This window comes from Petromyzon marinus, chromosome 80 (assembly GCF_048934315.1).
Source record: "Petromyzon marinus isolate PM22_M1 ecotype Great Lakes invasive population chromosome 80, UKy_Petmar_22M1.pri1.0, whole genome shotgun sequence".
NCBI lineage: Eukaryota > Metazoa > Chordata > Hyperoartia > Petromyzontiformes > Petromyzontidae > Petromyzon > Petromyzon marinus.
The window spans coordinates 7,887,353-8,031,531 of NC_133746.1; the positions used below are offsets into that span (position 1 = coordinate 7,887,353).

General features: G+C 51.9%; 4 protein-coding genes across 5 annotated transcripts in view; 2 read left to right on the forward strand and 2 right to left on the reverse strand.

Annotated features, from left to right (window-relative positions):
- Window positions 1-3,072, forward strand: part of LOC142907646 (mediator of RNA polymerase II transcription subunit 21-like) — a 25,514-nt gene extending 22,442 nt beyond the window's left edge. Inside the window, exon 4 of the mRNA XM_076057220.1 lies at window positions 1-3,072. This exon is cut by the window's left edge and continues 3,743 nt beyond it. The gene's annotated coding sequence lies outside the window, so the exon portion shown is untranslated.
- A 12,052-nt stretch (window positions 3,073-15,124) lies between these two features.
- Window positions 15,125-61,364, forward strand: LOC116958691 (nucleobindin-1-like). Of its 2 annotated transcripts, none has more exons than XM_076057226.1 (12): window positions 15,125-15,374; window positions 21,783-21,884; window positions 26,292-26,421; window positions 28,925-29,028; window positions 44,131-44,319; window positions 49,610-49,700; window positions 51,033-51,091; window positions 54,822-54,914; window positions 55,302-55,391; window positions 56,598-57,269; window positions 59,690-59,795; window positions 60,922-61,364. In XM_076057226.1, exons 1-12 carry the CDS (start codon window positions 15,126-15,128, stop codon window positions 60,969-60,971), a joined length of 1,935 nt encoding a protein of 644 aa, XP_075913341.1. In that variant the 5' UTR covers window position 15,125; the 3' UTR covers window positions 60,972-61,364. The 2 variants fall into 2 exon arrangements, with proteins under 2 accessions (XP_075913341.1, XP_075913339.1); XM_076057224.1 differs by having other exon boundaries at window positions 15,130-15,374; window positions 26,292-26,427.
- Window positions 61,365-63,725: 2,361 nt separating this feature from the next.
- LOC116958695 (uncharacterized) lies at window positions 63,726-86,922 on the reverse strand. The gene is made up of 3 exons (XM_032981429.2): window positions 86,796-86,922; window positions 69,867-70,041; window positions 63,726-65,612 (listed from the first exon to the last, which is right to left on the reverse strand). Exons 1-3 carry the CDS (start codon window positions 86,807-86,809, stop codon window positions 63,816-63,818), a joined length of 1,986 nt encoding a protein of 661 aa, XP_032837320.2. The 5' UTR covers window positions 86,810-86,922; the 3' UTR covers window positions 63,726-63,815.
- Window positions 86,923-112,108: 25,186 nt separating this feature from the next.
- On the reverse strand, window positions 112,109-140,835 carry LOC142905341 (uncharacterized). The gene is made up of 8 exons (XM_076057285.1): window positions 140,627-140,835; window positions 135,491-135,592; window positions 131,714-131,791; window positions 126,375-126,519; window positions 121,885-122,020; window positions 113,662-114,577; window positions 112,320-112,712; window positions 112,109-112,216 (listed from the first exon to the last, which is right to left on the reverse strand). The coding sequence occupies exons 1-8, from the start codon at window positions 140,744-140,746 to the stop codon at window positions 112,109-112,111; spliced, it is 1,998 nt and encodes a 665-aa protein (XP_075913400.1). The 5' UTR covers window positions 140,747-140,835.
- Between the last annotated feature and the right edge of the window lie 3,344 nt (window positions 140,836-144,179).

Consider the following 144,179-nt stretch of genomic DNA (forward strand, 5'->3'; position numbering starts at 1 on the left):
CAGAGACCCATAGACTCACCACACAGAGACCCATAGATTAATCACAGAGACCCATAGACTCTTCACACAGAGTCAGAGACCCATAGACTCACCACACAGAGACCCATAGACTCACCACAGAGACCCATAGATTAATCACAAAGACCCATAGACTCTTCACACAGAGTCAGAGACCCATAGACTCACCACACAGAGACCCATAGATTAATCACAGAGACCCATAGACTCTTCACACAGAGTCAGAGACCCATAGACTCACCACACAGAGACCCATAGATTAATCACAGAGACTCATAGACTCACTAACATAGAGACCTATAGACTCTTCACACAGAGTCAGAGACCCATAGACTCACCACACAGAGACCCATAGATTAATCACAGAGACCCATAGACTCTTCACACAGAGTCAGAGACCCATAGACTCACCACACAGAGACCCATAGATTAATCACAGAGACCCATAGACTCACTAACATAGAGACCTATAGACTCTTCACACAGAGTCAGAGACCCATAGACTCACCACACAGAGACCCATAGATTAATCACAGAGACCCATAGACTCTTCACACAGAGTCAGAGACCCATAGACTCACCACACAGAGACCCATAGATTAATCACAGAGACCCATAAACTCTTCACACAGAGTCAGAGACCCATAGACTCACCACACAGAGACCCATAGATTAATCACAGAGACCCATAGACTCTTCACACAGTCAGAGACCCATAGACTCACCACACAGAGACCCATAGATTAATCACAGAGACCCATAGACTCTTCACACAGAGTCAGAGACCCATAGACTCACCACACAGAGACCCATAGATTAATCACAGAGACCCACAGACTCACCACACATACCCATAGACTCACCACACAGAGACCCATAGACTCACCACACATACCCATAGACTCACCACACAGAGACCCATAGACTCACCACACACAGACCCATAGACTCACCACACACAGACCCATAGACTCGCCACAGACCCATAGACTCGCCACACAGACCCATAGACTCTTCACACAGACCCATAGATTAATCACAGAGACCCATAGACTCTTCACACAGACCCATAGATTAATCACAGAGACCCATAGACTCACCACACAGAGACCCATAGACTCACCACACAGAGACCCATAGACTCACCACACAGAGACCCACAGACTCACCACGCAGAGACCCATAGACTCACCACGCAGAGACCCACAGACTCACCACGCAGAGACCCACAGACTCACCACGCAGAGACCCATAGACTCACCACGCAGAGACTCACAGACTCACCACACAGAGACCCACAGACTTACCACACAGAGACCCATAGACTCACTACATAGAGACCAATAGACTCTTCACACAGAGACCCATAGACTCTTCACACAGAGACCCATAGACTCACCACACAGACCCACAGACTCACCACACAGACGCACAAACTCACCACAGACTCACCACACAGAAACCCATAGACTCTTCACACAGAGACCCATAGACTCATCACACAGAGACCCATAGACTCGCCACACATACCCATAGACTCACCACACATACCCATAGACTCACCACACATACCCATAGACTCACCACACATACCCATAGACTCACCACACAGAGACCCATAGACTCACCACACAGAGACCCACAGACTCACCACACAGAGACCCACAGACTCACCACACAGAGACCCACAGACTCACCACACAGAGACCCACAGACTCACCACACAGAGACCCATAGACTCACCACACAGAGACCCATAGACTCACCACACAGAGACCCATAGACTCACCACACAGAGACCCATAGACTCGTCACACAGATACCCATAGACTCGTCACACAGACCCATAGACTCCCCACACAGAGACCCATAGGTTAACATACGCGCACACACGTACACGTACACACACGTACACACACATACGTGTACACACATGTACACACACGTGTACACACACATACGTGTACACACATGTACACACACACATACGTGTACACACATGTACACACGTATGTACACCGCGCTTGCCACTCGTGTTGGTCGTGGTGCGGGTGTCGGGAAGCGCGCAGTATGAATGGAGCTGTGTGAATGTGTGCAGTCACCTGATTGGTTGTGTGTGTCTGTAGGTCTGTGTGTGTGTGTCTGTGTGTGTGTCTGTGTGTGTGTGTCTGTAGGTCTGTGTGTGTGTCTGTGTGTGTCTGTAGGTCTGTGTGTGTGTCTGTGTGTGTGTCTGTCTGTGTGTGTCTGTGTGTGTGTCTGTAGGTCTGTGTGTGTGTCTGTGTGTGTGCCTGTGTGTGTGCCTGTAGGTTTGTGTGTGTCTGTGTGTGTGTCTGTGTGTGTGGCACCTGGGTCTGCCCAGTGACCTCCTGCCAGCGGGCGTTCGACACTTCACGTGGCCTCACGGTGCACATAGCCTGGCACAAGCGTCGTGGTGACGTCACCGCCACTTAGTGGCGAATGGCGGTTGTTGTTGTAGGTCTGTGTGTCTGTGTGCCCGTGTGTGTGCCTGTGTGTGTCTGTGTGTGTGTCTGTGTGTGCCTGTGGCGTGTGTGCCTGTGTGTGTGTCTGTGTGTGTGTCTGTAGGTCTGTGTGTGCCTGTGTGTGTCTGCGTGTGTGTCTGCGTGTGTGTGTGTGTCTCTGTGTGTCTGTGTGTGCCTGTGGCGTGTGTGCCTGTGTGTGTGTCTGTGTGTGTGTGTCTGTAGGTCTGTGTGTCTCTGTGTGCCTGTGTGTGTGTGCCTTGTGTGTGTGTGTGTCTGTGTGTGCCTGTGTGTGTGTGCTGTGTGTCTCTGTGTGCCTGTGTGTGTGTGCCTGTGTGTCTGTGTGTGCCTGTGTGTGTGTGCCTTGTGTGTGTGCCTTGTGTGTGTGTCTGTGTGTGTGGTGTGTCTGTGTGTGTGCCTGTGTGTGTGTGCCTGTCTGTGTGTGCCTGTGTGTGTGTGTGCCTGTGTGTGTGTGCCTGTGTGTCTGTGTGTGCCTGTGTGTGTGTATTTTTCTGTTTTGTTATTGTTTGTCCAACATGCTCCTTCGGTATTTTCATTAAAATGTTTGGCCACCGTTCGCTGTGTGCAGTGTGTACTGTGTGTGCAGTGTGTGTGTGTACTGTGTGTGTGTACTTGTGTATGCAGTGTGTGTGTGTGTACTGTGTGTGTGTACATGTGTATGTGTGTGTACTGTAGTGTGTGTACTGTGTATGCAGTGTGTGTGTGTGCTGTGTACTGTGTGTGTGTACTGTGTATGTAGTGTGTGTGTGTGTGTACTGTGTGTGTGCTGTGTGTGTGTGTGTGTACGTTGGTGTGTGTGTACTGTGTATGCAGTGTGTATGTGTATGCAGTGTGTGTGTAGTGTGTGTGTGTGTACTGTGTATGCAGTGTGTGTGTGTACTGTGTATGCATGTGTGTGTGTGTGTGTACTGTGTGTGCAGTGTGTGTACTGTGTATGCAGTGTGTGTGTATGCAGTGTGTGTTGCAGTGTGTGTGTGTACTGTGTATGCAGTGTGTGTGCAGTGTATGTGTGCAGTGTGTGTGTGCAGTGTGTGTGTGTCACGTGTGTGTGTGTCACTGTGTGTGTGTCACTGTGTGCAGTGTGTGTGTACTGTGTGTGCAGTGTGTGTGTGTACTGTGTGTATGCAGTGTGTGTGTGTACTGTGTGTGCAGTGTGTGTGCAGTGTGTGTGCAGTGTGTGTGTACTGTGTATGTGTATGCAGTGTGTGCGTAGTGTGTGTGTACTGTGTGTGTGCAGTGTGTGTGTGTACTGTGTGGTGCAGTGTGTGTGTGTACTGTGTGTGCAGTGTGTGTGTGTACTGTGTGTATGCAGTGTGGTTGTGAGTGTGCAGTGTGAGTGTGTACTGTGTATGTGTACTGTGTGCGTGCAGTGTGTGTGTGTACTGTGTGTTATGCAGTGTGTGTGTACTGTGTGTATGCAGTGTGTGTGTGCATGTGTACTGTGTATGTGATGCAGGTGTGTGTGCAGTGTGTGTGTGTGCAGTGTGTGCAGTGTGTGTGTGTACTGTGTATGCAGTGTGTGTGCAGTGTGTTGTGTGTGCAGTGTGTACCGCGTGCAGTGTGTACTGTGTATGCAGTGTGTGTGTACTGTGTGTGTGTGTACTGTGTGTGCAGTGTGTGCGTGTACTGTGTGTGTACCCAGCGTGCAAACATTGGGGAGACAAAGGCGGCCGGGCGTGGTGCTGGCCACCCATCCCCCATCGTGTGCCACAGTGCCGGTAGCCTTCATCATCGGTGCTGCTACTCGCTACTAACAGCACTTGCCCCAGCAGTCTGTTAGAGGCTACACGGGGGATCTTTGTCACTGTTTGACCCCCTCTTGGGAGGTCACAGTGACCACACGGAGTGATTGCTGAGTGGGGCAAGAGGCCGCTGGTTACCAGGGATTGCGGTTTCAATCCAGCCCTGTCCTGGTTAACCACCACCCACCCAACCTCGTCCACTCGCCCACCAACCTAGTCCACTTATCCCCACCCACTCAACCGACCCACCCACGCATCCGCCTCCTCACACACCACTCACCCCATCCACCTACCCACTCATCCACCCACTCATCCACCTATTCACCCACTCACCCACCCACTCATCCGCCTACCCACTCACCTACCATCCACCCACTGACTCACCCATCCACCCACTCACCCATCCACCTACGCACTCATTCACTCATCCACCTACCCACCAACTCACCCATCCATCCACCCACTCACCAACTCATCCACCTACCCACCCACTCATCCACCTGCCCACCAACTCACCCATCCACCTACCCACTCATTCACTCATCCACCTATTCACCCACTCATCCACTCACCCACCCACCCACTCATCCACCCACCAACTCAGGACCGGGTCAATGCTGTCGGCCCAAGCCACTCTTGTAAATGAGACTCCTTTGCTGCTGCTGCTATGTAAGAAGTGTATTAGCAACCAACAAGAACTCGGTACGTGTCAGTGGAAACAAATATATATATAGGCGAATGGACTCTTCAGAAAGCATCGATTACAATATTTTTTCCCCCACCCCACACAGTAGCCTTGAGTCACGCAAATTCCTGGCCATGAAATCACAGTGGAATTCTTTATTTAGACGCGAGAATACTCCGCTCCGTCACGTGACACGGCCGTCGAAACCGCAAAAAGTCCACGTGGCGTCAATAGCGCCACGTGTCCCTACACCTCATTTGCATATCAATAACAACGTTTTGCATGCGATTAGCATCTCATTAACCGTTCGGCAGGCGCCACGTGACGCCGTGCTCGCCCCCGCCGTGCGAGTCGGCAGCCAATGAGGAGGCGGCGGCGCAAAGCCCTCGGGCCAATGGGATCGCGCGCCGAGCCGGCGGGCGCGCTGAGGGGGTGGGGGTGGGGGTGGGGGGTGGGGGTGGGGGGATGAGGAGGGGAGTGGTTTAGAGGGAGGGAGTGGTTTAGGGGAGTGGTTTAGAGAGGGGAGGGGAGTGGTTTAGAGGGGGAGGGAGTGGTTTTAGAGGGGAGTGGTTTAGAGGGGCGAGTGGTTTAGAGGGGGATGGGGAGGGAGTGGTTTAAGAGGGGGAGGAATTTAGTGGTTTAGAGGGGGAGTGGTTTAGAGGGAGTGGTTTTAGAGGGGGGAGGAGTGGTTTAGGGGAGTGGTTTAGAGGGAGGGGAGTAGTTTAGAGGGGAGGGAGTGGTTAGAGGGGGGAGGGGAGTGGTTTAGAGGGGGAGGGGAGTGGTTTAGAGGGGGGACGGGGAGTGGTTTAGAGGGGAGGGGAGTCGTTTAGAGGGGAGGGAGTGGTTTAGAGGGGGAGGGGAGTGGTTTAGAGGGGAGGGAGTGGTTTAGAGGGGGAGGGGGAGTGGTTTAGAGGGGGGGAGAGTGGTTTAGAGGGGGAGGGGAGTGGTTTAGAGGGGAGTGGTTTAGGGGGAGGAGGGGGAGTGGTTTAGAGGGGAGGGGAGTGGTTTAGAGGGGGAGGGGAGTGGTTTAGGGAGGGGAGTGGTTTTAGAGGGAGTGGTTTAGAGGGGGAGGGGAGTGGTTTAGGGGGAGTGGTTTAGAGGGGGAGTGGTTTATAGAGGGGAGGGGAGTGGTTTAGGGAGGGGAGTGGTTTAGAGGGGAGTGGTTTAGAGGGGGGAGGGGAGTGGTTTAGAGGGGGGAGGGGAGTGGTTTGGGGGAGTGGTTTAGAGGTGGGGAGGGAGTGGTTTAGAGGGAAGTGGTTTAGAGAGGGGGAGGGGAGTGGTTTAGAGGGGGAGGGAGTGGTTTAGAGGGGGACGGGGAGTGGTTTAGAGGGGGGAACTGGTTTAGAGGAGGGGAGTGGTTTAGAGGGGGAGGGGGAGTGGTTTAGGGGAGGGGAGTGGTTTAGAGGGGGAGGGAGTGGTTTAGAGGGGGGAGGGAGTGGTTTAGAGGGGGAGGGGGAGTAGTTTAGGGGGAGGGAGTGGTTTGAGGGGAGGGGAGTGGTTTAGAGGGAGGGAGTAGTTTAGAGGGGGGAGGGGAGTGGTTTAGAGGGGGAGGGGAGTGGTTTAGAGGGGGAGGGAGTGGTTTAGAGGGGACGGGGAGTGGTTTAGAGGGGGAGGGGGAGTCGTTTAGAGGGGAGGGGAGTGGTTTAGAGGGGGAGGGAGTGGTTTAGAGGGGGAGGGGGAGTGGTTTAGAGGGGAGGGGAGTGGTTTTAGAGGGGGAGGGAGTGGTTTAGAGGGGGAGGGAGTGGTTTAGAGGGGAGTGGTTTAGAGGGGGAGGGGAGGGGGAGTGGTTTAGAGGGGGGAGGGGAGTGGTTTAGAGGGGAGGGGAGTGGTTTAGGGGGGAGGGAGTGGTTTAGAGGGGAGTGGTTTAGAGGGGAGGGAGTGGTTTAGGGGGGAGTGGTTTAGAGGGGGAGTGGTTTATAGAGGGGGAGGGGAGTGGTTTGGGGGGAGGGGGAGTGGTTTGAGGGAGTGGTTTAGAGGGAGGGGAGTGGTTTAGGGGGAGAGTGGTTTAGAGGGGAGTGGTTTAGAGGTGGGGAGGGGGAGTGGTTTAGGGGGAGGGGGAGTGGTTTAGAGGGGAGGGGAGTGGTTTAGAGGGGGGTGGGGAGTGGTTTAGAGGGGGACGGGGAGTGGTTTAGAGGGGGGAGGGAGTGGTTTAGAGGGGGAGGGAGTGGTTTAGAGGGGGAGGGGGAGTGGTTTAGAGGGGAGGGGAGTGGTTTAGAGGGGAGGGAGTGGTTTAGGGGGAGGGAGTGGTTTTAGAGGGAGGGAGTGGTTTAGAGGGGAGTGGTTTAGAGGGGGAGGGAGTGGTTTAGAGGGGGGAGGGAGTGGTTTAGAGGGGAGTGGTTTAGAGGGGAGGGAGTGGTTTAGGGGAGGGGGAGTGGTTTAGGGGGGGAGTGGTTTAGGGGAGTGGTTTAGGGGGAGAGTGGTTTAGGGGGGAGGGGGAGTGGTTTAGAGGGGGGAGTGGTTTAGAGGGGGAGGGAGTGGTTTAGAGGGGGAGGGGAGTGGTTTAGAGGGGGAGTGGTTTAGAGGGGGAGGAGGAGTGGTTTAGAGGGGGAGGGGGAGTGGTTTTAGAGGGAGTGGTTTAGGGGGGAGGGGAGTGGTTTAGGGGGGAGGGGAGTGGTTTAGAGAGGAGATGAGGAGGGAGTGGTTTAAGAGGGGAGGGGAGTGGTTTAGAGGGGGAGGGAGTGGTTTAGAGGGAGGGGAGTGGTTTAGAGGGGGAGGGGGAGTGGTTTAGAGGGGGAGGGAGTGGTTTAGAGGGGAGTGGTTTAGAGGGGGAGGGGGGAGTGGTTTGGGGGGAAGTGGTTGGGGAAGTGGTTTAGTGGGGGGATGAGGAGGGAGTGGTTTAGAGGGGGGAGGGGGAGTGGTTTAGGGGGGAGGTGGAGTGGTTTAGAGGCGGAGTGGTTTAGAGGGGAGGGGAGTGGTTTAGAGAGGGTGGGAGGGAGTGGTTTTAGAGGGAGGGGCTAAGAGGGAGGGGAGGGGCGGGGGTAACTTGGACCTGGCCGTGTGATTGCTTCTCACTGCCACAGCGTTGCTGCTGCTGCTGCTCCTGCTGAGTCTGAGTCTCTTCTCACTTCTTTGGGTAAAGTCACCACCACGTTAGAAGGGAAACAATAAAATAATAAAAATATATGAAACAATAAAATTATTGTAAAACAATAAAATTATTATTCTTGGTTCTTTGGGTAAAGTCACCACCACGTTAGAAGGGAAACAATAAAATAATAAAAATATATAAAACATTAAAATTATTGTAAAACAATAAAATTATTATTCTTGGTTCTTTGGGTAAAGTCACCACCACGTTAGAAGGGAAACGATTAAATAATAAAAAAATATATATTTTTTAAAATCCTCACGACGTTTCGACCGATGGGCGATTGCTTAGTGTCGCATGTCGAAACGTCGCGAGAATTGTATTTGTTTAATATATATTTTAAAAATATATATTTTATCGCTTTCCTTCTCCGTGAAAGTTCGTCGTTGTCATCGTCTTTCGGTTTCAAGTTTCCAGTTTCATTTATTAGGTGCCAACTTTAACCACGCCCGCCAGCCCGCCAGCCCGCCGTCTCCCCGGTGGCGATGTTCACCAAAGATCCCCCGTGTAGCCTGTAGGGGCAAGTGGTGTTAGCGAGCACCTCACACACAGTGACACACACACAGTGACACACACACAGTGACACACAAAGATCCCCCGTGTAGCCTGTAACAGACTGTAGGGGCAAGTGCTGTTAGCGAGCACCTCACACACAGTGACACACACACAGTGACACACACACAGTGACACACAAAGATCCCCCGTGTAGCCTGTAACAGACTGTAGGGGCAAGTGCTGTTAGCGAGCACCTCACACACAGTGACACACACACAGTGACACACACACAGTGACACACACACAGTGACACACAAAGATCCCCCGTGTAGCCTGTAACAGACTGTAGGGGCAAGTGGTGTTAGCGAGCACCTCACACACAGTGACACACACACAGTGACACACACACAGTGACACACAAAGATCCCCCGTGTAGCCTGTAACAGACTGTAGGGGCAAGTGCTGTTAGCGAGCACCTCACACACAGTGACACACACAGTGACACACACACAGTGACACACAAAGATCCCCCGTGTAGCCTGTAACAGACTGTAGGGGCAAGTGCTGTTAGCGAGCACCTCACACACAGTGACACACACACAGTGACACACAGTGACACACACACACACACAGTGACACACAGTGACACACAGTGACACACACACACAGTGACACACAGTGACACACAACACAGTGACACACACAGTGACACACACACAGTGACACACAGTGACACACACACAGTGACACACAGTGACACACAGTGACACACAAAGATCCCCCGTGTAGCCTGTAACAGGCTGCAGGGGCAAGTGCTGTTAGCGAACACCTCACACACAGACACAGACAAAGATCCCCCGTGTAGCCTGTAACAGACTGTAGGGGCAAGTGCTGTTAGCGAGCACCTCACACACAGACACAGACAAAGATCCCCCGTGTAGCCTGTAACAGACTGTAGGGGCAAGTGCTGTTAGCGAACACCTCACACACAGTGACACACACACAGTGACACGACCACACAGTGACACACAGTGACACACACACAGTGACACACAGTGACACACACAGTGACACACAGTGACACACACACAGTGACACACAGTGACACACACACAGTGACACACAGTGACACACACACAGTGACACACAGTGACACACACACAGTGACACACAGTGACACACACACAGTGACACACAGTGACACACACACAGTGACACACAGTGACACACACACACAGTGACACACAGTGACACACACACACAGTGACACAGTGACACACACAGTGACACACAGTGACACACACACAGTGACACACAGTGACACACACAGTGACACACAGTGACACACACACAGTGACACACAGTGACACACACACAGTGACACACAGTGACACACACACACAGTGACACACAGTGACACACACACAGTGACACACACACACAGTGACACACACAGTGACACACAGTGACACACACACAGTGACACACACACAGTGACACACAGTGACACACAGTGACACACACACAGTGACACACAGTGACACACAGTGACACACACACAGTGACACACAGTGACACACACACACAGTGACACACAGTGACACACACAGTGACACACACACACAGTGACACACACACACAGTGACACAGTGACACACACACACAGTGACACACACACACACAGTGACACACAAAGATCCCCCGTGTAGCCTGTAACAGACTGTAGGGGCACGTGCTGTTAGCGAGCACCTCACACACAGTGACACACACACACAGTGACACACACACACACAGTGACACACACACAGTGACACACAGTGACACACAGTGACACACACACAGTGACACACAGTGACACACACACACAGTGACACACAGTGACACACAGTGACACACACACACAGTGACACACACACACAGTGACACAGTGACACACACACACAGTGACACACACACACAGTGACACACAAAGATCCTCCGTATAGCCTGTAACAGACTGTAGGGGCAAGTGCTGTTAGCGAGCACCTCACACACACACAGTGACACAGTGACACACACACAGTGACACACAGTGACACACACACAGTGACACACAGTGACACACACACACAGTGACACACAGTGATACACACACAGTGACACACAGTGACACACACAGTGACACACAAAGATCCCCCGTGTAGCCTGTAACAGACTGTAGGGGCAAGTGCTGTTAGCGAGCACCTCACACACACACAGTGACACAGTGACACACACACAGTGACACACAGTGACACACACACAGTGACACACAGTGACACACACACACAGTGACACACAGTGATACACACACAGTGACACACAGTGACACACACAGTGACACACAAAGATCCCCCGTGTAGCCTGTAACAGACTGTAGGGGCAAGTGCTGTTAGCGAGCACCTCACACACACACAGTGACACAGTGACACACACACAGTGACACACAGTGACACACACACAGTGACACACAGTGACACACACACACAGTGACACACAGTGATACACACACAGTGACACACAGTGATACACACACACACAAAGACAAAGATCCCCCGTACAGCCTGTAACAGACTGTAGGGGCAAGTGCTGTTAGCGAGCAGCACCTATGAAGGCCGGTAACGGTACACGAGGGGGTGGGTGGCCAGCACCACGCCCGACCGCCTTTGTCTCCCCAGTGCCAATGTTTACTACACACCGCTACACCAGGTACTCATTTGAGGCCGAGTCGACCTAGGGGAGGCCCGGGACCGGTTCAGATAATCGTCACCGGTGGTGTTGGCCCGTGAGCGGGAATCGAACCCGGCTCGTTAACTGTACCGCGTGCTCGGGGGGTCACGTGACAGGTGTGACGTCACCGCTCGCTTTGGTGAGAAATACATTCATTATTGAGCTTCCCACCCACACCCACCCCTAACAACAAAACTCACAAAAGTGTAATTTAATAATCTGCGCATGGTGGTGCAGCGTGGAAAGTACCCACGTGGCATGTCGGGAAGTACGCTAAACATTCTGAACAGACACACACACACGCACGCGCGTGTATAATCACAAATATGCATTTTGTATATATATATTTTTTTGGAGATGTCACAGTGATCAAGTAGAGGCAGTACGGTAGCTCTTATACTGGTAGGACTGGAAGACCAACCGCGGAATTAATTCTCACAGGAGGCAGGGGGGCAGTAATTGTTGTGTATGTCTGTGGATGTCTGTCCACGTGTATCCGGACATTCGGATAGGGTGGAGAGGGGAGGGTGGAGAGGGAGGGGCTGGGTGGTGTGGAGGGGCTGGTCACCCCGTGGTGCCCCCCCCCCCCTTATAAAACTCAACGTTTCACCAACTCACTCCAGGCTTGTGCCCGCCCTCACAGTGGGGGGCATATTGTACGGAACACACCACGTGGTGTGTGTGTGTAACACACACACACCACGTGGTGGTGCCGCTGTTGACCCAGGCCATTGACCTGCGAGCAACCCGACGTTCCAAGCAGCATCCCTCCGCAGGAGAATGTGTTCAATTCCAGGCGGAGCATGGGTGGGGGGGAGAAGTAGTGCTTGTGTCGATACAGAAAAACTAATTTTTGAATGTAGTCTCTCTTTACCAATGTAATCAATGTGATGTTGAAAATTCAGTTTTGAATCAAAAGATGACCCCGAGATACATTCTTAGCTCTTTCGGTAAAGTCACCACGTTGAAGGGAAAACAATAAAATAATAATATATATAAAACATTGTTTCCCTTCAACGTGACTTTACCGAAAGAGCTAAGAATATAAAAAACATATTAATGGCCAGCCAACAAAAAAAATAAAACAGGCAAAAACTAACAGTAAATAAATAATATTGTTAGCTCTTTCGGTAAAGTCACCACGTTGAAGGGAAAACAATAAAATAATAAAATAAATATATATATATATAAAACAATAAAAATTCCCCACGACGTTTCGACCATAACACAAACGGTCGTCATCACACACCTGATGATGACGACCGCTTGCGTTATGGTCGAAACGTCGTGAGAATTTTTATATTGTTTTATAAATATATTTTATTGTTTTATAAATATATTTTTTTATTATTTTCCTTTCGACGTGGTGACTTTACCGAAAGAGCTAACAATATGAATCACTGCAGTCACGAAAGCTTTAAATCAAAATTTAGACCCCGAGGTACTTATATAGATGTTGACTCGCCTCTGTTTGGTGATTATTCAAGGAATGTGATTGGTGGGGAGGGGTCAATAACTTCCTGCTTTGTTGAGGACTTGTGGCCCAGAAGTCAGGACACACAGGGGGTGACGTCATACAGGGTGGCCCAGAAGTCAGGACACACAGGGGGTGACGTCATACAGGGTGGCCCAGAAGTCAGGACGCATAGGGGGTGACGTCATACAGGGTGGCCCAGAAGTCAGGACGCATAGGGGGTGACGTCATACGGGGTGGCCCAGAAGTCAGGACGCATAGGGGGTGACGTCATACAGGGTGGCCCAGAAGTCAGGACACATAGGGGGTGACGTCATACAGGGTGGCCCAGAAGTCAGGACGCATAGGGTGTGACGTCATACAGGGTGGCCCAGAAGTCAGGACGCAAAGGGGGTGACGTCATACAGGGTGGCCCAGAAGTCAGGACGCATAGGGGGTGACGTCATACAGGGTGGCCCAGAAGTCAGGACGCATAGGGGGTGACGTCATACAGGGTGGCCCAGAAGTCAGGACGCATAGAGGGTGACGTCATACAGGGTGGCCCAGAAGTCAGGACACATAGAGGGTGACGTCATACAAGGTGGCCCAGAAGTCAGGACACATAGGGGGTGGCCCATAAGTCAGGACACATAGGGGGTGACGTCATACAGGGTGGCCCAGAAGTCAGGACGCATAGGGGGTGACGTCATACAGGGTGGCCCAGAAGTCAGGACACATAGGGGGTGGCCCAGAAGTCAGGACACATAGAGGATGACGTCATACAGGGTGGCCCAGAAGTCAGGACGCATAGGGGGTGATGTCATACAGGGTGGCCCAGAAGTCAGGACACATAGAGGGTGGCCCAGAAGTCAGGACACATAGGGGGTGACGTCATACAGGGTGGCCCAGAAGTCAGGACACATAGGGGGTGACGTCATACAGGGTGGCCCAGAAGTCAGGACACATAGGGGGTGACGTCATACAGGGTGGCCCAGAAGTCAGGACATATAGGGGGTAGCCCAGAAGTCAGGACACATAGGGGGTGGCCCAGAAGTCAGGACACATAGGAGGTGACGTCATACAGGGTGGCCCATAAGTCAGGACACATAGGGGGTGGCCCAGCAGTCAGGACACATAGAGGGTGGCCCAGAAGTCAGGACACATAGGGGGTGGCCCAGAAGTCAGGACACATAGGGGGTGACGTCATACAGGGTGGCCCAGAAGTCAGGACACATTGGGGGTGGCCCAGAAGTCAGGACACATTGGGGGTGACGTCATACAGGGTGGCACATAAGTCAGGACACATAGGGGGTGGCCCAGAAGTCAGGACACATAGGGGGTGACGTCATACAGGGTGGCCCAGAAGTCAGGATACATAGGGGGTGGCCCAGAAGTCAGGACACATAGGGGGTGACGTCATACAGGGTGGCCCAGAAGTCAGGACACATAGGGGGTGGCCCAGAAGTCAGGACACATAGGGTGTGGCCCAGAAGTCAGGACACATAGGGGGTGACGTCATACAGGGTGGCCCAGAAGTCAGGACACATAGAGGGTGGCCCAGAAGTCAGGACACATAGGGGGTGACGTCATAGAGGGTGGCCCAGAAGTCAGGACACATAGAGAGTGGCCCAGAAGTCAGGACACATAGGGGGTGGCCCAGAAGTCAGGACACATAGGGGATGACGTCATACAGGGTGGCCCATAAGTAAAGACACATAAGGGGTGGCCCAGAAGTCAGGACACATTGGGGGTGGCCCAAAATTTGCTGATGTTGCTGATGATGATGTTGCTAGCGATGATGTTGCTGATGATGATGTTGCTGACGATGACGTTGCTGATGATGATGTTGCTGATGATGATGTTGCTGACGATGATGTTGCTGATGATGATGTTGGTGACGATGATGTTGCTGACGATGACGTTGCTGACGATGACGTTGCTGATGATGACGTTGCTGATGATGACGTTGCTGATGATGACGTTGCGGACGATGACGTTGTTGACGATGATGTTGCTGATGATGATGTTGCTGAAGATGATGTTGCTGATGATGATCCTGCTGACGATGATGCTGATGACGATGATGTTGCTGATGATGATGATGTTGCTGACGATGATGTTGCTGACGATGATGATGTTGCTGATGATGATGTTGACGACGATGATGATGTTGACGACGATGATGTCGCTGATCATGATGTTGACGACGATGATGTCGCTGATGATGATGTTGCTGACGATGATGTTGCTGACGATGATGTTGCTGACGACGATGTTGCTGATGATGATGTTGCTGAAGATGATGTTGCTGATGATGATGTTGCTGCTGATCTTGCTGATGATGATGTTGCTGATGATGATCTTGCTGATGATGATGTTGCTGATGATGATGTTGCTGATGATGATGTTGCTGATGACGATGTTGCTGAATATGTTGCTGATGATGATGTTGTTGACGATGATGTTGCTGATGATGATGTTGCTGATGACGATGATGTTGCTGATGATGATGTTTACTCCAGCCATGAGTCTCCCTCTCCTCCTCATCCTCCTCCTCGTCGTCGCCACCACCTCCTCCTCCGCTCGCGCCGTCCCCATTGGGGGGGGGCACCAGAAGCCCCCCACCGCTGAGAGCACCAACGCCACGGTGAGCCCCCTATCCCCCCCCCCACCTCCCCGTAGAAGCTACACGGGAGATCTTTGTCTGTGTCTGTGTGTGAGGTGCTAGCTAACAGTACTTGCCCCTGCAGCCTGTTAGTGGCTACACGGGGGACCTTTGTCTGTGTCTGTGTGTGAGGTGCCAGCTAACAGCACTTGCCCCTGCAGTCTGTTAGAGGCTACACGGGGTATCTTTGTCTGTGTCTGTGTGTGAGGTACTAGCTAACAGCACTTGCCCCTGCAGTCTGTTAGAGGCTACACGGGGGATCTTTTTCTGTGTCTGTGTGTGAGGTGCTAGCTAACAGCACTTGCCCCTGCAGTCTGTTAGAGGCTACACGGGGGACCTTTTTCTGTGTCTGTGTGTGAGGTGCTAGCTAACAGCACTTGCCCCTGCAGCCTGTTAGAGGCTGCACGGGGGATCTTTGTCTGTGTCTGTGTGTGAGGTGCCAGCTAACAGCACTTGCCACTGCAGCCTGTTAGAGGCTGCATGGGGGATCTTTGTCTGTGTCTGTGTGTGAGGTGCTAGCTAACAGCACTTGCCCCTGCAGTCTGTTAGAGGCTACACGGGGGACCTTTGTCTGTGTCCGTGTGTGAGGTGCTAGCTAACAGTACTTGCCCCTGCAGCCTGTTAGAGGCTACACGGGGGACCTTTGTCTGTGTCTGTGTGTGAGGTGCTAGCTAACAGTACTTGCCCCTGCAGCCTATTAGAGGCTACACGGGGGACCTTTGTCTGTGTCTGTGTGTGAGGTGCTAGCTAACAGCACTTGCCCCTGCAGTCTGTAAGATGCTACACGGGGGATCTTTGTCTGTGTCTGTGTGTGAGGTGCTAGCTAACAGCACTTGCCCCTGCAGCCTGTTAGAGGCTACACGGGGGACCTTTGTCTGTGTCTATGTGTGAGGTGCTAGCTAACAGTACTTGCCCCTGCAGCCTGTTAGAGGCTATACGGGGGACCTTTGTCTGTGTCTGTGTGTGAGGTGCTAGCTAACAGCACTTGCCCCTGCAGCCTGTTAGAGGCTACACGGGGGACCTTTGTCTGTGTCTGTGTGTGAGGTGCCAGCTAACAGCACTTGCCCCTGCAGTCTGTTAGAGGCTACACGGGGTATCTTTATCTGTGTCTGTGTGTGAGGTACTAGCTAACAGCACTTGCCCCTGCAGCCTGTTAGAGGCTACACGGGGGACCTTTGTCTGTGTCCGTGTGTGAGGTGCTAGCTAACAGTACTTGCCCCTGCAGCCTGTTAGAGGCTACACGGGGGACCTTTGTCTGTGTCTGTGTGTGAGGTGCTAGCTAACAGTACTTGCCCCTGCAGCCTATTAGAGGCTACACGGGGGACCTTTGTCTGTGTCTGTGTGTGAGGTGCTAGCTAACAGCACTTGCCCCTGCAGTCTGTAAGATGCTACACGGGGGATCTTTGTCTGTGTCTGTGTGTGAGGCGCTAGCTAACAGCACTTGCCCCTGCAGCCTGTTAGAGGCTACACGGGGGACCTTTGTCTGTGTCTATGTGTGAGGTGCTAGCTAACAGTACTTGCCCCTGCAGCCTGTTAGAGGCTACACGGGGGACCTTTGTCTGTGTCTGTGTGTGAGGTGCTAGCTAACAGTACTTGCCCCTGCAGCCTGTTAGAGGCTACACGGGGGACCTTTGTCTGTGTCTATGTGTGAGGTGCTAGCTAACAGTACTTGCCCCTGCAGCCTGTTAGAGGCTACACGGGGGACCTTTGTCTGTGTCTGTGTGTGAGGTGCTAGCTAACAGTACTTGCCCCTGCAGCCTGTTAGAGGCTACACGGGGGACCTTTGTCTGTGTCTGTGTGTGAGGTGCTAGCTAACAGCACTTGCCCCTGCAGTCTGTTAATGGCTACACGGGGGATCTTTGTCTGTGCCTGTGTGTGAGGTGCTAGCTAACAGCACTTGCCCCTGCTGTCTGTTGGAGGCTACACGGGGGATCTTTGTCTGTGTCTGCGTGTGAGGTGCTAGCTAACAGCACTTGCCCCTGCAGTCTGTTAATGGCTACACGGGGGATCTTTGTCTGTGCCTGTGTGTGAGGTGCTAGCTAACAGCACTTGCCCCTGCTGTCTGTTGGAGGCTACACGGGGGATCTTTGTCTGTGTCTGCGTGTGAGGTGCTAGTTTTGTCTGGCAAAACAACCCCCTACCTCCTCGCGGTGCCGGACAGGCAACTCTATCGTGGACAGTGCTGTGGGGGGAGGGCCAATTCCGATTGGCTCCTCCCCTCATGGCGTCTGTGACCACCACAGGGGCTAAACGAGGGCTCTGGACGGGTGCGAGGGGCTGGTAACCCCTCCACCTTCAAAAAATTACCACGAAACTACGACTTAAATATATAATTAATAAGCTTGTGCCGGAGGCCCCGGGGGGACCGGCGTCTATGACGTCTCCTGGCCAAACCCCAATTGGCGGAGCCAGGAGATTGAATCTCAACCCTCAGGGCTCCTCCAGAAACAACGAAAAGCCACTTCGTTTTGGCCACGTGGAATGTTCGAACGCTCACTGCGGAGGAGAGGCTGCCACTCCTCTGTCGGGAGCTGGACCGGTACCGCCTGGATCTCTATGGCATTCAGGAGGTCCGGTGGACCGGTTCTGACTCCTGCCACCATGAGGGATGGACAGTCCTCTACTCGGGGCAGCAGACTGCCAAACAACAGGGTGTGGCTCTTCTTTTGAACCAAAGAATGAAGGGGGCGTGGGAGCGTGGCGGTGAGGTGTGGGAAGCTGTAAGCCCCAGGCTACTTTGGGCCCATCAATCGGAGGCGAGGACTGGTGGTCGTGGTTGCTTATGCCCCCACCGAAGACGAACATCCGTGGAGGGATGCAGGCAAGGTCGATGAGTCAGATGCCTTCAATGACCTCCTGTCACAGGTGCTGGCTAAAGTGGCCCCTCGGGATAGAGTCTTCTTGTTGGGTGACTTCAATGCCCGAGTTGGTCATGATGCTGGCACCTGGTCTGGAGTGATTGGAGGGCATGGGCCGGTTCAGCTCAATAACAACGGTAGGAGGCTGCTAGATTTTTGTGCAGCCCATGGGCTTGTAATTACCAACACGCTGTTGCAGCATCGGCGCATCCACAAAACATCATGGATGCATGCCGGGTCCAAGCAAAAACATCTGCTGGACTACATAGTGACGGACCAGCGGATGCGAGCCCATGTCCTTGACACCAGGACCTACCGTGGAGCTGATCTGCCCTCTGACCATCGACTTGTCATCTGTAAGATGCGCCTGCCATTCTTCTGCTCCGTTGGTGGGTGTACACCCAGGACCCCATTCCAACCAAAAGTGACCTGGTCTCAGTTATCTGATGAACGTTGCAAGCGAGAATTTCATCGCCTGCGGCTGGGGTTGGCATCGTCCTCCACTCCTCCTGATGTCGAGGGTAAATGGGCGAGGTTTAGGACTGTGACTCATGCAGCTGCAATGGCTGCTTTGGATACTCGGTCCAGACATCCCCAGAGACCCTGGCTGACAGAGGAGGTGTTCAGGATGGTTGAGAAAAAGCGACAGGCCCACTGTCATCGGCTACAGAATCCCACGTCAGAGAATGAGGAGGCTTACCGCAGCCTTCGCTCGGAGGTTCGGAGAGCCGTGAGGCGCTGCAAGGATGGGTGGTGGTCGTGGGTTGCTGAGGAGATGGAGTCTGCCTCAGTGGCCCACGATCACAAATCTCTATTTAACTCCATCAAAAAAAGTAACCTGCAGCGCCACACCTATTACCATCATTAGGGGAAAAAACAGTGATCCAATCTCCGACCCCCAACAGGTTTGCAGATGTGCTGAGCATTTCTGTGAGGTCCTGGGGGAGGGAAAATCCCTCAGCCAGGAAAACATCGTGGCACAAAGTGGGGATGACCCTGCTGAGGCTGCGGTGCCTCAAATATTGGAAGAAGTCACCGCCTGTGAGTGGCTGGTTGAAGTGCCATCTGTTGAGGAAGTACTGAAGGCGATCCGGAGTCTGAGACCAGGAAAGGCAGCGGGCAGAGATAATCTCCCAAGCGAAATAATGAGGGGGGGTGGCGTTTGTGCACAGACTGCCCTGTATGACATCATAACAACAGTCGGACCACTGGACAGGTTCCGCAGGATTGGAAGGATGCCCTGGTGGTCCCCCTCTTTAAGAAGGGGGACCGCACAGACTGTGACAACTACAGGGGCATCTCACTCCTCAGTGTGCCGGGAAAGGTCCTGGCAAGGATTATTCAACATCGCCTTGCCAGGCACGCTGAGGAGAGGCTTGCGGAGCCCCAATGTGGTTTCAGGAAAGGGCGGTCCTGCACAGATGCCATATTTTCTGTCCATCTGCTACAGCAGAGGTGTAGGGAATTCCAGCAAGACCTACATCTCTGCTTTATTGACCTGGTCAAGGCCTATGATATCATCAGTAGGCCTGGGCTCTGAGTTGTTCTTCGTGCTTTTGGAGTGCCTGACCCTCTGCTCACGATCATTAAGGACCTTCATGATGGTTAGCGGGCCCGGGTAAAACCACGTGGCCGGGAGTCCGAGCCATTCCCTGTACACCTTGGGGTGCGACAGGGATGTCCTCTGGCTCCCACATTATTTAACATCTATTTCGACCACGTAGTTCGTGAAGCCTTCAATAGCTGTACCGGGGGAATCTCCATATGGTACAGATATAATGGGAGGCTGATCGAGGCCCGGGTGCGGTCAAGGGATGGCTCTCTATTGCTCAACCACGTTATGTATGCCGATGATTTGTTAATAGCTGCTTATTCAGAGGAGGAGTTGGAGACGCTGCTGCTGAGACTGGAGCTTGCCACTAAGAGATGGGGCCTTACCATCAGCCCCACCAAAACTAAGCACCTGCCTGGGTATTTTGTACCATCGGACACTCCACCCCCACAACTCCCAATAGGTGATGGGGCAGTTGTGGAGAGAGTGGAGAGTTTCCCATACCTGGGCAGTGTGCTTATCACCGGCTCCAGTTTATCAGCAGAGATCTCACTCCGAATCAGTCGAGCGGCAATATCTTTTCATCGGTTGCGTAACGCTGTGTGGAAGCTACCTGGTCTGTCGCTCCGCACTAAGCTTCAGGTCTTCTCGGCCACGGTCATTCCCTCCTTTCTCTACGCTTGCGAAACGTGGACTCCCCTAATGGAACATCTTCGCCGGTTAGAAACATTGATGCTGACCTGCCTACGATCCATCCTGGGTTTAACCAGACTGGATTGTGTGAGGAGCTCACAAATCCTTGAAAGATCTGGGCAAGGTCCCATCGGTGAGCTCCTCCGGCGGGCAAGGCTGCGATGGCTGGGTCATGTAGCCTGCATGCCCAGCCACCGCATGCCGAAACAGCTTTTGTTCGGCCGGATCGAGGGGGCTAAACGGGCGCGGCACAGGCTAGAGAAGAGATGGAGTGACGTGGTACAGGAGGACGTGGAGCTGAGTGGACTTGCCGATGACCGGTACAAGCGGTGTCAAGATCGGCCTCTGTGGAGGAGGCTCGTGAAGGACGCTACTGGGCAGTTGGAGGCAGTCGCCCTCCAACAACAACGGAGGGCGGAGGAGCGACGCTCACAACAACGAGCGGAGCGCCGGGTGGCTAAAGCACAGCAAGTTGGCACAGTAGGGGGCACAGGTGGTGCACCAGCCAGTCGTCTCAGTCATCTCAGTCGACCCGTGGCACCTGGGTCTGCTCCGTGACCTCCTGCCAGCGGGCGTTCGACACTTCACGTGGCCTCACGGTGCAGATGGCCTGGCACAAGCGTCGTGGTGACGTCACCGCCACTTAGTTACGAATGGCGGTTGTTGTTGTTGGTGCTAGCTAACAGCACTTGCCCCTGCAGTCTGTTAGAGGCTACACGGGGGACCTTTGTCTGTGTCTGTGTGTGAGGTGCCAGCTAACAGCACTTGCCCCTGCAGCTTGTTAGAGGCTACACGGGGGATCTTTGTCTGTGTCTGTGTGTGAGGTGCTAGCTAACAGCACTTGCCCCTGCAGTCTGTTAGAGGCTACACGGGGGACCTTTGTCTGTATCTGTGTGTGAGGTGCTAGCTAACAGCACTTGCCCCTGCAGCCTGTTAGAGGCTACACGGGGGATCTTTGTCCGTGGTGTGTGAGGTGCCAGCTAACAGCACTTGCCTCTACGGCCTGTTAGAGGCTACATGGGGGATCTTTGTCTGTGTCTGTGTGTGAGGTGCTAGCTAACAACACTTGCCCCTGCAGTCTGTTCGAGGCTACACGGGGGACCTTTGTCTGTGTCTGTGTGTGAGGTGCTAGCTAACAGCACTTGCCCCTGCGGCCTGTTAGAGGCTACACGGGGGATCTTTGTCTGTGTCTGTGTGTGAGGTTCTAGCTAACAGCACTTGCCCCTGCAGTCTGGTAGAGGCTACACGGGGGACCTTTGTCTGTGTCGCTTGCCCCCCGCCCCCCAGGGTACGCACTACGAGCGATACTTGCGAGAAGTTATCGACGTTCTCGAGAAGGACGCCGGCTTCCGCCACAGGCTCCAGACGGCGAACCTGGACGACTTGAAGGTGACTTGAAGGTGACGTGAAGGTGACGTGAAGGTGACGTGAAGGTGACTTGAAGGTGACGTGAAGGTGACGTGAAGGTGACTTGAAGGTGAGGTGAAGGTGACGTGAAGGTGACGTGAAGGTGACTTGAACGTGACGTGAAGGTGACTTGAAGGTTACTTGAAGGTGACGTGAAGGTGACGTGAAGGTGACTTGAACGTGACGTGAAGGTTACTTGAAGGTGACGTGAAGGTGGCGTGAAGGTGACGTGAAGGTGACTTGAAGGTGACGTGAAGGTGACTTGAAGGTGACGTGAAGGTGACGTGAAGGTGACTTGAAGGTTACTTGAAGGTGACGTGAAGGTGACGTGAAGGTGACGTGAAGGTTACTTGAAGGTGACGTGAAGGTGGCGTGAAGGTGACGTGAAGGTGACGTGAAGGTGACTTGAAGGTGACTTGAAGGTGACGTGAAGGTGACGTGAAGGTGACGTGAAGGTGACTTGAAGGTGACGTGAAGGTGACTTGAAGGTGACGTGAAGGTGACGTGAAGGTGACGTGAAGGTGACGTGAAGGTGACTTGAAGGTGACGTGAAGGTGACGTGAAGGTGACTTGAAGGTGAGGTGAAGGTGACGTGAAGGTGACGTGAAGGTGACTTGAACGTGACGTGAAGGTGACTTGAAGGTTACTTGAAGGTGACGTGAAGGTGACGTGAAGGTGACTTGAACGTGACGTGAAGGTTACTTGAAGGTGACGTGAAGGTGGCGTGAAGGTGACGTGAAGGTGACGTGAAGGTGACGTGAAGGTGACTTGAAGGTGACGTGAAGGTGACTTGAAGGTGACGTGAAGGTGACGTGAAGGTGACTTGAAGGTTACTTGAAGGTGACGTGAAGGTGACGTGAAGGTGACGTGAAGGTTACTTGAAGGTGACGTGAAGGTGGCGTGAAGGTGACGTGAAGGTGACGTGAAGGTGACTTGAAGGTGACTTGAAGGTGACGTGAAGGTGACGTGAAGGTGACGTGAAGGTGACTTGAAGGTGACGTGAAGGTGACTTGAAGGTGACGTGAAGGTGACGTGAAGGTGACTTGAAGGTGACGTGAAGGTGACGTGAAGGTGACGTGAAGGTGACTTGAAGGTGACTTGAAGGTGACGTGAAGGTGACTTGAAGGTGACGTGAAGGTGACTTGAAGGTGACGTGAAGGTGACGTGAAGGTGACTTAAAGGTGACGTGAAGGTGACTTGAAGGTGACTTGAAGGTGACTTGAAGGTGACGTGAAGGTGACGTGAAGGTGACTTGAACGTGACGTGAAGGTTACTTGAAGGTGACGTGAAGGTGGCGTGAAGTTGACGTGAAGGTGACGTGAAGGTGACGTGAAGGTGACTTGAAGGTGACGTGAAGGTGACTTGAAGGTGACGTGAAGGTGACGTGAAGGTGACGTGAAGGTGATGTGAAGGTGACTTGAAGGTGACTTGAAGGTGACAAGAAGGTGACTTGAAGGTTACGTGAAGGTGACGTGAAGGTGACGTGAAGGTGATGTGAAGGTTACTTGAAGGTAACTTGAAGGTGACGTGAAGGTGACGTGAAGGTGACTTGAAGGTGACTTGAAGGTGACTTGAAGGTGACTTGAAGGTGACTTGAAGATGACGTGACGGTGACGTGAAGGTGACGTGAAGGTGACGTGAAGGTGACTTGAAGGTGACTTGAAGGTGACGTGAAGGTGACGTGAAGGTGACGTGAAGGTGACTTGAAGGTGACGTGAAGGTGACGTGAAGGTGACTTGAAGGTGACGTGAAGGTGACTTGAAGGTGACTTGAAGGTGACGTGAAGGTGACGTGAAGGTGACTTGAAGGTGACTTGAAGGTGACGTGAAGGTGACGTGAAGGTGACGTGAAGGTGACGTGAAGGTGACTTGAAGGTGACGTGAATGTGACGTGAAGGTGACTTGAAGGTGACTTGAAGGTGACGTGAAGGTGACTTGAAGGTGGCTTGAAGGTGACTTGAAGGTGACTTGAAGGTGACGTGAAGGTGACTTTAAGGTGACTTGAAGGTGACGTGAAGGTGACGTGAAGGTGACCTGAAGGTGACCTGAAGGTGACTTGAAGGTGACGTGAAGGTGACGTGAAGGTGACGTGAAGGTGACTTGAAGGTGACGTGAAGGTGACGTGAAGGTGACGTGAAGTGACTTGAAGGTGACGTGAAGGTGACGTGAAGGTGACGTGAAGGTGACTTGAAGGTGACGTGAAGGTGACGTGAAGGTGACGTGAAGGTGACTTGAAGGTGACGTGAAGGTGACTTGAAGGTGACTTGAAGGTGACGTGAAGGTGACTTGAAGGTGACTTGAAGGTGAGGTGAAGGTGACGTGAAGGTGACGTGAAGGTGACGTGAAGGTGACTTGAAGGTGACGTGAAGGTGACGTGAAGGTGACTTGAAGGTGACTTGAAGGTGACGTGAAGGTGACTTGAAGGTGACTTGAAGGTGACGTGAAGGTGACGTGAAGGTGACTTGAAGGTGACGTGAAGGTGACGTGAAGGTGACGTGAAGGTGACGTGAAGGTGACTTGAAGGTGACGTGAAGGTGACGTGAAGGTGACTTGAAGGTGACGTGAAGGTGACGTGAAGGTGACGTGAAGTGACGTGAAGGTGACGTGAAGGTGACGTGAAGGTGACGTGAAGGTGACGTGAAGGTGACGTGAAGGTGACGTGAAGGTGACGTGAAGGTGACTTGAAGGTGACGTGAAGGTGACTTGAAGGTGACTTGAAGGTGACGTGAAGGTGACTTGAAGGTGACGTGAAGGTGACGTGAAGGTGACGTGAAGGTGACTTGAAGGTGACGTGAAGGTGACGTGAAGGTGACTTGAAGGTGACTTGAAGGTGACGTGAAGGTGACTTGAAGGTGACTTGAAGGTGACGTGAAGGTGACGTGAAGGTGACTTGAAGGTGACGTGAAGGTGACGTGAAGGTGACTTGAAGGTGACTTGAAGGTGACTTGAAGGTGACGTGAAGGTGACTTGAAGGTGACTTGAAGGTGACGTGAATGTGACGTGAAGGTGACGTGAAGGTGACGTGAAGGTGACTTGAAGGTGACGTGAAGGTGACGTGAAGGTGACGTGAAGGTGACTTGAAGGTGACTTGAAGGTGACGTGAAGGTGACTTGAAGGTGACGTGAAGGTGACGTGAAGGTGACTTGAAGGTGACGTGAAGGTGACGTGAAGGTGACTTGAAGGTGACTTGAAGGTGACTTGAAGGTGGTGGAGGTGGTGGAGGTGGTGGAGGAGCTGGTGCAGGTGGTGGAGCTGGTGGAGCTGGTGGAGCTGGTGGTGTAGCTGGTGGTGGTGGTGGAGGTGGTGGAGGTGGTGGTGGTGGTGGTGGAGCTGGTGCAGGTGGAGGTGGTGGTGGTGGTGGTGGAGCTGGTGTAGCTGGTGTAGGTGGTGGAGGTGGTGGAGGTGGTGGAGTTGACAGCGATGGTCAATTTGCTCCTTTGGCAGCAGCAGCAACAGCAGTGAGGTGTCACGATTCGTGTGCTCTGTGCGTGCCACGCGGTGTGGGAGTAACCCCCCCACCTCTACCCCCCACCCTGCCCCCCACCACTCCCCCCACCTGCCCCAGAGCGGGGGCAGTCTGAGTGGGCAGCTGGGCCTGGTGAGCCACGGTTGTGGGAGTAACCCCCCACCACTCTCCCCCCCCCACCACTCCCCCCACCCTGCCCCCCACCACTCCCCCCACCTGCCCCCCACCTCTACCCCCCACCCTGCCCCCCACCACTCCCCCCACGTGCCCCAGAGCGGGGGCAGTCTGAGTGGGCAGCTGGGCCTGGTGAGCCACGGGTGTGGGAGTAACCCCCCACCACTCTCCCCCCCCCCACCACTCCCCCCACCTGCCCCCCACCACTCCCCCCCACGTGCCCCAGAGCGGGGGCAGTCTGAGTGGGCAGCTGGGCCTGGTGAGCCACGGGTGTGGGAGTAACCCCCCCACCACTCTCCCCCCCCACCACTCCCCCCACCTGCCCCCCACCACTCCCCCCACCTGCCCCCCACCACTCCCCCCACGTGCCCCAGAGCGGGGGCAGTCTGAGTGGGCAGCTGGGCCTGGTGAGCCACGGGTGTGGGAGTAACCCCCCCACCACTCTCCCCCCCCACCACTCCCCCCACCTGCCCCCCACCTCTACCCCCCACCCTGCCCCCCACCACTCCCCCCACGTGCCCCAGAGCGGGGGCAGTCTGAGTGGGCAGCTGGGCCTGGTGAGCCACGGGTGTGGGAGTAACCCCCCCACCACTCTCCCCCCCCCCACCACTCCCCCCACCTGCCCCCCACCTCTACCCCCCACCACTCCCCCCACGTGCCCCAGAGCGGGGGCAGTCTGAGTGGGCAGCTGGGCCTGGTGAGCCACGGGTGTGGGAGTAACCCCCCCACCACTCCCCCCACGTGCCCCAGAGCGGGGGCAGTCTGAGTGGGCAGCTGGGCCTGGTGAGCCACGGGGTTCGCTCGCAGCTGGACGAAGTGAAGAGGCGCGAGGTGGGGAGGCTCCGCTCGCTCCTGCACGCCCAGCATGAGGCCCGCAACGGCGGGGGTACAACAACAACAACATCATCAGCAACATCATCATCACCAGTAACATCATCAACATCATCATCACCAGTAACATCACCAACATCATCATCACCAACATCATCAGCAACATCATCATCATCATCATCACCAACATCATCATCATCACCAACATCATCATCATCACCAACATCATCACCAACATCATCATCACCAACATCATCATCATCACCAACATCACCAACATCACCAGCAACATCACCAACATCATCACCAACATCATCATCATCACCAACATCATCATCATCAACAACATCATCATCATCAACATCATCATCAGCAACATCATCATCATCACCAGCAACATCACCAACATCATCACCAACATCATCATCATCACCAACATCATCATCATCAACAACATCATCATCATCAACATCATCATCATCACCATCAGCAACATCACCAACATCATCATCAACATCAACATCACCAACATCACCATCATCACCAACATCAACATCACCAACATCACCATCATCACCAACATCAACATCACCAACATCACCATCATCATCACCAACATCAACATCACCAACATCACCATCATCACCAACATCAACATCACCAACATCACCATCATCATCACCAACATCATCATCATCACCATCATCATCATCAGCAACATCATCATCACCAACATCATCATCATCACCAACATCACCAACATCATCATCATCATCACCAACATCATCATCACCAACATCATCATCATCACCAACATCATCAGCAACATCATCATCATCATCACCAACATCAACATCATCACCAACATCATCATCACCAACATCATCATCATCACCAACATCAACATCACCAACATCACCATCATCACCAACATCAACATCACCAACATCACCATCATCATCACCAACATCAACATCACCAACATCACCATCATCACCAACATCAACATCACCAACATCACCATCATCATCACCAACATCATCATCATCACCATCATCATCATCAGCAACATCATCATCACCAACATCATCATCATCACCAACATCATCATCATCACCAACATCATCACCAACATCATCATCACCAACATCATCATCATCACCAACATCACCAACATCATCATCATCATCACCAACATCATCATCACCAACATCATCATCATCACCAACATCATCAGCAACATCATCATCATCATCACCAACATCAACATCATCACCAACATCATCATCACCAACATCATCATCATCACCAACATCACCAACATCATCATCATCATCACCAACATCACCAACATCATCATCATCACCAACATCATCATCACCAACATCATCATCATCATCACCAACATCACCAACATCATCATCATCATCACCAACATCACCAACATCATCATCATCATCACCACCAACATCATCATCATCATCAGCAACATCACCAACATCATCATCACCAACATCATCATCATCATCACCAACATCATCATCATCACCATCATCATCATCAGCAACATCATCATCAGCAACATCATCATCATCATCATCACAAACATCATCATCACCAACATCACCAACATCATCACCAACATCATCAACATCATCATCACCAACATCATCATCATCATCACAAACATCATCATCACCAACATCACCAACATCATCACCAACATCATCATCATCATCACCAACATCAACATCATCATCATCACCATCATCATCATCAGCAACATCATCATCATCATCATCACAAACATCATCATCACCAACATCACCAACATCATCACCAACATCACCAACATCATCAGCAACATCATCATCAGCAACATCATCATCATCATCACCAACAACATCACCAACATCATCACCAACATCATCATCATCATCAGCAACATCATCACCAACATCATCATCATCAGCAACATCAGCATCATCATCATCATCACCAACATCATCATCATCACCAACATCATCATCATCAACAACAACAACATCATCATCATCAGCAACATCATCAACATCATCATCAGCAACATCATCATCATCATCATCATCACAAACATCATCATCACCAACATCACCAACATCATCACCAACATCATCAACATCATCATCATCATCACCAACATCATCATCATCACCACCACCAACATCATCATCATCATCAACATCATCATCATCACCAACATCATCATCATCATCACCAACATCATCATCATCACCACCACCACCACCACCAACATCATCACCACCACCACCACCATCATCATCATCACCACCACCACCAACATCATCACCACCACCACCACCATCATCATCACCACCACCACCACCAACATCATCACCACCACCACCACCAACATCATCATCACCACCAACATCATCATCACCACCAACATCATCACCACCAACATCATCATCACCACCAACATCATCACCACCATCACCACCATCACCACCACCATCACCACCACGACCTCTGTGTGTGTTTGTGTGCAGGTGTGAAGCTGGACCATCACACGCTGCTGCGCCAGGCGTCACACGTTGACTCAGACAATCCACACAGCTTCCAGTCCAGTGACCTGGAGCGACTCATCAGCACGGTACACTCACTCACCGGTACACTCACTCACTCACTGGTACACTCACTCACCACACGTTGACTCAGACAATCCACACAGCTTCCAGTCCAGTGACCTGGAGCGACTCATCAGCACGGTACACTCACTCACCGGTACACTCACCAGTACACTCACTCACTCACCACACGTTGACTCAGACAATCCACACAGCTTCCAGTCCAGTGACCTGGAGCGACTCATCAGCACGGTACACTCACTCACCGGTACACTCACTCACTCACTCACCGGTACACTCACTCACTGGTACACTCACTCACCACACGTTGACTCAGACAATCCACACAGCTTCCAGTCCAGTGACCTGGAGCGACTCATCAGCACGGTACACTCACTCACCGGTACACTCACCGGTACACTCACTCACTCACCGCACGTTGACTCAGACAATCCACACAGCTTCCAGTCCAGTGACCTGGAGCGACTCATCAGCACGGTACACTCACTCACTGGTACACTCACCGGTACACTCACTCACTCACTCACCGGTACACTCACTCACTCACTCACCGGTACACTCACTCACTCACCGGTACACTCACTCACTCACCGGTACACTCACTCACTCACCACACGTTGACTCAGACAATCCACACAGCTTCCAGTCCAGTGACCTGGAGCGACTCATCAGCACGGTACACTCACTCACTCACTGGTACACTCACTCACTCACCGGTACACTCACTCACTCACCACACGTTGACTCAGACAATCCACACAGCTTCCAGTCCAGTGACCTGGAGCGACTCATCAGCACGGTACACTCACTCACCGGTACACTCACTCACTGGTACACTCACCACACGTTGACTCAGACAATCCACACAGCTTCCAGTCCAGTGACCTGGAGCGACTCATCAGCACGGTACACTCACTCACTCACTGGTACACTCACTGGTACACTCACTCACTCACCACACGTTGACTCAGACAATCCACACAGCTTCCAGTCCAGTGACCTGGAGCGACTCATCAGCACGGTACACTCACTCACCGGTACACTCACTCACTGGTACACTCACCACACGTTGACTCAGACAATCCACACAGCTTCCAGTCCAGTGACCTGGAGCGACTCATCAGCACGGTACACTCACTCACCGGTACACTCACCAGTACACTCACTCACTCACCACACGTTGACTCAGACAATCCACACAGCTTCCAGTCCAGTGACCTGGAGCGACTCATCAGCACGGTACACTCACTCACCGGTACACTCACTCACTCACTCACCGGTACACTCACTCACTGGTACACTCACTCACCACACGTTGACTCAGACAATCCACACAGCTTCCAGTCCAGTGACCTGGAGCGACTCATCAGCACGGTACACTCACTCACCGGTACACTCACCGGTACACTCACTCACTCACCGCACGTTGACTCAGACAATCCACACAGCTTCCAGTCCAGTGACCTGGAGCGACTCATCAGCACGGTACACTCACTCACTGGTACACTCACCGGTACACTCACTCACTCACTCACCGGTACACTCACTCACTCACTCACCGGTACACTCACTCACTCACCGGTACACTCACTCACTCACCGGTACACTCACTCACTCACCACACGTTGACTCAGACAATCCACACAGCTTCCAGTCCAGTGACCTGGAGCGACTCATCAGCACGGTACACTCACTCACTCACTGGTACACTCACTCACTCACCGGTACACTCACTCACTCACCACACGTTGACTCAGACAATCCACACAGCTTCCAGTCCAGTGACCTGGAGCGACTCATCAGCACGGTACACTCACTCACCGGTACACTCACTCACTGGTACACTCACCACACGTTGACTCAGACAATCCACACAGCTTCCAGTCCAGTGACCTGGAGCGACTCATCAGCACGGTACACTCACTCACTCACTGGTACACTCACTGGTACACTCACTCACTCACCACACGTTGACTCAGACAATCCACACAGCTTCCAGTCCAGTGACCTGGAGCGACTCATCAGCACGGTACACTCACTCACCGGTACACTCACTCACTGGTACACTCACCACACGTTGACTCAGACAATCCACACAGCTTCCAGTCCAGTGACCTGGAGCGACTCATCAGCACGGTACACTCACTCACCGGTACACTCACCGGTACACTCACTCACTCACCACACGTTGACTCAGACAATCCACACAGCTTCCAGTCCAGTGACCTGGAGCGACTCATCAGCACGGTACACTCACTCACCGGTACACTCACCGGTACACTCACTCACTCACCGCACGTTGACTCAGACAATCCACACAGCTTCCAGTCCAGTGACCTGGAGCGACTCATCAGCACGGTACACTCACTCACTGGTACACTCACCGGTACACTCACTCACTCACTCACCGGTACACTCACTCACTCACTCACCGGTACACTCACTCACTCACCGGTACACTCACTCACTCACCGGTACACTCACTCACTCACCACACGTTGACTCAGACAATCCACACAGCTTCCAGTCCAGTGACCTGGAGCGACTCATCAGCACGGTACACTCACTCACTCACTGGTACACTCACTCACTCACCGGTACACTCACTCACTCACCACACGTTGACTCAGACAATCCACACAGCTTCCAGTCCAGTGACCTGGAGCGACTCATCAGCACGGTACACTCACTCACCGGTACACTCACTCACTGGTACACTCACCACACGTTGACTCAGACAATCCACACAGCTTCCAGTCCAGTGACCTGGAGCGACTCATCAGCACGGTACACTCACTCACTCACTGGTACACTCACTGGTACACTCACTCACTCACCACACGTTGACTCAGACAATCCACACAGCTTCCAGTCCAGTGACCTGGAGCGACTCATCAGCACGGTACACTCACTCACCGGTACACTCACTCACTGGTACACTCACCACACGTTGACTCAGACAATCCACACAGCTTCCAGTCCAGTGACCTGGAGCGACTCATCAGCACGGTACACTCACTCACCGGTACACTCACCGGTACACTCACTCACTCACCACACGTTGACTCAGACAATCCACACAGCTTCCAGTCCAGTGACCTGGAGCGACTCATCAGCACGGTACACTCACTCACCGGTACACTCACCGGTACACTCACTCACTCACCGCACGTTGACTCAGACAATCCACACAGCTTCCAGTCCAGTGACCTGGAGCGACTCATCAGCACGGTACACTCACTCACTGGTACACTCACCGGTACACTCACTCACTCACTCACCGGTACACTCACTCACTCACTCACCGGTACACTCACTCACTCACCGGTACACTCACTCACTCACCGGTACACTCACTCACTCACCACACGTTGACTCAGACAATCCACACAGCTTCCAGTCCAGTGACCTGGAGCGACTCATCAGCACGGTACACTCACTCACTCACTGGTACACTCACTCACTCACCGGTACACTCACTCACTCACCACACGTTGACTCAGACAATCCACACAGCTTCCAGTCCAGTGACCTGGAGCGACTCATCAGCACGGTACACTCACTCACCGGTACACTCACTCACTGGTACACTCACCACACGTTGACTCAGACAATCCACACAGCTTCCAGTCCAGTGACCTGGAGCGACTCATCAGCACGGTACACTCACTCACTCACTGGTACACTCACTGGTACACTCACTCACTCACCACACGTTGACTCAGACAATCCACACAGCTTCCAGTCCAGTGACCTGGAGCGACTCATCAGCACGGTACACTCACTCACCGGTACACTCACTCACTGGTACACTCACCACACGTTGACTCAGACAATCCACACAGCTTCCAGTCCAGTGACCTGGAGCGACTCATCAGCACGGTACACTCACTCACCGGTACACTCACCGGTACACTCACTCACTCACCACACGTTGACTCAGACAATCCACACAGCTTCCAGTCCAGTGACCTGGAGCGACTCATCAGCACGGTACACTCACTCACCGGTACACTCACTCACTGGTACACTCACCACACGTTGACTCAGACAATCCACACAGCTTCCAGTCCAGTGACCTGGAGCGACTCATCAGCACGGTACACTCACTCACCGGTACACTCACTCACTCACCGGTACACTCACTCACTCACCGGTACACTCACTCACTCACTGGTACACTCACTCACTCACTGGTACACTCACTCACCACACGTTGACTCAGACAATCCACACAGCTTCCAGTCCAGTGACCTGGAGCGACTCATCAGCACGGTACACTCACTCACCGGTACACTCACCGGTACACTCACTCACCGGTACACTCACCGGTACACTCACTCAGTCACTGGTACACTCACTCACTCACTGGTACACTCACTCACTCACTGGTACACTCACTCACCACACGTTGACTCAGACAATCCACACAGCTTCCAGTCCAGTGACCTGGAGCGACTCATCAGCACGGTACACTCACTCACTGGTACACTCACTCACTCACCACACGTTGACTCAGACAATCCACACAGCTTCCAGTCCAGTGACCTGGAGCGACTCATCAGCACGGTACACTCAATGACTCACCGGTACACTCACTCACCGGTACACTCACCAGTACACTCACTCACTCACCGGTACACTCACTCACTCACCGGTACACTCACTCACTCACCACACGTTGACTCAGACAATCCACACAGCTTCCAGTCCAGTGACCTGGAGCGACTCATCAGCACGGTACACTCACTCACCGGTACACTCACCGGTACACTCACTCACTCACCGGTACACTCACTCACTCACCGGTACACTCACTCACTCACTCACTGGTACACTCACTCACTCACCACACGTTGACTCAGACAATCCACACAGCTTCCAGTCCAGTGACCTGGAGCGACTCATCAGCACGGTACACTCACTCACCGGTACACTCACCAGTACACTCACTCACTCACCACACGTTGACTCAGACAATCCACACAGCTTCCAGTCCAGTGACCTGGAGCGACTCATCAGCACGGTACACTCACTCACCGGTACACTCACCGGTACACTCACTCACTCACCAGTACAGTCACTCACTCACTGGTACACTCACTCACTCACTGGTACACTCACCACACGTTGACTCAGACAATCCACACAGCTTCCAGTCCAGTGACCTGGAGCGACTCATCAGCACGGTACACTCACTCACCGGTACACTCACCGGTACACTCACTAACTCACCGGTACACTCACTCACCGGTACACTCACTCACTCACCACACGTTGACTCAGACAATCCACACAGCTTCCAGTCCAGTGACCTGGAGCGACTCATCAGCACGGTACACTCACTGACTCACCGGTACACTCACCGGTACACTCACTCACTCACCACACGTTGACTCAGACAATCCACACAGCTTCCAGTCCAGTGACCTGGAGCGACTCATCAGCACGGTACACTCACTCACCGGTACACTCACCGGTACACTCACTCACTCACCACACGTTGACTCAGACAATCCACACAGCTTCCAGTCCAGTGACCTGGAGCGACTCATCAGCACGGTACACTCACTCACCGGTACACTCACTCACTCACCGGTACACTCACTCACTCACTCACCGGTACACTCACTCACTCACCGGTACACTCACTCACTCACCGGTACACTCACTCACTCACCGGTACACTCACTCACTCACCGGTACACTCACCGGTCCACTCACTCACTGGTACACTCACTCACTCACTGGTACACTCACTCACCACACGTTGACTCAGACAATCCACACAGCTTCCAGTCCAGTGACCTGGAGCGACTCATCAGCACGGTACACTCACTCACCGGTACACTCACCGGTACACTCACTCACTCACTCACCGGTACACTCACTCACTCACTGGTACACTCACTCACTCGCTGGTACACTCACTCACCACACGTTGACTCAGACAATCCACACAGCTTCCAGTCCAGTGACCTGGAGCGACTCATCAGCACGGTACACTCACTCACCGGTACACTCACTCACTCACCACACGTTGACTCAGACAATCCACACAGCTTCCAGTCCAGTGACCTGGAGCGACTCATCAGCACGGTACACTCACTCACCGGTACACTCACCGGTACACTCACTCACTCACCACACGTTGACTCAGACAATCCACACAGCTTCCAGTCCAGTGACCTGGAGCGACTCATCAGCACGGTACACTCACTGACTCACCGGTACACTCACCGGTACACTCACTCACTCACTGGTACACTCACTCACTCACTGGTACACTCACTCACCACACGTTGACTCAGACAATCCACACAGCTTCCAGTCCAGTGACCTGGAGCGACTCATCAGCACGGTACACTCACCGGTACACTCACCGGTACACTCACTCACTCACCACACGTTGACTCAGACAATCCACACAGCTTCCAGTCCAGTGACCTGGAGCGACTCATCAGCACGGTACACTCACTCACCGGTACACTCACTCACTCACCGGTACACTCACTCACTCACTCACCGGTACACTCACTCACTCACCGGTACACTCACTCACTCACCGGTACACTCACTCACTCACCGGCACACTCACTCACTCACCGGTACACTCACCGGTACACTCACTCACTGGTACACTCACTCACTCACTGGTACACTCACTCACCACACGTTGACTCAGACAATCCACACAGCTTCCAGTCCAGTGACCTGGAGCGACTCATCAGCACGGTACACTCACTCACCGGTACACTCACCGGTACACTCACTCACTCACCGGTACACTCACTCACTCACTGGTATACTCACTCACTCACTGGTACACTCACTCACCACACGTTGACTCAGACAATCCACACAGCTTCCAGTCCAGTGACCTGGAGCGACTCATCAGCACGGTACACTCACTCACCGGTACACTCACCGGTACACTCACTCAGTCACTAGTACACTCACTCACTCACTGGTACACTCACTCACTCGCTGGTACACTCACTCACCACACGTTGACTCAGACAATCCACACAGCTTCCAGTCCAGTGACCTGGAGCGACTCATCAGCACGGTACACTCACTCACCGGTACACTCACCGGTACACTCACTCAGTCACTGGTACACTCACTCACTCACTGGTACACTCACTCACTCACTGGTACACTCACTCACCGGTACACTCACTCACTCACCACACGTTGACTCAGACAATCCACACAGCTTCCAGTCCAGTGACCTGGAGCGACTCATCAGCACGGTACACTCACTCACCGGTACACTCACCGGTACACTCACTCACTCACCACACGTTGACTCAGACAATCCACACAGCTTCCAGTCCAGTGACCTGGAGCGACTCATCAGCACGGTACACTCACTCACCGGTACACTCACCGGTACACTCACTCACTCACCACACGTTGACTCAGACAATCCACACAGCTTCCAGTCCAGTGACCTGGAGCGACACATCAACACGGTACACTCACTCACTGGTACACTCACCGGTACACTCACTCACTCACCGGTACACTCACCAGTACACTCACTCACTCACTGGTACACTCACTCACCACACGTTGACTCAGACAATCCACACAGCGTCCAGTCCAGTGACCTGGAGCGACTCATCAGCACGGTACACTCACTCACTGGTACACTCACCGGTACACTCACTCACTCACCGGTACACTCACCAGTACACTCACTCACTCACTGGTACACTCACTCACCACACGTTGACTCAGACAATCCACACAGCTTCCAGTCCAGTGACCTGGAGCTACTCATCAGCACGGTACACTCACTCACCGGTACACTCACCGGTACACTCACTCACTCACCACACGTTGACTCAGACAATCCACACAGCTTCCAGTCCAGTGACCTGGAGCTACTCATCAGCACGGTACACTCACTCACCGGTACACTCACCGGTACACTCACTCACTCACCACACGTTGACTCAGACAATCCACACAGCTTCCAGTCCAGTGACCTGGAGCTACTCATCAGCACGGTACACTCACTCACCGGTACACTCACCGGTACACTCACTCACTCACTGGTACACTCACTCACTCACCACACGTTGACTCAGACAATCCACACAGCTTCCAGTCCAGTGACCTGGAGCGACTCATCAGCACGGTACACTCACTGGTACACTCACCGGTACACTCACTCACTCACCGGTACACTCACTCACTCACCACACGTTGACTCAGACAATCCACACAGCTTCCAGTCCAGTGACCTGGAGCGACTCATCAGCACGGTACACTCACTCACCGGTACACTCACCGGTACACTCACTCACCGGTACACTCACCGGTACACTCACTCACTCACCGGTACACTCACTCACTCACCACACGTTGACTCAGACAATCCACACAGCTTCCAGTCCAGTGACCTGGAGCGACTCATCAGCACGGTACACTCACTCACCGGTACACTCACCGGTACACTCACTCAGTCACTGGTACACTCACTCACTCACTGGTACACTCACTCACTCACTGGTACACTCACTCACCACACGTTGACTCAGACAATCCACACAGCTTCCAGTCCAGTGACCTGGAGCGACTCATCAGCACGGTACACTCACTGGTACACTCACCGGTACACTCACTAACTCACCAGTACACTCATTCACTCACCGGTACACTCACTCACCGGTACACTCACTTACTCACCGGTACACTCACCGGTACACTCACTCACTGGTACACTCACTCACTCACTGGTACACTCACTCACCACACGTTGACTCAGACAATCCACACAGCTTCCAGTCCAGTGACCTGGAGCGACTCATCAGCACGGTACACTCACTCACCGGTACACTCACCGGTACACTCACTCACTCACTGGTACACTCACTCACTCACTGGTACACTCACTCACTCACTGGTACACTCACTCACCACACGTTGACTCAGACAATCCACACAGCTTCCAGTCCAGTGACCTGGAGCGACTCATCAGCACGGTACACTCACTCACCTGTACACTCACTCACTCACCGGTACACTCACTGACTGGTACACTCACTCACTCACCGGTACACTCACTCACTCACCACACGTTGACTCAGACAATCCACACAGCTTCCAGTCCAGTGACCTGGAGCGATTCATCAGCACGGTACACTCACTCACCGGTACACTCACTGGTACACTCACTCACTCACCGGTACACTCACTCACTTACCGGTACACTCACTCACTCACCGGTACACTCACTCACTAAACCGGTACACTCACTCACTCACCAGTACACTCACTCACCGGTACACTCACTCACTCACCACACGTTGACTCAGACAATCCACACAGCTTCCAGTCCAGTGACCTGGAGCGACACATCGGCACGGTACACTCACTCACTGGTACACTCACCGGTACACTCACTCCCTCACTCACCGGTACACTCACTCACCGCTACACTCACTCACTGGTACACTCACTGACTGGTACACTCACTCACCGGTACACTCACTCACTCAACAGTACACTCACTCACTCACTGGTACACTCACTGACTGGTACACTCACTCACCGGTACACTCACTCACTCACCGCTACACTCCCTCACTCACCGGTACACTCACTGACTGGTACTCACTCACCGGTACACTCACACACTCAACATTACACTCACTCGCTCACTGGTACACTCACTCACTGGTACACTCACTCACTCAACAGTACACTCACTCAACAGTACACTCACTCACTCACCAGTATACTCACTCACTCACCGGTACATTCACTCACTCACTGGTACACTCACTCACTCACTCACCGCTACACTCACTCACCGGTACACTCACTCACTCACTCACCGCTACACTCACTCACTCACCGGTACACTCACTCACCGGTACACTCACTCACTCACTGGTACACTCACTCACTCAGCTGTACACTTATTCACTCACCGGTACACTCACTCACCAGTACACTCACTCACTCACCGGTACACTCACTCACTCACCGGTACACTCACTCACTCAATCACTGGTACACTGACTCACTCACCAGTACATTCACTCACTCCCTGGTACACTCACTCACCGGTACACTCACTCACTCACTCACCGGTACACTCACTCACTCACCGGTACACTCACTCACTCACTGGTACACTGACTCACTCACCAGTACATTCACTCACTCCCTGGTACACTCACTCACCGGTACACTCACTCACCGGTACACTCACTCACTCACCGGTACACTCACTCCCTGGTACACTCACTCACCGGTACACTCACTCACTCACCGGTACACTCACTCACTCCCTGGTACACTCACTCACCGGTACACTCACTCACCAGTACACTCACTCAATCACTCACCGGTACACTCACTCACTCACCGCTACACTCACTCACTCACCGGTACACTCGCTGACCGGTACACTCACTCACTCATCGGTACACTCGCTGACCGGTACACTCACTCACTCACCGGTACGCTCACTCACTCACTCACCGGTACACTCACTCACTCACTGCACGTTGACTCAGACAACCCACACAGCTCCCAGTGTGTGTAGTGTATCATGTACAATGTGTGTGTGTAGTGTATCATGTACAATGTGTGTAGTGTATCATGTACAATGTGTGTGTGTAGTGTATCATGTACAATGTGTGTGTGTAGTGTATCATGTACAATGTGTGTGTGTAGTGTATCATGTACAATGTGTGTAGTGTATCATGTACAATGTGTGTAGTGTATCATGTACAATGTGTGTAGTGTATCATGTACAATGTGTGTGTGTAGTGTATCATGTACAATGAGTGTAGTGTATCATGTACAATGAGTGTAGTGTATCATGTACAATGTGAGTGTAGTGTATCATGTACAATGTGTGTGTGTAGTGTATCATGTACAATGTGTGTAGTGTATCATGTACAATGTGTGTAGTGTATCATGTACAATGTGTGTAGTGTATCATGTACAATGTGTGTAGTGTATCATGTACAATGTGTGTAGTGTATCATGTACAATGTATGTGTGTAGTGTATCATGTACAATGTGTGTAGTGTATCATGTACAATGTGTGTGTGTAGTGTATCATGTACAATGTGTGTAGTGTATCATGTACAATGTGTGTGTGTAGTGTATCATGTACAATGTGTGTGTGTAGTGTATCATGTACAATGTGTGTGTGTAGTGTATCATGTACAATGTGTGTAGTGTATCATGTACAATGTGTGTAGTGTATCATGTACAATGTGTGTGTGTAGTGTATCATGTACAATGAGTGTAGTGTATCATGTACAATGAGTGTAGTGTATCATGTACAATGTGAGTGTAGTGTATCATGTACAATGTGTGTGTGTAGTGTATCATGTACAATGTGTGTAGTGTATCATGTACAATGTGTGTAGTGTATCATGTACAATGTGTGTAGTGTATCATGTACAATGTGTGTGTAGTGTATCATGTACAATGTATGTGTGTAGTGTATCATGTACAATGTGTGTGTGTAGTGTATCATGTACAATGTGTGTAGTGTATTATATACATTGTGTGTAGTGTATCATGTACAATGTGTGTAGTGTATCATGTACAATGTGTGTGTGTAGTGTATCATGTACAATGTGTGTGTGTAGTGTATCATGTACAATGTGTGTAGTGTATCATGTACAATGTGTGTGTAGTGTATCATGTACAATGTGTGTGTGTAGTGTATCATGTACAATGTATGTGTGTCGTGTATCATGTACAATGTGTGTGTGTAGTGTATCATGTACAATGTGTGTAGTGTATCATGTACAATGTGTGTGTGTAGTGTATCATGTACAATGTGTGTGTGTAGTGTATCATGTACAATGTGTGTAGTGTATCATGTACAATGTGTGTGTGTAGTGTATCATGTACAATGTGTGTGTGTAGTGTATCATGTACAATGTGTGTAGTGTATCATGTACAATGTGTGTGTAGTGTATCATGTACAATGTATGTAGTGTATCATGTACAATGTGTGTAGTGTATCATGTACAATGTGTGTGTGTAGTTTATCATGTACAATGTGTGTGTGTAGTGTATCATGTACAATGTGTGTGTGTAGTGTATCATGTACAATGTATGAGTGTAGTGTATCATGTACAATGAGTGTAGTGTATCATGTACAATGTGTGTAGTGTATCATGTACAATGTGTGTGTGTAGTGTATCATGTACAATGTATGTAGTGTATCATGTACAATGTGTGTAGTGTATCATGTACAATGTGTGTAGTGTATCATGTACAATGTGTGTGTGTAGTGTATCATGTACAATGTATGTAGTGCATCATGTACAATGTGTGTAGTGTATCATGTACAATGTGTGTAGTGTATCATGTACAATGTGTGTGTGTAGTGTATCATGTACAATGTGTGTGTGTAGTGTATCATGTACAATGTATGTAGTGCATCATGTACAATGTGTGTAGTGTATCATGTACAATGAGTGTAGTGTATCATGTACAATGAGTGTGTAGTGTATCATGTACAATGTGTGTAGTGTATCATGTACAATGAGTGTAGTGTATCATGTACAATGAGTGTGTAGTGTATCATGTACAATGTGTGTGTGTAGTGTATCATGTACAATGTGTGTAGTGTAGTGTATCATGTACAATGTGTGTAGTGTATTATGTACAATGTGTGTGTGTAGTGTATCATATACAATGTATGAGTGTAGTGTATCATGTACAATGTATGAGTGTAGTGTATCATGTACAACGTGTGTAGTGTATCATGTACAATGTGTGTGTAGTGTATCATGTACAATGTATGTGTGTGTAGTGTATCATGTACAATGTGTGTAGTGTATCATGTACAATGTATGAGTGTAGTATATCATGTACAATGTGTGTAGTGTGTCAAGTACAATGAGTGTAGTGTATCATGTACAATGAGTGTGTGTAGTGTATCATGTACAATGTGTGTGTGTAGTGTATCATGTACAATGTGTGTACAATGTGTGTAGTGTGTCATGTACAATGTGTGTAGTGTATCATGTACAGTGTGTGTAGTGTATCATGTACAATGTGTGTAGTGTATCATGTACAGTGTGTGTAGTGTATCATGTACAATGTGTGTAGTGTATCATGTACAATGTGTGTGTGTAGTGTATCATGTACAATGTGTGTAGTGTATCATGTACAATGTGTGTAGTGTATCATGTACAATGTGTGTGTAGTGTATCATGTACAATGTGTGTGTAGTGTATCATGTACAATGTGTGAGTGTAGTGTATCATGTACAATGTGTGTAGTGTATCATGTACAATGTGTATAGTGTATCATGTACAATGTGTGTAGTGTATCATGTACAATGAGTGTAGTGTATCGTATCATGTACAATGTGTGTACAATGTGTGTAGTGTGTCATGTACAATGTGTGTAGTGTATCATGTACAATGTATGTGTGTAGTGTGTCATGTACAATGTGTGTAGTGTATCATGTACAGTGTGTGTAGTGTATCATGTACAATGTATCTAGTGTATCATGTACAATGTATGTAGTGTATCATGTACAATGAGTGTGTGTAGTGTATCATGTACAATGTGTGTACAATGTGTGTAGTGTGTCATGTACAATGTGTGTAGTGTATCATGTAGAATGTGTGTAGTGTATCATGTAGAATGTGTGTAGTGTATCATGTACAATGAGTGTGTAGTGTATCATGTACAGTGTGTGTAGTGTATCATGTAGAATGTGTGTAGTGTATCATGTACAATGAGTGTGTAGTGTATCATGTACAGTGTGTGTAGTGTATCATGTACAATGAGTGTAGTGTATCATGTACAATGTATGTGTGTAGTGTATCATGTACAATGTGTGTAGTGTATCATGTACAATGAGTGTAGTGTATCATGTACAATGAGTGTACTGTATCATGTACAATGAGTGTGTGTAGTGTATCATGTACCATGTGTGTACAATGTGTGTAGTGTGTCATGTACAATGTGTGTAGTGTATCATGTACAGTGTGTGTAGTGTATCATGTAGAATGTGTGTAGTGTATCATGTACAATGTATGTGTGTAGTGTATCATGTACAGTGTGTGTAGTGTATCATGTACAATGTGTGTAGTGTATCATGTACAATGAGTGTGTGTAGTGTATCATGTACAATGTTTGTACAATGTGTGTAGTGTGTCATGTACAATGTGTGTAGTGTATCATGTAGAATGTGTGTAGTGTATCATGTAGAATGTGTGTAGTGTATCATGTACAATGAGTGTGTAGTGTATCATGTACAGTGTGGGTAGTGTATCATGTAGAATGTGTGTAGTGTATCATGTACAATGAGTGTGTAGTGTATCATGTACAGTGTGTGTAGTGTATCATGTACAATGAGTGTAGTGTATCATGTACAATGTATGTGTGTAGTGTATCATGTACAATGTGTGTAGTGTATCATGTACAATGAGTGTAGTGTATCATGTACAATGAGTGTAGTGTATCATGTACAATGAGTGTGTGTAGTGTATCATGTACCATGTGTGTACAATGTGTGTAGTGTGTCATGTACAATGTGTGTAGTGTATCATGTACAATGTGTGTAGTGTATCATGTACAATGAGTGTAGTGTATCATGTACAATGTGTGTGTAGTGTATCATGTACAATGTGTGTGTAGTGTATCATGTACAATGTGTGTGTAGTGTATCATGTACAATGAGTGTAGTGTATCATGTACAATGTGTGTAGTGTATCATGTACAATGTGTGAGTGTAGTGTATCATGTACAATGTGTGTAGTGTATCATGTACAATGAGTGCGTGTAGTGTATCATGTACAATGTGTGAGTGTAGTGTATCATGTACAATGTGTGTGCAGTGTATCATGTACAATGTGTGAGTGTAGTGTATCATGTACAATATGTGTGTAGTGTATCATGTACAATGTGTGTGTAGTGTATCATGTACAATGTGTGTAGTGTATCATGTACAATGTGTGTGTAGTGTATCATGTACAATGTGTGTGTAGTGTATCATGTACAATGTGTGTAGTGTATCATGTACAATGTGTGTGTAGTGTATCATGTACAATGTGTGTAGTGTATCATGTACAATGAGTGCGTGCGTGTGCTTGCAGGCGACGCGCGAGCTGGAGGGCCTGGACGCTCGCCAGCACGCCGAGTTCCGTCGCTACGAGCTGGCCAAGGAGCACGAACGGCGCTCGGCCCTGCAGCGCCTGCAGGGCGAGGAGCAGCGCACGCGGGAGAAGGAGCGCCAAGCGCAGGCGCTGGCTCGCCACCAGCAGCACGCACGCCTCAACCACCCAGTACGCACGCACAGCCACGCACAGCCAGGCTGAGTCACCCACTAGCACACGTGACACAATGGGCACGCCCAGTGGCAGTTGCCTCCACCCCCACACACACAGCCACGCACAGCCAGGCTGAGTCACCCACTAGCACACGTGACACAATGGGCACGCCCAGTGGCAGCTGTCTCCACCCCCCACGCACAGCCAGGCTGAGTCACCCACTAGCACACGTGACACAATGGGCACGCCCAGTGGCAGCTGCCTCCACCCCCACGCACACAGCCACGCACAGCCAGGCTGAGTCACCCACTAGCACACGTGACACAATGGGCACGCCCAGTGGCAGTTGCCTCCACCCCCCACGCACAGCCAGGCTGAGTCACCCACTACCCTACGTGACAGAGGGGCACGCCCAGTGGCAGCTGTCTCCACCCCAACCCCCAGCCACGCACAGCCAGGCTGAGTCACCCACTAGCCCACGTGACCCAGGGGCACGCCCAGTGGCAGCTGTCTCCACCCCCATGCACAGCCAGGCTGAGTCACCCACTACCCCACGTGACCCAGGGGCACGCCCAGTGGCAGCTGTCTCCACCCCCCACACACAGCCAGGCTGAGTCACCCACTAGCCCACGTGACACAATGGGCACGCCCAGTGGCAGCTGTCTCCACCCCCCACACACAGCCAGGCTGAGTCACCCACTAGCCCACGTGACACAATGGGCACGCCCAGTGGCAGCTGTCTCCACCCCCACCCCTAGCCACGCACAGCCAGGCTGAGTCACCCACTAGCCCACGTGACACAGGGGCACGCCCAGTGGCAGCTGTCTCCACCCCCCACACACAGCCAGGCTGAGTCACCCACTACCCCACGTGACACAGGGGCACGCCCAGTGGCAGCTGTCTCCACCCCAACCCCCAGCCACGCACAGCCAGGCTGAGTCACCCACTAGCACACGTGATACAGGGGCACGCCCAGTGGCAGCTGTCTCCACCCCCACGCACAGCCACGCACAGCCAGGCTGAGTCACCCACTAGCCCACGTGACACAGGGGCACGCCCAGTGGCAGCTGTCTCCACCCCAACCCCCAGCCACGCACAGCCAGGCTGAGTCACCCACTACCCTACGTGACAGAGGGGCACGCCCAGTGGCAGCTGCCTCCACCCCCACGCACAGCCACGCACAGCCAGGCTGAGTCACCCACTACCCCACGTGACACAGGTGCACGCCCAGTGGCAGCTGTCTCCACCCCCCACACACAGCCAGGCTGAGTCACCCACTACCCCACGTGACCCAGGGGCACGCCCAGTGGCAGCTGTCTCCACCCCCCACACACAGCCAGGCTGAGTCACCCACTAGCCCACGTGACACAGGGGCACGCCCAGTGGCAGCTGTCTCCACCCCCCACACACAGCCAGGCTGAGTCACCCACTACCCCACGTGACCCAGGGGCACGCCCAGTGGCAGCTGTCTCCACCCCCCACACACAGCCAGGCTGAGTCACCCACTACCCCACGTGACACAGGGGCACGCCCAGTGGCAGCTGTCTCCACCCCCCACGCACAGCCAGGCTGAGTCACCCACTACCCCACGTGACCCAGGGGCACGCCCAGTGGCAGCTGTCTCCATCCCCACGCACAGCCAGGCTGAGTCACCCACTACCCCACGTGACACAGGGGCACGCTCAGTGGCAGCCGTCCCCACACAGAGCACTAAGGTCATAGTTTTATTTATTTGGTATAGCCCTGTGAGCCATTCGGCTCTTGAATCGGGTGCAACCGCAACAAACAAACAAAAAACATGAACAAGAAAACATCTTAAAGTGACTTTGTGTGACTGTGCAAACAGAAAATACAGGAAAAAAATATCAAAATATTCCTGAAATAGCACCGTACACCAACGCCGTGTGCAAAAATCCCAGTGGGATGCAAGTCAAAATAACAACAACAACCACAAGACAACTAAGATTAAGGCCATCAGTCTAACTCCGTACTACAATAAACAAAAACATGGCCAAAACAAAAAAAAACGTTTTCGAAATCACCAAAATAAAAGCCATAAATCCAATGTAACAGTGATCATAGGGACTGTGACCGATTTTTTTAAACAATAAACTACATGAATAAATCATAACACCAAAATCTAGAGCCATATTTTAGGCCACTGAAATATATATATAAATATATATATAAAGTTGAAACTCGAAACGATTACAATTATTCGTGTTATCCTGCACAGGGTGAGTCCTCGCTATCGAGCTGCGTGTAGCGGTCTTTCAGAAGCGACCTGCCATCGCAAAAGCTGATCTCCCAACGTTCAAATAATGCAACGTTCAAATGCACGCTCATGCAGCCCAACATCGTTCTTCAATCGGGATTCCCCGTTGGCGAGGCTGTTTTAACACGCACAACGGACAGGAAGGACAGGATCAAAAGGGCTCGCGCAATGCGCATCCATAATGAACGTTGACTCATTGATTCCACCTACCCCCCCCCGCCCCGCGCTGAAGTGTGGTCACCACATCTGCGACTCTATATATGAGGAACAAAGGAGGTGGACTGATCCGGAAATCTGGCTGTTGTCCGATGAAGCTGGTTGCGATTTACCGGCGAAATCGTCGTACTCGGATTGTAAATGTTGTGGCTTGGCTCTCCAACACACCGGTGGTGCTGTACTTAGTATACTACACTATACACTACACTATACACTACTACACTATACACTACAATATACACTACACTATACACTACACTATACACTACACTATACACTACTACACTATGCACTACACTATACACTTCACTATACACTACACTATACACTACTATACACTACACTATACACTTCACTATACACTACACTACTATACAATACTATACACTACACTACACACTATACACTACACTACTATACACTATACACTTCACTATACACTACACTATACACTACTACTATACACTACACTATACACTACACACTATACACTACACACTACACTATACACTACACTATACACTACACACTACACTATACACTATGCTATACACTACACTATACACTAAATACTACACTACACTACTACACACTACACTATACACTACACTATACACTACACTATACACTACACTACTATACACTACACTACTATACACTACACTATACACTACACACTCCACTATACACTACACTATACACTACACTATACATTACATTATACACTACACTATACACTACGCTATACACTACACTATACACTACATACTACACACTACACTATACACTACACTATACACTGCACTACTATACACTACACTATACACTACGCTACACACTCCACTACACACTACATTATACACTACACACTATACACTACACTATATACTACACACTAGTGCTGTACTAGTGACAAATTGGCCACGTTCTGTTCACGTGACAAACCCTTACTAGTTGACTGTGTCGGGTGGTGGCGGGTTTTAACGCGATCCAACCCAAAGTAACTACGTTATGGATCATCATCACCACCATCATCATCATCACGTGGGAATTCATATCAGCAGCCAAAAACTCCAAACGCGTGGCGACGTTCCCTCCCAACATGGAGAATAAAAGCCAGCAGACCCTGAGAGTAAAATCCACACGACCACTGGGAGAGAGAGAGAGACAGAGACACCGCAAACTCCAAATATACTGTGGGCATCAGGGTCGGGATCGAACCCACGACCTCCTGTATCCCAGGCGAGGTAGTCAACATCTCCTAGCCACCGTGATGATGATGAGAGAGAGACGCAGACTCCAAATATACAGCAGCAGCAGCAGGGTCAGGATCGAACCCACGACCTCCGGCTGTATACCAGGCGAGGTAGTCAACATCTCCTAGCCACCGTGATGATGGTGATGATGAGAGAGAGACACAGACCTCCTGTAGACTAGGCGAGGTAGTCAACATCTCCTAACCACCGTGATGATGATGATGAGAGAGACACACAGACCTCCTGTAGACCAGTCGAGGTAGTCAACATCTCATAGCCACCGTGATGATGATGATGAGAGAGAGACGTAGACTCCAAATACAGCAGCAGCAGCAGGCATCGTCAGGGTCGGGATCGAACCCACGACCTCCTGTATACCAGGCGAGGTAGTCAACATCTCCTAGCCACCGTGATGATGATGATGAGAGAGAGATGCAGACTCCAAATATACAGCAGGGGTCGGGATGGAACCCACGAACTCCTGCTGTACACCAGGCGAGGTAGTCAACATCTCCTAGTCCACCGTGATGATGATGATGAGAGAGAGACGCAGACTCTAAATATACAGCAGCAGCAGCAGGGTCGGGATCGAACCCACGACCTCCTCCTGCACACCGGGCGAGGTAGTTAACATCTCCTAGCCACCTTAGTGATGATGATGGTGATGATGAGAGACACAGACTCCAAACATACAGCAGGGGTCGGGATCGAACCCACGACCTCCTGCACACCAGGCGAGGTAGTCAACATTTCCTAGTTCACCGTGATGATGATGATGAGAGAGAGATGCAGACTCCAAATATACAGCAGCAGCAGGCATCGTCAGGGTCGGGATCGAACCCACGACCTCTTGTATACCTGGCGAGGTAGTCAACATCTCCTAGCCACTGTGATGATCATGATGATGATGAGAGAGAGACGCAGACTCTAAATATACAGCAGCAGTAGCAGCAGGGTCGGGATCGAACCCACGACCTCCTCCTACACACCGGGCGAGGTAGTCAACATCTCCTAGCCACCGTGATGATGATGATGATGAGAGAGAAACAGACCTCCTGTAGACCAGGCGAGGTAGTTAACATCTCATAGCCACTGTGATGATGATCAGAGAGAGACACAGACCTCCTGTATACCAGGTGAGGTAGTCAACATCTCCTAGCCACCGTGATGATGATGAGAGAGAGAGAGACACAGACCTCCTGTAGACCAGGCGAGGTAGTCAACATCTCCTAGCCACCGTGATGATGATGATGAGAGAGAGAGAGACACAGACCTCCTGTAGACCAGGCGAGGTAGTCAACATCTCCTAGTCCACCGTGACGATGATGATGAGAGAGAGACGCAGACTCCAAATCTACAGCAGCAGCAGCAGGCATCGTCAGAGTCGGGATCGAACCCACGACCTCCTGTATACCGAGCGAGGTAGTCAACATCTCAGGGGCAGTTCTCTGACGCCGCTGGATGATGAGGAGGGCCTTCATCCAGCAGTGGGTAGAGCACGGGCCGATGGGCGATGACTGGCGAGGGAGGTTGTCCGTGCTTGCGGTGGCTTCCCCAGGGCAGCGAGAAGCAGCTGAAGGAGGTGTGGGAGGCCTCGGATGGATTGGAGCCCGAGGATTTCGACGCCAGGACCTTCTTTCACCTCCACGGTGAGTGAGCAAGTCGCGACTGAGAGGGGGAGGTGGAGGAGAGGGAGACACGTGGAGGAGGAGGAGGAGGAGAGACACGAGGAGGAGGAGGAGGAGAGACACGGGGTGTGTTGTGGTAGTGAGGAGGAGGAGGAGAGACACGTGGTGTGTTGTGGTAGTGAGGAGGAGGAGGTAGAGGAGAGACACGAGGAGGAGGAGGATGAGGAAGAGAGACACGTGGTGTGTTGTGGTAGTGAGGAGGGGAGACACGGGGTGTGTTGTGGTAGTGAGGAGGAGGAGGTGGAGGAGAGACACGAGGAGGAGGAGGATGAGGAGGAGAGACACGTGGTGTGTTGTGGTAGTGAGGAGGAGAGACACGAGGAGGAGGAGGAGGAGGAGAGACACGAGGAGGAGGAGAGACACGGGGTGTGTTGTGGTAGTGAGGAGGGGGAGGAGAGACACGTGGTGTGTTGTGGTAGCGAGGAGGAGGAGGTGGAGGAGAGACACGAGGAGGAGGAGAGACACGAGGAAGGAGGAGAGACACGGGGTGTGTTGTGGTAGCGAGGAGGAGGAGGTGGAGGAGAGACACGAGGAGGAGGAGAGACACGAGGAAGGAGGAGAGACACGGGGTGTGTTGTGGTAGCGAGGAGGAGGAGGTGGAGGAGAGACACGAGGAGGAGGAGGAGAGACACGAGGTGTGTTGTGGTAGTGAGGAGGGGAGACACGAGGAGGAGGAGGAAGAGAGACACGTGGTGTGTTGTGGTAGTGAGGAGGAGGGGAGACACGTGGTGTGTTGTGGTAGTGAGGAGGAGAGACACGGGGTGTGTTGTGGTAGTGAGGAGGGGGAGGAGAGACACGAGGAGGAGAGACACGAGGAGGAGGAGAGACACGAGGAGGAGGAGAGACACGGGGTGTGTTGTGGTAGCGAGGAGGAGGAGGTGGAGGAGAGACACGAGGAGGAGGAGAGACACGAGGAGGAGGAGAGACACGAGGAGGAGGTGGAGGAGAGACACGAGGAGGAGGAGAGACACGAGGAAGGAGGAGAGACACGAGGTGTGTTGTGGTAGTGAGGAGGAGGAGGTGGAGGAGAGACACGAGGAGGAGGAGAGACACGAGGAGGAGGTGGAGGAGAGACACGAGGAGGAGGAGAGACACGAGGAAGGAGGAGAGACACGGGGTGTGTTGTGGTAGTGAGGAGGAGGAGGTGGAGGAGAGACACGAGGAGGAGGAGGAGAGACACGAGGAGGAGGAGAGACACGGGGAAGGAGGAGAGACACGGGGTGTGTTGTGGTAGTGAGGAGGAGGAGGAGTGACACGGGGTGGTGAACGTTGTCCACCTTTTCTCTTCCCTAGATTCCAACTCTGACGGATTTTTGGACATCCTTGAACTCGAAGCCATTTTCACCAAAGAGGTGACGGGCTGACAGTGGGAAGGGAGCCGACACTGCTTGAGCCCTGGGTCTGGGTGTCTCTCAGAATGTCGCACTGCGTCTCTCTGTCTCTGTGATGAGTCTGTGGGTGTCTGTGTGGTGAGTCTGTGGGTGTCTGTGTGGTGAGTCTGTGGGTTTCTATGTGGTGAGTCTGTGGGTCTCTGTGTGGTGGGTCTGTGGGTCTCTGTGTGGTGAGTGTGTGGGTCTCTGTGTGGTGAGTCTGTGGGTCTCTGTGTGATGAGTCTGTGGGTCTCTGTGTGGTGAGTCTGTGGGTCTCTGTGTGAGTTTGTGGGTCTCTGTGTGGTGAGTCTGTGGGTCTCTGTGTGGTGAGTCTGTGGGTCTCTGTGTGGTGAGTCTATGGGTCTCTGTGTGATGAGTCTGTGGGTCTCTGTGTGTGATGAGTCTGTGGGTCTCTGTGTGTGGTGAGTCTGTGGGTCTCTGTGTGGTGAGTCTGTGGGTCTCTGTGTGGTGAGTCTGTGGGTCTCTGTGTGGCGAGTCTGTGGGTCTCTGTGTGATGAGTCTGTGGGTCTCTGTGTGGTGAGTCTGTGGGTCTCTATGTGGTGAGTCTGTGGGTCTCTATGTGGTGAGTCTGTGGGTGTCTGTGTGGTGAGTCTGTGGGTCTCTGTGTGGTGAGTCTGTGGGTCTCTATGTGGTGAGTCTGTGGGTCTCTGTGTGATGAGTCTGTGGGTCTCTGTGTGGTGAGTCTGTGGGTCTCTGTGTGGTGAGTCTGTGGGTCTCTGTGTGGTGAGTCTGTGGGTCTCTGTGTGATGAGTCTGTGGGTCTCTGTGTGGTGAGTCTGTGGGTCTCTGTGTGGTGAGTCTGTGGGTCTCTGTGTGGTGAGTCTGTGGGTCTCTGTGTGGTGAGTCTGTGGGTCTCTGTGTGGTGAGTCTGTGGGTCTCTGTGTGGTGAGTCTGTGGGTCTCTATGTGGTGAGTCTGTGGGTCTCTGTGTGGTGAGTCTGTGGGTCTCTGTGTGGTGAGTCTGTGGGTCTCTGTGATTAGTCTGTGGGTGTCTGTGTGGTGAGTCTGTGGGTCTCTGTGTGAGTTTGTGGGTCTCTGTGTGGTGAGTCTGTGGGTCTCTGTGTGGTGAGTCTGTGGTAGGTCTCTGTGTGGTGAGTCTGTGGGTCTCTGTGTGGTGAGTCGGTGGGTCTCTGTGTGGTGAGTCTGTGGGTCTCTGTGTGGTGAGTCTGTGGGTCTCTGTGTGATGAGTCTGTGGGTCTCTGTGTGGTGAGTCTGTGGGTCTCTGTGTGGTGAGTCTGTGGGTCTCTGTGTGGTGAGTCTGTGGGTCTCTGTGTGGTGAGTCTGTGGGTCTCTGTGTGGTGAGTCTGTGGGTCTCTATGTGGTGAGTCTGTGGGTCTCTGTGTGGTGAGTCTGTGGGTCTCTGTGTGGTGAGTCTGTGGGTCTCTGTGATTAGTCTGTGGGTGTCTGTGTGGTGAGTCTGTGGGTCTCTGTGTGAGTTTGTGGGTCTCTGTGTGGTGAGTCTGTGGGTCTCTGTGTGGTGAGTCTGTGGTAGGTCTCTGTGTGGTGAGTCTGTGGGTCTCTGTGTGAGTTTGTGGGTCTCTGTGTGATGAGTCTGTGGGTCTCTGTGTGATGAGTCTGTGGGTCTCTGTGTGTGATGAGTTTGTGGGTCTCTGTGTGATGAGTCTGTGGGTCTCTGTGTGGTGAGTCTGTGGGTCTCTGTGTGGTGAGTCTGTGGGTCTCTGTGTGATGAGTCTGTGGGTCTCTGTGTGGTGAGTCTGTGGGTCTCTATGTGGTGAGTCTGTGGGTCTCTGTGTGATGAGTCTGTGGGTCTCTGTGTGTGATGAGTCTGTGGGTCTCTGTGTGGTGAGTCTGTGGTGCTGGCCACCCACCCCCTCGTGTGCCGTTCCGGCCTTCATAGGTGCTGCTAGCTAACAGCACTTGCCGCTGCAGCCTGTTAGAGGCTACACGGGGGACCTTTGTCTGTGTCTGTGTGTGAGGCGCTAGCTGACAGCACTTGCCCCTGCAGCCTGTTAGAGGCTACACGGGGGATCTTTGTTTTTCATGCGTCTATGGGACCGTCCATATATGACGTCACGCGACTTTGGACGATTTTTGACCCCCCTCCTGCCCCCCTCTTCACACTGCGTCACAAAGCTCCCCCCCCCCCCCCAAATTTTTTTTAAAAAACTAAAACACTAAAAAACTAAAACGCTAAAACACTAAAAAACTAAAACGCTTCAAATCGCTTTAAAACTATCGTGCGGTATTTAATGCGGCGCTGCAAACTCTGACGTCGTAGGAGAAATCATTTATAAAAAATCAATTTAATTACAGTAGAAAAACGTATTCTCGGTTCTTTAGGTAAAGTCGCCACGTTAGGAGTGAAATAATAAAATAAAAAATAAAAAATAATAAAATCTAAATTTAAGCAGAACGCGTTGCCACAAATGTCTGACCCCACCCCCCACCCCCCAGGTGCGTGACGTCATTTATGGACAGCCCCTTTGTGTGAGTGCGTCTGTGTGTGTGTGTCACTGTGTGTGTCACTGTGTGTCACTGTGTGTGTGTCACTGTGTGTCACTGTGTGTGTCACTGTGTGTGTGTCACTGTGTGTCACTGTGTGTGTGTCACTGTGTGTGTGTGTCACTGTGTGTCACTGTGTGTCACTGTGTGTGTGTGTGTCACTGTGTGTGTGTGTGTCACTGTGTGTCACTGTGTGTGTGTGTCACTGTGTGTCACTGTGTGTGTGTGTGTGTCACTGTGTGTGTGTGTGTCACTGTGTGTGTGTGTGTCACTGTGTGTGTGTGTGTGTCACTGTGTGTCACTGTGTGTGTGTCACTGTGTGTGTGTGTGTCACTGTGTGTCACTGTGTGTGTCACTGTGTGTCACTGTGTCACTGTGTGTCACTGTGTGTGTCACTGTGTGTCACTGTGTGTGTGTGTCACTGTGTGTGTGTGTGTCACTGTGTGTGTGTGTGTCACTGTGTGTCACTGTGTGTGTGTGTGTGTCACTGTGTGTGTGTCACTGTGTGTGTGTCACTGTGTGTGTGTCACTGTGTGTCACTGTGTGTGTGTGTGTCACTGTGTGTCACTGTGTGTGTGTGTGTCACTGTGTGTGTGTGTCACAGTGTGTGTGTCACTGTGTGTGTCACTGTGTGTCACTGTGTGTGTCACTGTGTGTCACTGTGTGTCACTGTGTGTGTGTGTCACTGTGTGTGTGTCACTGTGTGTCACTGTGTGTGTGTGTGTCACTGTGTGTGTGTGTCACTGTGTGTCACTGTGTGTGTGTGTCATTGTGTGTCACTGTGTGTGTGTGTGTGTCACTGTGTGTGTCACAGTGTGTGTGTCACTGTGTGTGTCACTGTGTGTCACTGTGTGTGTGTGTGTCACTGTGTGTGTCACTGTGTGTCACTGTGGGGAGCGGTGGGTGTAGCGGTTAGCGCTACGCTGCGCTATGAACCTGGCGACCCGGGTTCGATTCCCGCTCACGGCCGACACCACCGGTGACGATTATCTGAACCGGTCCCGGGCCTCCCCTAGGTCGACTCGGCCTCAAATGAGTACCTGGTGTAGCGGTGTGTAGTAAACATCGCCACCGGGGAGACAAAGGCGGCCGGGCGTGGTGCTGGCCACCCACCCCCTCGTGTACCGTTACCGGCCTTCATAGGTGCTGCTCGCTAACAGCACTTGCCCCTACAGTCTGTTAGGGCTATATGGGGGATCTTTGTCTTTGTCTTTGTGTCTGTGTGTGTAGCTGGAGAAGGTGTACGACCCAAACAACGGGGACGATGATTTGGTGGAAATGGAGGAGGAGCGACTGAGGATGAGGGAACACGTCCTGAACGAGGTACCCACCTGCTCCTCGCGCTGTGATTGGTCGGATTCTGGGCTCGAGCGTCCGCGATTGGTCGGATTCTGTGCGAGCGCGTCCGCGATTGGTCGGATTCTGTGCTCGGGCGAGCGCGCGCCGTGATTGGTCGGATTCTGAGCGAGAGCGCCGTGATTGGTCGGATTCTGAGCTCGAGCGCCGTAATTGGTCGGATTCTGTGCTCGGGCGAGCGCGCCGTGATTGGTCGGATTCTGAGCTCGAGCGTCCGCGATTGGTGGGATTCTCAGCGCGAGCGCCGTGATTGGTCGGATTCTGAGCTCGAGCGTCCGCGATTGGTCGGATTCTGAGCGAGGGCGAGCGTGACCGCCATTGTGAACCACCCCATCCCCGCGTGCCCGGACCAAGGTGGACTTGAACAGAGACCACCTGGTGAGCCTGGAGGAGTTCATCCTCTCCACGCAGTCCGAACAGTTCCACAACGACGACTCGTGGGAGGTGACCCGCTCGCTCGCTCGCTCGCCTGCTCACTCACTCACTCACCCACCAAACCCACCCGCTCGCCCACTCACCCACCCACTCACTCGTTCGCTCGCTCGCCCACTCACCCACCCGCCAACTCACCCACTCGCCCACTCACCCACCCACTCGCTCACCCATTCCCGCTTACTCACTCACTCACCCGCTCACTCGCTCACCCAACCACTCGCTCGCTCACCCACCCACTCGCTCACCCATCCCCGCTTACTCGCTCACTCACTCGCTCGCTCGCCCACTCACTCACCCACCCACTCACCCACTCGTTCGCTTGCTCACCCACCCACTCACCCACCCACTCACTCACCCACTCACCCACTCACCCACCCACTCACCAATTCACTTACCCACCTACTCACCCACTCATTCGGCCACTCAACCACTCACCCGCTCATTCGCCCAGTCACTCACTCACTCACCCACCCACCCACTCACCCACCCAACCCACCCACTCACCCACTCACTCGCCCACTCACTTATCCATCCACTCACCCGCTCACTCACCCACTCAGTCATTCGCTAGCTCACCCACTCACCCACCCACTCACCCATTCACTTACCCACACACTCACTCACTCATTCGACCACTCAGACACCAAATCACCTACTCACTCACTCACCCAATCTCTCACCCACCCACCCACCCAATCCACCTACTCACCCACCCACAGACTCACCCACCTGCCCACCCATCCACTCGCTCGCTCACCCACTCGTCCACCCATCCTCGCTCACTCACTCACTCACTCGCTCACCCGCTCGCTCGCTCACCCATCCACTCGCTCGCTCACCCACCAACTCGCTCAACCATCCCCGCTCACTCACTCACTCGCTCACCCATCCCCGCTCACTCACTCACTCACTCGCTCACCCATCCCCGCTCACTCACTCACTCACCCACTCACTCACTCACTCGCTCACCCATCCCCGCTCACTCACTCACTCACTCGCTCACCCATCCCCGCTCACTCACTCACCCACCCACTCGCTCACCCACCCACCCACTCGCTCACCCACCAACTCGCTCACCCATCCCCACTTACTCACTCACTCACCCGCTCTCTCGCTCGCTCACTCATCCACTCGCTCACTCCGCCCCCTCTCAGTCTCTCATACCCTCCCCCCCCTCCCCCCCTCTTGTCCACCCCTACAATGATCCACCCCTAGACCGTGGACGACTCGCCGATGTTCACAGAGGAGGATTTCGCAAACTACGAGCGCCAATTCTTACCTCATCACGAGGCTGAGGAGCAGGAAGGGCATCGTCTAGAGGAGCAGCAGCAGCAGCATCATCAGCAGCAGCAGCAGCAGGATCATCAGCAACAGCAGCAGCAGGATCATCAGCAACAGCAGCAGCAGCATCATCAGCAACAGCAACAGCAGGATCATCAGCAACAGCAGCAGCAGGATCATCAGCAACAGCAGCAGCAGGATCATCAGCAACAGCAGCAGCAGCAGCATCATCAGCAACAGCAGCAGGATCATCAGGAACAGCAGCATCAGCAACAGCAGCATCATCAGCAACACCAGCAGCATAATCAGCAACAGCAGCAGCAGCATCATCAGCAGCAGCAGCATCAGCAACAGCAGCAGCAGCAACAGCAGCAGCAGCATCAGCAACTGCAGCAGCATCATCAGCAACAGCAGCAGCATCATCAGCAACTGCAGCAGCAGCAGCATCAGCAACAGCAGCAGCATCATCAGCAACAGCAGCAGCAGCAGGGACAGCAGCAGCAGGGACAGCAACAGCAGCATCAGCTGGGACAGCAGCATCAGCTGAGACAGCATCAAGAGCAGCATCACCAACAGCATCAGCAGCAACAGCAGCATCAGCAGCAGGTGATGAAGGCTCCTCTAGGATGCTCAGGGTTCAGTGTTAATGACAGAGGCTCATAGAGCCAGACTAAAGCTCCTCTAGGATTCTCAGGGTTCAGTGTTAATGACAGAGGCTCATAGAGCCAGACTAAGGCTCCTCTAGGATTCTCAGGGTTCAGTGTTAATGACAGAGGCTCATAGAGCCAGACTAAGGCTCCTCTAGGATTCTCAGGGTTCAGTGTTAATGAGAGAGGCTCATAGAGCCAGACTAAGGCTCCTCTAGGATTCTCAGGGTTCAGTGTTAATGACAGAGGCTCATAGAGCCAGACTAAGGCTCCTCTAGGATTCTCAGGGTTCAGTGTTAATGAGAGAGGCTCATAGAGCCAGACTAAGGCTCCTCTAGGATTCTCAGGGTTCAGTGTTAATGACAGAAGCTCATAGAGCCAGACTAAGGCTCCTCTAGGATTCTCAGGGTTCGGTGTTAATGAGAGAGGCTCATAGAGCCAGACTAAGGCTCATCTAGGATGTTCATGGTTCAGTGTTAATGAGAGAGGTTCATAGAGCCAGGCTAAGGCTCCTCTAGGATGCTCAAGGTTCAGTGTTAATGACAGAGGCTCATAGAGCCAGACTAAGGCTCCTCTAGGATGCTTAGGGTTCAGTATTAATGACAGAGGCTCATAGAGCCAGACTAAGGCTCCTCTAGGATTCTCAGGGTTCAGTGTTAATGACAGAGGCTCATAGAGCCAGACTAAGGCTCCTATAGGATTCTCAGGGTTCAGTGTTAATGACAGAGGCTCATAGAGCCAGACTAAGGCTCCTCTAGGATTCTCAGGGTTCAGTGTTAATGACAGAGGCCCATAGAGCCAGACTAAGGCTCCTCTAGGATGCTCAGGGTTCAGTGTTAATGAGAGAGGCTCATAGAGCCAGACTAAGGCTCCTCTAGGATTCTCAGGGTTCAGTGTTAATGAGAGAGGCTCATAGAGCCAGACTAAGGCTCCTGTAGGATTCTCAGGGTTCAGTGTTAATGAGAGAGGCTCATAGAGCCAGACTAAGGCTCCTCTAGGATTCTCAGGGTTCAGTGTTAATGACAGAGGCTCATAGAGCCAGACTAAGGCTCCTCTAGGATTCTCAGGGTTCAGTGTTAATGAGAGAGGCTCATAGAGCCAGACTAAGCCTCCTCTAGGATTCTCAGGGTTCAGTGTTAATGAGAGAGGCTCATAGAGCCAGACTAAGGCTCCTCTAGGATTCTCAGGGTTCAATGTTAATGAGAGAGGCTCATAGAGCCAGACTGAGGTTCCTCTAGGATTCTCAGGGTTCAGTGTTAATGAGAGATGATCATAGAGCCAGACTAAGGCTCCTCTACAATTCTCAGGGTTCAGTGTTAATGAGAGAGGCTCATAGAGCCAGACTAAGGCTCCTCTAGGATTCTCAGGGTTCAGTGTTAATGAGAGAGGCTCATAGAGCCAGACTAAGGCTCCTCTAGGATTCTCAGGGTTCAGTGTTAATGACAGAAGCTCATAGAGCCAGACTAAGGCTCCTCTAGGATTCTCAGGGTTCAGTGTTAATGAGAGAGGCTCATAGAGCCAGACTAAGCCTCCTCTAGGATTCTCAGGGTTCAGTGTTAATGAGAGAGGCTCATAGAGCCAGACTAAGGCTCCTCTAGGATTCTCAGGGTTCAATGTTAATGAGAGAGGCTCATAGAGCCAGACTGAGGTTCCTCTAGGATTCTCAGGGTTCAGTGTTAATGAGAGAGGCTCATAGAGCCAGACTAAGGCTCCTCTACAATTCTCAGGGTTCAGTGTTAATGATAGAGGCTCATAGAGCCAGACTAAGGCTCCTCTACAATTCTCAGGGTTCAGTGTTAATGAGAGAGGCTCATAGAGCCAGACTAAGCCTCCTCTAGGATTCTCAGGGTTCAGTGTTAATGAGAGAGGCTCATAGAGCCAGACTAAGGCTCCTCTAGGATTCTCAGGGTTCAATGTTAATGAGAGAGGCTCATAGAGCCAGACTGAGGTTCCTCTAGGATTCTCAGGGTTCAGTGTTAATGAGAGAGGCTCATAGAGCCAGACTAAGGCTCCTCTACAATTCTCAGGGTTCAGTGTTAATGAGAGAGGCTCATAGAGCCAGACTAAGGCTCCTCTAGGATTCTCAGGGTTCAGTGTTAATGACAGAGGCTCATAGAGCCAGACTAAGGCTCCTCTAGGATTCTCAGGGTTCAGTGTTAATGGGAGAGTCTCATAGAGCCAGACTAAGGCTCCTCTAGGATTCTCAGGGTTCAGTGTTAATGGGAGAGTCTCATTGAACCAGACTAAGGCTCCTCTAGGATGCTCAGGGTTCAGACTAGCTCATAGAGCCAGACTAAGGCTGCGTCGGGTGGCAGAAGGCGCACAACACAACACGCTAACTGCCGCTGTCACCCGCCCCACCCCCGCCCCCACTCACAGGCGGAGAAGCAGCAGCAGCTGGGACAGGCACCCCAGGAGCACAAAGGGCAGCCCATGGAGGCTCACAAGGACCCTAGCCTTCCCATTCAACACAACCCATTGGCCGGTGAGTGGGCTGCCAATGTCCGTGTCGGTGGGGTTCACAGTGGCCATGTTGGTGAGTTCCCAGTGGCCATGTTGGTGAGTTCACAGTGGCCATGTTGGTGAGTTCACAATGGCCATGTTGGTGAGTTCACAGTGGCCGTGTTGGTGAGTTCACAATGGCCATGTTGGTGAGTTCACAGTGGCCGTGTTGGTGGGTTAACAGTGGCCATGTTGGTGAGTTCACAATGGCCATGTTGGTGAGTTCACAGTGGCCGTGTTGGTGAGTTCACAATGGCCATGTTGGTGGGTTCACAGTGGCCATGTTAGTGAGTTCACAATGGCCATGTTGGTGAGTTCACAATGGCCATGTTGGTGAGTTCACAGTGGCCGTGTTGGTGAGTTCACAATGGCCATGTTGGTGGGTTCACAATGGCCGTGTTGGTGGTTCACAATGGCCGTGTTGGTGGTTCACAATGGCCATGTTGGTGGTTCACAGTGGCCATGTTGGTGGTTCACAGTGGCCATGTTGGTGAGTTCACAGTGGCCATGTTAGTGAGTTCACAGTGGCCATGTTGGTGAGTTCACAGTGGCCGTGTTGGTGAGTTCACAGTGGCCGTGTTGGTGAGTTCACAATGGCCATGTTGGTGGGTTCACAGTGGCCATGTTGGTGGGTTCACAGTGGCCATGTTGGTGAGTTCACAGTGGCCATGTTGGTGGGTTCACAGTGACCGTGTTGGTGGGTTCACAATGGCCGTGTCGGTGGGGTTCACAATGGCTGTGTTGGTGGGTTCACAGTGGCCATGTTGGTGAGTTCACAATGGCCGTGTTGGTGTTTCACAATGGCCGTGTTGGTGGTTCACAGTGGCCGTGTTGGTGGTGTTCATAATGGCCGTGTCGGTGGGGTTCACAATGGCCGTGTTGGTGGGTTCACAATGGCCATGTTGGTGAGTTCACAGTGGCCATGTTGGTGAGTTCACAGTGGCCATGTTGGTGAGTTCACAGTGGCCATGTTGGTGAGTTCACAGTGGCCGTGTTGGTGGTTCACAATGGCCGTGTCGGTGGAGTTCACAGTGGCCGTGTCGGTGGTGTTCATAATGGTCATTTCGATGGATTCACAATGGCCGTATCTGTGCTGTGCTGTGTTTCAGGACATGAGATGCACTTGGAGGGAAGAATTGAAAAACCGGACAATCACTAGTGACCCACACCATTCCTCACTAACAACCCACTCATCAACGAGCACTCACTCGCCACCCACACCATTACTCACTCGCGACCCACTCACTCACTAGCGACCGTCTCCACTTATTAAGTTTCACTTTTAGATAGAATCAACATCTCAAAACATTCACACCGCTACTAATTCCTCAGCCGCGGTGTTCACACAAAATGAACACATTCATATTGGTGTTACATTTTAAACCACAGTGAACATTTTGTCAGTTTATACAAGCAGATGGCACGTTTAAATCGATACAGTAAGTATGCAGTAAGTTTATGCAGAAAATATTTTCCTTATCATAGGTTCCGTATTAAATTAAACTACTGACGCCTGTCCTGAGCCCCCCAAACCTCGTGGCTCTCCACAAAATGGCTACTTGAGTCTTCTGTCTCCTCCCCTCATGCCGGTTACACGGGCCAAACCATTTCAGTGCCGTTCATGAGGGGGTTGTTCATGTGTCAAACCATTGTCATGTTCTACATGAGGGGTGTTTATGGGTAAAACCATTCTCGCTGTTCTGCATGAGGGGTGTTTATGGGTCAAACCATTCTCCCTGTTCTACATGAGGGGTGCTTATGGGTCAAACCATTCTCCCTGTTCTACATGAGGGGTGTTTATGGGTCAAAACATTCTCCCTGTTCTACATGAGCGGTGTTTATGGGTCAAACCACTCTCCCTGTTCTACATGAGCAGTGTTTATGGGTCAAACCATTCTCCCTGTTCTACATGAGGGGTGTTTATGGGTCAAACCATTCTCCCTGTTCTACATGAGGGGTGTTCATGGGTAAAACCATTGTCATGTTCTACATGAGGGGTGTTTATGGGTCAAACCATTCTCCCTGTTCTACATGAGGGGTGTTTATGGGTCAAACCATTCTCCCTGTTCTACATGAGGGGTGTTTATGGGTCAAACCATTCTCCCTGTTCTACATGAGGGGTGTTTATGGGTCAAACCATTCTCCCTGTTCTACATGAGGGGTGTTTATGGGTCTAACCATTATCCCTGTTCTACATGAGCGGTGTTTATGGGTCAAACCATTCTTCCTGTTCTACATGAGGGTTGTCCATGGGTCAAACCATTCTCCCTGTTCTACATGAGGGGTATTGATGGGTCAAACCATTCTCCCTGTTCTACATGAGGGGTGTTTATGGGTCAAACCATTATTCCCTGTTCTACATGAGGGGTGTTTATGGGTCAAACCATTATTCCTATTCTACATGAGGGGTGTTTATGGGTCAAACCATTCTCCCTGTTCTACATGAGGGGTGTTTATGGATCAAACCATTCTCCCTGTTCTACATGAGGGTTGTCCATGGGTCAAACCACTCTCCCTGTTCTACATGAGGGGTGTTTATGGGTCAAACCATTCTCCCTGTTTTACATGAGGGGTGTTTATGGGTCAAACCATTTTCCTTGTCTACATGAGGGGTGTTTATGGGTCAAACCATTCTCCCTGTTCTACATGAGGGGTGTTTATGGGTCAAACCATTCTCCCTGTTCTACATGAGGGGTGTTTATGGGTCAAACCATTCTCCCTGTTCTACATGAGGGGTATTGAATGGTCAAACCATTCTCCCTGTTCTACATGAGGGGTGTTTATGGGTCAAACCATTCTCTCTGTTCTACATGAGGGTTGTCCATGGGTCAAGCCATTGTCATGTTCTACATGAGGGGTGTTTATGGGTCAAACCATTCTCCCTGTTCTACATGAGCGGTGTTTATGGGTCAAACCATTCTCCCTGTTCTACATGAGGGGTGTTTATGGGTCAAACCATTCTCCCTGTTCTACATGAGGGGTGTTTATGGGTCAAACCATTCTCCTTGTTCTACATGAGGGGTGGTTATGGGTCAAACCATTCTCCCTGTTCTACATGAGGGGTGGTTATGGGTCAAACCATTCTCCCTGTTCTACATGAGGGGTGGTTATGGGTCAAACCATTCTCCCTGTTCTACATGAGGGGTGTTTATGGGTCAAAACATTCTTCCTGTTCTACATGAGGGGTGTTTATGGGTCAAACCATTGTCATGTTCTACATGAGGGGTGTTTATGGGTCAAACCATTCTCCCTGTTCTACATGAGGGGTGTTTATGGGTCAAACCATTCTCCCTGTTCTACATGAGGGGTATTGATGGGTCAAACCATTCTCCCTGTTCTACATGAGGGGTGTTTATGGGTCAAACCATTCTCCCTGTTCTACATGAGGGTTGTTCATGGGTCAAGCCATTGTCATGTTCTACATGAGGGGTGTTTATGGGTCAAACCATTCTCCCTGTTCTACATGAGGGGTGTTTATGGGTCAAACCATTCTCCCTGTTCTACATGAGCGGTGTTTATGGGTCAAACCATTCTCCCTGTTCTACATGAGGGGTATTGATGGGTCAAACCATTCTCCCTGTTCTACATGAGGGTTGTCCATGGGTCAAACCATTCTCCCTGTTCTACATGAGGGTTGTCCATGGGTCAAACCATTCTCCCTGTTCTACATGAGCGGTGTTTATGGGTCAAACCATTATTCCCTGTTCTACATGAGGGGTATTGATGGGTCAAACCATTCTCCCTGTTCTACATGAGGGGTGTTTATGGGTCAAACCATTCTCCCTGTTCGATATGAGGGGTATTGATGGGTCAAACCATTATTCCCTGTTCTACATGAGGGGTGTTTATGGGTCAAACCATTCTCCCTGTTCTACATGAGCGGTGTTTATGGGTCAAACCATTCTCCCCCCCCCCCCCCCCCCCCCATGGTTCTGCACTGATATCGCCGTGGCATTCGCAAAAACATGTCATTCACGATAAATCGCATTTCGCCGCGGCTCGATCACCCGGATCGAGTCTCGACCAAGGATGCCCCGCCAGCCCAAGACCGATTCTCCGAAGCGCCGCTCACCCCCCTGCCCCCCCCCTGCCCCCCCTGCCCCCCACGACATGCCGAGGGCGAGCGCTTGCCGTCGGTTGCACGGACGCCCCGACCGCCCCCACCATCGCCGTCGGTGCCGTGTGGCGTCGATCCCCGGGCCCTCTGCGCCCGCCCTGAAACTTTCCCCCGGCCGCGGCCGCCCCGGTAGCGGCGGCCGCCCCGGCGGGGAGCCGCGGCTCGGTGCCGGCACCGCCGCCTCGAGCCTCCTGCCCAGCTACGGTTGCCGCCGGCGCCGGCGCCGGCGCCGGCGCCGGCGCGGCCGCGGCCTCTGCATCCGCCGCCCCTGCCACCGCTGCCGACGCCGGTGTGAGCACCGGCGACATCGCTGTGCCCTCGGCGCCCTCCAGCCCAGGCGTCGGTGTTGTTGGCGCCGACGCCACCGCCGGCACCACCGGCGCCGCCGGTGTGGAGTGGAGTTCGCCGTTCATCCCATTCTCGTCCCCAGCCACGACTGCTGCCGCCCACGCCGCCGCCTACACCAACACTGCCATCGCCACCACTGCTAGCATCAGCAACACCACCACCACGACCATCACCACCACCACGACCATCACCACCACCACGACTATCACCACCACGACCATCACCACCACGACCATCACCACCACCATCACCACCACCAGCACCACCACCAGCACCACCACCAGCACCACCACGACCAGCACCACCACCAGCACCACCACCACCACCACCACCACCACGACCAACACCACCACTGCCATCACCCCCACCAACACCACCACCGCCAACACCTCCACCACCACCAACACCACCACTGCCATCACCCCCACCAACACCACCACCGCCAACACCTCCACCACCACCAACACCACCACTGCCATCACCCCCACCAACACCACCACCGCCAACACCTCCACCACCACCAACACCACCACTGCCATCACCCCCACCAACACCGCCACCACCACCAACACTACCACTGCCATCCCCGTGCCCACTATGACCTCCTCCCCAACCGCTTCTGCCAACACCACCGCCACCAACGCCAACACCACCACCACGGCCACCACCGTTACTGCCACTGTGACCACCATCACCAACACCGCCATCATCACCACTGCCAACATCATGACCACCATGACCACTACCACCAACACCACCACCAACACCACCAACACCACCAACACCACCACCAACACCACCGCCAACACCACCACCAACACCACCACCAACACCACCGCCAACACCACCACCAACACCACCACCAACACCACCACCACCGCCAACACCACCACCAACACCACCACCAACACCACCAACACCACCGCCAACACCACCACCAACACCACCACCAACACCACCAACACCACCACCAACACCACCACCAACACCACCACCAACACCACCACCACCAACACCACCACCAACACCACCAACATCACCACCAACACCACCACCACCACCACCACCACCCCCACCACCACCACCGCCACCACCACCGCCACCACCACCACCGCGACAATATCCGGGCTCGAGGCTGCGGTCGGTGCAGTCGGTGGTGCGCCAGTCGCAGGCTGAGCAGCGGCACTCCTCGGCCACGGGGTAGAGGAGCGCCGGGTCGGAGCCGCGGGGGCACCCCCGCAGCAGGGCCCTGCGGTAGGACACGCGCCCGTAGGTGCACACGTGGTTGTTGGGCGCCGTCGCCGGCAGCAGGAACTCCAGGGGGCTGTTCAAATCCTGCGGTGGGTGGTAGGGGTGGTAGGGGTGGTGGTGGTGGGTGGGGAGGTCGTCCGTAAGTGACGTCACGCGATTTTTGACCACGCCCACGCCCACGCCCACGCCCACGCCCCCCCCCCCCCCCCCCGCCGCCTTTCGTCACGCGACGTCACATAAAAGTCAGAACGCCCCCTCCCCCCCTCCTCAAATATGACGTCACAAAAAGTCAGAACGCCCACCCGCCGCCCCCTCCTCAAATATGACGTCGCAAAGCTCTGCCCCGCCCCGCCCCCCCCCCCCATCTCAAATATGACGTCACAAAAAGTCAGACTCTCCCCCCCCTCTCAAATATGACGTCACAAAACTCTGCCCCGCCCCATCTCAAATATGACGTCACAAAAAGTCAGACTCTCCCCCCCCCCTCAAATATGACGTCACAAAACTCTGCCCCCCCCATCTGAAATATGACGTCACAAAAAGTCAGACTCTCCCCCCCCCTCAAATATGACGTCACAAAACTCTGCCCCCCCATCTCAAATATGACGTCACAAAAAGTCAGACTCTCACCCCCCCTCAAATATGACGTCACAAAGCTCTGCCCCCCCCCCCTCAAATATGACGTCGCAAAGCTCTGCCGCGCCCCCCCTCAAATATGACGTCACAAAAAGTCAGACCCTCCCCCTCCTCAAACATGACGTCACAAAAAGTCAGACTCCTCCCCCTCAAACATGACGTCACAAAGCTCTACCCCCTCCTCCCCCCGCCCCCCCCAAAACCCCCCCCCCCCCTAAAAGACGCTTCAAATCTCTTTAAACTATTGTCGTAATTGTAGCGCGGTGTTCAATGCGGCGCTGCACACTCTTGACGTTGTAGGATAAAACATTCATCAAAAAAGTCAATTTAATTAAAGTAGAAACGTATTCTCTTACATTGTGAGACCTCCTTTGCTCACCCAGAGCCCCTCAATAACTCTGATAGTGGCGCTGTTTTTTGAGTTGTGTGACGCCTTTTGGCGTCCTCTGGTCCAACACCAGTGGAGACTTAAAGGGCTCTAAGAAAAGCCGTCTCTGGTGTGGACCAATCAAATTCAAGGACAGTGCCAATATTATTATTATCAGAGTTGTCTCTTTTTGTTGGCATTTTGACTGCTTGTGTTGTGGTTATTGCAAACACGATGCCTTCTTGAATAAAAGGTGTCAGTTTTTGTGCCAGTTAAAAGGCTAAAACCTATTACTATATCTTGTTACTGGCAAAGGAGGTCTCATAATGTAAATGTTCACCCAGAGCCCCTCAATACTCTGATAGTGCGCTGTTTTTGAGTTGTGTGAGGCCTTTTGGCGTCTTCTGGTCCAACACCAGTGGAGACTTAAAGGGCTCTAAGAAAAGCCGTCTCTGGTGTGGACCAATCAAATTCAAGGACAGTGCCAATATTATTATTATCAGAGTTGTCTCTTTTTGTTTGCATTTTGACTGCTTGTGTTGTGGTTATTGCAAACACGATGCCTTCTTGAATAAAAGGTGTCAGTTTTTGTGCCAGTTAAAAGGGTAAAACCTATTACTATATCTTGTTACTGGCAAAGGAGATCTCATAATGTAAATGCTCACCCCGAGCCCTCAATACTCTGATAGTGCGCTGTTTTTTGAGTTGTGTGACGCCTTTTGGCGTCTTCTGGTCCAACACCAGTGGAGACTTAAAGGGCTCTAAGAAAAGCCGTCTCTGGTGTGGACCAATCAAATTCAAGGACAGTGCCAATATTATTATTATCAGAGTTGTCTCTTTTTGTTTGCATTTTGACTGCTTGTGTTGTGGTTATTGCAAACATGATGCCTTGAATAAAAGGTGTCAGTTTTTGTGCCAGTTAAAAGGGTGAAAACCTATTACTATATCTTGTTACTGGCAAAGGAGGTCTCATAATGTAAATGCTCACCCCGAGCCCTCAATACTCTGATAGTGCGCTGTTTTTTGAGTTGTACGTCTTTTGGCGTCCTCTGGTCCAACACCAGCGGAGACTTAAAGGGCTCTAAGAAAAGCCGTCTCTGGAGAGTGCTTGATGACCGTGACGAGTGGTGGGAAAGTCACATGGAGGGTCTACCCTTTGTCTAATTGCGCAGTACGTTCATCGGGCAATTCACCATTCCGGCGAATTGCCCGATGATGATGCTGGATGTATTTACCAGCGAAACGTCACAGTGCTACTCAAACATTGTAAATGTTGTGGATTCACTCTTCAACACACCGGTGGGCTAAAGTAGTGAACTATTTTGTCTTTTTGTCAACGTGACACTTTTTGTTTTGCTGATTGGCCGTGTCGGGTGGTGGAGGGTTACGACACAATTATAAATAAACGCGATCTAACCCAAAACACCTTTATTATGAATAATATTGGTCGCGAAAGCCTACTGACGTTCAGCACGTTGAACTTCTTTCGCGCCGTACGTGGCCAACCGTGCTAACCGGAGGTGCCGGGGGAAGGATCAAATAACTGAACACCAAAGACCGGTTCTCAAGAAATCAGTTCCCAACGTAGCGTAGCGCTGTGGTGTAGTGTATGGTATATATTAGTATAGTTATGTAGAGTGGTCTACGCAGTGAGTAGTAGTGTTATAGTAGGCTAGTACAAAGTCTAGTGTTTCATAGTGGTGTGTAATAGTGAGTAGTAGTGTTATAGTAGGCTAGTACAAAGTCTAGTGTTTCATAGTGGTGTGTAATAGTGAGTAGTAGTGTTATAGTAGCCTAGTATAAAGTGTAGTGTTTCATAGTGGTGTGTAATAGTGTGTAGTAGTGTTATAGTAGCCTAGTTTAAAGTGTAGTGTTTCATAGTGGTGTGTAATAGTGTGTAGTAGTGTACAGTAGGCTAGTATAAAGTGTAGTGTTTCATAGTGGTGTGTAATAGTGAGTAGTAGTGTACAGTAGGCTAGTATAAAGTGTAGTGTTTCATAGTGGTGTGTAATAGTGAGTAGTAGTGTTATAGTAGCCTAGTATAAAGTGTAGTGTTTCATAGTGGTGTGTAATAGTGAGTAGTAGTGTACAGTAGCCTAGTATAAAGTGTAGTATTTCATAGTGGTGTGTAATAGTGTGTAGTAGTGTATAGTAGGCTAGTATAAAGTGTAGTGTTTCATAGCGGTGTGTAATAGTGTGTAGTAGTGTTATAGTAGCCTAGTATAAAGTGTAGTGTTTCATAGTGGTGTGTAATAGTGAGTAGTAGTGTTATAGTAGTTTAGTATAAAGTGTAGTGTTTCACCGTGGTGTGTAATAGTGAGTAGTTGTGTAGAGTGTAGATCAAGGCCGTAGCCATGGAGTGAACATTGGGGGGATGACCAAATCTTCCAGGGGGTCTGGGGGTACCCCCACCGCCAAATCCCCCAGGAAAAAAAATATAAATTTGAAAACTAATTTCCTGCCTAATATATATAAAAAAATTCACTAACAAATGGGGATGGACTTTTTATTTATATTTTAACAATAATGTCTAAGAGAGTGTTATTGTTGTATTACATCGCTCTGTGTTTTTGCTATTGTTTCATTGTATGCAATGGCAGAGATTAGGGATTTATAAAGCACAACCGTAGCCAACGATCATGTAAACACAAAATCTATTTTAATAGCGACATATTGCGGAAGAGATTGTTTCGAGCGTATCTAAATATCCAAATGCATATTGTAATCACGGCCTTATATAGTGCAGTGTATACCCAGTTACTGTGAATAGCTCAGTCACAAGCTAATCACTCAGCTATTTCAATGCTAAATTCTATGCTAATTCCTTTGTCAAGGGGTGCCTCTGCGGATGTGTATACTTTAACTTAGCTATTTCAATGCTAAATTCTATGCTAATTCCTTTGTCAAGGGGTGCCTCTGCGGATGTGTATGCTTTAACTTTAACATAGCCATTTCTGTGACCAGTCACAAGCTAATCACTCGGCCATTTCAATGCTAAATTATTTGCTAATTCCTTTGTCAAGGCGCTTTGTTTCTTCTCACACAGCTTAAAGGTCGCGGTCTGAGAGTGGATTTGTTCGCTCCAGCGCTGTCCTCCAGACAGTCTCGTCCCTTCACCTGATGAAGGCCGCTTGTGTTGTGGCCGAAACGACGTGAGAATTTTATTGTGTTATTTTATTTTATTTGATCAATTTATTATTTTATTCTCATTCTACGTGACTTTACCGAAAGAACCAAAGAAGATGAGGCCTTGGTGTAGTTCGTATGTTGAACTTCTTTTAGCACCGTACGTAGCCAACCGCGTGAATCGGCACCACAAACTTCACGCTCCTCACCCAGGTGATGCAATGGCCGGCGCACGTGGTGGTGTTAACGGCGGTGCATTCTTGGCAGTCGGCGCGCTCCAGTTGTATGGTGGTGTTGACGGGGATGCATGTCTGGCGTGCGTGCACCGTGCCTGCCGACAGCAGCAGCAGCAGCAGCACCCTTTGGAGCCACCTGGGGGTGGAGCTAAAGAGAAGGTGGGAGGAGTCAGTGTGGGTAAAACATGCAACTACAATGTGGGTTCACAATAGGGTTACATTCAGCATAACTGGTCAACCGCATGCGGAAATAAACCAAACCGGTTACCGGTTTGTGCCTCGTATATATTTATAGCGAGCCAATCTCTCCACATCGACAGGCGGAGGCGCAGGTGAAGCATCCCGTGCCTTTCATTCCACCACCACCACATCGGCAGCTCCTTCAGAGCTCTCTCTCTCCTTCATCCACAACTCTCTCTCCTTCATCCACAACTCTCTCTCTCCTTCATCCACAACTCTCTCTCTCCTTCATCCACAGCTCCTTCCTTCATCCACAGCTCCTTCATCCACAACTCTCTCTCTCTCCTTCATCCACAGCTCTCTCTCTCCTTCATCCACAGCTCTCTCTCTCCTTCATCCACAACTCTCTCTCCTTCATCCACAACTCTCTCTCCTTCATCCACAACTCTCTCTCCTTCCGATTTAAAGCTTTCGTGACTGCAATGATTCATCTTCTTTGGTTCTTTCGGTAAAGTCACGTAGAATGATAATAAAATAATAAATTGATAAAATAAAATAACACAATAATATTCTCACGACGTTTCGGCCACAACACAAGCGGCCTTCATCAGGTGAAGGGGGCGAGACTGTCTGGTAGGACAGCGCTGGAGCGAAAGAGCCACGTTCAGATACGGCCTTTAAGCTGTGTGAGAGGAACAAAGCGCCTTGACAAAGGAATTAGCATATAATTTAGCATTGAAATGGCTGAATGATTTGCTTGTGACTGGTCACAGAAATAGCTATATTAAAAGTTAAAGCATACACACCCGCAGAGGCACCCATTGTCTTAATACCTCTCACACCACGGTTAATGGTATAGTTTTACAATATGGAGCATACTAGGGCCTCGCAGCTGTCTCTCTCCCCCTCCTCTGTTCCGACCATGGACGAACTCGTCCGTCTGAACGGGGCCCGTGGTGCTGAAATTTGAGGGTTAGAATCCACCCATTTTTTCGCCATATAGCATTGTGATATATAACGACTTATTGTTGGTAGCTTAGCTGATTGGAGAATATAGAGTTTATTGATAACATGAAGGTAATTTATATTTTAGTTTTTATTGGTTCACTATATAGTACTGTGAATAGTTCAGATGTGTAGTCATTTCTGTGACCAGTCACTAGCTAATCACTCAGTTGTTTCAATGCTGGATTCGCCTAGTTATTTCAATGCTAAATTCTCCTGTTTAATTTGTACTAAGGGCCTCGGTGAATGTGTATGCTCTGACTTTAACGTAGCTATTTCTAAAGCAGGTACAAGCTCTATTTCTGCAGCAGGTACAAGCTAATCAGTCAGCTATCTCAATGCTAAATTCTATGCTAATTCCATTGTCAAGATGTGTATGCCTTAACTTAGCTATTTCAATGCTAAATTATATGCTAATCCCTTTAGCAATGGGTGCCTCTGCGGGTGTGTATGCTTTAACTTTTAACATAGCTATTTCTGTGACCAGTCACAAGCTAATCATTCAGCCATTTCAATGCTAAATTATATGCTAATTCCTTTGTCAAGGCGCTTTGTTCCTCTCACACAGCTTAAAGGCCGTATCTGAACGTGGCTCTTTCACTCCAGCGCTGTCCTACCAGACAGTCTCTGCCCCTTCACCTGATGAAGGCCGCTTGTGTTGTGGCCGAAACGTCGTGAGAATATTATTGTGTTATTTTATTTTATCAATTTATTATTTTATTATCATTCTACGTGACTTTACCGAAAGAACCAAAGAAGATCTCTCTCCTTCATCCACAACTCTCTCTCCTTCATCCACAGCTCCTTCCTTCATCCACAACTCTCTCTCTCCTTCATCCACAGCTCTCTCTCTATCCACAGCGCTCTCTCTCCTTCATCCACAGCTCTTCATCCACAGCTCTCTCTCTCCTTCATCCACAGCTCCCTGTACATCACACAGCTCTCTCTCTCCTTCATCCACAACTCTCTCTCTCCTTCATCCACAGCTCTCTATCTCCTTCATCCACAGCTCTCTCTCCTTCATCCACAGCTCTCTCTCTCTCCTTCATCCACAGCTCTCTCTCCTTCATCCACAGCTCTCTCTCCTTCATCCACAACTCTCTCTCCTTCATCCACAACTCTCTCTCCTTCATCCACAGCTCCTTCCTTCATCCACAACTCTCTCTCTCCTTCATCCACAGCTCTCTCTCTATCCACAGCTCTCTCTCTCCTTCATCCACAGCTCTCCATCCACAGCTCTCTCTCTCTCCTTCATCCACAGCTCCCTGTACATCACACAGCTCTCTCTCTCTCCTTCATCCACAACTCTCTCTCTCCGTCATCCACAGCTCTCTATCTCCTTCATCCACAGCTCTCTCTCCTTCATCCACAGCTCTCTCTCTCCTTCATCCACAGCTCTCTCTCTCCTTCATCCACAGCTCTCTCTCCTTCATCCACAACTCTCTCTCCTTCATCCACAGCTCCTTCCTTCATCCACAGCTCCTTCCTTCATCCACAACTCTCTCTCTCTCCTTCATCCACAGCTCTCTCTCCTTCATCCACAGCTCTCTCTCTCTCCTTCATCCACAACTCTCTCTCTCTCCTTCATCCACAACTCTCTCTCCTTCATCCACAACTCTCTCTCCTTCATCCACAACTCTCTCTCCTTCATCCACAGCTCCTTCCTTCATCCATCCACAACTCTCTCTCCTTCATCCACAGCTCTCTCTCTATCCACAGCTCTCTCTCTCTCCTTCATCCACAGCTCTCCATCCACAGCTCTCTCTCTCTCCTTCATCCACAGCTCCCTGTACATCACACAGCTCTCTCTCTCCTTCATCCACAACTCTCTCTCCTTCATCCACAGCTCTCTATCTCCTTCATCCACAGCTCTCTCCTTCATCCACAGCTCTCTCTCCTTCATCCACAGCTCTCTCTCCTTCATCCACATCTCTCTCCTTCATCCACAGCTCTCTTTCCTTCATCTACAGCTCTCTCCCCTTCATCCACAGCTCTCTCTCCTTCATCCACAACTCTCTCTCTTTCATCCACAGCTCTCTCTCCTTCATCCACAGCTCTCTCTCCTTCATCCACAGCTCTCTCTCCTTCATCCACAGCTCTCTCTCTCCATCCACAGCTCTCTCCTTCATCCACAGCTCTCTCTCCTTCATCCACAGCTCTCTCTCCTTCATCCACAGCTCTCTCTCCTTCATCCACAGCTCTCTCTCCTTCATCCACAGCTCTCTCTCCTTCATCCACAGCTCTCTCTCCTTCATCCACAGCTCTCTCTCCTTCATCCACAGCTCTCTCTCTCTCCATCCACAGCTCTCTCTCCTTCATCCACAGCTCTCTCTCCTTCATCTACAGCTCTCTCTCCTTCATCCACAGCTCTCTCTCTCCTTCATCCACAGCTCTCTCCATCCACAGCTTTCTCTTCTTCATCCACAGCTTTCTCTCCTTCATCCACAGCTCTCTCTCCTTCATCCACAGCTCTCTCTCTCTCCTTCATCCACAGCTCTCTCTCCTTCATCCACAGCTCTCTCTCCTTCATCCACAGCTCTCTCTCCTTCATCCACAGCTCTCTCTCTCTCTCCTTCATCCACAGCTCTCTCTCCTTCATCCACAGCTCTCTCTCCTTCATCCACAGCTCTCTCTCCTTCATCCACAGCTCTCCTTCATCCACAGCTCTCTCCTTCATCCACAGCTCTCTCCTTCATCCACAGCTCTCTCTCTCTCCTTCATCCACAGCTCTCTCTCCATGCACAGCTCTCCCTCCCTTATCCACAGCTCTCTCTCTCTCTCCTTCATCCACAGCTCTCTGTCTCCTTCATCCACAGCTCTCTCTCTCTCCTTCATCCACAGCTCTCTCTCTCCATCCACAGCTCTCTCTCCTTTATCCACAGCTCTCTGTGTGTCTCTCTCTGTGTTAGTCTCTCTCTGCTTGTGTGTCTCTCTCTGTGTGTCTATGTTGCGTGTCTCTGTGTGTCTCTCTCTCTGTGTCTCTCTCTGTGTTAGTCTCTCTCTGCTTGTGTGTCTCTCTCTGTGTGTCTCTGTGTGTCTATGTTGCGTGTCTCTGTGTGTCTCTCCCTCTGTGTGTCTCTCTCTGTGTTAGTCTCTCTCTGCTTGTGTGTCTCTCTCTGTGTGTCTATGTTGTGTGTCTCTCTCTCTCTGTGTGTCTATGTTGCGTGTCTCTGTGTGTCTCTCTCTCTGTGTGTCTCTCTGTGTTAGTCTCTCTCTGGTTGCGTGTCTCTCTCTGTGTGTCTCTGTGTGTCTATGTTGCGTGTCTCTGTGTGTGTCTCTCTCTCTGTGTCTCTCTCTGTGTTAGTCTCTCTCTGCTTGTGTGTCTCTCTCTGTGTGTCTATGTTGTGTGTCTCTCTCTCTGTGTGTCTGTGTTGTCTCTCTCGGCTTGTGTGTCTCTCTCTGTGTGTCTCTGTGTGTCTATGTTGTGTGTGTCTCTCTCTGCTTGTGTGTCTCTCTCTGTGTTTCTCTGTGTCTCTGTGTTGTTTCTCTGCTTGTGTGTCTCTCTCTGTGTTTCTCTGTGTCTCTGTGTTGTCTCTCTGCTTGTGTGTCTCTCTCGGTGTGTTGTCTCTCTGCATGTCTGCCTGTCTGTGTGTACCTGATGACGATTGCTTGTGTAGCAATCGAAACGTCGTATTCTATTATTTAATTTATTTTCTACCCACGTGACTTTACCGAAAGAACAAAAGTGTATTTAATCCGTGACTGTTTCTAGAGGCAGAGTAAGATGACGAGTCGGAGCGTGAGTGAGTGAGAGTGATTGAGTGGCGTTTGTATGTTATCCCCCTGTTCTACAGAGTGAGTGGAATTGGTATGATCTCCCTCTGTTCTAAAATATGAGTGGAGTTTGTATGATCTCCCCCTGTTCTACAGAGTGAGAGTGAGTGGAATTGGTATGATCTCCCCCTGTTCTAGAGAGGGAGTGAGTGGAGTTTGTGTGATCTTCCCCTGTTCTACAGTGTGAGTGGAGTTTGTATAATCTCCCCCTGCTCTAGAGAGTGAGTGAGTGGAGTTTGTGTGATCTCCCCCTGTTCTAGAGAGTGAGTGAGTGGAGTTTGTGTGATCTCCCCCTGTTCTAGAGAGTGAGTGAGTGGAGTTTGTGTGATCTCCGCCTGTTCTACACACTGAGTGAGTGGAGTTTGTGTGATCTCCCCCTGTTCTACACACTGAGTGAGTGGAGTTTGTATGATCTCCCCCTGCTCTAGAGAGTGAGTGAGTGGAGTTTGTATGATCTCCCCCTGTTCTAGAGAGTGAGTGAGTGGAGTTTGTATGATCTCTCCCTGTTCTAGAGAGTGAGTGGAGTTTGTGTGATCTGCCCCTGTTCTACAGAGTGTGAGTGGAGTTTGTGTGATCTCCCACTGTTCTAGAGAGTGAGTGAGTGGAGTTTGTGTGATCTCCCCCTGTTCTAGAGAGTGAGTGAGTGGAGTTTGTGTGATCTCCCCCTGTTCTATAGAGTGAGTGAGTGGAGTTTGTATGATCTCCCCCTGTTCTAGAGAGTGAGTGAGTTGAGTTTGTGTGATCTCCCCCTGTTCTACAGACTCAGTGAGTGAAGTTTGTGTGATCTACCCCTGTTCTATAATGAGTGAGTGGAGTTTGTGTGATCTCCCCCTGTTCTAGAGAGTGAGTGAGTGGAGTTTGTGTGATCTCCCCCTGTTCTGCAGAGTGAGTGAGTGGAGTTTGTGTGATCTCCCCCTGTTCTACAGACTGAGTGAGTGGAGTTTGTGTGATCTCCCCCTGTTCTAGAGAGTGAGTGAGTGGAGTTTGTGTGATCTCCCCCTGTTCTAGAGAGTGAGTGGAGTTTGTGTGATCTGCCCCTGTTCTACAGAGTGTGAGTGGAGTTTGTGTGATCTCCCACTGTTCTAGAGAGTGAGTGAGTGGAGTTTGTGTGATCTCCCCCTGTTCTAGAGAGTGAGTGAGTGGAGTTTGTGTGATCTCCCCCTGTTCTAGAGAGTGAGTGAGTGGAGTTTGTGTGATCTCCCCCTGTTCTAGAGAGTGAGTGAGTGGAGTTTGTATGATCTCCCCCTGTTCTAGAGAGTGAGAGAATGGAGTTTGTATGATCTCCCCCTGTTCTACAGACTGAGTGAGTGGAGTTTGTATGATCTCCCCCTGCTCTAGAGAGTGAGTGAGTGGAGTTTGTATGATCTCCCCCTGTTCTAGAGAGTGAGTGAGTGGAGTTTGTATGATCTCTCCCTGTTCTAGAGAGTGAGTGGAGTTTGTGTGATCTGCCCCTGTTCTACAGAGTGTGAGTGGAGTTTGTGTGATCTCCCACTGTTCTAGAGAGTGAGTGAGTGGAGTTTGTGTGATCTCCCCCTGTTCTAGAGAGTGAGTGAGTGGAGTTTGTGTGATCTCCCCCTGTTCTATAGAGTGAGTGAGTGGAGTTTGTATGATCTCCCCCTGTTCTAGAGAGTGAGTGAGTTGAGTTTGTGTGATCTCCCCCTGTTCTACAGACTCAGTGAGTGAAGTTTGTGTGATCTACCCCTGTTCTATAATGACTGAGTGGAGTTTGTGTGATCTCCCCCTGTTCTAGAGAGTGAGTGAGTGGAGTTTGTGTGATCTCCCCCTGTTCTGCAGAGTGAGTGAGTGGAGTTTGTGTGATCTCCCCCTGTTCTACAGACTGAGTGAGTGGAGTTTGTGTGATCTCCCCCTGTTCTAGAGAGTGAGTGGAGTTTGTGTGATCTGCCCCTGTTCTACAGAGTGTGAGTGGAGTTTGTGTGATCTCCCACTGTTCTAGAGAGTGAGTGAGTGGAGTTTGTGTGATCTCCCCCTGTTCTAGAGAGTGAGTGAGTGGAGTTTGTGTGATCTCCCCCTGTTCTAGAGAGTGAGTGAGTGGAGTTTGTGTGATCTCCCCCTGTTCTAGAGAGTGAGTGAGTGGAGTTTGTGTGATCTCCCCCTGTTCTAGAGAGTGAGTGAGTGGAGTTTGTGTGATCTCCCCCTGTTCTAGAGAGTGAGTGAGTGGAGTTTGTATGATCTCCCCCTGTTCTAGAGAGTGAGAGAATGGAGTTTGTATGATCTGCCCCTGTTCTACAGACTGAGTGAGTGAAGTTTGTATGATCTCCCCTTGTTCTACAGAGTGAGTGAGTGAGGGGAGTTTGTGTGACCTCCCCCTGTTCTACAGAGTGAGACTGAGTGGAGTTTGTATGATCTCCCCCTGTTCTACAGAGTGAGTGAGTGAGTGGGGTTTGTGTGATCTCCCCATGTTCTATAGAGTGAGTGAGTGGAGTTTGTGTGATCTCCCCTTGTTCTAGAGAGTGAGTGAGTGGAGTTTGTGTGATCTCCCCCTGTTCTACAGACTGAGTGAGTGGAGCTTGTATGATCTTCCCCTGTTCTAGAGAGTGAGTGAGTGGAGTTTGTGTGATCTCCCCCTGTTCTACAGAGTGAGTGAGTGGAGTTTGTGTGATCTCCCCCTGTTCTAGAGAGTGAGTGAGTGGAGTTTGTGTGATCTCCCCCTGTTCTAGAGAGTGAGTGAGTGGAGTTTGTGTGATCTCCCCCTGTTCTAGAGAGTGAGTGAGTGGAGTTTGTGTGATCTCCCCCTGTTCTAGAGAGTGAGTGAGTGGAGTTTGTATGATCTCCCCCTGTTCTAGAGAGTGAGAGAATGGAGTTTGTATGATCTGCCCCTGTTCTACAGACTGAGTGAGTGAAGTTTGTATGATCTCCCCTTGTTCTACAGAGTGAGTGAGTGAGGGGAGTTTGTGTGACCTCCCCCTGTTCTACAGAGTGAGACTGAGTGGAGTTTGTATGATCTCCCCCTGTTCTACAGAGTGAGTGAGTGAGTGGGGTTTGTGTGATCTCCCCATGTTCTATAGAGTGAGTGAGTGGAGTTTGTGTGATCTCCCCTTGTTCTAGAGAGTGAGTGAGTGGAGTTTGTGTGATCTCCCCCTGTTCTACAGACTGAGTGAGTGGAGCTTGTATGATCTTCCCCTGTTCTAGAGAGTGAGTGAGTGGAGTTTGTGTGATCTCCCCCTGTTCTACAGAGTGAGTGAGTGGAGTTTGTGTGATCTCCCCCTGTTCTACAGAGTGAGTGAGTGGAGTTTGTGTGATCTCCCCCTGCTCTAGAGAGTGAGTGAGTGGAGCTTGTATGATCTTCCCCTGTTCTACACAGTGAGTGAGTGGAGTTTGTGTGATCTCCCCCTGTTCTACAGAGTGAGTGAGTGGAGCTTGTATGATCTCCCCCTGTTCTACAGAGTGAGTGAGTGAGTGGGGTTTGTGTGATCTCCCCATGTTCTAGAGAGTGAGTGAGTGGAGTTTGTGTGATCTCCCCTTGTTCTAGAGAGTGAGTGAGTGGAGTTTGTGTGATCTCCCCCTGTTCTAGAGAGTGAGTGAGTGGAGTTTGTGTGATCTCCCCCTGTTCTAGAGAGTGAGTGAGTGGAGTTTGTGTGATCTCCCCCTGTTCTACAGAGTGAGTGAGTGGAGTTTGTGTGATCTCCCCCTGTTCTACAGAGTGAGTGAGTGGAGTTTGTGTGATCTCCCCCTGCTCTAGAGAGTGAGTGAGTGGAGCTTGTATGATCTTCCCCTGTTCTACACAGTGAGTGAGTGGAGTTTGTGTGACCTCCCCCTGTTCTACAGAGTGAGTGAGTGGAGCTTGTATGATCTTCCCCTGTTCTACACAGTGAGTGAGTGGAGTTTGTGTGATCTCCCCCTGTTCTACAGACTGAGTGAGTGGAGCTTGTGTGATCTCCCCCTGTTCTACAGAGTGAGTGAGTGGAGTATTATATTCTCTAATCCCTGTTCTGCACGGGTTGCCTATGGGCTATCCTGTTTTCTCCCTTTCGCTGTAAAAAAACCCCCAAAACAACCCCCCCAACATACAACAACATAACCCGCATTCGCCAAAACACAACTTCCCCAATGCTCAGCCACCAACACTCAGTCTCCTGCAAATCACTCAGCTGACATCACACAAAACACGTAGCAATAACAGCAGCCGCAGCAACAACAAAGCATCAGACCACTACGACTGCAACCAACGTTGGCTGGACCCTCCTGAAAATGAGTCTTGAGACTCGGTCGAGGCTTTGCATTCTCTCCCGAACCGAATTAAATAAAATAAAAATATGAAAAAATTAATGGCCAATTCTAGATGTGAAGTTTTACGTGACTGCAACGATCCATACTCTTTGGTTTCTGTCGGCAAAGTCACGTGGGTAAAAAAATTAAAGTTAATCGCTAAATCACGACGTGTCGGAGGAAACACTAGAAGCTTCCGCCAGGCTTCCTGGCTCCTCCCCCTTTCTTACCCTGTACGTCACAAAGAGCTCCCACCCCCCCCTCTCTCCCCCTCTCTAGAGAGTGAGTGAGTGGAGTTTGTATGATTTCCCCCTGTTCTACAGAGTGAATGAGTGGCATTTGTATGATTTCACTCTGTTCTACATTGTGAGTGGAGTTTGTATGATCTACCCCTGTTCTACAGAGTGAGTGAGTGGAGTTTGTATGATCTCCCCCTGTTCTACAGACTGAGTGAGTGGAGTTTGTATGATCTCCCCCTGTTCTAGAGAGTGAGTGGAGTTTGTGTGATCTCCCCCTGTTCTAGAAAGTGAGTGAGTGGAGTTTGTGTGATCTCCCCCTGTTCTAGAGAGTGAGTGAGTGGAGTTTGTGTGATCTCCCCCTGTTCTAGAGAGTGAGTGAGTGGAGTTTGTGTGATCTCCCCCTGTTCTACAGAGTGAGTGAGTGGAGTTTGTGTGATCTCCCCCTGCTCTAGAGAGTGAGTGAGTGGAGCTTGTATGATCTTCCCCTGTTCTACACAGTGAGTGAGTGGAGTTTGTGTGATCTCCCCCTGTTCTACAGAGTGAGTGAGTGGAGCTTGTATGATCTTCCCCTGTTCTACACAGTGAGTGAGTGGAGTTTGTGTGATCTCCCCCTGTTCTACAGACTGAGTGAGTGGAGCTTGTGTGATCTCCCCCTGTTCTACAGAGTGAGTGAGTGGAGTATTATATTCTCTAATCCCTGTTCTGCACGGGTTGCCTATGGGCTATCCTGTTTTCTCCCTTTCGCTGAAAAAACCCCCCAAAACAACCCCCCTAACATACAACAACATAACCCGCATTCGCCAAAACACAACTCCCCCAATGCTCAGCCACCAACACTCAGTCTGCTGCAAATCACTCAGCTGACATCACACACAAAACACGTAGCAATAACAGCAGCAACAACAAAGCATCAGACCACTACGACTGCAACCAACGTTGGCTGGACCCTCCTGAAAATGAGTCTTGAGACTCGGTCGAGGCTTTGCATTCTCTCCCGAACCGAATTAAATAAAATAAAAATATGAAAAAATTAATGGCCAATTCTAGATGTGAAGTTTTACGTGACTGCAACGATCCATACTCTTTGGTTTCTGTCGGCAAAGTCACGTGGGTAAAAAAATTAAAGTTAATCGCTAAATCACGACGTGTCGGAGGAAACACTAGAAGCTTCCGCCAGGCTTCCTGGCTCCTCCCCCTTTCTTACCCTGTACGTCACAAAGAGCTCCCACCCCCCCCTCTCTCCCCCTCTCTAGAGAGTGAGTGAGTGGAGTTTGTATGATTTCCCCCTGTTCTACAGAGTGAATGAGTGGCATTTGTATGATTTCACTCTGTTCTACATTGTGAGTGGAGTTTGTATGATCTACCCCTGTTCTACAGAGTGAGTGAGTGGAGTTTGTATGATCTCCCCCTGTTCTACAGACTGAGTGAGTGGAGTTTGTATGATCTCCCCCTGTTCTAGAGAGTGAGTGGAGTTTGTGTGATCTCCCCCTGTTCTAGAAAGTGAGTGAGTGGAGTTTGTGTGATCTCCCCCTGTTCTAGAGAGTGAGTGAGTGGAGTTTGTGTGATCTCCCCCTGTTCTAGAGAGTGAGTGAGTGGAGTTTGTGTGATCTCCCCCTGTTCTACAGAGTGAGTGAGTGGAGTTTGTGTGATCTCCCCCTGCTCTAGAGAGTGAGTGAGTGGAGCTTGTATGATCTTCCCCTGTTCTACACAGTGAGTGAGTGGAGTTTGTGTGATCTCCCCCTGTTCTACAGAGTGAGTGAGTGGAGCTTGTATGATCTTCCCCTGTTCTACACAGTGAGTGAGTGGAGTTTGTGTGATCTCCCCCTGTTCTACAGACTGAGTGAGTGGAGCTTGTGTGATCTCCCCCTGTTCTACAGAGTGAGTGAGTGGAGTATTATATTCTCTATTCCCTGTTCTGCACGGGTTGCCTATGGGCTATCCTGTTTTCTCCCTTTCGCTGTAAAAAAAACCCCAAAACAACCCCCCCAACATACAACAACATAACCCGCATTCGCCAAAACACAACTTCCCCAATGCTCAGCCACCAACACTCAGTCTCCTGCAAATCACTCAGCTGACATCACACAAAACACGTAGCAATAACAGCAGCCGCAGCAACAACAAAGCATCAGACCACTACGACTGCAACCAACGTTGGCTGGACCCTCCTGAAAATGAGTCTTGAGACTCGGTCGAGGCTTTGCATTCTCTCCCGAACCGAATTAAATAAAATAAAAATATGAAAAAATTAATGGCCAATTCTAGATGTGAAGTTTTACGTGACTGCAACGATCCATACTCTTTGGTTTCTGTCGGCAAAGTCACGTGGGAAAATTTTTTTAAGTTAATCGCTAAATCACGACGTGTCGGAGGAAACACTAGAAGCTTCCGCCAGGCTTCCTGGCTCCTCCCCCTTTCTTACCCTGTACGTCACAAAGAGCTCCCACCCCCCCCTCTCTCCCCCTCTCTAGAGAGTGAGTGAGTGGAGTTTGTATGATTTCCCCCTGTTCTACAGAGTGAATGAGTGGCATTTGTATGATTTCACTCTGTTCTACATTGTGAGTGGAGTTTGTATGATCTCCCCCTGTTCTACAGAGTGAGTGAGTGGAGTTTGTATGATCTCCCCCTGTTCTACAGACTGAGTGAGTGGAGTTTGTATGATCTCCCCCGGTTCTAGAGAGTGAGTGGAGTTTGTGTGATCTCCCCCTGTTCTAGAAAGTGAGTGAGTGGAGTTTGTGTGATCTCCCCCTGCTCTAGAGAGTGAGTGAGTGGAGTTTGTGTGATCTCCCCCTGTTCTAGAGAGTGAGTGAGTGGAGTTTGTGTGATCTCCCCCTGTTCTAGAGAGTGAGTGAGTCGAGTTTGTGTGATCTCCCCCTGTTCTACAGAGTGAGACTGAGTGGAGTTTGTATGATCTCCCCCTGTTCTACAGAGTGAGTGAGTGAGTGGGGTTTGTGTGATCTCCCCCTGTTCTACAGAGTGAGTGAGTGGAGTTTGTGTGATCTCCCCCTGTTCTACAGAGTGAGTAGAGTTTGTGTGATCTCTCCCTGTTCTACACAGTGAGTGAGTGGAGTTTGTGTGATCTCTCCCTGTTCTACAGAGTGAGTGAGTGGAGTTTGTGTGATCTCCCCCTGTTCTACAGAGTGAGTGAGTGGAGTTTGTGTGATCTCCCCCTGTTCTACAGAGTGAGTGAGTGGAGTTTGTATGATCTCCCCCTGTTCTAGAGAGTGAGTGAGTGGAGTTTGTGTGATCTCCCCCTGTTCTACAGACTGAGTGAGTGGAGTTTTGTATGATCTCCCCCTGTTCTACAGAGTGAGTGAGTGGAGTTTGTGTGATCTCCCCCTGTTCTACACACTGAGTGAGTGGAGTTTGTATGATCTCCCCCTGTTCTAGAGAGTGAGTGAGTGGAGTTTGTGTGATCTCCCCCTGTTCTACACACTGAGTGAGTGGAGTTTGTATGATCTCCCCCTGTTCTAGAGAGTGAGTGAGTGGAGTTTGTATGATCTGCCCCTGTTCTACAGACTGAGTGAGTGAAGTTTGTATGATCTCCCCTTGTTCTACAGAGTGAGTGAGTGAGGGGAGTTTGTATGATCTCCCCCTGTTCTACAGAGTGAGACTGAGTGGAGTTTGTATGATCTGCCCCTGTTCTACAGACTGAGTGAGTGAAGTTTGTATGATCTCCCCTTGTTCTACAGAGTGAGTGAGTGAGGGGAGTTTGTGTGATCTCCCCCTGTTCTACAGAGTGAGTGAGTGGAGTTTGTGTGATCTTCCCATGTTCTAGAGAGTGAGTGAGTGGAGTTTGTGTGATCTCCCCCTGTTCTACAGAGTGAGTGAGTGGAGTTTGTATGATCTCCCCCTGTTCTAGAGAGTGAGTGAGTGGAGTTTGTATGATCTCCCCCTGTTCTACAGACTCAGTGAGTGGAGTTTGTGTGATCTCCCCCTGTTCTAGAGAGAGAGTGGAGTTTGTGTGATCTCCCCCTGTTCTACAGACTGAGTGAGTTGAGTTTGTGTGATCTCCCCCTGTGCTATAGAGTGAGAGTGAGTGGAGTTTGTATGATCTCCTCCTGTTCTACAGAGTGAGTGGAGTTTGTATGATCTCCCCCTGTTCTAGAGAGTGAGTGAGTAGAGTTTGTGTGATCTCCCCCTGTTCTAGAGATTGAGTGAGTTGAGTTTGTGTGATCTCCCCCTGTTCTACAGAGTGAGTGAGTGAGTGGGGTTTGTGTGATCTCCCCCTGTTCTATAGAGTGAGTGAGTGGAGTTTGTGTGATCTCCCCCTGTTCTACAGACTGAGTGAGTGGAGTTTGTATGATCTCCCCCTGTTCTAGAGAGTGAGTGAGTAGAGTTTGTGTGATCTCCCCCTGTTCTACAGAGTGAGACTGAGTGGAGTTTGTATGATCTCCCCCTGTGCTATAGAGTGAGAGTGAGTGGAGTTTGTATGATCTCCTCCTGTTCTACAGAGTGAGTGGAGTTTGTGTGATCTCCCCCTGTTCTAGAGAGTGAGTGAGTAGAGTTTGTGTGATCTCCCCCTGTTCTAGAGATTGAGTGAGTTGAGTTTGTGTGATCTCCCCCAGTTCTACAGAGTGAGTGAGTGAGTGGGGTTTGTGTGATCTCCCCCTGTTCTATAGAGTGAGTGAGTGGAGTTTGTGTGATCTCCCCCTGTTCTACAGACTGAGTGAGTGGAGTTTGTATGATCTCCCCCTGTTCTAGAGAGTGAGTGAGTAGAGTTTGTGTGATCTCCCCCTGTTCTACAGAGTGAGACTGAGTGGAGTTTGTATGATCTCCCCCTGTTCTACAGAGTGAGTGAGTGAGTGGGGTTTGTGTGATCTCCCCATGTTCTAGAGAGTGAGTGAGTGGAGTTTGTGTGATCTCCCCCTGTTCTACAGACCGAGTGGAGTTTGTGTGATCTCCCCCTGTTCTACAGAGTGAGTGAGTGGAGTTTGTGTGATCTTCCCCTGTTCTAGAGAGTGAGTGAGTGGAGTTTGTGTGATCTCCCCCTGTTCTACAGAGTGAGTGAGTGGAGTTTGTGTGATCTCCCCCTGTTCTAGAGAGTGAGTGAGTGGAGTTTGTATGATCTCCCTCTGTTCTAGAGAGTGAGTGAGTGGAGTTTGTATGACCTCCCCCTGTTCTACAGACTGAGTGAGTGAAGTTTGTGTGATCTACCCCTGTTCTATAATGAGTGCGTGGAGTTTGTGTGATCTTCCCCTGTTCTAGAGAGTGAGTGAGTGGAGTTTGTGTGATCTCCCCCTGTTCTACAGAGTGAGTGAGTGGAGTTTGTGTGATCTCCCCCTGTTCTACAGAGTGAGTGAGTGGAGTATTATATTCTCTAATCCCTGTTCTGCACGGGTTGCCTATGGGCTATCCTGTTTTCTCCCTTTCGCTGTAAAAAAACCCCCAAAACAACCCCCCCAACATACAACAACATAACCCGCATTCGCCAAAACACAACTCCCCCAATGCTCAGCCACCAACACTCAAGTCTCCTGCAAATCACTCAGCTGACATCACACACAAAACACGTAGCAATAACAGCAGCAGCAGCAAAGCATCAGACCACTACGACTGCAACCAACGTTGGCTGGACCCTCCTGAAAATGAGTCTTGAGACTCGGTCGAGGCTTTGCATTCTCTCCCGAACCGAATTAAATAAAGTAAAAATAAAAATAAATTAATGGCCAATTCTAGATGTGAAGTTTTACGTGACTGCAATGATCCATACTCTTTGGTTTCTGTCGGCAAAGTCACGTGGGTAAAAAAACCTAAAAACAAATTAAAGTTAATCGCTAAATCACGACGTGACGGAGGAAACACTAGAAGCTTCCGCCAGTCTTCCTGGCTCCTCCCCCTTTCTTACCCTGTACGTCACAAAGAGATCCCCCTCTCTCTCCCTCTCTCTCTCTCACTCTCTCTACTCACCACGATTATACTGGTAGGAACGAACTTGTAAACTGAGTGTACCAGCCTGCAATAGATTGATGTGTCCGTCCGTCCGTCCCCTTTCGATACTTTAACGAAGTGAAATCTCGTGCTGTTGGGGTGTAAAATCAGCAATAGACAGCGCAGAGACTTGTCCTACCAGCCCACCCTGCAGGGACCTGTTTCTGCTGTGACCATTGGCAGCTGATGACGGAAGCTCCGAAACATCGTGATTTAGTGATTAACTTCATTTTTTTAAATATATATAAAGTTTATATATTTTTTTTAAACCTACGTGACCTTACCGCAAGAAGCCACGCAACAAATTAATGATTTAAAGCTTTCGTGACTGCAGTAAATTCATATTCTTAGCTCTTTCGGTAAAGTCACCACGTTGAAGGGAAACAATAAGATAATAAAATATATATATAAAACATTGTTTTCCCTTCAACGTGACTTTACCGAAAAAGCTAAGAATATAAAAACAAATTAATGGCCAGCCAGCAAAAAAAAATAAAACAGGCAAAAACTAACAGTAAATAAATAATATTCTTAGCTCTTTCGGTAAAGTCGCCACGTTAAAGGTCACCTGATGATGACCGTTTGCGTTATGGTCGAAACGTCGTGAGAATTTTTTTATTGTTTTATAAATATATTTTATTATTTTATTGTTTCCCTTCAACGTGGTGACTTTACCGAAAGAGCAAAGAATATGAATTACTGCATTCACGAAAGCTTTAATTGAAAAAGTAAATAAATCAATTGTTGATTTAAAGCTTTCGTGACTGCAGTTATTCATATTCTTGGTTCTTTGGGTAAAGTCACCACCACGTTAGAAGTGAAACAATAAAATAATAAAAATATAAAACAATAAAATTATTGTAAAACAATAAAATTATTATTCTTGGTTCTTTGGGTAAAGTCACCACCACGTTAGAAGGGAAACAATAAAATAATAAAAATATAAAACAATAAAATTATTGTAAAACAATAAAATTATTATTCTTGGTTCTTTGGGTAAAATCACCACCACGTTAGAAGGGATAACAATAAAATAATAAAAACACATATAAAACAATAAAATTCTCACGACGTTTCGACTGCAACACAAGCAGTCGAAACGTCGTGAGAATTGTATTGTTTTATATGTATTTTTATTATTTTATTGTTTCCCTTCTACGTGGTGGTGACTTTACCCAAAGAACCAAGAATATACGGTAAAAAAATCATCCTTATGCACACTTACGTTAATCGGAGGTGGGGGGGGGTGGAAATACAAAAAACGAAACACATCATCAACAACAACAACAATAAAGCAGTTCTAAAAAAATTAATTCGTCATTACATATTATGATTTTTTTTTAAAAAAAACAATGTACATTGCTCAAAGAGGCTTCCCTTCAATCGAAAGGGAGGAGCGTTCCAGACGGCCTCATGTCCGCAGAACTCTTACACACAGCCTATATAGCCCGCACGCTAGACGTCAATCCCAGTCATCGATGAGAGCGTGCGAGCGCGCGTGAGGGGATAGAGAAAAGAGAGAGAGAGAGACGAGAGACTGCCGTACCACGCGGTTGCCATTGTTCATGTTGCGTACCACCGCCACCAACGCCGCTTGTGCTCCTTGCAAGCTCTTCACAAGTGAGCGCGTGGCCCAGTGCCACGCGCTCGGCATTTATAGGAACGTCACAAAACCACGCCCCCTTATCCCCCTCTCTCCCCAGCCCCTCCCCCACTCCCTCCCTGCCGTGTGTAATCCAAGCCTAGAATATTGTGTGTGTGGAGTCTTCCTATCGGGCTTCTAAACACTCAATAAGATGAACAATTATAAGTAATTCAAGCTGTTGGTTCAGCTAGCGGGCAGGAGGGGAGGGTGTCGGCATCAGTCAACTGTGACTCACACAGAGACCCGTGGACTCGCATAGAGACCCATAGACTCACATAGAGACCCATAGACTCACACAGAGACCCATAGACTCACATAGAGACCCATAGACTCACACAGAGACCCACAGACTCACATAGAGACCAATAGACTCACACAGAGACCCATAGACTCACGTAGAGACCCATAGACTCACATAGAGACCTGTAGACTCGCATAGAGACCCATAGACTCACATAGAGACCCATAGACTCACATAGAGACCTGTAGACTCACATAGAGACCCATAGACTAGCATAGAGACCCGTAGACTCACATAGAGACCCATAGACTCGCATAGAGACCCGTTGACTAGCATAGAGACCCATAGACTAGCATAGAGACCCGTAGACTCACATAGAGACCCATAGACTCAGAGAGAGACCCATAGACTCGCATAGAGACCCATAGACTCACAGAGAGACCCATAGACTCGCATAGAGACCCGTTGACTAGCATAGAGACCCATAGACTAGCATAGAGACCCGTAGACTAGCATAGATACCCATAGACTCACATAGGGACCCATAGACTCACATAGAGACCCATAGACTCACATAGCGACCCATAGACTCACATAGAGACCTGTAGACTAGCATAGAGACCCGTAGACTCACATAGAGACCCATAGACTCACATAGAGACCTGTAGACTAGCATAGAGACCCGTAGACTCACATAGACACCCGTAGACTCAGGTAGAGACCTGTAGACTCACGTAGAGACCTGTAGACTCACGTAGAGACCCATAGACTCACGTAGAGACTCAGACTCACGGAGAGGCCCGTAGACTCACATAGAGACCCATTGACTCACATAGAGACCCATAGACTTACATAGAGACCCGTAGACTCACATAGAGACCCGTAGACTCACAGAGAGATCCATAGACTATCATAGAGACCTGTAGACTCACATAGAGACCCATAGACACACATAGAGACCTGTAGACTCGCGTAGAGACCCATAGACTCACATAGAGACCCGTAGACTCACATAGAGACCCGTAGACTCACATAGAGACCCATAGACTAGCATAGAGACCCATAGACTCACAGAGAGATCCATAGACTATCATAGAGACCTGTAGACTCACATAGAGACCCGTAGACTCACATAGAGACCCATAGACTCACAAAGAGACCCATAGACTCACATAGAGACCCGTAGACTCACGTAGAGACCTGTAGACTCACATAGAGACCTGCAGACTCGCATAGAGACCCATAGACTAGCAAAGAGACCCAGAGACTCACATAGAGACCTGTAGACTCGCATGGAGACCTATAGACTAGCAAAGAGACCCAGAGACTCACATAGAGACCTGTAGACTCACATAGAGACCTATAGACTAGCACAGAGACCCATAGACTCACATAGACACCCATAGACTCACATAGAGACCCATAGACACACATAGAGAACCATAGACTCACATAGAGACCCGTAGGGTCACATAGAGACCCATAGACACACATAGAGACCAATAGACTCACGTAGAGACCCATAGACTCATATAGAGACCCGTAGACTCACATAGAGACCAATAGACTCACGTAGATACCCATAGACTCACATAGAGACCTGTAGATTCGCGTAGAGACCCATAGACTCACATAGAGACCCATAGACTCACACAGAGACCCATAGACTCACATAGAGACCCGTAGACTCACATAGAGACCCATAGACTAGCATAGAGACCCATAGACTCACAGAGAGACCCATAGACTAACATAGAGACCTGTGGACTCACATAGAGGCCCGTAGACTCACATAGAGACCCATAGACTCAGATAGAGACCCATAGACTCACATAGAGACCCATAGACTCACATAGAGACCCGTAGACTCACGTAGAGACCTGTAGACTCACATAGAGACCTGGAGACTCGCATAGAGACCTATAGACTAGCAAAGAGACCCAGAGACTCACATAGAGACCTGTAGACTCACATAGAGACCTATAGACTAGCACAGAGACCCATAGACTCACATAGAGACCCGCAGACTCACATAGAGACCCGTAGACTCACATAGAGACATGTAGACTCACATAGAGACCCATAGACACACATAGAGAACCATAGACTCACATAGAGACCCGTAGACTCACATAGAGACCCATAGACACACATAGAGACCCATAGACTCACGTAGAGACCCATAGACTCACATAGAGACCCGGAGACTCACATAGAGACCCATAGACTCACATAGAGACCCATAGACACACATAGAGACCTGTAGACTCGCATAGAGACCTATAGACTAGCATAGAGACCCAGAGACTCACATAGAGACCTGTAGACTCACATAGAGACCCATAGACTAGCATAGAGACCCATAGACTCACATATAGACCCATAGACTCACATAGAGACCCGTAGACTCATATAGAGACCCGTAGACTCACATAGAGACGCATAGACTCACATAGAGACCCATAGACTCACATTGAGACCCATAGACTCACATAGAGACCCATAGACTCACAGAGAGACACATAGACTAACATAGAGACCTGTAGACTCACATAGAGACCCATAGACTCACACAGAGACCCATAGACTCATGTAGAGACCTGTAGACTCACGTAGAGACCGATAGACTCACATAGAGACCCATAGACTCACATAGAGACCTGTAGACTCGCATAGAGACCTATAGACTAGCATAGAGACCCAGAGACTCACATAGAGACCTGTAGACTCACATAGAGACCCATAGACTAGCATAGAGACCCATAGACTCACATATAGACCCATAGACTCACATAGAGACCCGTAGACTCATATAGAGACCCGTAGACTCACATAGAGACGCATAGACTCACATAGAGACCCATAGACTCACATTGAGACCCATAGACTCACATAGAGACCCATAGACTCACAGAGAGACACATAGACTAACATAGAGACCTGTAGACTCACATAGAGACCCATAGACTCACACAGAGACCCATAGACTCATGTAGAGACCTGTAGACTCACGTAGAGACCGATAGACTCACATAGAGACCCATAGACTCACATAGAGACCCGTAGACTCACATAGAGACCCGTAGACTCACATAGAGACGCATAGATTCACATAGAGACCAATAGACTCTTATTGAGACCCATAGACTCATCACACAGAGACCCATAGGTGCATCACACAGAGACCCATAGGCTCATCACACAGAGACCCATAGATGCATCACACAGAGACCCATAGACTCACATAGAGACCCATAGACTCACATAGAGACCCGTAGACTCACATAGAGACCCATAGACTCACATAGAGACCCATAGACTCACATAGAGACCCGTAGACTCACATAGAGACCCGTAGACTCACATAGAGACGCATAGATTCACATAGAGACCAATAGACTCTTATTGAGACCCATAGACTCATCACACAGAGACCCATAGGTGCATCACACAGAGACCCATAGGCTCATCACACAGAGACCCATAGATGCATCACACAGAGACCCATAGATTCATCGCACAGAGACCCATGGATGCATCACACAGAGACCCATAGACTCATCACACAGAGACCCATAGACTCATCACACAGAGACCCATAGGTGCATCACACAGAGACCCATAGACTCATCACACAGAGACCCATAGGTGCATCACACAGAGAACCATAGACTCATCACACAGAGACCCATAGATGCATCACACAGAGACCCATAGGTGCATCACACAGAGACCCATAGATGCATCACACAGAGACCCATAGACTCATCACACAGAGACCCATAGATGCATCACACAGAGACCCATAGATGCATCACACAGAGACCCATAGACTCATCACACAGAGACCCATAGGTGCATCACACAGAGAACCATAGACTCATCACACAGAGACCCATAGACTCGCCACACAGAGACCCATAGATGCATCACACAGAGACCCATAGACTCATCGCACAGAGACCCATAGATGCATCACACAGAGACCCATAGACTCATCACACAGAGACCCATAGACTCATCACACAGAGACCCATAGGTGCATCACACAGAGAACCATAGACTCATCACACAGAGACCCATAGATGCATCACACAGAGACCCATAGGTGCATCACACAGAGACCCATAGATGCATCACACAGAGACCCATAGACTCATCGCACAGAGACCCATAGATGCATCACACAGAGACCCATAGACTCATCGCACGGAGACCCATAGATGCATCACACAGAGACCCATAGACTCATCACACAGAGACCCATAGACTCATCACACAGAGACCCATAGGCGCATCACACAGAGAACCATAGACTCATCACACAGAGACCCATAGATGCATCACACAGAGACCCATAGACTCATCACACAGAGACCCATAGATGCATCACACAGAGACCCATAGATGCATCACACAGAGGCCCATAGACTCATCACACAGAGACCCATAGACTCATCACACAGAGAACCATAGACTCATCACACAGAGAACCATAGACTCATCACACAGAGACCCATAGATGCATCACACAGAGACCCATAGATGCATCACACAGAGACCCATAGACTCATCACACAGAGACCCATAGGTGCATCACACAGAGAACCATAGACTCATCACACAGAGACCCATAGACTCGCCACACAGAGACCCATAGATGCATCACACAGAGACCCATAGACTCATCGCACAGAGACCCATAGATGCATCACACAGAGACCCATAGACTCATCACACAGAGACCCATAGACTCATCACACAGAGACCCATAGGTGCATCACACAGAGAACCATAGACTCATCACACAGAGACCCATAGATGCATCACACAGAGACCCATAGGTGCATCACACAGAGACCCATAGATGCATCACACAGAGACCCATAGACTCATCACACAGAGACCCATAGATGCATCACACAGAGACCCATAGATGCATCACACAGAGACCCATAGACTCATCACACAGAGACCCATAGATGCATCACACAGAGACCCATAGATGCATCACAGAGAGACCCATAGACTCATCACACAGAGACCCATAGGTGCATCACACAGAGAACCATAGACTCATCACACAGAGACTCATAGACTCGCCACACAGAGACCCATAGATGCATCACACAGAGACCCATAGACTCATCGCACAGAGACCCATAGATGCATCACACAGAGACCCATAGACTCATCACACAGAGACCCATAGACTCATCACACAGAGACCCATAGATGCATCACACAGAGACCCATAGATGCATCACACAGAGACCCATAGGTGCATCACACAGAGACCCATAGACATCACACAGAGACCCATAGATTATTGGGTCTCTATGTGATGCATATGTATTCATACTGGAGAAATCCCATGAGCTATAAAGCTCTTTTTCACAGAATTGGTGGTGGTGTGGGGGGGGGGGGGGGGTAGAGTGCGGGTAAGAACATTACAACAACATAGAGACCCATAGACTCACATAGAGACCCATAGACTAGCATAGAGACCCATAAACTCATATAGAGACCCATAGACTAGCATAGAGACCCGTAGACTCACGTAGAGACCCATAGACTAGCATAGAGACCCATAAACTCATATAGAGACCCATAGACTAGCATAGAGACCCGTAGACTCACGTAGAGACCCGTAGACTCACGTAGAGACCCATGGACTCGCATAGAGACCCATAGACTCGCATAGAGACTAGTAAACTCATTATACAGAGACCCATAGACCCATCACGCAGAGACCCATAGATTATTGGGTCTCTATGTGATGCATATGTATTCAAACTGGAGAAATCCGATGAGCTATAAAGCTCTTTTTCACAGAATTGGTGGTAGAATTGATGGTAGAGTGCGTGTAAGAACATTACAACAACAAACAGTACAGACACACGAAGTACACGCACGAAGCTGCCGAGGGTTTGAAACTCATTTCTCACAAGCTGACCTGGCCGCAAATGGGAGCCCAACGAAGCGGCTCATCACTTGGACATTTGTAGCAGAAACATTTTCTAAATGATCCAAATGCATATTTATAAATGTGGAGGGAAAGCCGAAGGCGAGGGAGGCACCGCCAACTCCAATTATGCAGCTGGTGTCGGGGGGTCAGGATCGGGATCGAACCCTTGCTTACCCCTGGCGCCCCTTGAACCATTAAAGTTTAAAAAAAGCTCAAAATTGCTTTCGTACGTCAGTTCCCAAGCTTGAGGAAAGGCAGTTAAAGCAACAGCAAAAAAACAGTGGCCGGCCACACCGAGACACCGACACACAGTTCCAGGAGGGAGGGGGGGGGGGAGAGCTTCTTAAATCTGGTACGGTGGGGGGTTGAAGTGTGGGGTATATCTCTCCCCCCTGTGCCCCCCGTGCCCCCCGTGCCCCCCACCTCCAACGTGTCTGGGTCAACGTTGAAGAGTGGATTGAATATCGCTTCCCGAGCTCCAGCTGCTGGCCCTGGATGATGGGATGCGAATGAACTCGCCTGGTATACAGGAGGTCGTCCTTTCGAACCCCGACCCTGATGCCTGCTGCTGCTGCTGCGTATTTGGAGTTCGCGTGTGTGTCTCTCTCTCTCTCTTTCTCTCTCTCTCTCTCTCGCCGTGGTCGAGTGGATTTTGTTCTCCGTGACCTCCGGTTTTAGTCTCTCCATCATTTTGTGGTGGGGCAGGTCCCGCTGCTGAATAAGAGAGATATATATAGCTCAGTGGGCCTTAACTGGTATAATTAAAACAAACAAAAAACAGGTTAAAGTTGGTGTGTGTGCGAATGTCACCACGAGGTGAAAGACACAGGCGGTCAGGCCGTGGTGCTGCCCACCCAAACCCCTCACGTTGCCGTGCCGTGCCGTGCCTTCAGGGGCACTGCCGCCACTCGGTAACAGCGCGGTGATGGGTGGCGCCGCGCTCCGAGCCCGGCAAAGACCCGAGTTCGATGCCCGCGCCCGTGGCGACGAATAATATCTGAACCAGCCCTGGGCTGCTCCGGTTAGGCCGCCATTTCTCCCCCCCCCCCACCACCACCCCCAAAAGGCCGCCATTTTTTGGGGGGGTTCTCCAAAATATCCGCCATTTTTTTTCTCCTCTAAAAAAATAGCCGCCATTTTAAAACATGGCCGCCATTTTTTTTCTCTCCTCTATAAAATTGTCGCCATTTTAAAACATGGCCGCCATTTTTTTTCTCTCTCGTGCATTTTTACAGGGAGCCCAATGCTGCTGCTGCTGCTGCTGTTTTTCATCTTTCCCACCTGTTGGGTCACCCAAGGAGGTGATGACGCCGCACAGAATTGATGGGCCCATAACGCGTAGGCCTTCGCGACCGATGTTATTCATGAGAAAGGTTTTTTTGGGTTAGATCGCGTTATTTACAAATGCGTCTTTCGATTTGAAGCGAATTCGTGACTGCAAGGATTCATCTTCTTCGGTTCTTTCGGTAAAGTCACCACCACGTAGAATGAGAATAAAATAATAAAGTAACACAATAAAATTCCCACGACGTTTCGGCCACAACGCAAGCGGCCGTCTTCAGGTGAAAGGTACAGACCTGTCGGGACGACAGAGCTTCAATCAGGTGAAAGGTACAGAACTTAGAGTCGCGGCATCTCTTCTAAGCTCTGTACCTTTCACCTGAAGACGGCCGCTTGCGTTGTGGCCGAAACGTCGTGGGAATTTTATTGTGTTATTTTATTATTTTATTCTCATTCTACGTGGTGACTTTACCGAAAGAACCAAAGAAGATATAAATGTGTCGTAACCCTCCACCACCCGACACGGCCAATCAGCAAAAAAAACGTGTCACGTTAGCAAAAGACAAATAGTTCGCTACTTTAGCCCACCGGTGGTGTTGAAGAGTGAATCCACAACATTTACAGTTTGAGTACTGTGACGTTTCGCTGGTAATTACATCCAGCATCGTCGGGCAATTCCCCCATAACGCCCGTCGCGGCGTTAGCCCCACCGCCGCGCCGACAGAAATGAGGACCCACCGAGGGGCTATAGACCCTGGAAACCCGTCTCACCCACCACCCCCCTCCTCCCCCACCCCCTCCTCCACCTCCTTTTTTTTGTACTCATCAGTCCCGGGTTTGTTCACGGATCGCGATGCACCGTTTGGTCATCATTTAGGTTTTTTTTTTGTACCCATCAGTCCCGGGTTTGTTCACGGATCGCGATGCACCGTCTGGTCATCATTTAGGGTTTTTTTTGTTTTACCCATCAGTCCCAGGTTTGTTCACGGATCGCGAGCACCGTTTGTTCATCATTTAGGTTTTTTTGTACCCATCAGTCCCAGGTTTGTTCACGGATCGCGAGCACCGTCTGGCCATCATTTAGGGTATTTTTTGTTTGACCCATCAGTCCCGGGTTTGTTCACGGATCGCGATGCACCGCTTGGTCATCATTTAGGTTTTTTTTGTACCCATCAGTCCCAGGTTTGTTCACAGACCGCGAGCACCGTCTGGTCATCATTTAGGGTTTTTTTGTTTGACCCATCAGTCCCGGGTTTGTTCACGGATCGCGATGCACCGTTTGGTCATCATTTAGGGTTTTTTTGTTTTACCCATCAGTCCCAGGTTTGTTCACGGACCGCGAGCACCGTCTGGTCATCATTTAGGGTTTTTTTTGTTTGACCCATCAGTCCCGGGTTTGTTCACGGATCGCGATGCACCGTTTGCTCATCACTTCGGCTTTCCTCTGCAGGTGAGTATCCGTTACTTTGTACCGGACGCTAAAATGCGCTCACAAAGTAAACAAAAGAGTGGTGCATAGCTGCCAAGAGGAGGAGGAGGAGGAGGAGGCACAGCTCAGTCAGCCATGGCCAGGTGCCCCGTTGGCTAGTGCGGAGCACGCGGCGCTCGCCACCGCCCGTTGCTCCGGGAGGGTGCCCGGTATCCCCGGCGGGCTGGGTGTGGCCGAACTCCAGCCACACCCCGGCAGAGATCAGGGCCCTGACGATGCCTCGGAGGTTCGGTGAGCGGGCTCCCGTCCGCTGCCGCCTTTCTTGCCCTGCCGATCGCCAGCTTTGGCGCAGCTCAACGGAGCGTTCAACGAGGAAGTCCGTCCCTCCCCTCTGGCCAAAGGGCGAGCTTTGTGTCAGTAAAGTCTTAAGGCTTTCGTGACCGCGTAAAATTACTCATTGGGTTTGTTTTCTTTCGGTAAAGTCACGCATGTGGCATTTACCCCCCAATGATTTGTTCTCGACACCCGATGAAGATCGCCTGTGTTGCGATCGGAACGCCGTGATTGTTTTGCTTTAAAATGATTCTGCTGCATTTCTAACCCAATGAGTAACGAGCTTCGTGGCGGAGAAGAAGTGCAGGAATTTCAGCAGGATGTTGTTCCGCGGGAGCTTGAAGAGTTAGTCCAGAGCACTTGCGCTGGTGCGTAGAGCCACCGAGGTGGTTTGGTGTCCGTGAACCGGGCTAGGGAAGGCGTTGGTGGTTACGTTGCCACGGGGCCAGGCTCGAAACTAAAGGCCCCAGCGACTCTTGTAGGATGGCTTGGAGTAGAAGACTCCTCCACAGAGGCTTCTCTTGGCCCTCACAGGGCTCAGGGTGGGTGGGGGGAGGGAGGAGGGGGGGGGGGGGAGGGGTCTCCCTCCAGCCGTGGTGTTTTTGGGTCCTCGGCACGTCTTCATGGTGGGACTAAACCACGAATTCGCACAGCCTCACCCTACCCAAAAAAAACACTGTCGAATTCCACCTCTTGGAGGGGGCCCGCAGGTGGCACGCGAGCCAATGCCTCTGCATCCGACGACGGTTGGGCGACGGCCCTCCGGCACGACGGAGGGGGTACGGTCGGGGGCCGACGGACCCTCCGTGGCCGCCTGCCCGCCCCCGTAGAGAATCCTCCCTTGACCCCCGCTTCGTACGTTCCGCCCCGAATGCAGCCCTGTCCCCGCGCGAAAGGCCACCGCGGCCGGCGTAGGCCGTCAGCCCTGCCCGGGGGCCCCGGAGCGCCCCGCGTGACACCCGCCCCCGATCGATGAGGGGGGGACGCCCGAGTAGGGGGCGGTTCCAGGTGCGGGTCAGAGGGCTGCCTGTCTGCGACACGTTGAGTCTCCTGGTACCGAGGCAGCCCCAGGCTGTGCAGGGCATTCCCTGTAGAACGGGACCAGGCGTCCCAGCTGGGAGTTCCTCCCTCATCCTCCGACCCCCACTACCGCCATCCCCCCACCTCCTCGTCCACCCCCCACTACCTCCACCCTCCACCTCCTCGTTCACCCCGCACTACCTCCACCAGCTCCTCCCTCCTCCTCCTCCACCCCTACCACCTCCCCTTCCTCCTCCTCCACCCCCCACCTCCTCCTCCACCCCCCACCTCCTCCTCCACCCCCCCACTACCTCCACCAGCTCTTCCCTCCTCCTCCTCCACCCCTACCACCTCCTCCTTCTCCACCCCCCTCCTCCTCCACACCCACCACCTCCTCCTCTACCCCCCACTACCTCCACCCCCCCACCTCCTCCTCCTCCACCCCCCCACTACCTCCACCAGCTCCTCCCTCCTCCACCCCTACCACCTCCCCTTCCTTCTCCTCCTCCTCCACCCCCCACCTCCTCCTCCTCTACTCCCCACTACCTCCACCCACCACCTCCGCCTCCTCTACCGCTACCACCTCCCCCTCCTCCTCCACCCACCACCTCCTCCTTCTTTACCCCCCACCTCCTCCTCCACACCCACCACCTCCTCTTCTACCCCCCACTACCTCCCCCTCCTCCACCCCCCACTACCTCCACCCCCCACCTCCTCCTCCTCGACCCCCCCCCCCACCACCTCCTCCTCCACACCCACCACTGCCCCCTCCTGCACCCCCACCACCTCCCCCTCCTCCACCCACCACCTCCACCTCTACCCCCCCCCACCACCCCCACCACCTCCTCCACCCACCACCTCCTCCTCTACCCCCACTACCTCCCCCTCCTCCACCCTCCATCACCTCCTCCACCCTCCATCACCTACTCCACCCCCCACCATTGCCCCCTACACCACCCCCCCCACCTCCCCCGTCCGTGGAACCCGATAGCCCATGCGGAGGGGAATTTGAGTGGTTTCTAATTTGTGGAAATGCCACGAAAAACAATCCGGCCCGGAGTGTGATTTGTTCATATACTTACCTACGAGTCCATTTCCTTTGTGTTTTAAGTGGAAACATCGCGCGTTATCTACGTGTGAACGTTCTTTCGTACGTAACCCAACCGCGCCAATTGGAGGTACGGGGTGAAGGAAACAAACCGATAACACAACAAGCAGTTGTAAAGAAATTCGTTTTCAATGTAATGCAGTGGTGTAGTGCATAGTGGTGTGTCGCCATGTAGTGTATAGCAGTGTAGTGTATAGTAGCGTAGTTTATTGTGCAGTGCATAGTAGTGGTGTAGTGTATAGTTTAGTGCATAGTAGTGTAATGGGTTTGATTGAGGCGCACATTCAACTTGGAGACAACAGCATTAACACATAACACCAACGTGAACACTATACATAGTGAGGGAAAAAAGTATTTGATCCCCTGCTGATTTTGTACGTTTGCCCACTGACAAAGAAATGGTCAGTCTATAATTTTAATGGTAGGTTTGTTTGAACAGTGAGAGACAATAACAACAAAAAATACATGAAAAACGCATGTCAAAAATGTTATAAAATGATTTGCATTTTAATGCGGGAAATAAGTATTTGACCCACTCTCAATCAGAAAGATTTCTGGCGCCCAGGTGTCTTTTATACAGGTAACGAGCTGAGATTAGGAGCACACTCTTAAAGGGAGTGCTCCTAATCTCAGCTTGTTACCTGTATAAAAGGCACCTGTCCACAGAAGCAATCAATCAATCAGATTCCAAACTCTCCACCATGGCCAAGACAAAAGAGCTCTCCAAGGATGTCAGGGACAAGATTGTAGACCTACACAAGGCTGGAATGGGCTACAAGACCATTGCCAAGCAGCTTGGTGAGAAGGTGACAACTGTTGGTGCGATTATTTGCAAATGGAAGAAACACAAAATAACTGTCAATCTCCCTCGGCCTGGGGCCCCATGGAAGATCTCACCTCGTGGAGTTGCAGTGATCATGAGAACAGTGAGGAATCAGCCCAGAACTACACGGGAGGATCTTGTCAATTATCTCAAGGCAGCTGGGACCATAGTCACCAAGAAAACAATTGGTAACACACTACGCCGTGAAGGACTGAAATCCTGCAGTGCCCGCAAGGTCCCTCTGCTCAAGAAAGCACATATACATGCCCGTCTGAAGTTTTCCAATGAACTTCTGAATGATTCAGAGGACAATTGGGTGAAAGTGTTGTGGTCAGATGAGACCAAAATGGAGCTCGTTGGCATCAACTCAACTCGCCGAGTTTGGAGGAGGAATGCTGCCTATGACCCCAAGAACACCATCCCCACCGTCAAACATGGAGGTGGAAACATTATGCTTTGGGGGTGTTTTCTGCTAAGGGGACAGGACAACTTCACCGCATCAAAGGGACGATGGGCGGGGCCATGTACCGTCAAATCGTTGGTGAGAACATCCTTCCCTCAGCCAGGGCATTGAAAATGGGTCGTGGATGGGTATTCCAGCATGACAATGACCCAAAACACACGGCCAAGGCAACAAAGGAGTGGCTCAAGAAGAAGCACATTAAGGTCCTGGAGTGGCCTAGCCAGTCTCCAGACCTTAATCCCATGGAAAATCTGTGGAGGGAGCTGAAGGTTCGAGTTGCCAAACGTCAGCCTCGAAACCTTAATAGCTTGGAGAAGATCTGCAAAGAGGAGTGGGACAAAATCCCTCCTGAGATGTGTGCAAACCTGGTGGCCAACTACAAGAAACGTCTGACCTCTGTGATTGCCAACAAGGGTTTTGCCACCAAGTACTAAGTCATGTTTTGCAGAGGGGGTCAAATACTTATTTCCCTCATTAAAATACAAATCAATTTATAACATTTTTGACATGCGTTTCTCTGGATTTTGTTGTTGTTGTTATTCCGTCTCTCACTGTTCAAATAAACCTGCCATTAAAATAATAGACTGATCATTTGTTCGTCAGTGGGCAAACGTACAAAATCAGCAGGGGATCAAATTATTTATTTCCCTCACTGTAAGGCGGTGACCACGGTCCCTAATCTCACTGTAAGGTGGTGACCACCGTCCATAATCTCACTGTAAGGCGGTGACCACCGTCCCTAATCTCACTGTAAGGTGGTGACCACCGTTCATAATCTCACTGTAAGGTAGTGACCACCGTTCATAATCTCACTGTAAGGCGGTGACCACCGTCCCTAATCTCACTGTAAGGCGGTGACCACCATCCCTAATCTCACTGTAAGGTGGTGACCACCGTCCCTAATCTCACTGTAAGGCGGTGACCACCATCCCTAATCTCACTGTAAGGCGGTGACCACCATCCCTAATCTCACTGTAAGGCGGTGACCACCGTCCCTAATCTCACTGTAAGGTAGTGACCACCGTCCCTAATCTCACTGTAAGGTGGTGTCCACCGTCCCTAATCTCACTGTAAGGCGGTGACCACCGTCCCTAATCTCACTGTAAGGTGGCGACCACCGTCCCTAATCTCACTGTAAGGTAGTGACCACCGTTCCTAATCTCACTGTAAGGCGGCCACCACCGTCCCTAATCTCACTGTAAGGTGGTGACCACCGTCCCTAATCTCACTGTAAGGTAGTGATCACCGTCCCTAATCTCACTGTAAGGCGGTGACCACCGTCCCTAATCTCACTGTAAGGTGGTGACCACCGTTCCTAATCTCACTGTAAGACGGTGACCACCGTTCCTAATCTCACTGTAAGGCGGTGACCACCGTTCCTAATCTCACTGTAAGGTGGTGATCACCGTTCCTAATCTCACGAACACTCGGGGAACACTGCACGGGGTGACCCAGGGCAGGTGACGGCCGGCTGGTCACGAACGACGATCGGAGACTCGAGGACTTCTCACGACGTCTTCATCACGGAGTAGAACGGCCCCCCAGCTCCCCAAGCCACGCCCCGCTTATAACCGCTCCTGCGCGGCCGGCTCCGCCCTAGGGCCACGTCCCCCCTTCTCGATCCTTCGAGAAGGATCTGGCCCTCTAACCACGTGACCCCAAAGCTTCCCCCTGGGGCCCCTGCCCCCCCCCTTTATCCGGTCACGTGTCCTGTTGGGTTCACGTGGCCTGACACGACCCCCCCCCCCCCCCACGTAACACCCGCTTACAGCCACCCGCACCGAGCCAACACGGCAGTGACGTCATACGTCCCTACGCTCGTTACTGTCCCGACATAGTAGTGACGTAATGTCACTGCAGCAGTACAGTGTGTATCGTGATGCAGTAGTGCATGCCGCGGTATGCAGCAGTCGCGGTGTAGAGTGTGTAGCGGGCGTACGTGTGATGACGACTGGGACGCAACTTGCCTCGAGGTGGCCGCTCTTATTAAGAACATTCCCGCTGGTTCCGGATGCTCGCAATTTGCCGGCAGACTCCACCGTCACCTCGGTTCGCGCTCCCGTTCCTCGGCCGCTCCCGGAGCCAGCGGGTCCATTCGTACCGCGAGCCGACTCCCCTGTGATCAACCTCCCGTGGCCGCGAGTCCACTCAACACCGTAGGTCGGACGCGGGCAAAGCACGGCCCGTTGGGGCTTTTTAATCCGGCCCGCCGAACTTGTCCAAATAGAATAATAATTATTAAATTAAATTTTACCTTTCTCCTGTAGTGCCCACATTTCCCCCATTAGATGGCGCACTTTGACCGGGGTTTTGCGACGTGGTTTTTTTTGTATCGTTCACGTCCGTGCAATTCGTTAAATTTGCCTTGCAAATAAACGCTTTGCTACCCGATAAAGGGCCAAACCCTTTCACGTAAAACGCTCCGTCCATCTGCTCCTGGCCCGGCCCCGGCCCCTCTCGTCAAATTTTAGAACCCACGAGTCAAAACAATTTTCCCACCCCTGCCATAGGTTGACTCTACCGTCATTACACACGCACGTTGAACTTCCTTCCGCACCGCACATGGCCAACGTGCGACCGGTAAAAGTGCGGGGGAATGGACAACAAACTGAACACGAAGAGTTCCAGGCACCGGGGCCGTACGGCGGCAGCTGGGTGGCCGGTGTAAACGTCGGGCCTGCCGAGTTTGTCGCCCGGGTTCAAATCCGGGGTTCATCGCAGCGTCAATTTTCTTTCTTTGGACTGCCTTTGGATGCCACCGACGCCAGCGAGAGTACTTGAGGGTTCCCGGGGGAACTGAGTGACGTACAGCTGCGTCATAGCCCTGCGGTGTAAATCCCTAGGCTGCCAAGATTGAAAACCTGGGTTCGCGTACTTTTTCCAGCCTTTGAATATCACCGACGCCGGGGGAGAGTATTTGTGAGATCGCATGCACCCATCCTATGGAGTGCGGCTCTGTGTTGATCAGCAGCTTCACAGTGCACCGCGGGGCGGCGTTGGATTCAAATCCACTTCCGACAGTTCCGTTGTGTCCAAATAAGTGGCCGGCTTCCTCCTCATCGCTGCCTGGCCTGGCCTGGCCTGGCCTGGCCCGGCCTGCATCTGCATCATCGTCGTCATCGTCAGCTCTTCTGCGGCGGAGCATTTTCCTCACTCCTACGGTCGCTCGCCCGCTCGCCCGCCCGCTCTTCTCCCCTTCCGGACGTGGTGCCGAGCAACGCACACCGCAAGCACTCAACTCGCAGAGACGGAAATCAAACGCGCGGGAACCTGGGTGCGAGGGAACGGCGTTTATTGTACCGAGCACATTGAACGTCCGCCCCCGCCCCCCCCGCCACTTCTGATCCCCCCCCCCCCCTTCGGCTAAAACGCAGGAAGGGGGCAAAACCTTCTCCGATGCGCACGGGGAGGGCGCACACACGGGGCGAGCGTTCGCAACCGTTTCGGCAGACGCGGATATTCAAACTCAACTATTTTCACCGTTGCCGGATGCAAGGGCCCAGCACCACAATCACCACCACCAAGCCAAGCAGCTCTTCTAGATATAAAGCTTTCGTGACTGCAAGGATCCAAGCTCCAGCGCTGTCCCTACCAGACAGTCTCGTTCCCCTTCACCTGATGAAGGCCGCTTGTGTTGTGGCGGGAAACGTCGTGAGAATTTTGTCACTTTATTTTTTACCTACGTGACTTTACCCAATAGAGCCAAAGAGCGTGCAGATCTTTGCGACACGTGGCTCTACCACAAGCGATGGCAGCTCAACCAAGTGCCCCTTATCGTCGTCGTCGTCATCATGTATCATCGTCAGGTGGGAATTCATTGCAGCCAAGTGCTCTTAAGCGCTGGGCGACGTTGACTCCCAACGCGGAGGTGGACAAAACTGGAGAGTGAAAAAAATCCACACGACCACGGAAAGAGAGAGAGAGAGGGGGGAGGGAGGCACACGCGCAAGCTCCGAATATGCGGCAGGCGTCACACACTTATCGGGGTCGAACCCACCACGGGACCTCCTGTATTTGCCGGGCGAGGTCGTTGACACCTCCTGGCCACCGCGGGTAGCAACGCAGAGAGAGCGAAGCGCAAGCGGGATGCCGGGCGACGGTGGGAGCCACCGAGGGCGAAGACACCGCACCTGCCGGTAAGCGCACCGTCGGCGACGCGCAGAACGGGCTCGGCAACGTACGGTCCCCCCGCCCCCCCCACCCCGCCTCGTTCTGTTCACGTGACAGGCCTTGCCCGATTGGCCGCGTGGTCGGGCGGTGGCGGGCTCAAAGACACAAGGTTTTTGTGCGCGTGTGCATAGTATAGTCTTGGTTCTTTCGGTAAAGTCACCACCACGTAGAAGGGAAACGCCACAACAGTCATCATCAGGTTTTCACACCTGATAATGACTGCTTGTGTTGCAGTCGAAACGTCGTGAGAATTTTTATTGTTTTACAAATATATTTTTATTATCTTATTCTTTCCCTTCTACGTGGTGGTGACTTTACCGAAAGAGCCAAGAATATGAATTACTGCAGTCACGAAAGCTTCAAATCAAAATGTTTCTTGCCGTTGATTTTCACACCTGATGATGACTGCTTGCGTTGCAGTCGAAACGTCGTGAGAATTTTATTGTTTTATACAAATATATTTTTATTATTTTATCGTTTCCCTTCTACGTGGTGGTGACTTTACCGAAAGAACCAAGAATATGAATCCCTGCAGTCGCGAAAGCTTCAAATCTAAATTTTAAGGTTTGTGTATTTCCGCGGCTTAACCCCCATAAAAAACCTCGATTGTGGATGATATTGGTCGCGAAAGCCTACCCAGGGGTTACACTGGCGGTCGAAACGGTCTGTACGCGTGACAGCGATTCTGAATGCGGATGGGGAAAAATCCAGATGAGAACCCGGAGAGACAAATCCACGCGACCACCACGGGGACAAAGAGAGACGCAGACTCCAAATATAATAACAGGCGTCTTCAGGGTCGGGATGGGAACCCACGACCTCCTGCACACCAGGCGAGGGAGTTAACATCTCCTAACCAACCGTGATGATGATGATGAGAGAGAGACGCAGACTCCAAATATAATAACAGGCGTCTTCAGGGTCGAGATCGGAACCCACAACCTCCTGCACACCAGGCGAGGGAGTTAACATCTCCTAACCAACCGTGATGATGATGACTCCAAATATAAGAACGGGCGTCGACAGGGTCGGAACCTACACGCCAGGCAGCGAACATCTCGCCACTGCTGCGCCCCAAAGACAAAGATCCCCCGTATAGCCCGTAACAGACTGTTGGGGCAAGAGCGCCTATGTAGGCCGGCGAGGCACAAGAGAGGTCAGTGGCGATGATTTCACACACCGCTACGCCAGGCTCTCGTTCGAGTCGCGCCTAGGGGAGGCCCAGGACCGGTTCAAACAACAGTCACTGATGTCAGCCGTGAGCGGGAATCCAACTCGGGTCTCCGGGTTTGTGGCGCAGCGTAGAGCTAACCCGCCACCACTACCGGTCCACACACACGCGGACAGACACACGCACACACACACGCACACACGCACACACACACACGCACGCACACACAGACACACACACATGCACGCACACGCACACACACGCACGCACGCACACACAGACACACACACATGCACGCACACGCACACACACGCACGCACGCACACACAGACACACACACATGCACGCACACGCACACACACGCACGCGCGCACACGCTCACGCACACACGCACACACGCACACGCTCACACACACACACGAACACACGAACACACACGCACACGCACACACACGCACGCGCGAACACGCTCACGCACACACGCACACACGCACACGCTCACACACACACACGAACACACACACACACGGCTACTCACTCTCAGGTGCGAACCAAAGAGGCCGCGGGACCGGGGTTAAGTCGCGTGGCGGTGGCAATCCGAGGGCTGAAGACGACGACTCAGACTCAGTCACCGCACACGCTGAAGACGTTGACTCAGACTCAGACACCGCACACGCTGAAGACGTTGACTCAGACTCAGTCACCTCACACGCTGAAGACGACGACTCAGACTCAGTCACAGCACACGCTGAAGACGTTGACTCAGACTCAGTCACCGCACACGCTGAAGACGTTGACTCAAACTCAGTCACCGCACACGCTGAAGACGACGACTCAGACTCAGTCACCACACACGCTGAAGACGTTGACTCAGACTCAGTCACCGCACACGCTGAAGACGTTGACTCAGACTCAGTCACAGCACACGCTGAAGACGTTGACTCAGACTCAGTCACCGCACACGCTGAAGACGTTGACTCAGACTCAGTCACCGCACACGCTGAAGACGTTGACTCAAACTCAGTCACCGCACACGCTGAAGACGACGACTCAGACTCAGTCACAGCACACGCTGAAGACGTTGACTCAGACTCAAGACTCTGCACACGCTGAAGACGTTGACTCAGACTCAGTCATCGCACACGCTGAAGACGTTGACTCAGACTCAGTCACCGCACACGCTGAAGACGTTGACTCAGACTCAGTCACCGCACACGCTGAAGACGTTGACTCAGACTCAGTCACCGCACACGCTGAAGACGTTGACTCAGACTCAGTCACCGCACACGCTGAAGACGATGACTCAGACTCAGTCACCTCACACGCTGAAGACGATGACTCAGACTCAGTCACCTCACACGCTGAAGACGATGACTCAGACTCAGTCACCACACACGTTGAAGACGTTGACTCAGTCACAGCACACGCTGAAGACGTTGACTCAGACTCAGTCACCGCACATGCTGAAGACGATGACTCAGACACCACACACGCTGAAGACGTTGACTCAGACTCAGTCACCGCACACGCTGAAGACGTTGACTCAGACTCAGACTCAGTCACAGCACACGCTGAAGACGTTGACTCAGACTCAGCCTCAGTCACCGCACACGCTGAAGACGACGACTCAGGAGCAGCTGCCGCCGCCGCCGCCGCCGCCCGTCAGTGAGCGGCGATGCCGGTGCCGCCGGCACCGCCGGCGCCGCCCGTCAGTGAGCGGCGATGCCGGTGCACACGTAAACCTTCTCGGTGTCTCCGCCGCACACGAGCCGCGTCCCCGCCGCGTCCAGCCCGTTGAGCGGGGCCCCCACGGGCGGCAGGAGGCTGTCGATGAGCAGCCCCGACGTGGACGGGTGGCCCAGCCAGCCGCAGCCGCCCCCTGCCCGCCCGGGCCGAGCTGGCTGGGCCGCCACGGCCGACGAGACGGAGCCGGGGGAGGCCGGCCCGGGAGGGGCCGTGGGGACAGCACCGGGCCTGGCGACTAAAAGGGGGGGGGGAACGAGAGAGGCGGGGCGGGGGGGGGGGGGTGGGTGGGTGGTGCAGCGCTGATACGCGCTCACTCACGCCGGTACACTCGCTCACTCACCGGTACACGCGCTCACTCACCGGTACACGCGCTCACTCACCGGTACACTCGCTCACTCACCGGTACACTCGCTCACTCACCGGTACACTCGCTCACTCACCGGTACACGCGCTCACTCACCGATACGCTCGCTCACTCACCGGTACGCGCGCTCACTCACCGGTACGCTCGCTCACTCACCGGTACACGCGCTCACTCACCGGTACACGCGCTCACTCACCGGTACACGCGCTCACTCACCGGTACACGCGCTCACTCACCGATACACTCGCTCACTCACCGGTACGCGCACTCACTCACCGATACACTCGCTCACTCACCGGTACACTCGCTCACTCACCGGTACACGCGCTCACTCACCGATACACTCGCTCACTCACCGGTACACGCGCTCACTCACCGGTACACTCGCTCACTCACCGGTACACGCGCTCACTCACCGATACACTCGCTCACTCACCGGTACGCGCGCTCACTCACCGGTACGCGCGCTCACTCACCGATACACTCGCTCACTCACCGGTACACTCGCTCACTCACCGGTACACGCGCTCACTCACCGGTACACGCGCTCACTCACCGGTACACTCGCTCACTCACCGGTACACGCGCTCACTCACCGATACACTCGCTCACTTACCGGTATGCGCGCTCACTCACCGATACACTCGCTCACTCACCGGTACGCGCGCTCACTCACCGGTACACTCGCTCACTCACCGATACACTCGCTCACTCACCGGTACGCTCGCTCACTCACCGATACACTCGCTCACTCACCGGTACGCGCGCTCACTCACCGGTACACTCGCTCACACCGGTACACTCACTCACCAGTACACTCGCTCACTCACCGGTACACTCACCGGTACACTCACCAGTACACTCGCTAACACTCGCTCACACCGGTACACTCACTCACCGGTACACTCACTCACCGGTACACTCACTCACCGGTACACTCGCTCACTCACCGGTACACTCGCTCACCGGTACACTCGCTCACTCACCGGTACACTCACTCACCGGTACACTCACACTCACAGCAGCGCCCTACGTAGGCCTTCTCACGGCCAGGTGGGGCCACCACAAACCATGCAACTATTAAACTCTAGATTTGAAGTTTTCGTGACTGCAAGGATCCATACTCTTTGGTTCTTTCGGGGAAGTCAAGTAGTAGGTACAAAAAAATAAAATAAATTACATTCATTTCATTTTACGTGACTTTACCGAAAGAACCAAAAAAAAAGATTTAACAATCTTTGAAACAGCGTATTCAACCAAACCATGCGTTAAATTGTGTTTTAACCGACCGTTTGTGTTGCTTTATATAGTTTCCAAATTTTGCTAAACCCCGTTTGATTTAGTGTGATGCTCCGTCTCTCCGTGTCCCCTGGTATTATCTGCGTTAATTCCCCCCACTTAAGGTCTGTGTATATATATCTCTCTGCGGTTATGCGTTTCCCATGCCTGATGATGATTGCTTGTGTTGCGATCGAAACGTCGTATGCTATTACGTAATTTTATTTTTTTAAAATTATTTTTATTATTTCTACGTGACTTTACCGAAAAAAACCAAAGAGTAACCAAAAACAAATTGAACTGTTTCGAGACGAGGGCGGCCCAGGAGGGGGGGGGGGGGGTCGGTGCTGGCCACCCACCCCCCACTTCCGTGTGCCTTCGTCCGTTGCCCCACCTGGCCGTGAGAGGGCCTCGGTAGGCTACGGACGTGAAGACGAACCTGATTAGGCGCTTCGTGACTGCAGGAATCACTCTTTGGTGGTTTTTTCGGTAAAGTCACGTAGAAATAATAGAAAGAATAAAAAATAAAATAACATAATAGCACACGACGTTCCGATCGCAACACAAGCAATCATCATCGGGTAGAGGAAACACATAACCGCAGAGATATATATATATACAGACCTTAAGTAGGGGGAATTAACACAGATATACCAGGGGACACAGAGAGACGGAACATCACACTAAATAAAAACAGGGTTTAGCAAAATTTGGAAACTATATAAAGCAACACAAACGGTCGGTTAAAACGGGAAGACCTTCGTCCGTGCTGCGGTGTGGTGCCTCACCTGACCGTGAGAAGGCCTCAGTAGGCTACGGACTGGGAGACATTCGTCCGTGCGGCGGTGTGGTGCCTCACCTGGCCCTGAGAAGGCCTCAGTAGGCTACAGACTGGAGACATTCGTGAGCTGTGGTGTGCCTCACCTGACCGTGAGAAGGCCTCAGTAGGCTACAGACTGGAGACATTCGTGAGCTGCGGTGTGCCTCACCTGGCCCTGAGAAGGCCTCGGTAGGCTACAGACGGGAGACATTCGTCCGTGCTGCGGTGTGGTGCCTCACCTGGCCCTGAGAAGGCCTCGGTAGGCTACGGACTGGAGACATTCGTGAGCTGCGGTGTGCCTCACCTGGCCCTGAGAAGGCCTCAGTAGGCTACGGACTGGGAGACATTCGTGAGCTGTGGTGTGCCTCACCTGGCCCTGAGAAGGCCTCGGTAGGCTACAGACTGGAGACATTCGTGAGCTGTGGTGTGCCTCACCTGGCTGTGAGAAGGCCTCAGTAGGCTACGAACTGGAGACATTCGTCCGTGCGGTGTGGCGCCTCACCTGGCCGTGAGAAGGCCTCAGTAGGCTACGGACTGGAAGACATTTGTGAGCTGTGGTGTGCCTCACCTGGCCCTGAGAAGGCCTCAGTAGGCTACAGACTGGAGACATTCGTGAGCTGTGGTGTGCCTCACCTCGCCCTGAGAAGGCCTCAGTAGGCTACGGACTGGGAGACATTTGTGAGCTGCGGTGTGCCTCACCTGGCCCTGAGAAGGCCTCGGTAGGCTACGGACTGGAGACATTCGTGCGTGCTGCGGTGTGCCTCACCTGGCCCTGAGAAGGCCTCAGTAGGCTACGGACTGGAGACATTCGTGAGCTGCGGTGTGGTGCCTCACCTGGCCCTGAGAAGGCCTCGGTAGGCTACGGACTGGGAGACATTCGTGCGTGCGGTGTGCCTCACCTGGCCCTGAGAAGGCCTCGGTAGGCTACGGACTGAAGACATTCGTCCATGCTGCGGTGTGCCTCACCTGACCGTGAGAAGGCCTCGGTAGGCTACGGACGTGAAGACATTCGTGAGCTGCGGTGTGCCTCACCTGGCCCTGAGAAGGCCTCAGTAGGCTACAGACTGGAGACATTCGTGAGCTGTGGTGTGCCTCACCTGACCGTGAGAAGGCCTCGGTAGGCTACGGACTGGGAGACATTCGTGAGCTGCGGTGTGCCTCACCTGGCCCTGAGAAGGCCTCAGTAGGCTACAGACTGGAGACATTCGTGAGCTGCGGTGTGGTGCCTCACCTGGCCCTGAGAAGGCCTCGGTAGGCTACGGACTGGGAGACATTCGTGAGCTGCGGTGTGCCTCACCTGGCCCTGAGAAGGCCTCGGTAGGCTACGGACTGGGAGACATTCGTCCGTGCTGCGGGTGTGGCGCCTCACCTGGTCCTGAGAAGGCCTCGGTAGGCTACGGACTGGGAGACATTCGTCCGTGCTGCGGTGTGGCGCCTCACCTGGCCCTGAGAAGGCCTCGGTAGGCTACGGACTGGGAGACATTCGTCCGTGCTGCAGTGTGGTGCCTCACCTGGCCCTGAGAAGGCCTCAGTAGGCTACGGACTGGAGACATTCGTCCGTGCTGCGGTGTGGTGCCTCACCTGGCCCTGAGAAGGCCTCGGTAGGCTACGGACTGGGAGACATTCGTCCGTGCTGCGGTGTGGTGCCTCACCTGACCCTGAGAAGCCTCAGTAGGCTACGGACTGGGAGACATTCATCCGTGCGGTGTGCCTCACCTGACCGTGAGAAGGCCTCAGTAGGCTACGGACGTGAAGACATTCGTCCGTGCTGTGGTGTGGTGCCTCACCTGGCCCTGAGAAGGCCTCGGTAGGCTACAGACTGGAGACATTCGTCCGTGCGGCGGTGTGGTGCCTCACCTGGCCCTGAGAAGGCCTCGGTAGGCTACGGACTGGGAGACATTCGTGCGTGCGGTGTGCCTCACCTGGCCCTGAGAAGGCCTCGGTAAGGCTACGGACTGGGAGACATTCGTCCGTGCGGCAGTGTGCTGCCTCACCTGGCCCTGAGAAGGCCTCGGTAGGCTACGGACTGGGAGACATTCGTCCGTGCGGCAGTGTGCTGCCTCACCTGGCCCTGAGAAGGCCTCGGTAGGCTACGGACTGGGAGACATTCGTCCGTGCTGCGGTGTGGTGCCTCACCTGGTCCTGAGAAGGCCTCGGTAGGCTACGGACTGGGAGACATTCGTCCGTGCTGCGGGTGTGGCGCCTCACCTGGTCCTGAGAAGGCCTCGGTAGGCTACGGACTGGGAGACATTCGTCCGTGCTGCGGGTGTGGCGCCTCACCTGGCCCTGAGAAGGCCTCGGTAGGCTACGGACTGGGAGACATTCGTCCGTGCTGCGGTGTGGCGCCTCACCTGGTCCTGAGAAGGCCTCGGTAGGCTACGGACTGGGAGACATTCGTCCGTGCTGCGGGTGTGGTGCCTTACCTGGCCCTGAGAAGCCGTCGTTCACCCTCCAGTGCCACAGGGAGCCGTCCTGCGAGCACGTGAAGAGGTTCTCGGGGGCCGTCGGGTGGAACTGCACCTCCCACACTGCTCGCGCGCGCAAAATCCGATCAGCTACGAGGCTACAGTCAGTTTTTTTGTGCCAGTTACAAGGGTAAAAACCTATTCCTATACCTTGTTACTGGCAAAGGAGGTCTCATAATGTAAAGCTACATTTTTTTTTTTTGCTTGTTTTGCCTGTCCCTCGTAATCGCAGGCGTCTGGCGGTCGGGACCGGGCGGGGGTCGGGAGGTCGTCGCCAGAGCGAACGGTGCGATGTGCAAAGGTACGAGGCAGGCAAACGACTCAAAATAAACACAAGGCGGGGGGGGGGCGGGGAGGGGAGGGGCGGGGAGGGGGGCGGCGGCGAGGGGAGGTGCCACCGCTCGCAGCGACCCTAGCCGGGGACAAGGGGACCGAGAAACTAGCAAACTAAGCAGAAACAAACGCGCTTAGGACAACGCAACGGGAGACGTCGCGGCGGCGGCGTCTCTGTATCGTCTACATCGTCTACATCGTCTACATCGTCTGGAACGTCTGCATCGTCTGGACCGTCTGCATCGTCTGGAACGTCTGCATCGTCTGGAACGTCTGCATCGTCTGGAACGTCTGCATCGTCCGGAACGTCTGCATCGTCCGGAACGTCTGCATCGTCTGGAACGTCTACATCGTCTGCGTCATCTACATTGTCTGCATCGTCTGGAACGTCTACATCGTCTGCGTCATCTACATTGTCTGCATCGTCTGGAACGTCTGCAACGTCTGCGTCGTCTGCGTCATCTACATCATGCGTCGTCTGGACCGTCTGCGTCGTCTGGACCGTCTGCATCGGCTGCGTCTCTATCGTCTGAACCGTCTGCATCATATCGACCGTCTGCGTCGTCTGGAACATCTGAATCATCTGCGTCATCTGCGTCGTCTGCGTCATCTGGACCGTCTGCGTCTGCATTGTCTGGAACGTCTGTACCGTCTGTGTCATCTGGACCGTCTGCGTCTGCATTGTCTGGAACGTCTGAATCATCTGGACCGTCTGCGTCGGCAGGGTCTGCATCGTCTGTACCGTCTGTGTCATCTGGACCGTCTGCGTCTGCATCACTTGAACTGGCTGCGTCGTCTGCGTCGACTGGGGCACCGCAGTGGCTGGATGTTAACTCCCTTGCCAGGTACTCAGGAGGCCCTGGGTTCGAAGCCCCCTCACCCCGGCAGCATATTTGGAGCCTGCGTCTCTCGCTCTCTCCCTGTGGTCGCGCCGGATTGTTCTCCGGGTCCTCCGGCTTTTTCCCCTCCCTCATTTTCGAATCAACGTCTCCGACACGTTCAGGTCGGTGCTTGGGCACTGCTATGAATTCCCGCGTGACATCGGCGTGGCGTGGCGAGGGTGGTGTGCACGGCGTGGCGAGCGTGGTGTGCACGGCGTGGCGAGCGTGGTGTGTGTGGCGTGTGTGTGGTGTGTGTGTGTGGTGTGCACGGCGTGTGTGGTGTGCGTGGTGTGTGGTGTGCGTGGCGTGTGTGTGTGGTGTGTGTGGTGTGCACGGCGTGTGTGGGGTGCGTGGTGTTTGTGGTGTGCGCGGCGTGGCGAGCGTGGTGTGCACGGCGTGGCGAGCGTGGTGTGCACGGCGTGGCGAGCGTGGTGTGCATGGCGTGGCGAGCGTGGTGTGTGTGGCGTGTGTGTGTGGTGTGTGTGTGTGGTGTGCGTGGTGTGTGGTGTGCGTGGTGTGTGTGATGTGCACGGCGTGGCGAGTGTGGTGTGCACGGCGTGGCGAGCGTGGTGTGCACGGCGTGGCGAGCGTGGTGTGCACGGCGTGGCGAGCGTGGTGTGCACGGCGTGGCGAGCATGGTGTGCACGGCGTGGCGAGCGTGGTGTGCACGGCGTGGCGAGCGTGGTGTGCACGGCGTGGCGAGCGTGGTGTGCACGGCGTGGCGAGCGTGGTGTGCACGGCGTACTCTCGGCCGTGTGCCCCTGCAGCAGGGCGGTGGGGGCTTGCCGCTGACGCACGTCCCACAGCTGCAGAGTGCCGTCTTCGCCACCCACCGCCACGACGTGGGGCTGGCTGGGGTGCACGCACACGCACAGCAGGGGCAAGCTGCACCCCGGCCTGGTGGGATACACATACACACACAGAGATATACACACACACACACACAGAGATACACACAGAGATATACACACACACACACAGATACACACGCACAGCAGGGGCAAGCTGCACCCCGGCCTGGTGGGATACACACACACACACAGAGATACACACAGAGATACACACAGAGATACACACACACAGAGATACACACACACACACAGATACACACAGATACACACACACACAGAGATATACACACAGAGACACACACAGAGACACACACAGATACACACGCACAGCAGGGGCAAGCTGCACCCCGGCCTGGTGGGATACACACACACACAGAGATACACACACAGATACACACAGAGATACACACACACAGAGATACACACACACACAGATACACACGCACAGCAGGGGCAAGCTGCACCCCGGCCTGGTGGGATACACGGAGAGACACACAGAGACACACACAGAGATACACACACACACACAGATACACACACACACACAGATACACACAGAGATATACACACAGAGACACACACAGAGATACACACACACACACACGGAGATACACACACAGTGATACACACACACAGATACACACGCACAGCAGGGGCAAGCTGCACCCCGGCCTGGTGGGACACACACACACACAGAGATACACACACAGAGATATACACACAGAGATATACACACACACACACACAGAGATACACACACACAGATACACACGCACAGCAGGGGCAAGCTGCACCCCGGCCTGGTGGGATACACGGAGAGACACACACAGACAGATACACACACAGATACACACAGAGATACACACACAGAGATATACACACAGAGATACACACACACAGAGATACACACGCACAGCAGGGGCAAGCTGCACCCCGGCCTGGTGGGATACACGGAGAGACACACAGAGATACAGATACACACACACAGATACACACAGAGAGATACACACACACAGATACACACACACACACAGATACACACACACAGCAGGGGCAAGCTGCACCCCGGCCTGGTGGGATACACACACACACACAGAGATACACACACAGAGATATACACACACACAGATACACACACACACAGATACACACACACAGATACACACACGGAGATACACACACACAGATACACACACACACACAGATACACACACACACAGATACACACACAGATACACACACAGATATACACACACAGATACACACACACAGATACACACACACAGATACACACACACACACAGATACACACACACACACAGATACACACACACACAGATACACACACACATACACACACACAGATACACACACACAGATACACATAGATACACAGAGAGATACACACACACAGATACACACACAGAGATACACACAGATACATATACACACAGATACACACACAGATACATACACAGAGATACACACAGAGATACACACACAGAGATACACACAGATACACACACAGATATACACACAGAGATATATACACACAGAGATATATACACACACAGAGACATATACACACACAGATACACACACACAGATACACACACACAGAGATATACACAGATACATACACACAGATACACACACAGATACACAGATACACACATATACACACAGAGATACACACACACAGAGACACACACAGATACACACACACAGATACACACACAGAGATATACACACAGATACACACACAGAGATATACACAGAGATACACACACAGATACACACAGATACACACACACACACAGATACACACACAGATACACACACACAGAGAAATATACACACAGAAATACACACACACACAGATATATACACACAGATACACACAGAGATACACACAGAGATACACAGATACACACACAGAGATACACACAGATACACACAGAAATAAACACATAGAGATACACACAGAGATATATACACACAGATACACACACAGAGATACACACAGATACAACAACAACCGCCATTCACCACTAAGTGGCGGTGACGTCACCACGATGCTTGTGCCAGGCTAGGCTACACACACACAGAGATATATATATACACACACACACAGATATACACACGGAGATACACACAGAGATATACACAGAGATATACACACAGAGATACACATACACAGATATACACACACACACAGATACACATACACACAGATACACACAGAGATACACACACAGATACACACACACACAGATACACACACACACAGATACACACAGAGATACACACACACACAGATACACACACACACACAGAGATACACACACACACAGATACACACAGCAATACACAACAACCGCCATTCGCCACTAAGTGGCGGTGACGTCACCACGACGCTTGTGCCAGGCTATGTGCACCCTGAGGCCACGTGAAGTGTCGAACGCCCGCTGGCAGGAGGTCACGGGGCAGACCCAGGTGCCACGGGTCGACTGACTGAGATGACTGGCTGATGCACCACCTGTGCCCCCTACTGTGCCAACCTGCTGTGCTTTAGCCACCCGGCGCTCCGCTCGCTGTTGTGAGCGTCGCTCCTCCGCCCTCCGTTGTTGTTGGAGGGCGACTGCCTCCAACTGCCCAGTAGCATCCTTCACGAGCCTCCTCCACAGAGGCCGATCTTGACACCGCTGGTACCAGTCATCGGCAAGTCCACTCAGCTCCACGTCCTCCTGTACCACATCACTCCATCTCTTCTCTAGCCCGTGCCGCGCCCGCTTAGCCCCCTCAATCCGGCCAAACAAAAGCTGTTTCGGCATGCGGTGGCTGGGCATGCGGGCTACATGACCCAGCCATCGCAGCCTTGCCTGCCGGAGGAGCTCACCGATGGGACCCTGCCCAGATCTTTCAAGGATTTGTGAGCTCCTCACACAATCCAGTCTGGTTAAACCCAGGATGGATCGTAGGCAGGCCAGCCTAAATGTTTCTAACCGGCGAAGATGTTCCATTAGGGGGGTCCACGTTTCGCAAGCGTAGAGAAGGGAGGGAATGACCGTGGCCGAGAAGACCTGAAGCTTAGTGCGGAGCGACAGACCAGGTAGCTTCCACACAGCGTTACGCAACCGATGAAAAGATATTGCCGCTCGACTGATTCGGAGTGAGACCTCTGCTGTTAAACTGGTGCCAGTCATAAGCACACTGCCCAGGTATGGGAAACTCTCCACTCTCTCCACAACTGCCCCATCACCGATTGGGAGTTGTGGGGGTGGAGTGTCCGATGGTACAAAATACCCAGGCAGGTGCTTGGTTTTGGTGGGGCTGATGGTAAGGCCCCACCTCTTAGTGGCACGCTCCAGTCTCAGCAGCAGCGTCTCCAACTCCTCCTCTGACTGAGCAGCTATTACCAAGTCATCAGCATACATAACGTGGTTGAGCAATAGGGAGCCATCCCTTGACCGCACCCGGGCATCGATTAGCCTCCCATTATATCTGTACCATATGGAGATTCCCCCGGTACAGCTATTGAAGGCTTCACGAACTACGTGGTCAAAATAGATGTTAAATAATGTGGGAGCCAGAGGACATCCCTGTCGCACCCCAAAGTGTACACGGAATGGCTCTGACTCCCGGCCACGTAGTTTTACCCGGGCCCGCTCACCATTATGAAGGTCCTTAATGATCGTGAGCAGAGGGTCAGGTACTCCAAAAGCACGAAGAACGACCCAGAGCCCCGGCCTACTGATGGTATCATAGGCCTTGACCAGGTCAATAAAGCAGAGATGTAGGTCTTGTTGGAATTCCCTACACCTCTGCTGTAGCAGACGGACAGAAAATATGGCATCTGTGCAGGACCGCCCTTTCCTGAAACCGCATTGGGGCTCCGCAAGCCTCTCCTCAGCGTGCCTGGCAAGGCGATGCTGAATAATCCTTGCCAGGACCTTTCCCGGCACACTGAGGAGTGAGATGCCCCTGTAGTTGTTACAGTCTGTGCGGTCCCCCTTCTTAAAAAGGGGGACCACCAGGGCATCCTTCCAATCCTGCGGAACCCGTCCAGTGGTCCAGACTGTTGTTATGATGTCATATAGGGCAGTCTGTGCACAAACGCCACCCTCCCTCAGCATTTCGCTTGGAAGATCATCTCTGCCCGCTGCCTTTCCTGGTCTCAGACTCCGGATCGCCTTCAATACTTCCTCAGCAGATGGCACCTCAGCCAGCCACTCACAGGGGGTGACTTCATCCAATATTTGAGGCACCGCAGCCTCAGCAGGGTCATCCTCACTTTGTGCCACAATGTTTTCCTGGCTGAGGGATTTTCCCTCCCCCAATACACACACACAGATACACACACACAGATACACCCAGAGATACACACACACACACAGATACACACACACACAGATACACACACACACAGATACACACAGAGATACACACACACACAGATACACACACACACAGATACACACAGAGATACACACACACACAGATACACACACACACAGATACACACAGATACACACACACACACAGATACACACAGAGATACACACACACACAGATACACACAGAGATACACACACACACAGATACACACACACACAGATACACACAGAGATACACACACACAGATACACACACACACAGATACACACACACACAGATACACACAGAGATACACACACACACAGATACACACAGAGATACACACACACACAGATACACACACACACAGATACACACAGAGATACACACACACACAGATACACACACGCACAGATACACACACACACACAGATACACACAGAGATACACACACACACAGATACACACACACACAGATACACACAGAGATACACACACACACAGATACACACACACACAGATACACACAGAGATACACACACACAGATACACACAGAGATACACAAACACACAGATACAGATACACACACACACAGATACAGATACACACACACACAGATACACACACACACAGATACACAGATACACACACACACAGATACACACACACACACACAGATACACACACACACACAGATACACACAGAGATATACACACACATACAGATACACACACGGAGATACACACACAGAGATACACACACAGATACACACACAGATACACACAGAGATACACATAGATACACACACAGAGATATACACACACATAGATACACACACAGAGATATACACACACACAGATACACACACACAGAGATACACAGATACACACACAGATACACACACACACAGATACACACACACACATATACACACACACACATATACACACACAGATACACACACAGATACACATAGATACACACAGATACACACACAGATACGCACAGAGATACACACAGATACACAGATATACACACAGAGAGATATATACACACACAGAGATATATACACACACAGATACACACACACAGATACACACAGATACACAGATACACACAGAGATACACACACACAGAGACACACAGAGATACACACACACAGAGACACACACAGATACACACACACAGATACACACACACAGATACACACAAAGATATACACAGAGATACACACAGAGATATACACACAGATACACACAGATACACACACACACACAGATACACACAGAGATACACACACAGATACACACACACAGATACACACATAGATACACACACACAGATACACACAGAGATACACACACAGATGCACACAGAGATAGACACAAACAGAAATATATACACACAGATACACAGAGATACACACAGAGATACACAGATACACACACAGAGATACACACAGAAATAAACACACAGAGATACACACACACAGAGATACATACAGATACACACAGAGATATACACAGAGATATATACACACAGATACACACACAGAGATACACACAGATACAACAACAATCGCCATTCACCACTAAGTGGCGGTGACGTCACCACGACGCTTGTGCCAGGCTAGGCTACACACACACAGAGATATATATATACACACACACACACAGAGATATACACACGGAGATACACAGAGATACACAGAGATACACACAGATACACACACACAGATATACACACGGAGATACACGCAGAGATAAACACACACACAGAGATATATACACAGATATACACAGAGATACACACAGAGATATACACACACGGAGATACACATACACAGATATACACACACGGAGATACACATACACAGATATACACACACGGAGATACACATACACAGATATACACACACACAGATATATACACACACACAGATACACACACACAGATACACACACACGGAGATACACACACACGGAGATACACACACAGATACACACACACACAGATACACACACACCACACGCGCACACACACCACACAGATACACACACACACACCGACACACACACACACACAGACAGACACACACACATACACCACACGCGCACACACACACACACACCACACAGACACACACACACACAGACACACACACCACACAGACACACACAGACACACCACACAGACAGACACACACACCACACAGACACACACACACTCACACACCACACAGACACACACACACCACACAGACAGACACACATACACACACCACACGCGCACACACACCACATACACACACACCACATACACACACACCACACAGACACACACTGACACACACACACACACACCACAGACACACACACACACAGACACACACACACACCACACAGACACACACACACACACACCACACAGACACACACACACCACACAGACACACACCCACACACCACACAGACACACACACCACACAGACACACACACACCACACAGACACACACACAGACACACACACACCACACACACCACACAGACACACACACAGACACACACACAGACACACACACACCACACACACACACCACACATACACACACACCACACAGACACACACCACACACACACACCACACCACACACACACCACACACTCACACACCACACAGACACCACACACACCACACAGACACACACACCACACAGACACACACACACACCACACAGACACTCACACACACCACACAGACACACCACACAGACACACACACACACCACACAGACAGACACACACACACCACACAGACAGACACACATACACACACCACACGCGCACACACACCACATACACACACACCACACAGACACACACTGACACACACACACACACACCACAGACACACACACACACAGACACACACACACACCACACAGACACACACACACACACACCACACAGACACACACACACCACACAGACACACACCCACACACCACACAGACACACACACCACACACACACACACCACACAGACACACACCACACACACACCACACACACACCACACAGACACACACACACCACACAGACACACACACAGACACACACACACCACACACACCACACAGACACACACACAGACACACACACAGACACACACACACCACACACACACACCACACATACACACACACCACACAGACACACACCACACACACACACCACACCACACACACACCACACACTCACACACCACACAGACACCACACACACCACACAGACACACACACCACACAGACACACACACACACCACACAGACACTCACACACACCACACAGACACACCACACAGACACACACACACACCACACAGACAGACACACACACACCACACAGACAGGCACACACACACAGACACACATACAACACACACACACACACCACACACACCACACACACACTCACACACCACACAGACACACAAACACCACACAGACACACACACACCACACAGACACACACAGACAGACACACACACACACACACAGACAGACACACACACACACACCACACACTCACCACACAGACACACACACACCACACACACACCACACAGACAGACACACCACACACACCACACAGACACACACACCACACACACCGACACACACACACACCACACAGACACACACACCACACACACACATACACACCACACTACACACACACCACACACACACACACCACACAGACACACACACCACACAGACACACACTCACATACACCACACAGACACACACACACACCACACAGACACACACACCACACACACACACACCACACACACACTCACGAGGCCATGATGGCGGTGGGCTCCAGGTCGTCTCTGCGCATGTCCCAGTGCTTCAGCTGGCCCAGCGAGTTGACGGCAAGGACGCCCGATGAGGTGGCGTGCCGCACGGCATGCAGGGACGTGCAGTCCGCCCAGTCTGTGCATCGCACACACGCACGGTACACACACACACGGTACACACGCGCAAGGTACAAACACGGTATACACACGCTACACACACGGTACACACACACACGGTACACACACGCAAGGTACAAACACGGTATACACACGCTACACACACGGTACACACACACGGTACACACACACACGGTACACACACGGTACACACACACACGGTACACACACACACGGTACACACACACACGGTACACACACGGTACACACACACGGTACACACACGGTACACACACGGTACACACACACGGTACACACACACGGTACACACACACACGGTACAAACACACACGGTACACACACACACGGTACACACACACGGTACACACACACACGGTACACACACGCAAGGTACACACACACACGGTACACACACGGTACACACACACACGGTACACACACGCAAGGTACACACACACACGGTACACACACACGGTACACACACACACGGTACACACACACACGGTACACACACACACGGTACACACACACGGTACACACACGCACGGTACACACACACGGTACACACACACACGGTACACACACACAAGGTACAAACACACACGGTACACACACAAGGTACACATGCTACACACACGGTACACACACACGGTACACACACACACGGTACACACGCACGGTACACACACACACGGTACACACACGGTACACACACACGGTACACACACGCACGGTACACACACGCACGGTACACACACACACGGTACACACACACAAGGTACACACACGGTACACACACACGGTACACACACGGTACACACACACGGTACACACACACACACACGGTACACACACACGGTACATACGCGGTACACACACGCACGGTACACATGCGGTACACACACATGGTACACATAGTACACACAACCAGTACATACACGGTACAATAAACACGCAGTACATACGTACAGAGTACAATACACGCGGTACACACACACGGTACACACGCGGTACACACGCACAGTACACATGCAGTACACACACGGTACACATAGTACACTTGCGGTACACACACGGTACACATAGTACACACGCAGTACACACACACGGTACACAAGGTACACACGCAGTACACACACACGGTACACATAGTACACTTGCGATACACACACACGGTACACATAGTACACACGCAGTACACACGCGGTACACAAGGTACACTTGCGGTACACACACACGGTACACATAGTACACACGCAGTACACACACGGTACACATAGTACACTTGCGGTACACACACACGGTACATAGTACACACGCAGTACACACACACGGTACACAAGGTACACACGCAGTACACACACACGGTACACATAGTACACACGCGGCACACACACACACGGTACACACACACGGTACACAAGGTACACACGTACAGTACACACACACGGTACACATAGTACACACGTACAGTACACACACACGGTACACATAGTACACACGCGGCACACACACACACGGTACACACACACGGTACACAAGGTACACACACGCGGTACACACGTACAGTACACATGCGGTACACATAGTACACATGCGGTACACACGCGGTACACACACTGTAAACACACGCAGTACATAGATACACCGTACAATACACACAGTACATACATACACCGTACAGTATACATGCAGTATATACACACGCAGTACATAATGCACGCTGCAATACACAGTATATACACACACAGTACACCCACAGTACCCACAGCACACCACAGTACGCATAGTACACACACAGTACCACAGTACACACAGTACACTCACACACAGTACACACACAGTACCCACAATGCCACAGTACACAGCACCCACAGCACACACAGTACACACACAGTACCCACAGCACACACAGCACACACACAGTACCCACAGTACACACACACACAGCACACACACACACAGTACACACACAGTACACACAGTACACACACAGTACACAGCACACACAGTACACACACACACAGTACACACAGTACACAGCACACACAGTACACACACACACAGTACCCACAGCACACACACAGTACACACACAGTACACACACACACACAGTACACACACAGTACACACAGCACACACACACAGTACACACAGTACACACACTACCACAGTACACACACACACAGCACAGCACACACACACAGTACACACACACACAGTACACAGCACACACACACAGTACACACACACACACAGTACCCACAGTACACACACACACAGCACACACACACAGTACACACACAGTACTCACAGTACCCACAGCACACACACAGTACACACACAGTACACACACACAGCACACACACACACACAGCACACACACTACCACAATACACACACAGCACACACACAGTACACACACACAGTACACACACACAGTACACACAGCACACACACAGTACACACACACACAGTGCACAGCACACACATACAGTACACACACACACACACCACACACACACACAGTACCCACAGTACACACACACACACAGCACACACACACAGCACACACACACACTACACACACAGTACACACACACACAGTACACAGCACACACACACAGCACACACACAGTACACACACACAGTACACACACAGTACACACGCACACAGCACACACACATAGCACACACACACACACTACACACACAGTACACACAGCACACACACACAGTACACACACACACAGCACACACACACAGCACACACACACACAGCACACACACACAGTACACACAGTACCCACAGCACACACGTACACACAGTACCCACAGCACACACACACACAGTACACACACAGCACACACACACAGTACACACACACACAGTACACACACAGCACACACCACACACAGTACACACACACAGTACCCACAATACACACACAGCACACACACACACACCACACACAGCACACACACACACAGCACACACACACACACAGTACACACACACACAGTACACAGCACACACACACAGCACACACACAGTACACACACACACAGCACACACACCACACACACAGCACACACACACACAGTACACACACACACAGCACACACACACAGCACACACACAGTACACACACACAGCACACACACAGTACACACACACAGCACACACAGTACACACAGTACCCACAGCACACACACACAGCACACACACACAGTACACACACAGTACACACAGTACCCACAGCACACACACACAGTACACACACACACAGTACACACACACACACAGCACACACGCACAGCACACACGCACAGCACACACACTACCACAGTACACACACAGCACACACAGCACACACACACAGTGCACAGCACACACACACACTACCACAGTACACACACACAGTACACACACACAGCACACACACAGTACACACACAGTATACACCCACAGCACACACACACACAGCACACACACACAGCACACACACACAGTACACACACAGCACACACAAACAGTACACACAGCACACACAGTACACACACAGTACACACACACACAGTACACACACTACCACAGTACACACAGTACACACACACAGCACACACACACAGCACAGCACACACAGTACCCACAGCACACACACACAGCACACACACAGTACACACACACAGCACACACACACAGCACAGCACACACAGTACCCACAGCACACACACACAGCACACACACACAGTACACACACAGTACACACACACAGTACCCACAGCACACACACACAGCACACACACACAGTACACACACAGTACACACACACAGTACCCACAGCACACACACACAGCACACACACACACAACACAGCACCCGCTACACTCCACACGCGCAAGCGGGCCACGGCACGGCACCGTTTGAGCGCCGCCCGTTTGCCGCAAAGAGAGAAACCCCCCCCCCCCCCCTCCCGAAGCTGAACTCGACAAAAACCAAAACGCGGCGGCAAACGCCAGGGCAAAGCTTTCGGTTTGGCGGCACCGCGTCGGCGACGGCACCCCACCCATCAACCCCACCACCCACCCACCCACCAACCCCACCACCCACCCACCCACCAACCCCACCACCCCACCCACCCACCAACCCCACCACCCACCCACCCACCAACCCCACCACCCACCCACCCACCAACCCCACCACCCACCCACCCACCAACCCCACCACCCACCCACCCACCAACCCCACCACCCACCCCACCCACCAACCCCACCACCCACCCACCCACCAACCCCACCACCCACCCACCCACCAACCCCACCGCCCCGGCACGGCACGGCACGGGCACCGTAGCGGCGCAGCACCGTCGCCACGGCGACGTCCACGAGGGCCAGGAGGCCGTCCTCGCCCACCGAGGCCGCTTGCTGTCCCCGCGCCGACACGGACGTGCAGACCCCCCGGTGCACGGGTAAGCAGCGAGGCGCGCGGAGGGTCTGTGGTGGTGGTGGAGAGACACACATGGGGACGACACATGGGGAAGACACATGGGGAAGACACATGGGGACGACACACAGGGGGGACGACACAGGGGACGACACACACGGGGATGACACACAGGGGGACGACACACAGGGGGAAGACACATGGGGAAGACACAGGGGAAGACACAGGGGACGACACAGGGGATGACACAGGGGACGACACAGGGGACGACACAGGGGACGACACACACAGGGGATGACACAGGGGACGACACAGGGGATGACACAGGGGACGACACACAGGGGGACGACACAGGGGACGACACAGGGGACGACACAGGGGACGACACACACGGGGACGACACAGGGGACGACACACGGGATGACACAGGGGACGACACAGGGGACGACACACAGGGGGACGACACACAGGGGGGACGACACACACGGGGACGACACAGGGGACGACACACGGGATGACACAGGGGACGACACAGGGGACGACACACAGGGGACGACACACAGGGGACGACACAGGGGACGACACACAGGGGACGACACACAGGGGGACGACACAGGGGGACGACACAGGGGATGACACAGGGGACGACACACAGGGGGACGACACAGGGGACGACACAGGGGACGACACAGGGGACGACACAGGGGACGACACAGGGGACGACACAGGGGACGACACAGGGGACGACACACAGGGGACGACACAGGGGAAGACACATGGGGAAGACACAGGGGACGACACACAGGGGGACGACACACAGGGGGGACGACACACAGGGGGGACGACACACACAGGGGACGACACAGGGGACGACACACAGGGGGACGACACAGGGGACGACACAGGGGACGACACAGGGGACGACACAGGGGATGACACAGGGGACGACACACAGGAGGACGACACAGGGGACGACACACAGGGGACGACACACGGGGACGACACAGGGGACGACACACAGGGGACGACACAGGGGACGACACAGGGGACGACACAGGGGACGACACACAGGGGGACGACACAGGGGACGACACAGGGGACGACACAGGGGACGACACAGGGGACGACACACAGGGGACGACACACAGGGGACGACACAGGGGACGACACAGGGGACGACACACAGGACGACACAGGGGACGACACAGGGGACGACACACAGGGGACGACACAGGGGACGACACACACACAGGGGACGACACAGAGGACGACACACAGGGGACGACACAGGGGACGACACAGGGGACGACACAGGGGACGACACAGGGGACGACACACAGGGGACGACACACAGGGGGACGACACAGGGGACGACACACAGGGGGACGACACACAGGGGGACGACACAGGGGACGACACAGGGGACGACACACACAGGGGACGACACAGGGGACGACACACAGGGGGACGACACAGGGGACGACACAGGGGACGACACAGGGGACGACACAGGGGACGACACACAGGGGGACGACACACAGGGGGACGACACAGGGGGACGACACAGGGGACGACACAGGGGACGACACAGGGGACGACACACAGGGGACGACACAGGGGACGACACACAGGGGACGACACACAGGGGACGACACAGGGGACGACACACAGGGGACGACACAGGGGACGACACAGGGGACGACACACAGGGGACGACACAGAGGACGACACAGGGGGACGACACAGGGGACGACACAGGGGACGACACGGGGGACGACACACAGGGGATGACACAGGGGACGACACAGGGGACGACACAGGGGACGACACACAGGGGACGACACAGGGGACGACACAGGGGACGACACAGGGGACGACACACAGGGGACGACACAGGGGATGACACAGGGGACGACACAGGGGACGACACACAGGGGACAGGACACAAGGGACGACACAGGGGACGACACAGGGGATGACACACAGGGGACGACACAGGGGACGACACAGGGGATGACACAGGGGACGACACACAGGGGACGACACAGAGGACGACACAGGGGGACGACACACAGGGGACGACACAGGGAACGACACAGGGGACGACACAGGGGACGACACAGGGGACGACACGGGGGACGACACACAGGGGACGACACAGGGGACGACACAGGGGACGACACAGGGGACGACACACAGGGGACGACACAGGGGACGACACAGGGGACGACACAGGGGACGACACACAGGGGACGACACAGGGGATGACACACAGGGGACGACACAGGGGACGACACACAGGGGACGACACACAGGGGGACGACACAGGGGACGACACAGGGGACGACACAGGGGACGACACAGAGGACGACACAGGGGACGACACAGGGGACGACACAGGGGACGACACAGGGGACGACACACGGGGACGACACAGGGGACGACACACACGGGGACGACACAGGGGACGACACACAGGGGGACGACACACAGGGGGACGACACAGGGGACGACACAGGGGACGACACAGGGGACGACACACACGGGGACGACACAGGGGACGACACACAGGGGACGACACAGGGGACGACACAGGGGACGACACAGGGGACGACACAGGGGACGACACACACGGGGACGACACAGGGGACGACACAGAGGACGACACAAGGGACGACACACAGGGGGACGACACAGGGGACGACACAGAGGACGACACAAGGGACGACACACAGGGGGACGACACAGGGGACGACACACAGGGGGACGACACACAGGGGACGACACACAGGGGACGACACAGAGGACGACACACACACAGGGGACGACACACAAGACCGTGGCGTGTGAGCATCGATGCTTAGATCCAGCTTTCCCCTCCCCCGACCCCACCCTGACCTCTCGATCCGGTCCCTCTGGGACCAAGCTTCGGTTTCCTCGAGTCTCCATTTGGGCTCCGGATCTTGGAGCTAAAACCCCGTGAGCTTTTTAAAAAAAATTTATTTTATTTATTTTGTTTTATTTTGCCGGGGCACGGGGGGGGGAGGGTGGGTCTCGCAGCTCCCTGGCCATCGCGAATTTACAGCAGTTCTACGCTAGTGGGTTTTTCGTCGTCGTCATCATCATCATGATGATCATCATGATCATCATGATGGTGATGATGATCACGTGGAAGTTTATGGCAGCTGCCAAAAACACTCTAAACGCGTGCCGATGTTGATTATAAATGTGGAAGTTGAAAAACCGGAGGAGCCGGGGAGAGACACAGAGAGACACACCGCAAACTCCAAATCTACAGCAGCAGCAGGCATCAGGTTCGGGATCGAACCCATGACCTCCTGCACACCAGGCGAGGTAGTCAACATCTCCTAGCCACCGTGGTGATGATGACAGAGAGAGAGACACCGCAAACTCCAAACATACAGCAGCAGCAGCAGGCATCAGGTTCGGGATTGAACCCACGACCTCCTGTACACCAAGCGAGGTAGTCAACATCTCATAGCCACTGTGGTGATGATGACAGAGAGAGAGAGACGTCAGGTTCAGGATCGAACCCACGACCTCCTGTACACCAGGCGAGGCAGTCAACATCTCATAGCCACCGTGGTGATGATGACAGAGAGAGAGAGACGTCAGGTTCGTGATCGAACCCACGACCTCATGTATAAGAGGCGAGGCAGTCAACATCTCACAGTCCACCGTGGTGATGATGACAGAGAGAGAGAGGCGTCAGGTTCGGGATCGAACCCACGACCTCCTGTACACAAGGCGAGGCAGTCAACATCTCCTAGCCACCGTGGTGATGATGACAGAGAGAGAGAGGCGTCAGGTTCAGGATCGAACCCACGACCTCCTGCACACCAGGCGAGGTAGTCAACATCTCCCAGTCCACCGTGGTGATGATGACAGAGAGAGAGAGGCGTCAGGTTCAGGATCGAACCCACGACCTCCTGCACACCAGGGCGAGGCAGTCAACATCTCATAGTCCACAGTGGTGATGATGACAGAGAGAGAGAGGCGTCAGGTTCGTGATCGAATCCACGACCTTCTGTACACCAGGCGAGGCAGTCAACATCTCATAGCCACCGTGGTGATGATGATGACAGAGAGAGAGAGATGTCAGGTTCAGGATCGAACCCACGACCTCCTGTACACCAGGCGAGGTAGTCAACATCTCCTAGCCACAGTGGTGATGATGATAGAGACACAGACCTCCTGCACACCAGGCGAGGCAGTCAACATCTCACAGTCCACCGTGGTGATGATGACAGAGAGAGAGAGAGAGAGACACCGCAAACTCCAAATATACAGCAGCAGCAGCAGGCGACAGGGTCGTGATCGAACCCACGACCTCCTGTACACCAGGCGAGGCAGTCAACATCTCACAGTCCACCGTGGTGATGATGACAGAGAGAGAGAGGCGTCAGGTTCAGGATCGAACCCACGACCTCCTGCACACCAGGCGAGGGAGTCAACATCTCCCAGTCCACCGTGGTGATGATGACAGAGAGAGAGAGACGTCAGGTTCAGGATCGAACCCACGACCTCCTGCACACCGGGCGAGGCAGTCAACATCTCATAGCCACCGTGGTGATGATGACAGAGAGAGAGAGGCGTCAGGTTCGTGATCGAACCCACGACCTCCTGTATAAGAGGCGAGGCAGTCAACATCTCCTAGTCCACCGTGGGGATGATGACAGAGAGGCGTCAGGTTCAGGATCGAACCCACGACCTCCTGCACACCAGGCGAGGGAGTCAACATCTCCCAGTCCACCGTGGTGGTGATGACAGAGAGAGAGAGACACCGCAAAACTCCAAACATACAGCAGCAGCAGGCATCAGGTTCGGGATCGAACCCACGACCTCCTGTACACCAGGCGAGGGAGTCAACATCTCATAGCCACCGTGGTGATGATGACAGAGAGAGAGAGACGTCAGGTTCAGGATCGAACCCACGACCTCCTGTATAAGAGGCGAGGCAGTCAACATCTCCTTGCCACAGTGATGATAATGATGAGAGAGAGACACAGACCTCCTGCACACCAGGCGAGGCAGTCAACATCTCTAAGCCACTGTGATGATGATGATGAGAGACACAGACCTCCTGTACACCAGGCGAGGCAGTCAACATCTCCTAGTCCACCGTGGCGATGGCGATGACGATGATGACGATGACATCGTAACGCCACCATTACACAACAGCACGAGCGTCCCTCCCGTCGCGTTCACCCGGCGAGGGCTCACCTTGCCGTCGTCTGGTATCGTGAGGATTGCGAGCGAGCCCACCGACGAAGCCGTTATCACGCTCTGCCGATCCAAAAACTGTCAAGGGGGAGATATTGGGGGGGGGGGGCAGGGATGAGGATTCATTCGAAGCCGGGATCTCAACAACTTCCCCGCCGCTCCGTTTGAGTACGTGCGTGTCATCTGTAAAGCAGGCCGCGTGAGGCTGGGAAGGGTTACCACCGCGCGGCACGGTTTTTCGGCGGGCGTCGGCTCCAAAACCGGAGGGAGCCGGAGGGAGAAAGCCGTGGTGCCACGGGGAGAGGGAGAGACGCGGACTCTAAATATGCAGCAGCAGCGGCAGCAGCGGCGGCGGGCGTCAGGGTCTGGATCAAACCCACGACCTCCTGTATACCAGGCGAGGTAGTCAACATCTCCTAGCCACCGTGATGATGATGATGATGAGAGAGACACAGACCTCCTGTATACCAGGCGAGGTAGTCAACATCTCCTAGCCACCTTAGTGATGATGATGATGAGAGAGACACAGACCTCCTGTACACCAGGCAAGGTAGTCAACATCTCCTAGCCACCTTGGTGATAATGATGAGAGAGAGACACAGACCTCCTGTACACCAGGCGAGGTAGTTAACATCTCCTAGCCACCTTGGTGATAATGATGATGATGAGAGAGAGAGAGACGCGGACTCTAAATATGCAGCAGCGGCGGCGGCAGGCGTCAGGGTCTGGATCAAACCCACGACCTCCTGTATACCAGGCGAGGTAGTCAACATCTCATAGCCACCTTAGTGATGATGATGATGAGAGAGAGACGCAGACTCCAAATATGCAGCAGCAGCGGCAGGCATCAAGGTCTGGATCAAACCCACGACCTCCTGTACACCAGGCGAGGTAGTTAACATCTCCTAGCCACCTTGGTGATGATGATGAGAGAGAGAGAGAGACGCAGACTCCAAATATACAGCAGCAGCAGGCATCGTCAGGAGTGGGGATCAAACCCACGACCTCCTGTACACCAGGCGAGGTAGTCAACATCTCCTAGCCACCGTGATGATGATGATGATGAGAGAGACACAGACCTCCTGTATACCAGGCGAGGTAGTCAACATCTCAAAGCCACTGTGATGATGATGAGAGAGACACAGACCTCCTGTATACCAGGCGAGGTAGTCAACATCTCATAGCCACTGTGATGATGATGATGAGAGAGACACACACCTCCTGTACACCAGGCGAGGTAGTCAACATCTCCTAGCCACCGTGATAATGATGATGATGAGAGAGACACAGACCTCCTGTAAACCAGGCGAGGTAGTCAACATCTCATAGCCACTGTGATGATGATGATGATGAGAGACATGGACCTCCTGTAGACAAGGTGAGGTAGTCAACATCTCATAGCCACTGTGATGATGATGATGATGAAAGAGAGACACAGACCTCCTGTAGACCTGGCGAGGTAGTCAACATCTCATAGCCACGGTGATGATGATGATGAGAGAGAGATACAGACCTCCTGTAAACCAGGCGAGGTAGTCAACATCTTATAGCCACTGTGATGATGATGAGAGAGAGACACAGACCTCCTGTAGACCAGGCGAGGTAGTCAACATCTCATAGCCACCGTGATGATGATGATAAGAGAGAGACATAGACCTCCTGTAGACCAGGCGAGGTAGTCAACATCTCATAGCTACTGTGATGATGATGATGAGAGACACAGACCTCCTGTAGATCGGGAGAGGTAATCAACATCTCATAGCCACTGTGATGATGATGATGAGAGAGAGACACAGACCTCCTGTAGCCCAGGCGAGGTAGTCAACATCTCATAGCCACCGTGATGATTATGATGAGAGAGACACACAGACCTCCTGTATACCAGGCGAGGTAGTCAACATCTCATAGCCACTGTGATGATGATGATGATGAGACATATACCTCCTGTAGACAAGGCGAGGTAGTCAACATCTCATAGCCACTGTGATGATGATGATGAGAGAGACACAGACCTCCTGTAGACCAGGCGAGGTAGTCAACATCTCATAGCCACTGTGATGATGATGATGAGAGAGACACAGACCTCCTGTATACCAGGCGAGGTAGTCAACATCTCATAGCCACTATGATGATGATGATGAGAGAGACACAGACCTCCTGTACACCAGGCGAGGTAGTCAACATCTCCTAGCCACCTTAGTGATGATGATGATGATGAGAGAGACACAGACCTCCTGTAGACCAGGCGAGGTAGTCAACATCTCATAGCCACCGTGATGATGATGATGAGAGAGACACAGACCTCCTGTATACCAGGCGAGGTAGTCAACATCTCATAGCCACTATGATGATGATGATGAGAGAGACACAGACCTCCTGTACACCAGGCGAGGTAGTCAACATCTCCTAGCCACCTTAGTGATGATGATGATGAGAGAGAGAGAGACGCAGACTCCAAATATGCAGCAGCAGGCGTCAGGGTCTGGATCAAACCCACGACCTCCTGTACACCAGGCGAGGGAGTCAACATCTCCTAGCCACCGCCTCCCCGCGTCTTCCCACGCCTCCCGGTTACTCTCCGCAACTCCCCTCACGTCTGAACACCTCCACGCGCCTCCCAATGCCTGTCCGTGTCTCACTGTCCTTCCCCGGGGGCGTGCGTGCGTGTGTGTGTGTGCGTGTGTGTGTGTGTGCGTGCGTGCGGTAGTGTAGCGGTTAGCGCTACGCTGCGCTATGAACCTGGCGACCCGGGTTCGATTCCCGCTCACGGCCAACACCGGTGACGATTATCTGAACCGGTCCCGGGCCTCCCCTAGGTCGACTCAGCCTAAAAATGAGTACCTGGTGCGGTGTGTAGTAAACATCGCCACTAGGGAGACAAAGGCGGTCGGGCGTGGTGCTGGCCACCCACCCCCTCGTGTGCCGTTCCGGCCTTCGTAGGTGCTCGCTAACAGCACTTGCCCCTACAGTCTGTTAAGGCTATATGGGGGTGTCTTTGTCTTTGTGTGTGCTAGTCATCTCAGTCAGTCGACCCGTGGCACCTGCTGGGTCTGCCCCGTGACCTCCTGCCAGCGGGCGTTCGACACTTCACGTGGTAGCCTCAAGGTGCACATAGCCTGGCACAAGCGTCGTGGTGACGTCACCGCCACTTAGTGGCGAATGGCGGTTGTTGTTGTTGTTGTGTGCTAGTGTAGTGGGGTTAGCTCACGGCCACCAACACCGCCAGTGACGGTGATCTGAAATCGTTTCCTGGGCCTCCCCTAGGTCGACTCGGCCTCAAATGAGTACCTGGCGCGGTGTGCAGTGAACATCGCCAGCAACTGGGGGGAGACAAAGGCGGCCCGGGCGGGCGTGGTGCTACCGGCACTGTGTGCCACAGTGCCGGTGCTGCTCGCTAACAGCGCTTGCCCCAAACAGTCTGTTAAGGTTACACGGTGGGTCTTTGCCTCTGTGCGTGTGTGCATGTGTGTGCATGTGTGTGCATGTGTGTACATGTATGTACATGTGTGCGTGCACGCGCGTGTGCATGTGTGTGCATGTGCGAGACACTTCACGTGGCCTCACGGTGCACATGGCCTGGCACAAGCGTCGTGGTGACGTCACCGCCACTTAGTGGCGAATGGCGGTTGTTGTTGTTGTTGTTGATGATGTGCGAGACATTGCGTGCGTGTGTGCGTGTCCCGGGTGCCCGCTAACAGCACTTGCCCCAACAGCCCCGTTAAGGCTACACGGGGGTTCTTTGTGCGTGCGTTTGTGCGTGCACGTGCGTCTCCGTGCCTGCATGTCCATGACGTCACCGCTGTGCTTGGCCTCACACACGGCTCTGGGCTCCCCGGCCACCTCCTCCGACAGTGACCAGAGGCAAACCTTGTTCTCGTGCTAGCGACAGGCCACAAGGCAAACCACACAACCAGCCGTCAGCAAACGCAACAGCTCACGCTCTCCCCGTCAAGCCTTGCGCGGTTCCGGTGACGCGCGCGCGTGTGTACGTCAGCGGGTTGTCCTTCCGATTCCGTGCCGGTGACGTCATCGCGCGCGACGTCATCGCGCGCGACGTCATCGCGCGCGACGTCATCGCGTGCGTACGCGTGCACGTCATCGGACACGTGAAGTGTCGGGAGGCTCGCTGCTGGCAGGAGGTCACGGGACAGACCCAGCAGGTGCCAGGCTAGGTGCAGGGGGTCACGGGACAGACCCAGCAGGTGCCAGGCTAGGTGCAGGGGGTCACGGGACAGACCCAGCAGGTGCCAGGCTAGGTGCAGGGGGTCACGGGACAGACCCAGCAGGTGCCATGGGTTGACTGCTGTGCCAGGCTAGGTGCAGGTCACAGCACAGACCCTGCAGGTGCCAGGGGTTAACTGCTCTTGCCAGGCGAGGTGTAGGAGGTCACGGGACATACCCATATGCCATTGGTTAACTGCTGTGCCAGGCTAGGTGCAGGTCACAGAACAGACCAAGGCGCCATGGTTTGACTGCTGTGCCAGGCTAGGTGCAGGAGGTCACGGGACAGACCCAGCAGGTGCCAGGCTAGGTGCAGGAGGTCACGGGACAGACCCAGCAGGTGCCATGGGTTGACTGCTGTGCCAGGCTAGGTGCAGGAGGTCACGGGACAGACCCAGCAGGTGCCATGGGTTGACTGCTGTGCCAGGCTAGGTGCAGGAGGTCACGGGACAGACCCAGGTGCCAAGGGTTGAATGCTGTGCCAGGCTAGGTGCAGGAGGTCACAGGACAGACCCAGGCCGCCGTGGGTTGACTGCCGTGCCAGGCTAGGTGCAGGTGGTCACGGGACAGACCCAGCAGGTGCCATGGGTTGACTGCTGTGCCAGGCTAGGTGCAGGAGGTCACGGGACAGACCCAGGCGCCATGTATTGAATGCTGTACCAGGCTAGGTGCAGGAGGTCACGGGACAGACCCATGTGCAGTGGGTTGACTGCTGTGCCAGGCTAGGTGCAGGTGGTCACAGGACAGACCCAGCAGGTGCCATGGGTTGACTGCTGTGCCAGGCTAGGTGCAGGAGGTCACGGGACAGACCCAGGCGCCATGTATTGAATGCTGTACCAGGCTAGGTGCAGGAGGTCACGGGACAGACCCATGTGCAGTGGGTTGACTGCTGTGCCAGGCTAGGTGCAGGTGGTCACAGGACAGACCCAGGCGCCATTGGTTAACTGCTGTGCCAGGATAGGTGCAGGTCACAGAACAGACCCAGGTGCTATGGGTTGACTGCTGTGCCAGGCTAGGTGCAGGAGGTCACGGGACAGACCCAGCAGGTGCTATGGGTTGACTGCTGTGCCAGGCTAGGTGCAGGAGGTCACGGGACAGACCCAGGCCGCCATGGGTTGACTGCTGTGCCAGGCTAGGTGCAGGTGGTCACAGGACAGACCCAGGCGCCATTGGTTAACTGCTGTGCCAGGATAGGTGCAGGTCACAGAACAGACCCAGGTGCTATGGGTTGACTGCTGTGCCAGGCTAGGTGCAGGAGGAGGTCACGGGACAGACCCAGCAGGTGCCATGGGTTGACTGCTGTGCCAGGCTAGGTGCAGGAGGTCACGGGACAGACCCAGCAGGTGCTATGGGTTGACTGCTGTGCCAGGCTAGGTGCAGGAGGTCACGGGACAGACCCAGCAGGTGCCATGGGTTGACTGCTGTGCCAGGCTAGGTGCAGGAGGTCACGGGACAGACCCAGAAGGTGCCATGGGTTGACTGCTGTGCCAGGCTAGGTGCAGGAGGTCACGGGACAGACCCAGAAGGTGCCATGGGTTGACTGCTGTGCCAGGCTAGGTGCAGGTGGTCACGGGACAGACCCAGCAGGCGCCATGGGTTGACTGCTGTGCCAGGCTAGGTGCAGGAGGTCACGGGACAGACCCAGGTGCAGTGGGTTGACTGATGTGCCAGGCTAGGTGCAGGTGGTCACGGGACAGACCCAGCAGGTGCCATGGGTAGACTGCTGTGCCAGGCTAGGTGCAGGAGGTCACGGGACAGACCCAGCAGGTGCCATGGGTTGACTGCTGTGCCAGGCTAGGTGCAGGAGGTCACGGGACAGACCCAGGTGCAGTGGGTTGACTGATGTGCCAGGCTAGGTGCAGGTGGTCACGGGACAGACCCAGCAGGTGCCATGGGTAGACTGCTGTGCCAGGCTAGGTGCAGGAGGTCACGGGACAGACCCAGAAGGTGCCATGGGTTGACTGCTGTGCCAGGCTAGGTGCAGGTCACGGGACAGACCCAGGTGCAGTGGGTTGACTGATGTGCCAGGCTAGGTGCAGGTGGTCACGGGACAGACCCAGCAGGTGCCATGGGTAGACTGCTGTGCCAGGCTAGGTGCAGGTCACGGGACAGACCCAGGTGCAGTGGGTTGACTGATGTGCCAGGCTAGGTGCAGGAGGTCACGGGACAGACCCAGCAGGTGCTATGGGTTGACTGATGTGCCAGGCTAGGTGCAGGAGGTCACGGGACAGACCCAGGTGCTATGGGTTGACTGCTGTGCCAGGCTAGGTGCAGGTGGTCACAGGACAGACCCAAGCGCCATGGGTTGACTGCTGTGCCAGGCTATGTGCAGGAGGTCACGGGACAGACCCAGCAGGTGCCATGGGTAGACTGCTGTGCCAGGCTAGGTGCAGGTGGTCACGGGACAGACCCAGCAGGCGCCATGGGTTGACTGCTGTGCCAGGCTAGGTGCAGGAGGTCACGGGACAGACCCAGGTGCTATGGGTTGACTGCTGTGCCAGGCTAGGTGCAGGTGGTCACGGGACAGACCCAGCAGGCGCCATGGGTTGACTGCTGTGCCAGGCTAGGTGCAGGTGGTCACGGGACAGACCCAGGTGCCAAGGGTTGAATGCTGTGCCAGGCTAGGTGCAGGAGGTCACGGGACAGACCCAGCAGGTGCCATGGGTTGACTGCTGTGCCAGGCTAGGTGCAGGTGGTCACAGGACAGACCCAGGCGCCATGGGTTGACTGCTGTGCGAGGCTAGGTGCAGGAGGTCACGGGACAGACCCAGCAGGTGCCATGGGTAGACTGATGTGCCAGGCTAGGTGCAGGAGGTCACGGGACAGACCCAGCAGGTGCTATGGGTTGACTGATGTGCCAGGCTAGGTGCAGAAGGTCACGGGACAGACCCAGGTGCTATGGGTTGACTGCTGTGCCAGGCTAGGTGCAGGTGGTCACGGGACAGACCCAGCAGGCGCCATGGGTTGACTGCTGTGCCAGGCTAGGTGCAGGTGGTCACGGGACAGACCCAGGTGCTATGGGTTGACTGCTGTGCCAGGCTAGGTGCAGGAGGTCACGGGACAGACCCACGTTCCATGAGTTGACTGACAGATGCACCACCTGTGCCCTGCCCTCCGTTGTTGCTGGAGGGCGACTGCCTCCAACTGCCCAGGAACCTTAACGTGCACCTAGCCTGGCACTGCCCAGCAGCGTCCTTTACGAACCTCCTCCTCCACATAGCCCGATCTTGACACCGCTGGTACCGGTCATCGGCGAGTCAACTCAGCTCCACGTTCCTCCTGTACCGCATCAGTTGCATCTCTTCTCTAGCCCGTGTCACTCACCCACCTACTCACTCACACACACACTTGACTTACCTACTCACACACACACCAACTCACCCATTCACTTAATGACTCACTCACCCACTCAACCAATCACTCAGTCACTCACCCACTCAGTCACTCACTCAGTCAGTCATTCACCCACTCACTCACTCAGTCACCCACCCATTCACTCACACACACACCAACTCACCCATTCACTTAATGACTCACTCACCCACTCAACCAATCACTCAGTCACTCACCCACTCAGTCACTCACTCAGTCATTCACCCACTCACTCACTCAGTCACCCACCCATTCACTCACACACACACCAACTCACCCATTCACTCACACACCCACTCAGTCAGTCACTCACTCACTCAGTCACTCACGTCATTCACCCACTCACTCAGTCACCCACCCATTCACTCACCTCACCCACTCAGTCACCGACTCACTGACCCACTCAGTCACCCACACACTCAGTCACCCACACACTCAGTCACCCACACACTCAGTCACCCACTCACTCACTCACCCACCTACTCACTCACCCACCCACTTGACTTACCTACTCACACACCAACTCACCCATTCACTTAATGACTCACTCACCCACTCAACCAATCACTCAGTCACTCACCCACTCAGTCACTCACTCAGTCAGTCATTCACCCACTCACTCACTTAGTCACCCACTCAGTCACCCACCCATTCACTCACACACACACACCAACTCACCCATTCACTCACACACCCACTCAGTCAGTCACTCAGTCACTCACTCACTCAGTCATTCACCCACTCACTCAGTCACCCACCCATTCACTCACCTCACCCACTCACTCAGTCACCGACCCACTGACCCACTCAGTCACCCACCCATTCACTCAGTCACCCACTCACTCAGTCACCCACTCACTAACTCATCCACTCACTCATCCACCCACTCACCCACTCACCCAGTCATCCACTCACTCACCCACTCACTCACCCAGTCACCCACTCACCCAGTCACCCACTAACTCAGTCAGTCACCCACCCAGTCACCCACTCAGTCACCCACCCAGTCACCCACTCACTCACCCACTCACTCACCCAGTCATCCACTCACTCACCCACCCACTCACCCAGTCACCCACTAACTCAGTCAGTCACCCACCCAGTCACCCACCGCCCATCGACCGCGGCGAACCGATTCAACCCTCAAACGTGACGGGCAAACTACCGCGAAGCCACGGCCGCGCCTAGAATCGCAGCCGGGGCAGCTCGGCACTGACCCCGCAGGAATCCTAGGCGACGCCGTAGGCTCCGCGGACACGGCGCTAGGCCTTCACCGCCGCGACACCTCGCGAGGACGGCGCCGCGGTCTCCCTGTCTCACCTGCGCGTCCCAGCTGCCCGTGGCGAATTCCGCGGGCGCCGCGAGGGAGCCGGGGGTCGCGGGGCGCCATCGCGCCCGGCTCACTTTGTGGGCCACGGCGCGTGAGAAGACGTCGGCCATTACGCGGGGTTTTTTTGGCGGGAAACAAAACCCAAAAGTGACGCGCCGGAAAAGGAGGAGTCGGCGGCCGGAAGTTGTTCCATTCCGACGCGCGGGCGAATAGCAATAAATTATTTAAATATTATAATTAAATTATAATCAGTATTTAAATTATAATTGCAATAAATTATGCTTGTTATTTAAATTATAAATAATCCACAATTATTCATATAATACTTCACTTGTAATTTCTAAATTTAGATATAAAGCTTTCGTGACTGCAGGGATTCATATTCTTGGTTCTTTCTGTAAAGTTACGTAGAAGGGAAACAATAAAATAATAAAAATATAAAACAATATATTTATTTTTATTTTATTAAAATTATAAACAATATATTTTTATTATTATTTTATAAAAAATATAAAACAATATATTTTTACTATTTCATTTTATTAAAAATATAAAACTATATATTTTTATTATTTTATTGTTTCCCTTCTACGTGACTTTACCGAAAGAACCAAGAATTTGTAATTTCTAATTCAAATAATCATAGTTCAATATGCAATCCAAATAATAATCATAACTCATTTACATTTTTATAGTTTAAATACTTATAAGTATGAATTATTTGTTTATTTAAATGCATTAAATCACAATTATAAAATATTTCGCTAGAATTATAACTTAAACGCTAAGTATAATTAAAAGGCATATATTTTTTTACATTTAAAGACGTAGTATTTAAATAATAACTGTTATACATACATTAAAATTGTGTTTTTTTAATTTAAACCAATATAATTTTAATTTATAATACAATACACTATTAGACATTATTGTCAAAAAATAAATAAAAAGTCCATTCCATGTGTTAGTGCATTTAAAAAAAATATTTTAGGCAGGAAATGAGTTTTCAAATTTTATTTTTTTCCTAGGGGATTTTGGGGGGGGGGGGGGTACCCCCAGGCCCCCTGGAAGATTTGCCCCCCACAATGTTGACTCCATGGCTACGCCCTTGCTGTTGATGGTCGGCCGATCCGACAATCGACTCATCTCGACGAGCTGTTACACTTCTAGATTTGAAGCTTTTCGTGACTGCACGGGGCAATTCAGATCTACAAGCGCAGACACAATTTCAACCGAGAGGATGGTTTCAAATTAAGCAACCATTGGAAAGATGTTCTGAATCAAACCAAACATTAAACTAATTTTTGATTTAAAGCTTTCGTGACTGCAGTAATTCATATTCTTAGTTCTTTCGGTAAAGTCACGTTGAAGGGAAACAACAAAATAATAAAATATATATAACGTGACTTTACCGAAAGAACTAAGAATATTAAACTAATTTTCAATGGTACAGTATATATTTTTTTTCAAGTAGTGGCATCCCAATCTTTCGCAGCTGCTTAAAATTCCCTTTTCACACCATCAATATGTAAACTCCCCCTCGCCCCCTCGCCGGTCTGCACATGTTCACCCGCTCTTACACCGTTCATCATGCTAAGTCCGCCAATTAAATGCTAATTGTTATGCTAATTCCTTTGTCAAGGCGCCCTGTTCCTTCTCACACAGCTTAAAGGTCGCGGTCTGAGCTTGGCTGTGTTTGCTCCAGCGCTGTCCTACCAGACAGTCTCGTCCCCTTCACCTGATCAAGGCCGCCTGTGTTGTGGCCGAAAACGTCGTGAGAATTGTTGTTGTTGTTGTTTTTTACCTACGTGACTTTACCGAATAGAACCAAAGAGTATGGAGCCTGTCACACGATGCGCCGTTCAAAGTCAACATCTTTTTTCCGACGGCGGATTTTTGACGCCAACGTTCGGGCAAAGAAGGACGGGATCGATTTACCGCCAGGTCCGTTCATCCTCTCGGCGACCGCTCAGGTTTCGCCTTTCGAGAGCGCCGGGGAATGGGCAGACAGCGGCCTTGATTCCCAGTCAACCGAGATCCCGCCCGATCAATTGGGGAGGGGCGGGCGCGTGCGTGCGTGCGAGAGAGAGAGAGAGAGCGTTCAGGATATCAACGCAATGGCCCTCGCTGCGTTTTAGACGTCGTGGAGTTCGCATGGAGATTTCTGATTGATCGGTACCCCAAGTCGCGGAGTGAAGTAACGCCCCTGGGGATAAATACAAAAAAAACTGAAAAAAAATAATAATCGCGTCCCAGAAATAAAAATATATATTATTGCCTCGGCCCCAATTTTTTTTTAAATTAATTCGGCTACCCCGCTGGGGGTTACCGCCCTAATGGGGCCGTCCATAAATGACGTCACGAACCTAGGGGATTTGGGGGGTCGGGTGGGGGTGGGACAGACGTTTGTGACGATGTTTGACGAGGGGGTGGAGGGGGGTGTGTGGAGAAATGTGACGTCGCATCAAAATGCGCAACTTTAAATAAATATACAATTTCAATTTTGATTTAAAGCTTTCGTGACTGCAGTGATTCATATGCTTGGTTCTTTCGGTAAAGTCACCACCACGTAGAAGGGAAACAATAAAATAATAAAATATACATTTTATTAAAGTTACGTTGAAGGGAAACAATAAAATAATAAAATTTTTATTAAAGTTACATTGAAGGGAAACAATAAAATAATAAAATATATATTATTAAAGTTACGTTGACGGGAAACAATAAAATAATAAAAAAATATATAGAGTTTGTACGTTGATGTGCGAGCGTTGAACTATTTTATATATTTTATTATTTTATTGTTTCCCTTCAACGTTATTGTTTCCCTTCAACGTGACTTTACCGAAAGAACCAAGAATATAAATATACAATTGTTAATACACTAATTGTTCTAACAACACTCCTACAACATCAGAGTGCCACATTAAATACGCACTACAATGACGATAGTTTAAAGCGATTTGAAACATCTTTTATTTTCAAAATGGAAATATGTGTTTTTTTTGGGGGGGGAGGGGGGCAGAGCTTTGTGACGTCATGTTTGAGGGGGAGGGTCTGAATTTTTGTGACGTCGTGTGACGAGGAAGTGGGGGGTGGGGGTAAAAAATCGTCCACAATCGCGTGACGTCATTCATGGACGGCCCCTAAGGATTCATTCTTTATCAAAACGGCAGCCGAATTGTTTGTACGTTGATGTGCGAGCGTTGAATTTCTTTCGCACCGGACTCACGTAGGGGGAATGACAACAACCTAACACACAACAACAACAAGCATTCCTAAAGAAATTAGTTTTAAATATAACATCTATGACAGTCTATGGGTCTCTGTGTGATGTGTCTATGGGTATCTTTGTGGTGAATCAATGGGTCTCTGTATGGTGAGCCTATTGGGTCTCTGTGTGGCGATTCTGTGGGTCTCTGTGTTGATTAAGTATATGGGTCTCTGTGTGAGGAGTCTATGGGTCCCTGTGTGGCGAGTCTATGGTCTCTGTGTGGTGAGTCTATGGGTCTTTGTGTAGCGAGTCTATGGGTCTCTGGGTGG

What these genes read in the sequence shown, in the direction of transcription:
- LOC116958695 (XM_032981429.2), bottom strand. An exon ending in CCGGCCATTGCATCACCTGG is followed by an intron (nt 65,613 to 69,866) that starts GTGAGGAGCGTG and finishes CACCCACCGCAG; the next exon opens with GATTTGAACAGCCCCCTGGA.
- LOC142905341 (XM_076057285.1), bottom strand. Translation starts at nt 140,746, where the DNA reads ATGGCCGACGTCTTCTCACGCGCCGTGGCCCACAAAGTGAGCCGGGCG. An exon ending in CGGGCAGCTGGGACGCGCAG is followed by an intron (nt 135,593 to 140,626) that starts GTGAGACAGGGA and finishes GCCTGTCGCTAG; the next exon opens with CACGAGAACAAGGTTTGCCT. An exon ending in CGATACCAGACGACGGCAAG is followed by an intron (nt 126,520 to 131,713) that starts GTGAGCCCTCGC and finishes CCACCACCACAG; the next exon opens with ACCCTCCGCGCGCCTCGCTG.
- LOC116958691 (XM_076057226.1), top strand. Translation starts at nt 15,126, where the DNA reads ATGATGATGTTGCTGATGACGATGTTGCTGAATATGTTGCTGATGATG. An exon ending in TGGAGCGACTCATCAGCACG is followed by an intron (nt 29,029 to 44,130) that starts GTACACTCACTC and finishes GTGTGCTTGCAG; the next exon opens with GCGACGCGCGAGCTGGAGGG. An exon ending in AACAGCAGCATCAGCAGCAG is followed by an intron (nt 57,270 to 59,689) that starts GTGATGAAGGCT and finishes CCCCACTCACAG; the next exon opens with GCGGAGAAGCAGCAGCAGCT.